Consider the following 144,179-nt stretch of genomic DNA (forward strand, 5'->3'; position numbering starts at 1 on the left):
AGAGAACCTGACCTAAGTCACTGCACTAACTAGCAATGGGACTTTTGTTACCTATATCTAGGACTGGACATTATTATACCCAGGGAACCTAACCTGACTCACTGCACTAACTTCATGTACAAATCAGACTTTTGTTACTTATACTAATACTGGGTATTATTAATCCCTTGGGCTCTGTTCTGGCATTTGTTAATGAGGACTGGGTTTTATTAATCCCAGAGAACCTGACCTAACTCACTGCACTAATGACCAATGAGTCATTTGTTACCTATAATTAGGACTGGGTACTACCGGTATTAATATTAATTCCCTGACCTGACTCACTACACTAACTACTAATGGAAGACTTGTTACCGATAACCCTTAGGCCCTGTACTGGGATAAATTAGCATAACATACAAGCTTTGTATTTTGATAGATATTTTAACAATTTTTTTTTTATTATTGTAGGAAACTTGGAAATACTATACAGAGAAATGAAAGAATATGGTATCAATGGCTTCAGTACCTGTAACAATGATTTATGACTTTTTAGTAATTGTATTTGTATACTACTTTTTCAGTTTTCTGATTATTTTGTGACTCTATGGTGTATTTTGTTATAATGATAATAACAAAAATATTATAAAACTGTATTACAAAGGTACCATACAGTATAACAACAAGAATTAAAGTGTGATTATAAATTTATACTTAATTTAGAAATAACGTTTCTCTTCTGTACCCTTGTCAGTGTTGGTCACTTTGTAGTAAAGCATGTGATCATGTCAGCATTATGCATATTGTCAACAATTATAATATTTGAACTCTCAATATTTTCCAAATGAGTGAGATGATAAGTAAGATGGTGCATTGTTTATTTTCAAACATGCTATATATTAAATTGCTCAGTACTATGGAAAATTCTATAATATTTGAAATTGCAGTGTTAGATTCTTCAATTGGGCAAATAATATAGTTTGTACAACTACAAGACACAAATATATTATTTCTGCTTCTTGCAATACCACATTGTGTTGTGTTTATATTCTACAAAATGTTTGCTTTAAAAATTTAAACTTGATTGAAGCATAAAGCTTTGATCTCTATGATTTATGTCTAATAATTTAAAAACAACTGTTCATGTGTAGCACAAATTAGGGGCTTACAGTTTGACCTAGGTTCATGGTGTACACTAATTGTGGTTGGCATGGTCACACTAATTTCCCAGCAGTGTAATAGCAGATCACAACAAACTTGATATGAGCATCATACATAGTGGGTTGTTATGTCACATTGTTTTGTTCAAAAATGGGAACTGATTGGGATTGATCTTTGTGTGTGTGTACAAGCGTACATCTCCAGCTGCATCGTTAACATGCCAGGACTGCTAACATTCTAACTGTACACATGCATCAAACATCTTGTGATATACCGGTATATATCAATATGTATATACCGATATATACATTGTCCTGAAACCAGATCTTGGTCGTGTGTATGGGATTCTTTCAAATTTGGTTTAAACATGGGATCATCCAATATGACAATAAAATTGATCATGTGTGGGGTCCAGTGCCCTTTAGTTTAGTTCTATATTTTCTGATGAGTCAAGTCTACTCAAAAAATGTAGCCCAAATAGAAAAATTCTTGGGATAGATAAGTATATGAGGTGACTGAGATGGTACAATAACCTCAGTGTAGATCCACTGTTATACCACTGCCACCTGCTGTTGATTCATTCGTCGAGCAGAGGGCAGGGATATTAGGTAGGGTTGCAAATTCCACACCACGCCAAAGCACCATTTGATTACAAGTGGGAACATCAGTACTGTATTTCTGGTGACAAACCAGATTGTAAAGGGGACCCTGTATCATATGATCCAGTACTGTTGGTGGGCCCAGATGTACCATTCTTTTGCAAGGAAGAATGTCTAACCTTGGGCACCATGTTAAATAAATTTTAATTTCCACATAAGTTGCATTTTTCTGATTTACCAAGTGCTTGCTGCAGTCTCTGGCTTTAAGCTGGCACTCAATGGACAATACAAGAATTTGCTGATCGTAACGTGTCCCTTTTTTTACATGGCTAACATCACCCAGAATGTTGTATTTATGGTAAAAGGATATTCACTGAACAGGGGCCTGCAAAACTATTTTGATTCAATGGGACCAAATATAAGGAATTAGTTTAGCCCAGTTCTGCCTAGGTAGTTTGCCATTTTGAGGGCCTCAACAGAGGCAGCAGTCAAACATATTGCCAGAACCAATGATGCTAGGCATAGATGCACCAATATAATATGTGTTCTAAATATGATAAACTGAAGACAGATACACACGAACAATAATCTCATTCATAGGGTCAGAATGCCCAATAATGACAGTCTGGTCGAGGGGAATACAGGAACAAACATATCAACCAAGGAAATGATTGTTGAGGTGGATGTGGTTGGGGTCAGGTGTTTTCAGTGGTATGAATTAAAGGATTCATTTTGTTTCCCAACCCTTATTTCCTGTGACGTTAAATTGTTCCGTTACCGTAGCAAACTACCACAATGACCCTGTAGGACCTTTCAGAAGTCAAGCACAGCTACAAGATCAAGTTGGCCAAAAAGCTTCAGTTGACTCCATCACCAGTGTCAATGGCTCTGCCACGAGTAATGGTAGGCATGATTTTCCAGGAAGTGAGAGAATTATTGGCAAATGGCAGCAGTGCAGTGCCTGTTATTCCCCCATATTTTTGGTGAACAATAAAGAACAATATAGACCCAAGCCAACTGAATCAGTATATTCTCTCAGAGCATTTTATGTGATGGTGACCCCAGCAGAGGTACACTGCTGTGTACATCAGGGGATTTCCTGATATCACTCAAACATTTGATTCAAGATATTAGTTCAATGTTTGCCCATTGTAGCCTCACAGTTTTTTTCCCCAAAATTAATGGCAGTGCCAGTTTTGTGGCTGCACAGCAGGCCAACAATGTGAATCCATTTTATCAATATCTGGTTGATACAAGAGCAGTAATTTTAGCACACATCCTTCAAACAATCATATCCCACATTTAGTATTTCCGGGAATGTATTCTTGGGAGTGTTTCAGGTTGAGAGACCCGGCAGCCACACTTTTTGCACGCACAGCTCAGACAATTATTGAGCTTTTTGGAAATGGCTTCATCCATGAGAGGCCTTGTGCCTCAAACAGCTCTCAAAGGTATGCTCGTCCAGGTCCACACACTCCAGTTGTGTGGATCGCCACATGAGAAATATCATGGACCCCACAAAGCTTGACTGCCATCAAGTGGATGGACTTAACCAACATAAGACGGAGATAACAGATTGCTCCATCAACTGCGGCTATAACACTGGTCATGGACGCCTTGAAAATAGAATGGGGAGTGGCTCCCTTGCAAAGCACAGCTCCACATAAACATACCTAATATGTTGGGGGGGGGCATTAGATTGCTTTCTAGATGAAGTATAGAATAAAACAGTTCACATCCATTGCGACAACACAACTGTATTAGCATATATTACAAAACATGGGTGGACAAATCCCACAAACTAGCCAGCTAGTGGAGGAGATAAAGAGTGGGAAATTGAGCTGAAGCCCACCTGGCAGGGATTAGAAACAGTGTGGCCAACACAACGCGCAATGCCGTGTTGCACATTCCAATCTCGTTTTTCAGTTTATATGTTCATATATGTGCCTGTAATTTTGAATAGATAATTATTTAGCTGCGCCCCTTTCCCCATTTTGGGATTTACTTGAGGGTCACTAATGGGCTTGAACTCCCGCAGTTCAGCCACCACCAGGGTATACTTTGTACCCATTGAACATACATACAATACATTGGTTTTGGCAAGGTAGGTATGGCTTCACTATGCAAAATTTCGAATAATTCCCCGGGAATCTGATAATGCAATGATCAGTACATTAACAAAGGGAATTCAAAATTGTTAGGGGTCATGTGACAACAAAAGAATGCACACTCCTATGTTGGAACCTTTCGTATATTGAAAGAGAATAATACATGCCACTATTTTCGTACCAATCGTATATTAAATAATAGCAGATCCCGACAACAGAATAATACATGCCACTATTTTTGTACCAATCATATATCGAATAATAACAGATACCGACAACAGAATAATACATGCCACTATTTTTGTACCAATCATATATCGAATAATAACAGATACCGACAACAGAATAATACATGCCACTATTTTTGTACCATTCCTATATCGAATAATAACAGATCCCGACAACAGAATAATACATGCCACTATTTTTGTACCATTCCTATATCGAATAATAACAGATCCCGACAACAAAATATTACATGCCACTATTTTTGTACCAATCCTATATCGAATAATAACAGATCCCGACAACAGAATAATACATGCCACTATTTTTGTACCATTCCTATATCGAATAATAACAGATCCCGACAACAGAATATTACATGCCACTATTTTTGTACCATTCCTATATCGAATAATAACAGATCCCGACAACAGAATAATACATGCCACTATTTTTGTACCATTCCTATATCGAATAATAACAGTTCACGACAACAGAATAATACATGCCACTATTTTTGTACCATTCCTATATCGAATAATAACAGATCCCGACAACAGAATAATACATGCCACTATTTTTGTACCATTCCTATATCGAATAATAACAGTTCAAGACAACAGAATAATACATGCCACTATTTTTGTACCATTCCTATATCGAATAATAACAGATCCCGACAACAGAATAATACATGCCACTATTTTTGTACCATTCCTATATCGAATAATAACAGATCCCGACAACAGAATATTGCATGCCACTATTTTTGTACCAATCCTATATCGAATAATAACAGATCCCGACAACAGAATAATACATGCCACTATTTTTGTACCATTCCTATATCGAATGTTAACAGATCCCGACAACAGAATAATACATGCCACTATTTTTGTACCATTCCTATATCGAATAATAACAGATCCCGACAACAGAATAATACATGCCACTATTTTTGTACCATTCCTATATCGAATAATAACAGATCCCGACAACAGAATATTGCATGCCACTATTTTTGTACCAATCCTATATCGAATAATAACAGATCCCGACAACAGAATAATACATGCCACTATTTTTGTACCATTCCTATATCGAATAATAACAGATCCCGACAACAGAATATTGCATGCCACTATTTTTGTACCAATCCTATATCGAATAATAACAGATCCCGACAACAGAATAATACATGCCACTATTTTTGTACCATTCCTATATCGAATGTTAACAGATCCCGACAACAGAATAATACATGCCACTATTTTTGTACCATTCCTATATCGAATAATAACAGATCCCGACAACAGAATAATACATGCCACTATTTTTGTACCATTCCTATATCGAATAATAACAGATCCCGACAACAGAATATTGCATGCCACTATTTTTGTACCAATCCTATATCGAATAATAACAGATCCCGACAACAGAATAATACATGCCACTATTTTTGTACCATTCCTATATCGAATGTTAACAGATCCCGACAACAGAATAATACATGCCACTATTTTTGTACCATTCCTATATCGAATAATAACAGATCCCGACAACAGAATAATACATGCCACTATTTTTGTACCATTCCTATATCGAATAATAACAGATCCCGACAACAGAATATTGCATGCCACTATTTTTGTACCAATCCTATATCGAATAATAACAGATCCCGACAACAGAATAATACATGCCACTATTTTTGTACCATTCCTATATCGAATAATAACAGATCCCGACAACAGAATATTGCATGCCACTATTTTTGTACCAATCCTATATCGAATAATAACAGATCCCGACAACAGAATAATACATGCCACTATTTTTGTACCATTCCTATATCGAATGTTAACAGATCCCGACAACAGAATAATACATGCCACTATTTTTGTACCATTCCTATATCGAATGTTAACAGATCCCGACAACAGAATAATACATGCCACTATTTTTGTACCATTCCTATATCGAATAATAACAGATCCCGACAACAGAATAATACATGCCACTATTTTTGTACCATTCCTATATCGAATAATAACAGATCCCGACAACAGAATATTGCATGCCACTATTTTTGTACCAATCCTATATCGAATAATAACAGATCCCGACAACAGAATAATACATGCCACTATTTTTGTACCATTCCTATATCGAATGTTAACAGATCCCGACAACAGAATAATACATGCCACTATTTTTGTACCAATCCTATATCGAATAATAACAGATACAGACAACAGAATAATACATGCCACTATTTTGTACCATTCCTATATCGAATAATAACAGATACCGACAACAGAATAATACATGCCACTATTTTGGTTCCAATCCTATATCGAATAATAACAGACCCCGTCCACAGAATAATACTATTTTGGTACTATCCCTATAGTAAAGTATAACAGTCCCCGACAACTAAATTATATGTGCTACTATTTTGGTACCATCCCTATAGTGAAGTATAGCAGTTCCCGCCAACTATATTATATGTGATACTATTTTGGTACCATTCCTATAGTGAAGTATAGCAGTTCCCGACAACTAAATTATATGTGCCACTATTTTGGTACCATCCCTATAGTGAAGTATAGCAGTTCCCGACAACTAAATTATATGTGCTACTATTTTGGTACCATCCCTATAGTAAAGTATAGCATTTCCCGCCAACTAAATTATACGTGCCACTATTTTGGTACCATCCCTATAGTGAGATACAGCAGTTCCCGACAACTAAATTATATGTGCTACTATTTTGGTACCATCTCGATAGTAAAGTATAGCAGTTCCCGACAACTAAATTATATGTGCTACTATTTTGGTACCATCCCCATAGTGAAGTATAGCAGTCCCCGACAACATAATTATATGTGCTACTATTTTGGTACCATCCCTATAGTGAAGTATAACAGTCCCGACAACAAAATTATATGTGCTACTATTTTGGTACCATCCCTATAGTGAAGTATAGCAGTTCCTGCCAACTAAATTATATGTGCTACTATTTTGGTACCATCCCTATAGTGAAGTGTAGCAGTTCCTGCCAACTAAATTATATGTGCTACTATTTTGGTACCATCCCTATAGTGAAGTATAACAGTTCCTGCCAACTAAATTATATGTGCTACTATTTTGGTACCATCCCTATAGTAAAGTATAGCAGTTCTCGACAACTAAATTATATGTGCTAGTATTTTGGTACCATCCCTATAGTAAAGTATAGCAGTTCTCGACAACTAAATTATATGTGCTAGTATTTTGGTACCATCCCTATAGTAAAGTATAGCAGTTCCTGCCAACTAAATTATATGTGCTACTATTTTGGTACCATCCCCATAGTGAAGTATAGCAGTCCCCGACAACAAAATTATATGTCCTACTATTTTGGTACCATCCCTATAGTGAAGTATAACAGTCCCGACAACTAAATTATATGTGCTACTATTTTGGTACCATCCCTATAGTAAAGTATAGCAGTTCCCGACAACTAAATTATATGTGCTACTATTTTGGTACCATCCCCATAGTGAAGTATAGCAGTCCCCGACAACAAAATTATATGTCCTACTATTTTGGTACCATCCCTATAGTGAAGTATAACAGTCCCGACAACTAAATTATATGTGCTACTATTTTGGTACCATCCCTATAGTAAAGTATAGCAGTTCCCGACAACTAAATTATATGTGCTACTATTTTGGTACCATCCCCATAGTAAAGTATAGCAGTTCCTGCCAACTAAATTATATGTGCTACTATTTTGGTACCATCCCCATAGTGAAGTATAGCAGTCCCCGACAACAAAATTATATGTCCTACTATTTTGGTACCATCCCTATAGTGAAGTATAACAGTCCCGACAACTAAATTATATGTGCTACTATTTTGGTACCATCCCTATAGTAAAGTATAGCAGTTCTCGACAACTAAATTATATGTGCTAGTATTTTGGTACCATCCCTATAGTAAAGTAGAGCAGGTCCTGCCAACTAAATTATATGTGCTACTATTTTGGTACCATCCCTATAGTGAAGTATAACAGTTCCTGCCAACTAAATTATATGTGCTACTATTTTGGTACCATCCCCATAGTAAAGTATAGCAGTTCCTGCCAACTAAATTATATGTGCTACTATTTTGGTACCATCCCCATAGTAAAGTATAGCAGTTCCTGCCAACTAAATTATATGTGCTACTATTTTGGTACCATCCCCATAGTGAAGTATAGCAGTCCCCGACAACAAAATTATATGTCCTACTATTTTGGTACCATCCCTATAGTGAAGTATAACAGTCCCGACAACTAAATTATATGTGCTACTATTTTGGTACCATCCCTATAGTAAAGTATAGCAGTTCCCGACAACTAAATTATATGTGCTACTATTTTGGTACCATCCCTATAGTAAAGTATAGCAGTTCCCGACAACTAAATTATATGTGCTACTATTTTGGTACCATCCCTATAGTAAAGTATAGCAGTTCCCGACAACTAAATTATATGTGCTACTATTTTGGTACCATCCCCATAGTAAAGTATAGCAGTTACTGCCAACTAAATTATATGTGCTACTATTTTGGTACCATCCCTATAGTGAAGTATAGCAGTTCCTGCCAACTAAATTATATGTGCTACTATTTTGGTACCATCCCTATAGTGAAGTGTAGCAGTTCCTGTCAACTAAATTATATGTGCTACTATTTTGGTACCATCCCTATAGTGAAGTATAACAGTCCCGACAACAAAATTATATGTGCTACTATTTTGGTACCAATCCCTATAGTGAAGTATAGCAGTTCCTGCCAACTAAATTATATGTGCTACTATTTTGGTACCATCCCTATAGTGAAGTGTAGCAGTTCCTGCCAACTAAATTATATGTGCTACTATTTTGGTACCATCCCTATAGTGAAGTATAACAGTTCCTGCCAACTAAATTATATGTGCTACTATTTTGGTACCATCCCTATAGTAAAGTATAGCAGTTCTCGACAACTAAATTATATGTGCTAGTATTTTGGTACCATCCCTATAGTAAAGTATAGCAGTTCCTGCCAACTAAATTATATGTGCTACTATTTTGGTACCATCCCTATAGTGAAGTATAACAGTTCCTGCCAACTAAATTATATGTGCTACTATTTTGGTACCATCCCTATAGTAAAGTATAGCAGTTCCTGCCAACTAAATTATATGTGCTACTATTTTGGTACCATCCCTATAGTAAAGTATAGCAGTTCCTGCCAACTAAATTATATGTGCTACTATTTTGGTACCATCCCCATAGTGAAGTATAGCAGTCCCCGACAACAAAATTATATGTCCTACTATTTTGGTACCATCCCTATAGTGAAGTATAACAGTCCCGACAACTAAATTATATGTGCTACTATTTTGGTACCATCCCTATAGTAAAGTATAGCAGTTCCCGACAACTAAATTATATGTGCTACTATTTTGGTACCATCCCTATAGTAAAGTATAGCAGTTCCTGCCAACTAAATTATATGTGCTACTATTTTGGTACCATCCCTATAGTAAAGTATAGCAGTTCCCGCCAACTAAATTATATGTGCTACTATTTTGGTACCATCCCTATAGTAAAGTATAGCAGTTCCCGACAACTAAATTATATGTGCTACTATTTTGGTACCATCCCTATAGTAAAGTATAGCAGTTCCTGCCAACTAAATTATATGTGCTACTATTTTGGTACCATCCCTATAGTAAAGTATAGCAGTTCCTGCCAACTAAATTATATGTGCTACCATTTTGGTACCATCCCTATAGTAAAGTATAGCAGTACCCGACAACTAAATTATATGTGCTACTATTTTGGTACCATCCCCATAGTAAAGTATAGCAGTTCCTGCCAACTAAATTATATGTGCTACTATTTTGGTACCATCCCCATAGTGAAGTATAGCAGTCCCCGACAACAAAATTATATGTCCTACTATTTTGGTACCATCCCTATAGTGAAGTATAACAGTCCCGACAACTAAATTATATGTGCTACTATTTTGGTACCATCCCTATAGTAAAGTATAGCAGTTCCCGACAACTAAATTATATGTGCTACTATTTTGGTACCATCCCTATAGTAAAGTATAGCAGTTCCTGCCAACTAAATTATATGTGCTACTATTTTGGTACCATCCCTATAGTAAAGTATAGCAGTTCCCGACAACTAAATTATATGTGCTACTATTTTGGTACCATCCCCATAGTAAAGTATAGCAGTTCCTGCCAACTAAATTATATGTGCTACTATTTTGGTACCATCCCTATAGTGAAGTATAACAGTTCCTGCCAACTAAATTATATGTGCTACTATTTTGGTACCATCCCTATAGTGAAGTGTAGCAGTTCCTGTCAACTAAATTATATGTGCTACTATTTTGGTACCATCCCTATAGTAAAGTATAGCAGTTCCTGCCAACTAAATTATATGTGCTACTATTTTGGTACCATCCCTATAGTAAAGTATAGCAGTTCCTGCCAACTAAATTATATGTGCTACTATTTTGGTACCATCCCTATAGTAAAGTATAGCAGTTCCTGCCAACTAAATTATATGTGCTACTATTTTGGTACCATCCCTATAGTAAAGTATAGCAGTTCCTGCCAACTAAATTATATGTGCTACTATTTTGGTACCATCCCTATAGTAAAGTATAGCAGTTCCTGCCAACTAAATTATATGTGCTACTATTTTGGTACCATCCCTATAGTAAAGTATAGCAGTTCCTGCCAACTAAATTATATGTGCTACTATTTTGGTACCATCCCCATAGTGAAGTATAGCAGTCCCCGACAACAAAATTATATGTCCTACTATTTTGGTACCATCCCTATAGTGAAGTATAACAGTTCCTGCCAACTAAATTATATGTGCTACTATTTTGGTACCATCCCTATAGTAAAGTATAGCAGTTCTCGACAACTAAATTATATGTGCTAGTATTTTGGTACCATCCCTATAGTAAAGTATAGCAGTTCCTGCCAACTAAATTATATGTGCTACTATTTTGGTACCATCCCTATAGTGAAGTATAACAGTTCCTGCCAACTAAATTATATGTGCTACTATTTTGGTACCATCCCTATAGTAAAGTATAGCAGTTCCTGTCAACTAAATTATATGTGCTACTATTTTGGTACCATCCCTATAGTAAAGTATAGCAGTTCCTGCCAACTAAATTATATGTGCTACTATTTTGGTACCATCCCCATAGTGAAGTATAGCAGTCCCCGACAACAAAATTATATGTCCTACTATTTTGGTACCATCCCTATAGTGAAGTATAACAGTCCCGACAACTAAATTATATGTGCTACTATTTTGGTACCATCCCTATAGTAAAGTATAGCAGTTCCCGACAACTAAATTATATGTGCTACTATTTTGGTACCATCCCTATAGTAAAGTATAGCAGTTCCTGCCAACTAAATTATATGTGCTACTATTTTGGTACCATCCCTATAGTAAAGTATAGCAGTTCCCGCCAACTAAATTATATGTGCTACTATTTTGGTACCATCCCTATAGTAAAGTATAGCAGTTCCCGACAACTAAATTATATGTGCTACTATTTTGGTACCATCCCTATAGTAAAGTATAGCAGTTCCTGCCAACTAAATTATATGTGCTACTATTTTGGTACCATCCCTATAGTAAAGTATAGCAGTTCCTGCCAACTAAATTATATGTGCTACTATTTTGGTACCATCCCTATAGTAAAGTATAGCAGTACCCGACAACTAAATTATATGTGCTACTATTTTGGTACCATCCCCATAGTAAAGTATAGCAGTTCCTGCCAACTAAATTATATGTGCTACTATTTTGGTACCATCCCCATAGTGAAGTATAGCAGTCCCCGACAACAAAATTATATGTCCTACTATTTTGGTACCATCCCTATAGTGAAGTATAACAGTCCCGACAACTAAATTATATGTGCTACTATTTTGGTACCATCCCTATAGTAAAGTATAGCAGTTCCCGACAACTAAATTATATGTGCTACTATTTTGGTACCATCCCTATAGTAAAGTATAGCAGTTCCTGCCAACTAAATTATATGTGCTAGTATTTTGGTACCATCCCTATAGTAAAGTATAGCAGTTCCCGACAACTAAATTATATGTGCTTCTATTTTGGTACCATCCCCATAGTAAAGTATAGCAGTTCCTGCCAACTAAATTATATGTGCTACTATTTTGGTACCATCCCTATAGTGAAGTATAACAGTTCCTGCCAACTAAATTATATGTGCTACTATTTTGGTACCATCCCTATAGTGAAGTGTAGCAGTTCCTGTCAACTAAATTATATGTGCAACTATTTTGGTACCATCCCTATAGTAAAGTATAGCAGTTCCTGCCAACTAAATTATATGTGCTACTATTTTGGTACCATCCCTATAGTAAAGTATAGCAGTTCCTGCCAACTAAATTATATGTGCTACTATTTTGGTACCATCCCTATAGTAAAGTATAGCAGTTCCTGCCAACTAAATTATATGTGCTACTATTTTGGTACCATCCCTATAGTAAAGTATAGCAGTTCCTGCCAACTAAATTATATGTGCTACTATTTTGGTACCATCCCTATAGTAAAGTATAGCAGTTCCTGCCAACTAAATTATATGTGCTACTATTTTGGTACCATCCCTATAGTAAAGTATAGCAGTTCCTGCCAACTAAATTATATGTGCTACTATCTTGGTACCATCCCCATAGTGAAGTATAGCAGTCCCCGACAACAAAATTATATGTCCTACTATTTTGGTACCATCCCTATAGTGAAGTGTAGCAGTTCCTGTCAACTAAATTATATGTGCAACTATTTTGGTACCATCCCTATAGTAAAGTATAGCAGTTCCTGCCAACTAAATTATATGTGCTACTATTTTGGTACCATCCCTATAGTAAAGTATAGCAGTTCCTGCCAACTAAATTATATGTGCTACTATTTTGGTACCATCCCTATAGTAAAGTATAGCAGTTCTCGACAACTAAATTATATGTGCTAGTATTTTGGTACCATCCCTATAGTAAAGTATAGCAGTTCCTGCCAACTAAATTATATGTGCTACTATTTTGGTACCATCCCTATAGTGAAGTATAACAGTTCCTGCCAACTAAATTATATGTGCTACTATTTTGGTACCATCCCTATAGTAAAGTATAGCAGTTCCTGTCAACTAAATTATATGTGCTACTATTTTGGTACCATCCCTATAGTAAAGTATAGCAGTTCCTGCCAACTAAATTATATGTGCTACTATTTTGGTACCATCCCCATAGTGAAGTATAGCAGTCCCCGACAACAAAATTATATGTCCTACTATTTTGGTACCATCCCTATAGTGAAGTGTAGCAGTTCCTGCCAACTAAATTATATGTGCTACTATTTTGGTACCATCCCTAAAGTGAAGTATAGCAGTTCCTGCCAACTAAAATATATGTGCTACTATTTTGGTGCCATCCCTATAGTGAAGTATAACAGTTCCCGAAGTTCCCGACAACTAATTTATATTTGCCACTATTTTGGTACCATCCCTGTAGTAAAGTATAATAGCAGTTCCCGCCAACTAAATTATATGTGCTACTATTTTGGTACCATCCCTATAGTGAAGTATAACAGTTCCCGACAACTAAATTATATGTGCGACTATGTTGGTGCCATCCCTATAGTGAAGTATAGCAGTTCCCGACAACTAAATTATATGTGCTACTATTTTGGTACCATCCCTATAGTGAAGTATAGCAGTTCCCGACAACTAAATTATATGTGCTACTATTTTGGTACCATCCCTATTGTGAAGTATAGCAGTTCCCGCCAATTAAATCATATGTGCTACTATTTTGGTACTATTCCTATGGTGAAGTATAATTTGTGTGCAATTTTACTGTTAAAGAATTTTTGTCATCAAATCCATTTTCAAGAAACATTTAATTTGGAACACACCTTTAGTTTATTTTATTTTCATGTTAAACGTTGATACTTTTACAATCCACCAATGTCCAAATAAGCTGCAAGTATTTTGGTTACTAGTGGCGGTCTTTATTGTCGAAGTAGTTATTGTCCGCTTGCTCATTAGTAGTATTCAATAGGCTTTACTGCCACCTCCTAGGCCGCTCATTATTGACACGGTACCAAAATAGTGGCAAATACCAAAATAGTGGCTTAACAGACGTGTTGCCTTTGCATAGGAAAAATAACACGTAGTTTTGATTATAATGTCATATTATCATCGCCCACAAATGTATTCAAATTGTAATGGCAGGCCAATGTGTAACCTGATTTAAATATTTGACTTGTTCCGCTGGTCACCCACTATTCAAAAGCAAGTGGTGTCACGGGTTCGGGAAAATTTGGGCAAAATTGTTCGCGCCTCTTACTGGTCATCGTCGTTCGCACGGTTTTGTGTTCGATCATGAATTCGGAGCCACTTTGCTAGAACATTATAGTTTGACATTTCAATATGCCGGTAATACCCGTACAGCTTTTCTTAGTCGTGGCAATTTTATGTGATATTTCCTTTTAAGAAGAAATTTGTCGGGTCAGGTTTTTGCTGTAGCTTCTATGGAGCTTGACAACATTGCTGAGAAAAACAAAATCAAGAATGCCGTGGCCACAAGAGGGCGCTATTGACATAGCACACTCAACCGACTCAACCCATGCATGCGCATGCTAGATAAAGTCATGCTATCATGCTCTGTCACATGTGTTGCGGATCAATGCGCTTCATACTACCGTAGACCTTAGAAACAAGTCTTTGTTTCTGAATTTTATGTAGAATAACACTCTCAAAGATAGAAATCTGGTTCATTTTATTTTTATTTATTTAATTGGAGTTTATATCCTACTTTGCAGGGGTTGCGTGAGTCGGCCTCAGCTGACTGTATGTCGTCAAAAGTTGACGTATGACGTCAAAAGTTTAGTTTGGGTAACATGTGTTTGTCTAATAAGGGCGTTCGTAGTAAACGTGACTCATCAACAACAGCCAATTGGGGAAAGACTGTTATGTAGTTGACCTTCATTTGCATAATACACATAACCACACCTATTGTAGGACAGACACGACCTCAGGACAGACAACTTAGTGAGACTGTGGTGGTACTACTAATAATACTACATCGTGACGGAACATTCGCTTCACAGAGCTCACCCAGTAACGACGAACATAATGGCTCGACCACCAGTTGGACAGATTAATGATCTGACAACGTTGGCGAACTTGGATGAAAACATTCTTTTAGAAGAATTGAGGTATCGATATGGCAAGGACCAAATTTACGTGAGTGCTTTAATTTTGTATCTGCTCGCTAGCTCGCTAGTTTGCTGAAAAGCGAAGGCAACAATATTGTCTTTGGTTTCAGTGGCGATCTGCCACATCTGTAGACGACTTGGCCGTAACGCGGTGTGCACAAAGCTACTAAAGAAACGGGCATGTGTCCTCGCTGTAAACAGTGTGTGTACAATGCGATCATGTGATCGCCATATTTACTTTAAAAAGTAATTATTCCACATACGACGCTAAAGGTAGTCTGGAGGTAGAAATAAGATACCATTGATCACTTTACTTTTAACATTTCTATAAATAGAATAACTTGTCAGAAATATATTATACTCTCAAGAAATTGAATTCGATTCACGACTCCAAGTCACTGAGTCATAGATGTTAAAGATACTACAGCCACACACCACGTACTTTTATGAGTAACACAATAATGAGTACCTTTTATGTGTTGTTTCTTTTATTCTGAGTTCTGAGAAATACGACTATGGAACTATAGTATTACGAGTAAATGTTTTATTTAAAATATTGTTTTGTTATTACCAGACCTATGTTGGTGATATATTGGTTGCTATCAATCCCTTCAGGGATATTGGGATATATGATAAAAAGGTAAGATTTTAAACAATTAATATTTTGAAAGTGCAATATTAACACCTGAATGGCTTGGAATATTATTTTTAGAAAAACGTTTTGGTTAGTTTAATACAACTAGATAAAACTCAAACATTTATAGAAGGAACACTCTGTGGAGGTTTCAGTCAATAAGAAAATTATTTCAGAATTCCTGATTTAAAAAAATGTACTAATACAAATGTTGAAGACATTATTTTTACAGTTGCCATGGCAACTTTTGGTCATAGTTGCACTTTAAAGCACGTTAGTCATTGGACAGTGTGTGTTTGCGTTTCATGTAAATATGTTTTACATGCATTGTATACGTTGCTATAAGTCCCATATCGAACAGGACGCAGCACGACGACCACCGACCGCCCTTTAAGATATATCATCAGTGGATCAACAAGAAGTGACCTTTATGCTCTTAGTCAGCGCCTCTAAGTGGACTCGCAAATATTTGCTGTGATGCAACTAGTTACTTAAGTCACTGGTGCTTCAGCGTCACAACAGAAAATCATACATTACTGTGAATGAAAAAGCAACCCAATATACAATATGCAACATACTGTGGAATACTTTATTTTCGTTTGGAATTTATTTTCGCTATTTTCACTGAAGGAATTATTCCGTGAAAATAAAATCCGGCAAATATACTTATTTTTCAATATTTCACAATAATCTCTTCAAAAATCAGTGAAAATAAATTCCAAGCAAAACACCCAAAAAGCCTTTTCAGCGAAAATTAATTCCTGCGAAAATAAAGTATTCCACAGTATCTCACTGTATTGTAAACAAAATAACAATGTTGATAGCTAACAGTTTGTTGTGGTATGCTAATATCAATATTGTTATTTTTTTTAGTTGTAAAACGGTGATTTATATTGCAATACTGCTGGTTGAGTTGCTTTTTCATTTTTCATTCACAGTAATATTGTGATCTTGAAAAACATTTTATTTTAATTGAGTAAAACAAATTCATATTTTATAAACAATATAAGTGTAAAAACAAAGGAAATTTTTACTTGTGCCTCAAGTCAACTGTATAGTCTCCTATACTTTTATTTATTTTTTTAAAGAATTCTCAGTCAATAAGCCAACTCTACCGTTAAAATCCTATTATAAACCGCATACCTAATAGTAACCGCACCCCCGATTTTGACTTCAGTGTTAAAGAGTTCTCAACAAAAATTGAAAACATGAAAAGTACCTATTACTAACCGCACCCCCAATTCAACAAAACCGTGACCGACTTTGTTTCAACGAGCTGGTACATTGTTCCTAATCCTATTCATTTGTTTCGACAACGTGCCTAAAAATATTCACACCTCTTTATTGTTCAGTAGTATTAGGATGTCTAGTGATTGCAATATGTCCTTAATATAAACCGCACCCCGAACTTGAGCTGTTGATCCCAATTTTTTATTTGATACATTGTAATATAAACCGCGGTTTATAATAGGATTTTAACGGTACTTGATTTGGGGGGGGGGGGGGGGTCCATTTTGACTCCCTGGAGTTTTACAATAAATAATTTATCTATGTGAAGTACTAGATGCCTGTATTGATTAGTAAACACAAATTGACACACAGCATTGAGTTTGAATTTAATAAATAAATAAATAAACAAACAAACAAACAAACAATGTATTGTAGAGGAACATGTTGCTTACACCCACATTGAATATGGGTGAGGTACATGATGTAATCATAACTGCGGTGCTTATACACAGTAATTTACCAGCTTTTTACTTAGAATTTGTTTTGCATGTTTGTTTTTTTAGATATTTATCAGAAATTCACAGTTTTGTGACAAAGGTATCATTACAAACATAATGTTGTACCAGACTGTGTTCATTAGAAGCAGTAACTGAGATACATTCAATAATACAATTTAAATTTGGTTGCGAACATTAGGAGCTGATTAGTGGTGCATGTATTTCTCTGATCGTGCTGACAGTGTTATATATGGTAGTCACTAAGGTCGCAAAGCTTTGTCAGGTAGTCTCAGCACTTGTGAATTACGGGTACGGTATATACGTATAAAACAGTGAGGGAAAAACAATATTATTCACCAGGCACAACAGTTTTATAGGTATAAATAAATTAACCAACCACCAATGACAGCTTGATTATTAAAAAAACATTCACTTCCTTTATTACATGTGTCTATTTACATACTAACGTGGAAGATTTTCAACTAAATAGCGGAAATGATTGAAAACTCAAGAAACCCATTAGATTTAGTTTCCGTTGTAATACAATGCAAATAGTCATGTCTTTTGCAACTTGTTTTTCCTGTTTGTGAGAAAGTATTGGATTGCATGCTTCTTGAGTTGCATTCCCAGAGAACTTGTTTTGGTGATAATATTTGGCATGTTGACTATTTCTGAATAGTTTTAAGGACCATAGTAATTAAATCTTAAAATAAAGTCAATTACTGACCACTTTGTCAATTCAAGGAAAATCACAAAATATTGTATCATTCAAGTTCATATCCATGTATTAAAAGGCCATCTTAATTTCTTTTTTATTTCAGTATTCAGACCTCTACAAACATGGCAAAAAAAGTACTTTACCACCCCATCTCTTTGCTATCGCGGATTCGGCTTATCAGTCCATGATGGGACTGCTGCCGAGTAGGGACAGGAACCAGTGCATTGTAATAAGGTTAGTGAGAGGTCGATATTCGTTGAATGTCTGTGTGTCCCTTGTAAAGTTGATTAGAAAAACAGAATACACATCCATAATTCATAAAGTACAGGAATTGACTGCAAAAATATGCAAATAAGACAAAATAGTAAAAATAGTTTTCTTGTCATTTGATGCATACGATAATCACCTTGAATTGTTAAAGTATGGTAGTCCTCGCGCCCCGTCTTGTTCGATATGGGACTCATAGCGACGTACACAGCGCATGTAAAATACATTGTTTATTCACATGAAATTCAAACAGGTGCTGCGTGAGTCAAAAATTATTATTATTGAAAGTTACGATTGTGAATAATAAGATATCTAAGGTTACATTCTGGCACAAATAAATAAAAGTGTATATGCAAATTACTGGCAAATTCTCGCCTTCATAGTCCGGAGCATACAGAATAAATCCAACACCAGAATGATATGCCTCGGTTAAGCTTATATTATCTTTGTTTGTCTTCTGTAATTGGACAGCCAATCAAAGTGCCATTTGTACATAGATAAAAAGCATTGAAACTCACATCAAAAGCAAATAAAAAAGTTTGACAATTGCTGCAGCAATGACACTTTCGGATGTAAAATCTTGATCTTTGTTTTGGTGTCACATTTATTCTCTGATATTGATGTTAAGCCTGGTGATATAATGAATACCTGCAAGATATATTTTTGTTTTTATTTTTAAAAAAAAATTTAAATTTTATTCTGTTGACCAACACGTGATCTGTTTATATTTATATTAGTTCAGCTGAATAGAAGAGAGTCTGTAACTATTCTAACATTAGACAATTCTATATAAAGTGATTTAACATAGCAAATTTGCAATAAAACCCACTAACTTAGCATATGCTGTAATTTTAGTGTCTGTGAATCACCAATACGTTATACAAAAAAAACAGTTATAATATTTGATAACAGACTTATTTATTTGTTGTTATCACATTATTTCATGGTTTGTGCTTACATTCTACGTGATTCTGTTTCAGCGGCGAGAGTGGTGCAGGTAAAACAGAAAGCACAAAACTTATAATAAAACAGATAATAGAATTATGTAAAGGAAACACACAGCTGGAGCAACAGATTCTACAGGTATTTTTCTTCCAAATATTAATTATTGATTCTGTCATTGCATTTCATAAAAGGCACAAAATCATCAATGGAGGTCACTATTGTCTAGCATATCGTAGGAGGGGCTTCCGTAAGTCAAAAATCAACAAAGATGCTACTATTGTTTATTTTAGAGATTATAAACCATGATAAAAGTAGTTGTACTTTTGCACAGCTCCTTAGCATTCTTACAGATGGACCGGAACAGGAAGTCAGTGGAAAACAAAAGATTTGTTCGTTAGCGTGGGGGAAATTTCGTTAGCATGGGGGAAAACAGAGGTGTTAATCCGGAAATTCATTGTCTTTTCCTGTTTGTGATTGGTCCTGGCAACGTTTGGGGGATCGTGACGTAGCTCCGACTGTGAGAATGGGTTAAGAGGTCAGAAACCTTAGCCCGTATTAAGAAAACTTGCGTAAATGCTTAGATGGTGGTAAGAAAGGATAAGAATAAGCTAAATCTGGCCCATTTTTAAGACCTTAATTTAATAAAATTTTGACAGTTTTTTGTATAATTATATTTGACAATTCATGTAGGGGGGAGGTAAGATGCACTGCCATTTCTATTAATTGACTGATTCATTAACTTGTGGATGTTAACAGGTTAATCCTTTATTGGAGGCATTTGGCAATGCACAGACTTTGATGAATGATAATTCAAGTCGATTTGGAAAATATATCCAGCTGAAATTCAAAGATGGAGTAGGTGAGAAGAGTGTATTTTATACTACTGCTGTACATACTTATGCTGTATTAGGTGTAGATTTGATTGTTGATTTTAGATCCTAATGATCATACCAATATCATCATCTTTTTATATTACTGTAGAATCATTTATGTTTTGAGCAATTTTACTTCTTCTAGTCTTCTTCTTCTAGTAACCATGGTTTTACAGGGATCGAAATACCCTAGTGCACACTGCACTATGCACATAGATTATTAGCTAGTGCAAGTAAACTCAAAATATAATGTGCACGCTGTGCATGTAGAAACAACATTTTCTCATTATATTCACTAAGCCTAAATTAAGTTCAACCAACATTGTGAAACAACTAAAAAAAAAAACAATTCTTTCGTGATCGCATCAATCGAGAACCCATAAATTTTATTTAAACTTTAAAGTAGTGCATTTCACAACAAGTTAGTGCAGGTAAATTTCAAATTCAACATGCACACTATGCATGCAGGGAAAAAATTCTATTTCAATCCCTGTTTTAGGTTCACAAACTTAGCAAGAAAACAATGGGTTTATGTAAATGTCAATTTTTATTATACATATTCACACTGACATTTAATTCAGCAAATTTTACTCTTCAGCACAAAACCATAGTTAATAGTTAACTAGAATAGAATACTTAATGCATTTACAGTATTTTCATGTTTATTATGTAACTGTAGATGAAACTCAAATAATAAAACAAAAATTATTTAAAAAAAAAATCATGGTTGCTTTTGAATAACAGTGTGATCTATCGTGTATCTGTCAGGATTACATAGTGTTTACTTTTCAGCTCACAGTAAACATTTAGTGTAAACACTGGTTGTGCACTGCATTTATTGACATCAGTCAAGGCACAGTCACTCTACTAGTAGAGTAACTATGGTCAAGGCCTTCAAAAAATGAATTTCTGATCAGTATGCAGGTCATTTTTGCAAGATCGATGTATGTCACAAATTTTGTTTTCAAATATTGTGTGTATGAAAAAAAGGTGCAATCCGGGACCAGAAACGAGTCTTTATTTTGGCTTAAACCTTTTTTTGAGCGTCATATTTTTTTTGCCAAAATGTTAGTGTAACATTTATTTCAATTTTTATGTAATTTCTACTGTTTGCATGATAATTTTAGACCAAATAATCATAGTATTGGCAGTGGTTCTTGATCAATATTTTGCAAAAAACAAATTGATATAGGTTTTATTTTGTGAAAGGTAAAAACACTTTGACACTTAAATGGTAATTTTACAAGTGAATATACATCAAATTCACTGAAATCAAACCCAGTGAATACCTCAAATTATGAAACTAAAAAATCCCACAGACATTATCGTCTTTCTCTAATCATAATGTTTAAATATTATTGTCAGTTATGGGAGCCAAAATTTCTGAGTACTTATTGGAGAAATCACGAGTTGTTTATCAGAATTGTGGAGAAGAAAACTTTCATATATTTTACTACATGTTGGCTGGACTATCAGAGACGAAGAAACAAAAATATAAACTTACAGATGCATCTAGTTATCAGTGAGTATTGATATATCGAGTACAGTACAAGCCTGCTATCCACACCATGTTATGCAGATTACTCCCTTTCAACAATAGTTTCTGGTAATATTTTGCTCATTAACCACGAAATTAATTAACAACGTCATGCAGTCGCACTTTCGTAAATGTATCAACTGTCGTATATTATTTGCAAATTAGCACCATGTTATATTTATCACACAATCAATGTCATGGTTACCGACCGACCATGGAAACAAATTTATAGATGTCTAGAATCTGACACATTTCTTCGTCATGCACGTTCGTAATTGAGTTGCGATAGAGTATCATACAGTGTTAAAGGGCGGTGGTTGTCATGCCACGTCCTGTTTGATATGGAACTCGTAACGCCGTATACAAAACGTGTAAAATACATTGTTTATTTACATGAAATTCGAACACGAGCTGCGTGTATTTGACATAATATTGAAATGAGAGCTACTTTCATGAAATGTACAGCAAAATATTTGTGGAAAACTAATTTGTTCTTTTCATTTTTCTGTTAGCAATGTGGTTGTTGCTTAGCACTTGAAACTTTTCTCACAGTAGATGCATGTGATTATTTCAAATTTTTTCAGATACATGTGTGAAGGACCGTCATCTTTAAAATCTGAGTTTAATCATCATAAAAATAACTTTGAAGAATTGTTAAATGCAATGGATTTAGTGGGATTTGAAGAGCAGGTAAATCAATCATGTAGTTTTATTCTTGTATTTACATGTGTTTTACATAATTAATGAGGCCTGCTACCATATATGGTCAAAGAGTTTTTCAAAGCTTCTCTTCTACAGTTCAGACAAACAATAAATAGACATGCCTTACTACTATCTCGTGGGAATGTCCTTAGCAACTAGAAACATGGTCATAGCAACCACGAAGATAACAGTACTTTTACAGAATTTCAACATTACATATGATTGGGTGCTATAATTTTTTCAACCAACATTTTCATGCATTTTTCCTATTTTTAACTACCGATATTTTTTGTTCTATTTTTCTTAATTTGATGATTTTTTGACCACATGGACATAATTTGCTATTGGCTTCACAAGGATTCATCAACATTTTTTTTTAAAAAAAGTATAAAAATGATTTCGGCTTTAATTTATGACTCGAGATAAAAGTTCAATTTAGAATTCAATGGTTAACCAGTAGGATGTATGAATTCTGACCATTCATAAAATTCTACAGTTAGCATTGAGAAAATCAGACAAAGGTATGAAACTAATAAATGTTTGTTTCCATTATTAATGTCTACACCTTAATGATTGTTATACATTTGTGTGAATTTGTTTGGTGTTTCAGGAACAAAGTGATATGTTTACAATTCTATCAGCCGTGCTTATGATGGGTAATATTGAGTTTCAAAGCAATGATAACGATTCCTCTTGCATCAAAGATACAAACCATGCATTGAAAAATACATCTGTAAGTATCAAATAAAATAATGCATAACGACACCTCACAACCCTATATGGTATGGCAGTCAAGATTAATTGACTATAGTCTGGCGCCCTGTGATGTGATTTTTGTCCATGTTTGCCGACCACCGGTTCATATCTGATGTAAAATATTGAGTGTGGATCAGCACTAGATTATGATCTACATTTGAATCCATCAATTTTCTTGAATGCAGTGTGCATTATTCTAATAACCACCTGTTGGAGTCCTATATACCTTGAATGCAGTGTGCATTATTCTATTAACCACCTGTTGGTGTCCCATATACCTTGAATGCAGTGTGCATTATTCTATTAACCACCTGTTGGAGTCCTATATACCTTGAATGCAGTGTGCATTATTCTATTAACCACCTGTTGGAGTACTATATACCTTGAATGCAGTGTGCATTATTCTGATAACCACCTGTTGGAGTCCTATATACCTTGAATGCAGTGTGCATTATTCTATTAACCACCTGTTGGAGTCCTATATACTTTGAATGCAGTGTGCATTATTCTATTAACCACCTGTTGGAGTACTATATACCTTGAATGCAGTGTGCATTATTCTGATAACCACCTGTTGAAGTACTATATACCATGAATGCAGTGTGCATTATTCTAACAACCATCTGTTGGAGTCCTATATACCTTGAATGCACTGTGCATTATGCTAACAACCATCTGTTGGAGTCCTATATACCTTGAATGCAGTGTGTATTATTCTGATAACCACCTGTTGGAGTCCTATATACCTTGAATGCAGTGTGCATTATTCTATTAACCACCTGTTGGAGTCCTATATACATGTACAACTGTAGCTATAGGTTCCCTACATTTTAAAATGATTTTTAGCTCCGCTGTCGACTTTGTCGAGTGGAGCTTATCATATGAGTGATTGTCCGTCGTCAGCGTCGTCCGTCGTCGTCGTCCGTGTCAATGTTTTACTTTTTCGACTTCTTCTTGAAAACTACAAGCCTGAATGCTTTGATACTTGGTGTATATGTACTTTGGGTAGACCTCTCTTAGGTTTGTTCATTTCATGTTGATATCTTCAATTCTCTAATGTTGGTGAATATTTTTGTCATTTTTGGTAAAAAGTGATATTTTCGACTTCTTGTTAAAAACCGCAAGTGCAAATGCTTTGATATTACATATATAGGTACTACATGTGGACCTCTCTCAGATTTGTTCATTTTGTAATGATATCTTTAATTCTCTAATTTTGGTGAATATTTTTGTCATTTTTGGTAAAAAGTGATATTTTCGACTTCTTGTTAAAAACCGCAAGTCCAATTGCTTTGATACTACATATATAGGTACTACATGTGGACCTCTCTCAGATTTGTTCATTTCGTGATGATATCTTCAATTCTCTATTTTTGGTGAATATTTTTGTCATTTTTGGTAAAAAGTGATATTTTCAACTTCTTGTTAAAAACCGCAAGTCCGATTGCTTTGATATTACATATATAGGTACTACATGTGGACCTCTCTCAGATTTGTTCATTTTGTGATGATATCTTCAATTCTCTAATTTTGGTGAATATTTTTGTCATTTTTGGTAAAAAGTGATATTTTCGACTTCTTGTTAAACACCGCAAGTCCGATTGCTTTGATATTACATATATAGGTACTACATGTGGACCTCTCTCAGATTTGTTCATTTTGTAATGATATCTTCAATTCTCTAATTTTGGTGAATATTTTTGTAATTTTTGGTAAAAAGTGATATTTTCAACTTCTTGTTAAAAACCGCAAGTCCGATTGCTTTGATATTACATATATAGGTACTACATGTGGACCTCTCTCAGATTTGTTCATTTTGTGATGATATCTTCAATTCTCTAATTTTGGTGAATATTTTTGTCATTTTTGGTAAAAAGTGATATTTTCGACTTCTTGTTAAACACCGCAAGTCCGATTGCTTTGATATTACATATATAGGTACTACATGTGGACCTCTCTCAGATTTGTTCATTTTGTAATGATATCTTCAATTCTCTAATTTTGGTGAATATTTTTGTAATTTTTGGTAAAAAGTGATATTTTCGACTTCTTGTTAAAAACCGCAAGTCCGATTGCTTTGATATTACATATATAGGTACTACATGTGGACCTCTCTCAGATTTGTTCATTTTGTGATGATATCTTCAATTCTCTAATTTTGGTGAATATTTTTGTCATTTTTGGTAAAAAGTGATATTTTCGACTTCTTGTTAAACACCGCAAGTCCGATTGCTTTGATATTACATATATAGGTACTACATGTGGACCTCTCTCAGATTTGTTCATTTTGTAATGATATCTTCAATTCTCTAATTTTGGTGAATATTTTTGTAATTTTTGGTAAAAAGTTATATTTTCAACTTCTTGTTAAAAACCGCAAGTCCGATTGCTTTGATATTACATATATAGGTACTACATGTGGACCTCTCTCAGATTTGTTCATTTTGTGATGATATCTTCAATTCTCTAATTTTGGTGAATATTTTTGTCATTTTTGGTAAAAAGTGATATTTTCGACTTCTTGTTAAACACCGCAAGTCCGATTGCTTTGATATTACATATATAGGTACTACATGTGGACCTCTCTCAGATTTGTTCATTTTGTGATGATATCTTCAATTCTCTAATTTTGGTGAATATTTTTGTCATTTTTGGTAAAAAGTGATATTTTCGACTTCTTGTTAAAAACCGCAAGTGCAAATGCTTTGATATTACATATATAGGTACTACATGTGGACCTCTCTCAGATTTGTTCATTTTGTAATGATATCTTTAATTCTCTAATTTTGGTGAATATTTTTGTCATTTTTGGTAAAAAGTGATATTTTCGACTTCTTGTTAAAAACCGCAAGTCCAATTGCTTTGATACTACATATATAGGTACTACATGTGGACCTCTCTCAGATTTGTTCATTTCGTGATGATATCTTCAATTCTCTATTTTTGGTGAATATTTTTGTCATTTTTGGTAAAAAGTGATATTTTCAACTTCTTGTTAAAAACCGCAAGTCCGATTGCTTTGATATTACATATATAGGTACTACATGTGGACCTCTCTCAGATTTGTTCATTTTGTGATGATATCTTCAATTCTCTAATTTTGGTGAATATTTTTGTCATTTTTGGTAAAAAGTGATATTTTCGACTTCTTGTTAAACACCGCAAGTCCGATTGCTTTGATATTACATATATAGGTACTACATGTGGACCTCTCTCAGATTTGTTCATTTTGTAATGATATCTTCAATTCTCTAATTTTGGTGAATATTTTTGTAATTTTTGGTAAAAAGTGATATTTTCAACTTCTTGTTAAAAACCGCAAGTCCGATTGCTTTGATATTACATATATAGGTACTACATGTGGACCTCTCTCAGATTTGTTCATTTTGTGATGATATCTTCAATTCTCTAATTTTGGTGAATATTTTTGTCATTTTTGGTAAAAAGTGATATTTTCGACTTCTTGTTAAACACCGCAAGTCCGATTGCTTTGATATTACATATATAGGTACTACATGTGGACCTCTCTCAGATTTGTTCATTTTGTAATGATATCTTCAATTCTCTAATTTTGGTGAATATTTTTGTAATTTTTGGTAAAAAGTGATATTTTCGACTTCTTGTTAAAAACCGCAAGTCCGATTGCTTTGATATTACATATATAGGTACTACATGTGGACCTCTCTCAGATTTGTTCATTTTGTGATGATATCTTCAATTCTCTAATTTTGGTGAATATTTTTGTCATTTTTGGTAAAAAGTGATATTTTCGACTTCTTGTTAAACACCGCAAGTCCGATTGCTTTGATATTACATATATAGGTACTACATGTGGACCTCTCTCAGATTTGTTCATTTTGTAATGATATCTTCAATTCTCTAATTTTGGTGAATATTTTTGTAATTTTTGGTAAAAAGTTATATTTTCAACTTCTTGTTAAAAACCGCAAGTCCGATTGCTTTGATATTACATATATAGGTACTACATGTGGACCTCTCTCAGATTTGTTCATTTTGTGATGATATCTTCAATTCTCTAATTTTGGTGAATATTTTTGTCATTTTTGGTAAAAAGTGATATTTTCGACTTCTTGTTAAACACCGCAAGTCCGATTGCTTTGATATTACATATATAGGTACTACATGTGGACCTCTCTCAGATTTGTTCATTTTGTAATGATATCTTCAATTCTCTAATTTTGGTGAATATTTTTGTAATTTTTGGTAAAAAGTGATATTTTCGACTTCTTGTTAAAAACCGCAAGTCCGATTGCTTTGATATTACATATATAGGTACTACATGTGGACCTCTCTCAGATTTGTTCATTTTGTGATGATATCTTCAATTCTCTAATTTTGGTGAATATTTTTGTCATTTTTGGTAAAAAGTGATATTTTCGACTTCTTGTTAAACACCGCAAGTCCGATTGCTTTGATATTACATATATAGGTACTACATGTGGACCTCTCTCAGATTTGTTCATTTTGTAATGATATCTTCAATTCTCTAATTTTGGTGAATATTTTTGTAATTTTTGGTAAAAAGTGATATTTTCAACTTCTTGTTAAAAACCGCAAGTCCGATTGCTTTGATATTACATATATAGGTACTACATGTGGACCTCTCTCAGATTTGTTCATTTTGTGATGATATCTTCAATTCTCTAATTTTGGTGAATATTTTTGTCATTTTTGGTAAAAAGTGATATTTTCGACTTCTTGTTAAACACCGCAAGTCCGATTGCTTTGATATTACATATATAGGTACTACATGTGGACCTCTCTCAGATTTGTTCATTTTGTAATGATATCTTCAATTCTCTAATTTTGGTGAATATTTTTGTAATTTTTGGTAAAAAGTGATATTTTCGACTTCTTGTTAAAAACCGCAAGTCCGATTGCTTTGATATTACATATATAGGTACTACATGTGGACCTCTCTCAGATTTGTTCATTTTGTGATGATATCTTCAATTCTCTAATTTTGGTGAATATTTTTGTCATTTTTGGTAAAAAGTGATATTTTCGACTTCTTGTTAAACACCGCAAGTCCGATTGCTTTGATATTACATATATAGGTACTACATGTGGACCTCTCTCAGATTTGTTCATTTTGTAATGATATCTTCAATTCTCTAATTTTGGTGAATATTTTTGTAATTTTTGGTAAAAAGTTATATTTTCAACTTCTTGTTAAAAACCGCAAGTCCGATTGCTTTGATATTACATATATAGGTACTACATGTGGACCTCTCTCAGATTTGTTCATTTTGTGATGATATCTTCAATTCTCTAATTTTGGTGAATATTTTTGTCATTTTTGGTAAAAAGTGATATTTTCGACTTCTTGTTAAACACCGCAAGTCCGATTGCTTTGATATTACATATATAGGTACTACATGTGGACCTCTCTCAGATTTGTTCATTTTGTAATGATATCTTCAATTCTCTAATTTTGGTGAATATTTTTGTAATTTTTGGTAAAAAGTGATATTTTCGACTTCTTGTTAAAAACCGCAAGTCCGATTGCTTTGATATTACATATATAGGTACTACATGTGGACCTCTCTCAGATTTGTTCATTTTGTGATGATATCTTCAATTCTCTAATTTTGGTGAATATTTTTGTCATTTTTGGTAAAAAGTGATATTTTCGACTTCTTGTTAAACACCGCAAGTCCGATTGCTTTGATATTACATATATAGGTACTACATGTGGACCTCTCTCAGATTTGTTCATTTTGTAATGATATCTTCAATTCTCTAATTTTGGTGAATATTTTTGTAATTTTTGGTAAAAAGTGATATTTTCAACTTCTTGTTAAAAACCGCAAGTCCGATTGCTTTGATATTACATATATAGGTACTACATGTGGACCTCTCTCAGATTTGTTCATTTTGTGATGATATCTTCAATTCTCTAATTTTGGTGAATATTTTTGTCATTTTTGGTAAAAAGTGATATTTTCGACTTCTTGTTAAACACCGCAAGTCCGATTGCTTTGATATTACATATATAGGTACTACATGTGGACCTCTCTCAGATTTGTTCATTTTGTAATGATATCTTCAATTCTCTAATTTTGGTGAATATTTTTGTAATTTTTGGTAAAAAGTGATATTTTCGACTTCTTGTTAAAAACTGTAAGTCCGATTGCTTTGATACTATTCATATTGTTCATTTTCTAATGATGTCTTCAGTTCTTTAATTGAAATGTGCATTGCTAACAGCGGAGCTATCTCAGCCGATAGGCTGCTTGTTTGAATTTGTTCCAGCATTGACAATGTTCCCAAGTTTTAACACTATCTAGCTGAGACTGTCTTGGTAATTTAAAAGCAAAAAAAAAATGTCACTTCTAAGAAGTGTCTACGAACCTGCATCTATACCTTAATAATCAATTGTTTGTTTGTTTTTTTGAGACTGTTCTAATTTACAATAGTGACTTACATTGGAGATCCCAGTCTGAGAAAAAAAAAGAGGCATTTCAGAACTGAAGAGAAATAGAATTAAAGTCAAAGATGGAAGTGAGAACTAAAAATCTCTTTTTAATGTCTGAGACTGTTCTACTTTCCTTAAAATTGTAAAAGTTTATTTCATTCATGGGAGCATTGTGTTACACTGTCTGTGCATATCATAAGGTCATAGTTGAAAAGGTCATAGTTCAATACTATTGTGTACTAGGTGACGGTTCACTGGGAAGTTAATGCTAGAAAGAATTTAACATTTTAAAAGCAATTTCAACATTATTTTTTTTTCCAATTGTCTAAATCACAGCATAGGGAATAACTGAGTGACTTTGCAACATCCCCAGACACTTTCCCAGACACTTTCCCAGACACTTGATAAAAAACAATGTACCTGGTTTTCTTGTGTATATATGCTCATTAATTAAATAATTTAAAAGTGACTCAATTTTGAACATTTTACGAAAATAATAAACCCCATTGATACAATTATTTTTTAAGGAAAACCCCTAACATATAATGGAATTACCTAAATTATTCTTGGGAGAACAGTTTTGAATACAGTTTATCGTTGACTAAATCTATAAAATTATTGCTATTATGCTGAAGTGTATGGACGAGAACACTCAGAAGGACATTACTCGCCTCTTCTTGAGTGGAAACAGTCTGCAAGTGACCGTCAGGGAACGACGTCAGCAAGCCTTGCTTTCTTACTTTTGATAAAACGTTCTAATTTATTACAGCAATGTTTTTTGTACCTACAAAAGTAATGGAATAATCCAACTACACAATCCCCTGCAACCACACATCAAAAGTATACTGCAACCAGTGTTTTGATAATCGGTTAGTTAATTTTTTTCTATTTTTTTTCTGTAGAATTTGTTGGGACTCGACCAGCAATCTCTGGAAGGTGTCTTGACGCACAGTGAACATGTGACTAAGGGAGAACTTGTAGTCAGAAATTATACCAAGGATGTCGCTCAAGGTATGACCTTAAATTCAGTTCAAAGGTCAGAGATGGAAAGTACACCCACAATATATTTTTAGAGATAACTGTTATGTTGATGTAAAACCATGTGCTTGATTGTACATTCGCAGCAATTTGCTGCTGTCTTCTTTCATAAACATATTGTGAGTATAATATAAGGTTATTACGAGAATACCTCAAAGTATGCACAAAGACAGTACAAAGACGATGCGCTGCGTACTGTCTGAGGTATCCTCGTAATAACCATATTATTATACATCTCTTCCTTCCAAGGATACATCATGGGAATGCCGAAATCCAATACGTTTAGAACAGAATAAGCGAACTTCTTTGTGTGGAGTCCCGCCAAACTCTGGTGGCAGCCATGTTTGTTTCTGTTATTAGAGGACGCTTACGCACGTAATCATTCCATATTTGGAATTTGCATTTCCTTATATGGTAGGATGAAACTACCGCAATATTACAACACGCTGTAACTTATAACGTTACGGTGACAGATGTATAATTATTGTTGTTAAGTTTATTGCCTCTTATTTGAAACACTAATGTTTGGAAATTCTTTTGTTTTTATAGATTGTTGTGATGCTATATCTAAAGCATTGTATGGTCGTTTATTTGGTTGGATTGTAAATAAAATAAATCAGTTACTGGCACCAGCAGAAGAAATATCAATAAATGAAACTAAGGAAATTGGTGAGTATGTTTGTAGTCATGGAAATAATCACTTCTGATTTGAAACAACATTTTTTTTTTATTTTAACATTTATTTATCAATGACTTTACCAGAATTTGTTCTTTTTTTTTAGGAATACTGGATATTTTTGGATTTGAACATTTTCAGAAAAACAGTTTTGAGCAGGCTTGCATTAATCTTGCCAACGAGCAACTTCAGTTCTTTTTTAACCAGGTAATGCATTTCCCTTTTATTTGACAGAATTTCAAAGGCATGATTATAGTCAGTTTTGTGTGCTTATTTCAGACTATGCAAGTCTTTCTGATATACCACAGTTACATGTATATATATCACAGTGTATGTATATATACCACAGTTACATCTATATACACCAGTTACATCCATATATACCACAGTTAGTCTGTCAATGATTACAGAAGTAAATAAAACACCACAATGATAAAAATTACTTAAAAATAAATTCATAATTGGAAATATGTTACACATTACTCCCAGAACAAAATTCTCTTTTTTTGGTGAATATTTTTGTTGTTTTTGGTAAAAAGATGATATTTTTAACTTATTCTTAAAAACTACCTGGTCAATTGCCGTGATACATGGTATATAGGTACCTTGAGTAGACCTCTGACAGATTTGTTCATTTCATGCAATAACTTCAATTCTCTATTTTTGGTGAATATTTTGTTGTTTTTGGTAAAAAGATGATATTTTCAACTTCTTCTTGAAAATTACCATATCAATTACTTTGATACATGGTATATAGGTACCTTGAGTAGACTTCTGACAGATTTATTCATTTAATGCAATAACTTCAATTCTCTATTTTTGGCAAATATTTTTGTCATTTTTGATAAAAAGTGTTATTTTCAACTTCTTGAACACTACTAACCCGATTGCTTTGATATTTGAGGTGTACATTATACAATTTGTATTTTGATGATGTTTTCAACAGCCAGAACCAAGATACTTTTTTGTTTGTGGGTCAACCACTATTTATCTTATGGGTGTGTGTTGCTCGATTTGGCAAACTCAATGTTCTTATAAGGACAGTGGAGCTATTTCAACTGTCAAGTCACTTGTCTAAAAATATGAAATATTGTAAGTAGGTATCCTACCATGACATTTCCACACATTTTAATTGGAGGGTATGTATGACCGTAAACAGAACCTTCTAAAATGAAATGCAAGACCATTTGATTTGACCATTTGCGTGCAGATACAATGATGAGTAAATTTGTAGTATGTTCTTGATATACCTTAATAATAATTGCAATTTATACCAAACTAAAATATCAAAATTGAGTTATTTTCATATAAATGATTCAGTACAAACAGGTAGATGTAAGTTTGGTGAGAAATCCTGAATATATTGGTAAGGCAAATTGTTAATGCAAATGTACTTGCTTTAACTAAATGTTATTTTTTTCTTTTCATAGCATATTTTTATGATGGAGCAAGAAGAATACCAAAGTGAAGGAATTGACTGGACCAATATCCCTTTTGTCAATAATCAGCCGCTTCTTGTTAGTATAAGTTTTTTTTTTTATTTTGATGTATTTGTTTATAATTTAATGTATTTCATTTTTTGTAATATTTATGTGTTAATAAGTGCATAGAATGTTTTCAAACAAATATTATTAATTTGAAATTACTCATTTTAGGATTTATTCTTGGGTAAGCCGATTGGAATTTTAACTCTATTGGATGAAGAATGCCAGTTTCCTCAGGTAAGAATTTACAATCATCTTGTAGTAAATTTGCTGTTAAATATTTTGACTGTACATTGGGTTCCTGCTTTGTATATGTAGATGGGTAACCCCTATGGTGATTGGTGACACTTGTTAGACATGTACAAGGTACTCAATTGTTTGAAAAAGATATGGTACCCCTTAGGTATATGATAATAAGTATGTACCCCTCAGGTATGTGACGATAAAAGTGTATTCCTCAATTGCATATTTCAGGCATCAGATCATACTTTTGTTGAAAAGATGAATCATAACTTTGCTGGTAATCATTTCTATATCAAATCAAGAGTTGCATCTAATAATATATTTAGCATAGACCACTATGCTGCCAGGGTAAGTCAATTATATATTGTTACTATGTGTCCACATGTACCGTAAATTAATACTAACATTATAATGCACTCGTTCACGATGTTGTGTGTTTGCACTGACTGGTTAATATGACTTGTCATTCACACCCAAAAATAAAATAATTGTATTGTTCACTACTGCCAATATTTGAACAATTGATAAAAATGTGCACAAAGCAATAATAATTTTTATTAAATAATGTAAATGGGCAAGTAAACAGAATACAAAATGATGGACATAACCCAAGTTTATCTTAAATAATCGTTAAACTGCTTTGCATAATTTCACTAGAATACGTCCTAAAGACACAGCCAAATTGTGTCTCTACAAATGCAATTAAATCATATAATCACAATTCTCCGTTCTCAGAAATTAAACACTTTAGAGTATTTTAGAAAGTAATTGTATGTTTAGTTGTGTTATTATTCCTAAATTAATAGCAGGATTATACACCTAATAGGTTGAATATGATGCGCAAGGATTTCTTGAAAAGAATCGAGATACTCTACCAAATGGAGTGATACAGTTATTAAAGGAGAGCAAAAATGCGTTACTAAATCAGATATTCAGAGGTAAGAGTGTCTAAAGAACATATCTTTCCATATAACATTTCAGAGATTCTGTATATGCATACATGTTTTTTTTTTTATATATTCTTCGGGCGGTGCTACATCACATAACACTCTACGTTCCTAAGACGCACACCACTGTACCACATATTTCTATGGAATCTGCACATGCTGCTGTAGAACGCCAGTCGAACGGCCAATGAAAACAGCCAAAGTCGAGGAAACAGCCTAAATTCATCTTTGACAACCAAATTATGAAGTCTGCAATTCCTCAAAGGTTTTATAAAATCGTAACTGATGAGAACATTTTGTGAGAATTACTTTCCTTTAATCAGTTCTTTTTTGTGTCATGTTGTATCAAAGTAGTCACCTTGATTTAGTTTGATTCATGGAAATTTGTTTTGACTAGCTTTGACTATTCTCCATATCATAGCATTACCGGTATAATTAAAGTGAAACGTGGTCATTTAAAAAAAGAATTAAAATACATTTGTTATAAATCGACAAGTTTTCTCAACTCTGTAAACAAAAATCAGAACTCTATAACGACATGTATCTAAAAATAATCACATCAATGTTGTTATATCTCTGTCAGGAAATGTTAATGATATACTTATACTAGTAAGTGAACTTTATTTGGCAACAAGCGGCTTAGGAGGGAACACACTGCTGGGATCAATCTGCCCGAAATACATAACCTAAGCTATCCAAAATAATGAGTCCTACAAAAGACATATCAAGTCGGACGTTTTAGCAATCTGTCACTATCATACAACAGCTGATATGCTTGCTATATGTTGTCTTATTTTCATTGTAACAGGCACTATAACAAGAACTGGTACTCTGGCACTGCAGATGAGAACAAGTAGAGGATTCAGTAGAAAAAAGGTACATTTTTATTGTCATACTTAAGCTGCATTATCTACCTTGTTCATATCCTTGTAGATGACAGGCAAGGTATATGTATATGAGAGGGAAAATGTCTGTCATTATTGTTGTTGTCATTGTTTTCTTGTAGTTACAATACTTAAAACAGGTTTTTATCGAATTTCTATGCAACTTGAATATTAACCAGTTTAGAATATTGGCTGTAATGTTCTCAAAGAATCATCATGAGAGGGAGAAAACTGTTTTGTTTATTTTACCAAAATGATGACTGAACTCTTGGTTGCTAGGCACTACTGAGCATGCCCGCTTAATTACAAGACAAGACTAGGTCAAACAATACAGCAGTAGAACACTACATCCAAGTTTGATTATGGTACATGTTCTATGTATATTTTTCAAGAAAATCATAAAATTTCACCTAAATTTGTCTTCTTCTTGTGGTTGCACTAACTAAAAAAAATGTAATTTGCCATTCCAGAACTAGATCTTGGTTGTGGACATGTTTCATTCAAACTTGATATGTCCATTAAACATAATGGGTTCTTAATTCACATCATTTTCCCTCCAGATTTGATTAGTCCCTGTTCAGGCAAATGGGTAGTACTAATTTTATTTTCTTTCTCATTTTCTTTTCTTCTCAATTTTACTTTCATTTTCAAGTTGCTGCAAGTTATCTCTCACATTTTCTCAGAGACTCTGCAGCAGATGTCAATGAAACTTGGCAGGTTGATGAACAAGTCTGTACGTGTTACATATGCACGTAATTTTCTTTTCCAGATCTGAAAATTCTAAGTGGGTCTTTTTCAAGATTTTCATCCAAAATTACCTCTCTCCACTATTGACAGAGCAACTGAGCATGCTCAGAATAAATGATTCTCTGTTAAATTCAGATTCAGATTCATGAATTCCTGTTTCTGATTCACAAGTTTTACCAAATGTATTTGATCGGTAATGTATACTTTTCAGAACTCAGAACCAACTTTGCAGAACCTCAGAACCCAATTTCAAAATAGCTTTCTTATCATCAGAAGTCATCTTTTAGGTCATTATTCATATGACCACACCTACCCAAAAAATATTCAATTTAGCCAAATCCAGTTATTTCCTTTGATCTCAGCAACCATTGAGTTGATTTCATTCATATTTGGTAGGATTACACCTTGACACAAGTAGATGTGCTTCTGACAGTAATGGCCACGCCCTCCCCAAAATATGCAAATTAGATCAATGCAGTTATTTGCTGCTATCTCTACCACCACCGTGTCAATTTTATTCATATTTGGTATGATTACACTTTGGCACGAGTAGATGTGCATTTGGCAATAATTACCACACCCTCCCAAAAATATGCAAATTAAAACAATGCAGTTATTTGATCTTTGATTTGACCCAGGTCCTGGTAATATACTAAGACCTTAATAAACAAAGAAGTCATGTACATTAAGGTTCACTCAGATTTATGAATGCAGTTTCTTGAGCAAGTATACATGTATGACAAATAGTTTTGTTGCACTTAGTAGATTCTGAATATGGGTCAGTGGAAGTTTTTAGTTGTCAGTACAAAACTAGATTATGGGAAATCACTTTATAATGAGTTCTACCCACATAGAGTACATATTCATTCACCTGTTTGCAGATGTTTCTTGTACTACTATATAATCAAATAACCGGGACTGTGACATTCATGTCTTGTTCAAAATGGCTGACTCATGGCTGGATTTATCATATTCAAACATTACATGTGCATCTGTTTCAGAATCTAATTCAAAATGGTTGATCGTTATTTTCATGCTAGAAATGCATTATGAATGTCATGGTCAGAATATAGGAAAAAACTGCACAAATAAACTGGTTCCACTTTGTATCATGTCTGTCACGAGTGTAAATAATTATTTGGAACTATTGTTTACAATCACTAAAAACTGAGTGGGGACTTTTTTTATTTAATCTAGGTTTTCTATGGTCAAGGTTGTAATAGTTAATAATTAATATGAACTTTGATTTGAAAAAAAACATAAATGCTCATCAAATGAGTAAATAGAGGAATATTATTATGGTATGCTGTAACTTATGGCGTTACTGTGACAGATGTATAATATTATGAATTATTACATGTTTTTACGTTCATGCTTTTTCGCTGAATAGCTCACTGTAAGAATGTTTGGGGTATTACGGTTCAGTGAAGCGTGTGTTGAACGCTACTGTTGTACGGACCACGGCAACAAAACTATAGTGTTCAAAAGGTTAATATAAATATGCAAATGAGTTTTGACATGTATTAATTTTGTATTTACAATAGAGGTTTATGCAGCCACCACCTAAAGCTAGCAGAAAGAATCTAACACTTGGTGGACAATTCAAGGTATAGTGTATATTTCTTTATTGGTTTTAGATGGAGTATTCCTTCTTTTTTTATTTTAAATTGGTGTTTTTCAGCAAAATTGTACATGCTCACCCAAATCTTTCTGTGTTAATTAGGTTTGTTAATTTGGGGTGTTGATTCTATCTACTGTAGCATGCTATCTGCCATTTTGAAAAATATTATCTGAACTGTTTATATCAGAATTTGCTGATAACAGATATTACCATGCAGTACAAAGTTGTACTTTGGTTATTTTTTAGTACACTCTCTAATTGTTTTTTTTTCCAATTTTTGATTATTTTAGAATTCTCTGAATGTGCTAATGGAGAGAATGGCGGTGTGTAATCCCCATTTTGTGCGATGTATAAAACCAAATACTGCCAAAGCAGCTAACAAATTTGAAGATCAATTCGTCCTTGTGCAAGTAAGTACATATTCTCGGGGCGAAGGAACATCATAGAATATTATATGTTGCCAAGATGTGCATCACTTTACCATCATTCTATCGGCTCTGCGCGAGCTGTTGTGGAACGCTGATCGAAACGCCGGCTTAAGCTTAAGTCAAGAAAACGGCACAAACTCAACTATGAGACAGTTCTAAAACAACCAAATTGATATATGTTGCACACCTAGGGGTAGGGTTGTCTTGTTACTTTGTTCAAGAGAGTCTCAGCAACTAGCTTAAAGTCCTTTTTTGGGGGAGTTTTCATTGGTTGTGGTTGCCCAGGCGATGAAAATGCCTGGATGTTCGCTCCCAGGAATAGTTTGGGAGCTATTGAATGCTGAGTCTGTGTAGGCGTGTATATACAACACAGAATCCATCACAGATTGATCTGCAGGGAAATACTTTATAATTCCTATCAAGTCAAGCTGCTGTAAACATTTTCCATAATGTTTTAGTTGAGTCATTTTACATCAACTTTTAGGTCTCTATACCTGATAGCCCCAAATTGAATACATGTGACAGGGTATGATTATTACAGCAGTGATTTTATGTCATAATTATGAATATAAATTGTATAAATGTGGAAATTTCGAAACAAACTTGAAGTACCACCATCAATTAAAGATTAACGACCTAGTCACCTGATTTTAAATTTAACATCAACCATATAACTTACTAATGAAAAGAGTTTTTATAGTTAAACCTCAAGCACAAATTATTCAAATACCTCTAAACATTTATACCATGTTAAATGTATTCTATACTAATACAAGAGTTTTATTCATTTTAGTTACGATATTGTGGTATGCTAGAGACAACAAGGATACGAAAACAGGGCTACGCTATTAGACCGTCATTTACTGAATTTGTTAGCATGTGAGTGTTTATTATTAATAGACCATTTTCCGTACACTGCGAGAATCACGCGTTATGCGTGAAATCGAACGTAAAAACAGGACAAACAAAGGTCATAGCGTTGTAGTCGCGTCAAACATTGCGTGGGATTCGACAAACGCGAAAGTATTTCGGGAACATTTCCATGCTTAATAATGTGCTGTCCACATTTGATGATAGGCAATTTCGATTAAGTGAGGGTATTCGAAAGCAATATTCCTCCGTCGAAGATCGGCCGGTCAATGTAAGCTGCGAAAAAAAGAAATTCTAGTTCAAAATCAAATCGTTCGATTTTTGCAGCAGACGTTCGACGCGCGTCTTTCATGCATCTCGCGAGATCTCGCAATTGTTCGGAAAATCACCTATTTGATAGCAAACAGTAAAACATTTTACCATTATACAGTTTGGTGATTTAGTAATCGGTTTATACAAAAAGTCACATGACTCTCCACAACCAGTGGTATTTTCACTGCTACACAGTTTCAGGTTTCCCTTGACTAACTAAATTTGTTAAAAAATTGTGTATGAAACTAAATTATTTATTTTGTATACATCCTAGTAAAGCCACACATTTGTCAATCATGTAATACTTGACATCATTTTCAGTGTAAAATAGAACAGGCGCTTAAATTTTGTTTCACTAGATACAAGATCCTGGCTCTTCATCCTAAAATTCCTGAAGATAAAAATGGATGTCTAAGAATCTTAAAAGCTGCTGGTATTACAAACTGGCAGATAGGGTAAGTGTACCATGTCTATAGTCTCTTTGAGAAATGCATAATTTGACAGTGTCTTGTTAACATGGCAACGGCAAGTCTCAAAAGTGTTGAAGAAAATGATGTTGACAAATACAGGTTGTTTTGAAATTCATGATTGAGTTTACCAACTTTGTTTGTAATATTTGGTTAGGTGGGATTATGATGTAAACAATATTAAAAAACAATTGTGTACAATTTCTGAGAAAAAACAATGAATATATTCTCTCTCCAGAAATAGATGTTTTTGTGAGAAATTAGAGTTCCTGACTGATTTATGAAATAAACTTATGTCATTTCACAAAACCAAAAATTACAAATTTGTTTTTGTTTTTTCTCTAGTAAAAACAAAGTTTTCTTGAAATATTACCATGGTGATGAGTTATTGGCTAAATTAGAGCAATTTGATAAGGCAGCTGTGCACGTACAAAGAGGTAAATCACTTTTATACCTAAGCTAATATACTAAACCTTCTAGATGTGTTCAGCTGATTAGAAATGGATTATTCTTCATAAATAATTAATTAATTAATCTGCAGCGTTATTGTGGAATCAACTATCCACAATGACATTGTGAATTCAAATTCTATATTGTGGTAATAAAATTAAGCTATACACTGAAAGCCATTTAGTTTGAAAAATGGCCAACATGCCTGTAATTAAAGTTGCATTCCAAGTTTGCAATTATGTAAAATATCCTTTCAAGAACAATCATAAAATGTGTTGGAATGATGCTGTTTTAGCTATAAAAATCATATATTAAAAATAGGTTTCCTACACTTACTATTTTATTTTGAGAGTACTATAGGGCCTTATCCTTTAGACAAACGCATGTACAATGTAACCATTATGTAACTGTCCCCTTAAGTGAGTGTCTATTTGCTTTCAAATCTGGCTTATCGTATTATACAGTCAATTTCTCATTATGTATCTACAATCTTCTTTTTAGCAAAATTGCATCAGAAATTCACATTCTTCCTTCCAGTCTTATGCACTTGAAATTCTAATATAAAATTTTTTTTTTTTCAAAAAGTTAATTCACATACTCAGTATTTACCATCTCGTTTTGTGTAGTTCAACTGATGGTAGACTTTTTTTTTCTCAGTTGTTCGAGGTTTTCTCGCAAGAAGGAAATATCTCCGGATGAAGGAGGAAGCTCGAAAGAGGGCAATTGAAGTGAACAATTTCCTGAAGCAATTGGAGAACTTGAATATTGATAGTTATGATAAACAACAGATGCTAATAAAAAAGGATAGGAAAATTCCAAAAGGTAAACTTGTGTGAATGTAATGATGATGATGAATAAGGTGGGCTGCGACAGCTACTACGATGACAGCGACGACAATTACGATATCAATTTGATACCTTTTTTTTCTCATTTTCCAGACTACTTTAAAAAGTTGAAAAAAGCTGAATCAATGCCAGCAGACCTACCTGCCCCCCCACTGCCAGCACATGCTAAGTCAAACTCAAAGTCTGCTTATAAGGATCTAGAATTACCAGTTCCACCTAATGAGGTAATTATACAGTCCAAATTTTGTGTAAAAAAAAAAATAAATATTTTATATGTTGCATGGGACCTTCAAAAATACCGAGAGCCAGTTGACAATGTGAAAAAACTCCAGACCCATAATCTAATTATATGGTAGTCATGGAAACCAATGCATGAACATAGTTGATTTTTTTGATAAATGTTTATCTTATTTTAATTTCCTCCCAAGTATACTGATCCCACAGATGAGGGAGATGACGAAAATGATACAGATGATGACATCCTAGAAGATGAGTTTGTAAGAACAAAAAAGAATATGGGATTTGGACCTGAAGGATCAAAAGAGGCTTCTATATTGTGGTTTAAATCAACACAGTCAGAGAAACTGAAAGAAACTCACGGTTTTTCTAATTGGTTCCATGGGATAATAACTAGGAGGTATGTGTTGAAAAGATTATACCCATCATTAGCGCCCTCTAGTGATGTGTTCCTGTCACATCAAAATGACATAAATGATTGGAAGCATTAAGTCATCTATATAAACAACTCTGTTTGATAGTATTTACAATATAACAAATCTCTATAGTATCAGAGGTACATTACTTGGGGTTTGCAACTACGGTGACATGATACCAAGATCCCGTTTCAATCTCGCTCTCACATAAGTGTTCCAAATTCGAATGCACATGCCCGAGGTAACTAGGATACTGGGATGTCCAGGTGGATCAAAATAGCTGCTCAGGATATGACAAATTCTGATAACTATGTTTTCTGTACATTTTCGATGTATTACATTTTTTCACTATGAATGTGGTAATACATGTTCTATTGTTTTATTACAAACTACTTATGTCACGTCAGAAGGTCGTAGCACCAGTTTCGCTATCTACGAAATGAGACTTGAATGGGATCTTGACATGATGTCACCATACAGTACTATGCGCGATGCAAACCCCAAGTAATGTACCTCTAATAGTATTTATTTATTGATCAACAACCACAGGTCAAAACAATTTATGTCAAAAAAGTGTATAGCAGATTTTTCAGTGATGTACATCTATGCAGTTTGATAACTGGAAATCAGTGCTGGATATTTTTTAATTTGATAATCTTTCTCTGGAAATAAATCAACTCTAGTCAAATGTTTTCATCACACATTGTACAGAAAATTACATTAATGAGGTTGTTTGTTTCTCTTCCATCTGCAATGAAGTGGTTCAAGTGAATTGACACAAACTCAGGGTACTCCCAAAAGCATTATAGAGTAGCCCCCCCCTCTACACTCTGTAGTGGTAAATTAAAAAAAATAGAGTATACCACTAATTATCATAACAGTGAATACAATACAATATTTTCCTGAAAAGATATCAACACTGCAGTATGTTCCTACTTTTATGAGCATCCCGAAGAGTGTTTGTTCATTTCAATCTCTATTATGTCAGCTCTCTGTAAAACTAAGATGTTTCCTGGATCTATTGCTGTATTGTGATGGTAATTAATTTTTTATTGTATATCTTGTTTACAGACAAGCTGAGAAACTGCTATGGGACAAACAGATTGGGTGTTACTTAATACGAGTCAGTGAAAGTAGATTTGGTTATTCTCTGTCATTTAGGTCAGTTATTCTTCATTTTTGGTTTGTAGATTTAAGTAATTATATATATCATTATTGATGGAAATAACTTTGTTTTACACTGTACATGTGTTTTAATGTTATAATGTAATACATTGCAGAGTGAAAGAAAGATGCAAACATTTTATGATAGATCAAACTCGGAGCGGTAAATATGTCGTTGTAGGCGAACCAAGAGTTCATGCAAGTCTTTCTGCTTTGGTTAAATACCATGAAAAGGTAACTACTGTAGAATACTTTATTTTCGCTTGGAATTATATTATTGTTTTTAATACAAAAATCATAAATGCCTTGTTTGTTTTTTAAACATAACTGTATACATTTGCAGACTCCAATATCTCCATTCGGCGATCTACTTACTGTACCTTGTGGCCAGGTGAGTTTAGTATTGATTTAACAATTTGCTTATTTGCTCATTAGCATATAACATAATATTACGCATAAAGAATTGTTGATTGCAGTGGATTTGAGCGTAATTTAAAATTTAATTTTAATCTAGCATTTGAATTGATACGAGTAATATAGAGAAGTTTAATTTGTAAAAGTATATACAGGAATATCCAGTATATTATTATTAATGTCCATATTGATGTTCATATTGATGTTCATATTGATGTTAACATTATTATGTTGGATTAAAAGAATATTGATGAAGAATGTCATTTTACAAATTGCATTTTTATACACATTATATATTTATAATATTGTCTTCAGGTTGAAGGCGAGTCAGACTATGCTGAATTAATTAGTGATGCATCAATCAAAATACGTCAGATGCCACCGTTGAGGCCGCCACCACCTTCTGTTTCCAGGCAACCACAAACTTCAAATGCAGCAAGAATCTATCCTGATCTGACTGTTAGTGAAATTTATTAATACTAGCTAAATAATCATTAAATTAATTTTGCAATTCTTATGTGAGTTAAATGGCATGCACAAATACTGTTCTCCAGTATTCAAACTATTGAATCAGGTCAAAAAACCTATCACGTATTTTTCGTTTTAAAAGTTTTACTTTACTTCATTATTGATTTAGACACAAGTCATTGACTTTTGGTATTTTGGTATGAAAACATGCAAGAATTGGCCCTTTTGAAATTGTTTCCATTTAGCACAATTGCCTGCTGAAAACCACATGGATAACCAAAATTTGATTTGAACAACAACAGCATCAACAATAGCAGCGTTCAAAATAATTCAATACCCATCTCATGACTACACCTGATTTTTTCTCTATATGTACTTAAATGAAACTTTTGTTAGAACAAAACATCTTTACTATAGGAAGCATCGATCCATGGCACAAAATTTGCCATTTACGTCAGTGTTTGATACATGTGCAAAAAGTAGTTCGATGACCATACTTTTCTACTAGGATTTTGTGAGCAACAGTCTAAAATAAAGCCATATGTTAAAAGTCAAAGAAAACTTGCGATAAGTTTTAATAGCAGCCAGCTATATAATATAATGTCAAGTGACAAATCTATGAGTCGGGGAATCTCATCAAGTGTTGGAGCAGTGACTCTTATTCTAATTCCTGTGCTTTCAATGTGCATTTCACATGACTTTTTGTGTATATCGTCAGGACACCGTTGAATTTTCTCAGGACTTTGATCATTAAAGTTTTATTTCAATTTGAAAATGTGAAAAAATGAAATAAAATATTTAAAAAGTTGATTTTCCACTTGAATGCAATTCAATTCTAAAACTTTGAATTCTCAGGCTATAAGTAACCAGTCCTCGACTCCGCCTCTACCTGAAAGGAATTACAGCCCACAGTCTAACCGGAAACATCGTAAAGGCCCTGCCCCGCAACCACCTTCAGCAGCATCTCGCCAGAGCCAGGCAAGTCAGGCATCCTACCTCAGTCTGATAAAAGATCAGGTACAGAAGTGTTCATATTAAAGCTGATCCCTGGTGTTATTTCTCACCTGTGTATAGCAACTTGCACTCGGCTGAAAAAATCAATAAAATAACTGCTAAAAATCTTGTGCTTTGTGTGTTCTTATACACTAATAAATCTTTTTTGATTATTAATTTCTATTACTTTTCTAACTAACATATGTAACACTTCTAATCCTGATTCTGCTGCTTTTATCACTGCATATTGATTATCTTTTTATTTATTGTGAATATTTGTTTGTGATTTGATAATTTTGAAGATACAGTGAAAGGCATAAAGCTGGGGATGTTATAAACATTTTATAAATATAAATTTTTAAAAATAAAAATGACTGGTGGAATTCTAATTGATCAATACAGAAACCGTGGACGAGTTCTAATTAATATTAATGAGCTGGTTCGACATCATCCAATCAGCAATGCCTTCATTTTGAATATGTTGGTAGTCATAGTTGCTATGTCACTTGAAGGCATATTATGGGCATAGACAATGAATGAGCTCTTGATGATTGATATTTACAAATATTATATTTTTATAAACTAAGGTACGTCTTCCAGCCATTCACTGTACTCTAAAATGCTGAAATGTTTTTTATTACGGTGGTCAATTACATTTGTAGTTTTACAGTAAAGTAGCAGTACTGTAAAATGACTAATTTTCACTGGGTTTAAATTTCGCTGATTTGCAATTTCAGGCATATTCAGTGGGTTTTAAATTCACACTTTTGTCATTTAGATAATGTGTTCTATATGCTAAATTTTACATATTCACTGGGTTTTAATTTAGCACATTTTCCAATCAGCGAAATAAGCAAAATCAAAACCCAGTGAATAATTAATCTTTTTACAGTATTTGTGATGACATCATATCGACATGCTAATTTAAAACTGTTTCTGTTAAATGATTAACATGATACTGTAGAATACTTTATTTTCGCTTGGAATTTATTTTCGCTAAAAGGATGATTCCATGAAAATAAAATCCAGCAAATATACTTTTTTCTCTATATTTCACATTCAACTCGTCAAAAATCAGTGAAAATAAATTCCATACAAAACATCTAAAATGCTTTTTCAGCGAAAATTAATTCCAGCTAAAATAAAGTATTTCACAGTAGGTGGATGTCTATATGTTAAAGTGGTATTATCTTTAACATATTTAGTAAAATGGGTGGTTTATTGCCACGATTATACCAACATTTTAAATGTAATTCTGATGACTGACATGGAAATAACGTTAAACTATAAGACATCAAAATAACTTCAAAGCATCCCAAAACCATGTAGAAATGTAATGCAGCAACCCCAAATGTTCTGCTTGCAACCATGGGCCCTGGAACTAGCATACAGCAATTATAGATGCATCAAGTGACCAATCAAATTCGTTCCCATATTTTGCATTGCATGGTTTATTCGTGTAGTATCTTGTTATTGGCAACATTGATATGTGTAAAATCGTTTCATTTGACAGAAATTCAAGAAATACAAATGCTCATTAGTGCTGATTGCTTTTTGAGGGTCAACAAAACTTCTGGGTTCACAAGTGAGCCACTGCAGATGGCAGTCATTTGCATAATTTTGAAAATGCATCTTATTAATACATCTCTTTTGAGCTCCAAATATCTTTATTACGTTCTATGCCCGTAGTGCACACGAATGATTTTTGCCAATTTCAGTTGACATTGGGATATACTCTCACTGTGTGCTATGCAATTTGTGTGCCACGGTATTTCACCACGGCTTGCATAATTAAAAACATGGCCTCAACCAATCAGATTATTATGGATAATATAATTAGCGGTGATTTAGAATCTGAAATCATATGTGTGATGGGATTCTGTTTTAAATAGCCGGTTTAACATCATCCAATCAGCCAATCCTTTATTATGAATAAGTAGATATATGTCGCAGTTGATGTCACTAGAAGGCTTGTGCGCACATTATGGGCATAGACAATCTGGAGTTTTTTGAGCCAATTATTTTTGAATATTTTTATAACGATTGATATTTAAAATTTGTTATAAATATGTTTATAAACTAAGCGGTTTAATGTTTATTAACATTTTTGTTTATCCTCAATCTACAGCAAGACATGAAGGATTTTCCTAAGACAGGAGAAGTCAAGGGAAAAAAGAAGCGATGAGAACTTCAATGAAATCAACTTCTCTATCACGCGTATTCAGTATACTTTTATATTTGTAATACATTTATACATGCTTTATTTAGAGCATCTACACTTTCTGATTTTATTCAGTACTGGTACTTAAAATATTTTCCACTTTCTGTGCACCATGGCAAATTAGTAATTATAAATTAGTGTAAAAGATAGAAGTCTGCATTTTTTGACACTTTTTAAAACCCGGATTTTTTAAATAATTCAGAATAACAAAAAGTACCCTATCATTAACAATATATGATTTTTTTCAGCCCATGTCACCAGCCTACAATTTGAGATATTGCATAATATCTCTGTCATAGGAACCTATAGTAAAAGCATAATAATAGTGCCAAAATGGCGACTTTCCACTAAAATACAACCATCAAGAATTTTAAATTATGAGTAGGCTTCTAACTTAACATGTATAAATACATTGTATTACATATTGGTGAATGCTTTGTGGAAGTTGGTGCAAGTCTCCCTTGACTTGTGAATGCATCGGTTGATATTCTGTGATATAACATTGTATCATTCATCATTTCAATTTTGAAGTAAATATTTGGTGAAATAAAACCATTTAAAATTCCCGAAATATGTTACTCAATGTTAGTGAAATATTTTTAGATATATTATTACAAAACATAAATGAATTTTAAATATAGTATATCAAATACATGTACTTTATTGCTTTAATCATATACTTGAATTGAGCTTTGGTTTGCCAAACTTTATGAGGTTGAAATTTTATAAATTTATATCATAAAGTAATATTTTAAAATAGATTTAATAAGAAATTCATTATATTTGCAAATATACCAAGTAGATGGGATTTGAAAAGTTTTGTTTGTTCAGTTTCTTTTTTTTTTCGTTCACTTCTGTATTAATATAATAATTGATTGTTTTGGGGTTTTTTTGTCAAACATAGCTTTTCCTTTTGAAAATGTCTATAATATACAAAACACTGAGTTGATTAAAAAAAATTAATAATTTTGTAGAAAAAACAAGAATACTATTATCTCACTTATTAAACATTGTGCCTGTCATTGTCAATAATATTTAGATGAATCTATTGTCCAAATAAAAATTACCATAAATTACCCATGATGTCATCTTTTAAAGTAAGGGTGTTACTATGAAAACAGTCAAGGGTTCATTTTATTTTTATAGATTTGGTAATGTTGAGGGAAGTGGGTAGTTTTTTTATTTGTCAGAAACTGTTATCATTGTTTTTTGTATAGTAAAGTCCTACAAATTTCATTGGAAAGCAGTTGTAACATACGCTGACAGGATTTTTTATAAATCTAAATTTTTAAAAATAGGTAAAAAAACAATTTAATGTTGTTGGAAACATTTTTTCTAATTGAACAAAAAGTGTTTACAAGGTCAAGACTCTGTGATCATTTTTCTCACTCACTTACGGCAAGGTATCTTTCATAATCTTGATATTTCAAAATCAGTGTTACACATGAAATGGTGAAGCAGTTTTTTTAAAACATTGTGCTGTAATTTATTATAATGAGTGTCAGTTGATCATGTTAATTGTGAGACCACTCTTATGAACTGGTGTTAACTAGGACTTGAATTATGAATAGCAATATAATAATGATCTTGAAACTTTTAGCCTTTGAATCTTTGCACTTTCCTTCTAAATCCCAGAACAAATTATGGTCAATGAGTCACTAATTTGACGAGCCAATGAGTTTTAGTTTCTGTGGTTTTGCTAAAGCTGGTCTGTACATGACATTTTAATAAATTTGCATGTCTAATAAGATAAACTTAAATTCAGAAATATTTTATTCAAGTATATCTATGCATGTGTATGTTAAATTCATATAAATGAAATGTATGGTAAATTATATTGAAATAAAATGAATTATTTTAAGACACATTTGTCCCAAGTTGTTTATTCTATTCAGTTACGTGTTCAAATATTAGATACTTATCAGTAATACTGTATTTACGACTGGAAGTGGATAAAAGGGGAAACAAATTTATAAAAAGTTAAAGGAGAACCCAATTTATTACTCGTTAAAAGGGAAGTTCTTGCTAGGGGGCGAGTAGTTATAGCTCATTACTGGTAAAGTGTATAGTCTAACATGATTAAAAGAAAATCCCAGCCTGTAGTTGGAGAGATATAGTAACTATTAACAATTTGAGCGAATTAATTGTAAATAGATTTACACCTGCATTGTTCTACAAAGTATATTGGTTTATTCTATTATGTTTAGCTTGTTTTTGTATGTTTATTTTCATAGAGACTATCTATGTGCCTTTGCTAATCATGATTCTCACCATTCTTGTAGTTATGCCTAAAGCCCAGTAATGATATAAATTATTGTGGTATACCCCCCCCCCCCCCGGTAGTTATTTAATGCCATCAAAGCCTATAAAAAGGTGTAGACACTGTCATTTTGTTTAATTCATAATTTATAGGACCAACTAAACAACATAAAACAGTTGAGGTAGGGTACTGATTAAATGGAATTATACAGAAAGTGCTAATAATATATGTTATTTATTAATTCTACAATACAACAAATGATTTTAATTACAACCAAAAAAATCACACCATAACTAATACAAATGAGTTGTTCAGCTCTTGACGTGAAGATTACAAACATTCTATGTTTATCACCATTTATCTCTAACCAGGATGTCTAAAAACTTCAAGGCATCTTTTCGAGTCGAAAGCGCGGTGGTCGTCGCGCAGCGCGTGTTCGAATTTCATGTAAATAAACAATGTATTTTACACGCGTTGTATACGTCGCTATGAGTCCTACATCGAACAGGGCGCGGCACGACAACTGCCGCCCTTTAAGAATAGTTTTCAGCCAACACTTTGGTGACACCCACACGTACGACTCTACAGTCATTAAAGTAATTTCCCGCTGTATCACATAATTTTTAAGGTAAGTGTTCCAAGCTCCGAAACCGTGCGAGCAGACTATAATAAGTACGCCGTCGATGTAAGTTACACCAGAGGTACATTACTTGGGGTTTGCAACGCGCATAGTACTGTATGGTGACATCATGTCAAGATCCCATTCAAGTCTCATCTCGTAGATAGCGAGACTGGTGCTACAACCTTAAAGCTTCTGACATGACATAGGTGGTTTGTAATAAGACATTTATAGTGAAAAAATGTAAATACATCGAAAATGTACAGAAAATATAGTAATCGTAATCCGTCATATCGTGAGCAGCTATTTTGATCCACCTGGACATCCCAATATCCTAGTTACCTCGGTCATGCGCATTTGAAATTTTTCTGAGTTGGAACACTTATGTGAGAGTGAGATTGAAACGGGATCTTGGTATTCATGTCACCGTAGTTGCAAACCCCAAGTAATGTACCTCTGGTTACACTTATTAGTATGTATGTGATTGATTTGGTAATAAGATGATTAATACTATTCTTTGATTGGTTAAATCGGACCTCCGGAGAGGTCATCAAAAATTGCAGCGACCGACGGTATTTCACGTCGTTTCGTGCGGGGTATTGGTAAAAGTTTTCAACTAGCAATAATCGCGCCTCGGTTGGACCTCATTGGCTACGATATCGCCTCTGCGCAGAGATACTTCAAAAACGATACGTATATTTGACTGATTGAACATGGACACAATTTAGTCCGCGGTGAGTATTCAAAATGGTGGACAAGACGATTTAAAACAACGTTTTACTTCACACTACCGATGAATTATTAAAATCTTTCAACTTTATAATTTAAAATAACGAATTATCCTTATAGTTCTGATGCAATACATACATAGCTTGGAGCATTTGTTGTGAATTTTTGCATCTCACCCCAACTTGATTACGAGTGCCTTTTATTATGCAAATTTAAAGACCCCCCCTAGTATTTCTGGTCAAATTCAGGCGAGGGAAAGAAGATTGAATGGTTCATTCATTGGTTCATTTATCTTGATTTATGCTGTTTAAGTTGTTCTTGTTGAGACGATTGTGAGTAATAATGCCCGTCTACGCACAACAGCCATCGCTATGTACAGTATCATACGAACGTCACCGCTACTACTGAGCGTCCTCTACGATAAACAGTCTTTTTATTTTTTCAATGAAGTCCGAGATTTTGTACTACTACTATCACCACGAATTGTAATAGTAATAATAATATAAGCGTTTTGCATTAATCAAAGTTTATAGAATGGGCTTTTCAGGTAAGATAAGCATCTTGTAAACTGAAAATAGTATAACATGTATAACACTGAAACCAATCTGATTAAAATCTGATGTATTGTACAGCATGCATTTCATTTTATATATTTATTTTACTTTTACTATTCTTTTTTTAATTATTTTGTTACATACCGGTACTTGTGATTCAGTATATTTTTAACTATCACTTTATTGGCATTCATAATTACCAAAACTTAAAAAATAAATACTACGACAGATCAAAATAAAATAAAATAGAATAAAATAAACATACAAAAAAAAAAAAAAAAAAAAAAGAAGCCAAAACTAGGATCTTATTTTAATCAGATAGCAATGAAACATGACAGTTACTTGTGAGATAGCAGTTGTATCGTGGTGTTTTGGGTCCGGCTGTATACTGACGATGTGTATATAATTGACAGACGAAGAAAAATACCTTCCCAGACCCAAAACGCAGCGAAACCACAGCTACTTGTGAGTTGACTATACAAACACAACACACTAATGACGTGGCATAATATTATTTAATTTGTCATAAGACAATGATATACTGGTAAGCAATTACAATTATAGAAAACAAATTATAAGAGATTGCACATGATTGGAATCACCAGCTTACCAATGTTTGCAAACATTTTAAAACTTTAAATTACAATATTTGGTCAAGAAAAAAACACATTTCACTCTGGTCATTGGACGGGTCGTCAATCATTCCACATTTACTCTAATAGAAGCACATAAGCTAAAATTTTCATTTACTTTATGCTGAATACTCGTATAGGTAGCATATGACTTATTTCGATCATATGCAAATGTATGTACTAATAATTAAGCAAATACTTCATTATATGATAATCATACGTAAAAATTGTAAAGCTTAAGTTTTGTTTTCATGAAATACACTGCTGTATGCCATTACTACTGTAAAATCTGTATTAGAAACCGCGGCTTCTATTAAAATGGCACAATGCAATATAAGGGATGTGGCTTCTATTAGAGCATATACACATATGAGAAATGGTGAATTTTTGGTTCTCAATTGTTCAGAAAGAATGGGTGCGACTTCTATTAGGGATGCGGCTTCTAATACAGATTTTACGGTAGTACACAGATATACTAGGGGTAGTGTATGAGCGATAATGTTAGTCCCACATATGTTTCACACTTGTTGTTGTCTTGCCGTCTGATATTAGCTTGGTAAACAGGAAATGAATTTAAAACCCGGTACAGAAACCACACAGCATCGCTACGCAACCAATCATTGAGAAACGCAACAGAGCTCAGTAAATACGCTTGGTCATTAAAAGCCAATAACATCGATTACGACATCAAATGGAGAGTGTTATCGCGTGCTGCACCATACAATACTTCAAGCAAACGTTGCAACTTGTGTATTAGAGAGAAATATATTATAATTTTCCAACCACATTACTGTAGTTTAAATAAAAGAAATGAGCTTTTTTCTTCCTGTAGACACAGAGCCAAATCGTTGCTATGCAACAACTAGTTTTAATATCGTAAACACACTCCATTGTTATGCAAATCTGTAGCGCTTATAACGTAGTCTGTTTCGGTGGTTTATTTAATAAAGTCTTAACTCCTGATGAGTGAGGTACTCCATGTACCTTACAAAACAGTACTGTAGAGTGAACTTTACTCATGTAGTCGTGTCTTAATTTCTCTGTCCACGTATGTAAATCTGCTCTACAAACTCATCGTTTAGTATCGAGCACTCTCCCCTGGAATAATCGACTACCTTCCTATATATATATATATATATATATATATATATATATATATATATATATATACATACAATATTTTAACATACGTCACCAAACAAAAATTATGAGATATGATGGAATGTTGGAATGTTTCTGCCATAGGAACCAATTGTAAACAACTCAAAACGCACATTTTTGATCATTTTCAAGGTTGCTTTGTGGAAAACTTAGTTGAGTGACGATATATTTTTATTTCAGAATTTTGAACATTTTAGTAACTCAGCCCCTCAAGGATGTCTGAGTATATTATTTTTATGATAGAAAACTACCTTTAAACCATATATTTCTTCAACTTTGTTGAATCTATTTCAACTGACTGTAATTCAAACTTTATTTCATAAAGTCAAATTATGCACAGCGAAAAATCTAAACATTTATAAAAACGCATTTTTGAATATTATATAAAGCAAAACAAAATTTAGCTAAAAACTAATTTAAATTAAAAAATAATTTATATAGGGAATCTACCATCTTTGATCCCAGACTTTTTTTAATGCTCAACCCTAATTTTGTGAGATAGTAGCACCATTTGATAAGAAGCATGGAAATTAAAGGGACAGACCAAAAGAGATCTTAGGAAACAAATGGGGGACGAAAAAAGAGCATTCCATAATCAAATTGGATAAACTTATTTTCATCATGATTTGATTGCCATGAGCCCCTCTTCCAAACCATCAAATGATATAGCAAGTTTGGCAGCATATATTTTACACATATCAATAGACATATCCCATTTCTAGCAATTTTTTTTGTAGATCTCTGTTTCTTCCTAAAACAGTTAGGATACCATTTCCTCAAACAGTAAATATCAATAATGACTCAATTTCGATTAAAATAAAATATAGTACATTCAGAAGCAATATGACATTAAAAAAACATGCGCATACATGAACAAGTGACCTCTAAAATGTGTAGAATATATCATTTGTTTAATTAATATAGGACCACCTCCCCCTAATATGAATTTATTAAGTTATTACTCATGTAGATGCCAGTTTAATTACATGCAATTTAATAAAATACATCAAGTATCTTTCAATTATGATCCTCAATTTGGTAATCAATGAATTATCACCACAAATGTTTAGTCACATAATCCACTCTTTTTCACATTACCACCAACAGATATTGAAATGTCAATATGAAAAAGCTGAGCGACAGCTTGTTCTTAAGACTCTGATAAAAAAACTGAGAACCAATTCCTATGTATTCTCAGGGTGGAATTGCACATTTTATGCAAATAGGTAGTGATGGATTTGTTGTTGTTTCAACTTATCCTTGAATGTTGAAAATTGTCAAAGATTTAGAAACCATAAACAAATAATTTTGTTAAATGACAGACCATAATGCCATGATTATGTCATACAGTTAAGCATGCTATAATGGAGTATGGCGACACTGTATTCTGATAGTGAGATAGCAACACTATTGTGATACAATGAAAGTACACATATGTTAATTAGATCTGAGTGCAATGGGAAATACATATAACCGTGTCACCAGATAAAATCCTGTGCTGCTGACAAGTCATACATGCATTATGAATAAAAAGCAATATAATATCGCCACCAACCATCGACTACAGTAATTTAAGGTCTCCTGTTATTGTGTCAACCTTACTGGTCAATCCCATCATAACTAACACTGTGACAGAGCCACTTGGTATCTGTAAATAAAAATTAACATAATTTACATGAGCGCAATACTAAGTTATCAGCAAGGCTAATGAATATATATATTTGATATAAAGTGTCAGATAATAATAATGTAGTATTGCAAGGTCAGTTATAATGAGCACGGACATACCTGAGTTTTACCAGCATCTCGAACCAAATATTGTGGTAAACCAAGTGAAAGTGCCTTTTCCTGCAAAACTGTTAAATGTTGTGCATTTTCACCACTTACTACTATTTTGGTTTCCCTGGAAATGATAAATTAAAAGTAAGGTCGGTAATCAATATTTTAATGAACAAATACTTTCTCTCCAGTTTGAAGCAAATATTTTTAACTTTAAATTTGTACCATAATTTCATTAGAAGCATATCTCAAAACGTATGTCTGTCGTGTAAGCAGTGGTATATGTTACTAATTGTACAAATACAGTATTATAGTGAATTTTAAATAATGTAAACATCAAAATATCATGCGTACATACCCACTGTCTTCCCAGTTAAATAGCATCTCTGCAAATGTTGATTGCTCTCGTAGGAGAATTCGATACAATGCAATAGACGCATGTCCCACCTGTGCAGCTGATTTGCCGATGCCCATGTTTAACTCACTGTTGACAACAAACACCATTTTATATGAATCCCCACAGCGAGCACCAAGGTCAGGATAAACCTGAAAACAACAGGCATTTGTTAAGTGTTGGTACTTTTGGAAAAAGTGGTGCATTTTCCTATAATCTTATTATGAATTTCATAATAAAATATAAACATAAACTAGTCAGTGTTATTGACGTGATGTTCTATTTAGAGGTGAATGTCTCATAAAAGTGCACATAAACGGATGATAGCATTTATTGTATGCCGGATCATTTGAATAAAACATACAGTACAGTTCAGCATAACTTACGATAACTTACAAAATAACTATCAGCTAGTTTTGCCTTTTCATTGAAGACAATCTGTGATGTGTTGACACAGGAACACACAAAACATGACTCAGGAACACACAAAACATCAAAGAAACCAGAGAGCTTTCAAACTTAACTTCTTGTTTATTCCGCCATTTTCAGGTACCCCAACGGCACTACTTTTTACATATCAATACACTCGGGTGATCAGGTGACATATAACACCGTTACAAAAGTAGGTATTCTGACACATGCAATAAAGTAGTCCCACAAACATCACACAATCATTTTTACGAGGAGTATCATTGCCATCAACTGATTCCTTTGTAGTATTTACCTAAGTTACTAATATGAACCAAATTTTTTAGACAGATTACTCCGCTAAATCTAGACATGTGGCAGTTTTAAAAGCAGGCAAGCTTGTGTTATACTAACTTAAAGCATGGAAGGTACTAACGAAAGGAGCCACGACGCTATTGTTTTAGCTTTAATCCATGTCAATGTTTGTTCACAAACATTGTTCTTGTTAGCTTTTAACACCTTCATACAATGGGTTATGCTAATCTCGAGCATTCGGTAATATTCAGAGCATGTTCGGAAGCGATAGTCGTACCTCGCATGTACAATATTGAAAATGGCGAACTTTAATGGAAAATTGTCAGATATAACATTGATTGAAGAAGAACTGATGAAATATCGTGAATTTTGTATTTGTAATGGTAATGAGACTTAATCAATGATTGCTTGTGACGATTGGATTATTCAATGGTACCATTGTCAGTGCGTGGGTTTGGCGCCCGAAACTGTCGACATTTTTTACCACCAGACATCGGCGAACACCAACAGAAAAGATAGTATCGAAAGAAGAGCATGCCTCGACACTTTCTCTGTGATAATATTTCTTAGGAGTCCTTAGGAATTGTTGTTGTATGCACTCGAAATCTTGTTCTAGTTACAGTTGCTAATATTTAAAACATGGGAAATTTGTGAAGTCAAACGTTCATCTGTTGAATTTCCGGTTGTGAAATACGTATTTTGACCTTTTACACCTAAACAAACCCAGTGCGCATGTGTGATGACCGTAGTTTCTTAATGCGCATATATTTCATAGTCACATTAAAAAAATGGCGGGGTTGTATCATACTCCGCTAACTCGTTACTTGTGTAAACAATTGCAAACTATCATGGACATCAAAGATGAGCTAGACAATGGCCTTATCAGGATTAATTTGGGTTGAAACAAAAGGAAATAAGCCAATTAAGAGACTTAAGTGGCCACTTGATAGGCGTCGTAGCTTCTTCCGTTAGTACCTTCCATGCTTAAAGCTAGGTGAATGTTAAGTTACGCTCAGAACCTACTATAAATGTGCTACTAAGAGACTAAATACGGATAAGTGGAAGAATGGACAAACTAATAGTCCCCATGTTTAAATTTCACATACAACAAATCCACCAGTTTTGTGTTATTGCAAAAATAACACCACGCAGTGTGCTCTCCTTCAATTGTCAATCAATTATAGAATAATGGTGTCGCAAATCACTGAATAATGTACAAAATAATAAACTCACGTCAAGCGCAGCCTCCAGATCTGATTCAGGATTCTCAAATATATAAGCAGCAGCTAACTCTGCTGAACTGTTGCCAGTGAAAAATAATGCCTGTGAAAAAGTTTAAAAAGTACAGTAACAGAGTTTATGCTTTCTGTTAAACGTAACTACAGTTGACTGGGCATCGGTAGCAAAGGGTTGAATACTGGAAAAGGTTTGATCCCCTATTCTGGGAGAGCGGGTCACAGACACCATGGGAAGGAACTACCAAGTACTGAAGCTGCTGCATGTTTATATGTATCAATTTATTTAGGTTTTACAATGTTTAACAGTTGATCGATTTAAATCACATTATACTTTGTTTTCACTATATCAATCTCAACCAAGAGCTTTTTCCATATTTTTTCATTCGATTCGATTGGATGTTAATTATTTTGGGTTAATGCATCCTTAAAATGTGCTCAAAAATTTTATGATTTTAAACCAGTATTTTAATAACAGCAGTAAGCAAACTATTCTCATCTATTAGCAACTTTTGTTGCATAAAATAAAATTTTGTCGTAAGAAGTAAAAGTTTTGTTTTGTAAATTAAACTTTTGTTCAATAGAATAAAGTTGTGTTGTGGAAAGTAAAAATTGTTTCAATTTATTTTTCTAAAGCTTTCCAACACATAGTATTCCAACACATGTGGATTCACTTTAATTCCAAATTACCGTCTGTCAAAACAAGGCAAATCCAGACAAATCCTAGTTTTTCCCCACGATGAGTGAAAACATGTCACATAATATTTCCTCCCCTTGAAATTATTGTGTCTTAGGCCAGACTTTTTTATTCCTTGTTTCTCAAGTTTTTATAAGGCAATTTTTTTGAGGAGGGCGGAAAAAAATATAATTAATTCTTTTTTTCCATTAGATTTGTGTGATTCTCAAAAAATTGTAAGTGAGATCATTGATCGGAGAGAAGAAATGAAATAAAATTTTATTCCATGTACCGGTATAACCTTGTTTCTCATCTGCGCGAGACTTCTGTAGTGTGATCATGATACTCCCACGAAAATGCAACTTGGGTTTGTTATGTGGCGGGCAGAAAAAAAATGAAGATAAAAATAAGTTTTTTTTATCAATTTTTTGCACTTACAAGTCGGCGGTGCGAGAAATTACGCTGAAATAAAATTTCATATTTATTTCATTTTCGGCTCCTCTTCATTTGGCGGGTTCGCGAAACAAGGGATAATAAAAGTCTGGCCTTAATTTGAATAACCACAATGTTGTGTTTGGTACAACCCCAGTTATTGACAGACAAATGAAGATAATATTAGTTAACAACCTTCTCAGCAACATTTTTCGATATTCCCATACTGCACAGCATTGTTACAAGATTTTCATCAGCTTTCCAGCCATCAGCTTCTCCTCTCATCCCTTGATCCTGGTCCTCTTCAGCTAACCTTCCTGCTCCTGGAGATTCACTCATAATTCCAGACTTAGGGGTACTAGATAATACAGAAATCATCATTATGTCAATGTCAACCCTGACCCCTCCCTTCTCGGGCGGTATGGGACAAATGTGCTGCATTAGACGGGGTTTACCACCAAACTCTGCCCGTTGAGGTGGGGTATAATAATGTTTTGTGTCCCGTCATCGCTAGCTGCGCATGCGGACATGCAGGGGGTTTGTTTTGGTGGGAATTTGCCTATCCTTCTTGCCCCAGGTGGTGGGTCATTTGGCAAATCTTACAACAATAATTTCCAAATCCCCTACTAAAGCCCGAGGTGGGAAGGGGGTGGGGGCTGACATTGACTGGAGCATTAGTATGGATACAACTTGTGATATCTGATGACTTTTATAAACAATACTGTATTTGTTAAAATAGCGTCTCAGGTACAAGCACCGATAAGCAGTAAACTGCATTTCCTGCATGTTAATTCATTAAAATACGACTTGACATTAGACAAATGTGGTAAACAACATTGGAAAGTCTTTCTCACGAATCTTCGTGAATTTATGCACTCTTCGATCGATTAAAATGTTAAGAAATTTTGTAGCCTTCGTACATGGACGGGGGGTGTTAGCATCATAATACGAACAGTCGATCCCCAACCACATTATGAGAACTGTCCAATAGTTCGCCCCGATCAACACAGCGCTATACATGATATATGGCTAGAAATTGTGTAGAAACGGCGTGCGTATTATGCAACGCCCGGGAGTTAGACGCGACAAAATGCGTTGTCTACACACAGAACTGCAGCTCGGAGCTGATAAACTGTCACACTACTGAACTGTGGCATGATTCTGAATTCTGAAGGTAAAAAAAACAAACGTTTTAAAATCAGGCTACATATTTCTAATGTTCATCTTGTTTACACGATAACTCAGATAATTGTTATCGTGTACGTCAAACGCATTCACGGTTTGGCTAAAAATAAAGCGGTATACAATGCACTGCACGTCATGCAATTCAGCAACGGGCGAATTTTCGCTGAGAGAATACTTACAAAATATAAAATAAACAGAAGTTTTAGCCTATCAGTGGAGCGTCATCAAACTGATCAAATGATTCATGGAGGCCGCCATCTTCAATAGTGCACCACGGGTGAAAGAGTGGGTCAAAGGTTACTAGGCTGACCCATTTTTCGTGCGTTTTTTTCTGAACGAACTTCCGAACAGTTTAGTACATGAACCGCGGTTTATATGTCCACGGTTATAATAGAGTTTGTGTTTGCTAATTCCAAAAAAAAAAACGACAGATAGTTAATCCATGAACCTACAAACTGTTATGGTAGGTCCATGGTTAATCATTGATTGTAAAATACTTTATTTTCGCTTGGAATTTATTTCTCTGGGTGATTCATTGAAAATAAAGTAAAGTGAATATACCTTTTTCCATAGTTTACATTCAACTCATCAACAAATCCGTGCAAATAAACTCAATAAAACACCCAAAAAGTCTTTTCGACGAAAATTAATTTCAGCTAAACGTATTTTACAGTAGTTAAAAGGCGGCAGTCGTCGCGCCGCGCCCTGTTCGATATGGGACTCATAGCGACGTATACAACGCGTGTAAAATACATTGTTTATTCACATGAAATTCGAACACGCGCTGCGCGACGACCACCGCGCTTTAATAATTTGGTTAGTCATTAATTAATTATTTATAGAAGCCAATTTGCGGAACTTTATGTACAAAAGTTGATCTGTGTATCGTGAAAGTTAATCCTGTTTCATGAAATGTTGCAAGCTGATGTTTACAAAAGTTAATCCTGTTTCATGAAATGAAACAAATTGATGTCTACAAAAGTTCATCCTGTTTCATAAAATGTTGAAAATTTTTGTCTACAACGGTTGACCTTGTTCCATGAAATGTTGCAAGTTGTTGTCTACAAAAGTTGATCTGTGTATCATGAAATGTTGCAAGTCGTTGTCTATAAAAGTTGATCCTGTTTCATGAAAAGTTGCAAGTTGTTGTTTGTAAAAGTTGATCCTGTTTCATGAAATGTTGCAAGTTGATGTCTTCAAAAATTAATCCTGTTTCATAAAATGTTGCAAGTTGTTGTCTACAAAAATTTACATTGTTTCATTAAATGTTGCAAGTTGTTGTCTACAAAAGTTGACCCTGTTTCATGAAATGTTGCAAGTTGTTGTCTACAAAAGTTGACCCTGTTTCATGAAATGCTGCAAGTTGTTGTCTACAAAAGTTGACCCTGTTTCATGAAATGTTGCAAGTTGTTGTCTACAAAAGTTGACCCTGTTTCATGAAATGCTGCAAGTCGTTGTCTACAAAAGTTGACATTGTTTCATGAAATGTTGAAAATTGTTGTCTACAACAGTTGATCCTGTTTCATGAAATGCTGCAAGTTGTTGTCTACAAAAGTTGACCCTGTTTCATGAAATGTTGCAAGTTGTTGTCTACAAAAGTTGACCCTGTTTCATGAAATGCTGCAAGTCGTTGTCTACAAAAGTTGACATTGTTTCATGAAATGTTGAAAATTGTTGTCTACAACAGTTGATCCTGTTTCATGAAATATTGCAAGTTGATGTCTACAAAAGTTGACATTGTTTCACTAAATGTTGCAAGTTGTTGTCAACAAAAGTTGACCCTGTTTCATGAAATGTTGCAAGTTGTTGTCTACAAAAGTCGACCCTGTTTCATGAAATGCTAAAATTCGTTGTCTACAAAAGTTGACATTGTTGCATGAAATGTTGAAAATTGTTGTCTACAAAAGTTGACCTTGTTTCATTAAATGTAGCAAGTTGTTGTCTACAAAAGTTGACTCAGTTTCATGAAATGCTGCAAGTCGTTGTCTCCAAAAGTTGACATTGTTTTATTAAATGTTGCAAGTTGATGTCTTCAAAAGTTGCATCATGCAATGTTGCAAGTCGTTGTCTATAAAAGTTGACCCTGTATAATGCAATGTTGCAAGTTGATGTCTACAAAAGTTGCATTATACAATGTTGCAAGTCGTTGGCTACAAAAAGTTGACTCTGTATAATGCAATGCTGCAAGTTGTTTACTGGTGCATCATCAAATCAAGTTTGTTTAAATTTGAAAAAAAAAAGTATAAAACAATATTAAAATAGGCAAATTAACGGCCTTACAAATACAGGATATGTCGTTTGGGTACCCCGAGTTTTGATGCTCTTTGTCTATGTGCATGAGACTGGCATACGCTGAGATAATTATATTATTCATCCACACCAGTGACGTTTTGAAGTATATATAATAAAACAACTCGCGTTTTAGGGATATGGTACTATAGGGTACTGGTTTGACAATATCTGAGTTACTCTTTTTAAGCAGTTCACTTGTGTAAAAAAAATCACAGTTTATTCTATAAACGTAAACTTGAAAAAGTTGGGCGCTTTCGTGGGCAATAGTCATCAGAGTCATCAGAGACAAGGAATTAAAATGCTTACATAACACAGTGAACATACACTCACCGACAAAAAACACAACAACACACTAACAAGAATTACAACAAAATTACAGATCTCAAAAAAACACTCTAATAAGCAAAAAGACAACTTGGAAGAAGGTGTTGCAATAAGAGGTTTATTAGTGGTCCGAGATTATGCACCTTCCAGCTTAGGGCAATGAACAATAACAATAAAAGTTAAAGGCAATATAAATGCATTGATTTCATGTCAAGGTGTACGTGGGATTCATCGAGCGGTCGTCTTGGGTAGACGAAAAGCCCTTCTGAAAAAAAAAACACGCTTTGAGTTTTCAGAGTACGAGTACTTTTGCGATTGGCTAGAATGTGTCACTTCTGATTGGCTACTTCAATGCACGTGATAGGTATGACGTCAGGGACTATCCCAAAATAGAAGCAACGAAAACTGCGATCAGCACCTAGTTGAGTTTATATGTCGCTTGCGTGCAGTTGTTCTCGGAACTATAGACTATTCGAAACCTGCATATTTATTTCTAGAGAAGGATTTACATTTTGACAGCTCACAGGTAAGGTAGTCGGTGTGCCAGACGCATAGAGAGAAAATAATGAAGAAGAATTGATCGTTTACGCGGATAAGTAATGAAGAATATGGCGGACTGTGTTTATGTTTTGATACGACTATTGCGTTACACAACGTGCTGGGTGTAGGCCAAATTATTTTATCTATACCTCGCCATATTATCTTCGTGTATATCAAGTATAGAAACTGAATTATTGCGTAATTTGAGTGCTATATTTTACCACAGTTATTTGTACACGATGGTGTTTGAGTTGTTATAAGTTCTTATACGGTAAATGCGTGCACCGTTTCCTTCCGTCATGGCGGTCTGTTATTATTTTGCTGTTTATTTATTGGTTAAATGGACAGCGTTATTGAAATTCACTCTTTGAATTTAATTGAAAATCTCCATAAAGTGATAATTGCATTTATTTTCGTGTTTCTTATTGCCGTGCTTGCTGTTTCTCTTCATATTATTATTATTCAATGTTTCTACTCACGAGACCCGTTGACCCTCAAATCATGTGACCTGAATTAATATAATTTGCATTACCATACGTCAGAACGGTATCGTATTGCATAGTGACTGTTATTATCACAAATATTATCTATTTATGCCAGCTATATCTTCTAATCTTGGTTAATATTTCTGAGCAAGATATTAAATATTAAGCCAACACGAGCTTCAAATATCATTTTGAGGCTAAAATTAGATAGTATTTTGACAGCAGCTTTTTTTTTCCTCAAATGAGATTATCCTTGGTTTGTTCTCAGGACACTTTGTTTTCTCATGGAATAAATCATTGACTATGTCAGCCAACTCCAGCGACAGTGAGGTCTCCTTAGGTGACTGGACAGTGGTAGACAATGCAGGAACAATCCAGGTGTGTGATTGTCATCTTTTTCAAATAGGAAAGATGTTTATCACTACAATTACCTTGGTAACTTTTAGTAATAGAGCATTGATGGAGAGTTTCTGTGAAACTTAGAAAAACAGGGTCTATGATTACAAAGAACAACACATTCTTGAATACTGAATGGAATAATGACATTTTTTTTAATGTACTGGTACTGTTACACTGCAATTTAAGGAGAACGCTTACTCTTAATTACATCATTTCCTCTTTTTTATTAAAATGTTTAATAATGTCAATACACAGGGAAATGAAAGTGAGACTTCTTCAGACTTTGTCACTTTAGAGGAAAATACAGATACAGTTGAATATCATAAACAAAAAGAAGATGCAGATGCAGATCTAACTGTTGCCCAGCAACCCAATGCTGCTGAGCCAGAAACACTTTATGATCAGAATGAATCGATTAAAGAGCCACAAACTGTCAAAGATGAAATTCAAGAGCTTAAAATAAAATATTTTGAAATGCCAGCTGAGCAGGTTGCCACAATCGAAACAACTCCTGAAGAAAAGACTGTTGAAAATGTTGTCACAGCAACCGGTGATTCTGATGATGAAGAAGTTGAGGACTTGACTAAGATGGAATTCAGTCAATCCTTACAGGATGTATTACACGCATTGATAAATAATGAAGGAACACAAGATGGTGAGTTACTTGTTTACTTTGTGATACATGAGTTTCCACATGTGATACCATCTTATGATATTCAATTCTTCAATATGACCTAGTTTGGTGCAATACAGATACTTGCCATCTCTATACCATCTTGGGGCTTGCACTTAGGAATGGGCACCAAGTTTTAATGCAATATCTATAAGAATATTGTAGAGAATATCTGTAAAGATTGGCATTCATGGCAATTGCATTTGAAGCCTCTGTGAACTTACAAAAATGTTTTGCATTACCGGTGCATCTCCAATAATGAGTCATGTTAACCATTAGTGCATTAATTGTATTCTTCTCATTCAAATATTACTTATTTTGACCAAAGAAATATTTCTATGTGATCTCTCATTTATAAATTATGTCATAAAAGAACACATAATTAATATGCATATCATAGTTAACAATTCGTCTCACTCTGTAACCTTGACAATTTTGGACACTCATTTTTGGTGCATTATGTATTGTCCTCAAAGCCTGGGCAATAGTTACAATTTATTTTTTGATGTGTTTATCTGTAAAGATCATTTTTTGTCTGTATATGAACTTTGACCATACCTGTTTCATTGTTGTGTGTAAAGCTTTCACAACTGGTGTTCTGAATTCAAGCGAACCTAAATACATTCACAACACATTTTCCCTGATTCTAATTTCAGCAGATTATTAGCTTTTTCAGAAGGAGAAATTATTAAGTCTGTACATGTGTATACTAAAAATGTATTATAATTGCTAAATTCAGGGAGTAGGTATATATTGTATTTGGATTGCAAGATATAATAAAATGTTATTTATGTTCCCTGGCATGCATGCATATGCAATTAGTTTTAAGGTTCCAACCCTACAACAACCTATTCCCACTTTTGTGTCAGTTAAATTTAGAAAATGACGTTATCGGGGTATTTGCCATTCTTTTAAAAACAAATTAAAGTAGCTTACAAATTAGCTGTAATTTGTAGGGTAATAATATTCTGTTAATTTAACATGATAAAAATACACATTCTGTTATTTATAGGGGAGTAACAATGCTATTTTAATCAGTTTCTGCAATCACTATTGGCTATTTTTATACAGTTAATAGTTTCTGTAATGACCTGAGGGATTTGTGAATTGTTGAGACAGTGCACATATATGAAGATATAGTTTGTAGTCAATAAATATACTTGAATCTAAATATAGCTGATGACACACATCATAATTGCATATCCTGTAAGTCAAGTATACTTTGCACTATCATCGCTAATGGATTCTCAAGGTAAAATGAGAAAGTTGTAATCCAGATTTGTGTTTATCCAGTTGTATTTAATTTGTAATCACAGGGTTTAAGTATAGGATGTAAACCAGCTATAGATGTATTTACATGTAAATAGTATGAGCTGTAATCTGAGCATTTTCCCACAGCATTCATTTTAGTCTAGGAATATAACAAAGTATTTTCCGGAAATTTTTAAACAACATTTTAGTAATCGATTGTAGAATATTCACTGCTGGATATTTTTTTTGTTATTCAACATGGCTAATCATATTTGTTCTCACTATGATACATGTATTTAATCAAAGTCACTCTGAGTTTTCATGTACTTAAGCAACAAGGCATGAGGAGCTTTTTAATTATTTAAACATAGTGCCTAAAAGTCAATGAGAGGACCTGGATGAAAATCCTAAAACTCTTGTTTAATTAATTGATATGCTAGTGTAAATTTCAGTGTGAATAAGACAGACATTAGCAGTTCTTGTGTAAAGTTCACCTTAAAATCAACCCTAAAACTTATTTCATTCAATGTTTTTGAGATTAAATTATATCCATTAAGGTAGCGAGAAGGGTTTTGTGACGTTTTCGAATAAAACATTCTCTGTCTGTTGTCTCGTTCAGAACAGTAATTTAGCTTATATATTTCAAAAGACTAAGTATAGAGGTACAAGTTCGTACAAACTGGACAGTCATTGTTTACATAATTATCACGTGACATCAAAAATTGCGAACCTTGTAAAAATGACTAAGTCCGCGTTTGCGAGAGCACACTGCAGAATTTTCTGGTGAAATTTACGTCATGCATTGTCCGTAATCAAGTCCATTGAAATGTGTCCCTGGTAATCAAAAGACCTATTATTCCGATTTCTATGCAGGTTTGTTTTTTTGTCCCCAAATTATTTCATACTTGGCACCTTTAACAGACTATTATTCTGTGACAAAGCATTTTCTTTAAAAACCCAGACATATTTCACACCATCATTATCTTTTGAACGATAGCTGCGAGTTCAAATGTCCTAGTCCGAACGCACTTGGTTTGGCGGCGGTCCCAATGAGTCGTACTCAGTCGAAACCTCAACTCGAGAAAAACGCGAAAAACAATTTTGGTTAATAAAAACACTGTAGATTTGCTGCATTATTATAAATATACACTAAAAATGGCCAAAAATATTAACCTCTGATATCATAAAACTCATAAAGAGTGTCAGATAAGGAATAATTTCAAGCTCGAGCGTGAAAAATGAAGAAAACTGCTGGCATTTGAGTCCGTACTCCAGGAACGTTCGGATTTCTTATCAATCGCTTGCTTTATTTTATTTGAATCCATGAAATTCACGAGTTTTTTGACATTTGTTGGCAACTTTCGCTCTAAAAAAGATAGAAAATGTGGGTGTGGTTCTTTTGCGTGGTCCTGTTGATAATACTGACAAATATGGTTCTGTGACCCAGGTTGTGCTCCGATCATGTGACTTTCAACCAATCAATGATGTTGTAACAAAGCATATTTGACGCTAATTGAAGGGTCGTCGTACCATCCAATTTTCGGCGTCGATTCACATAGTGTTTTTGTGCTGTGACAGGCTTTAAAACTTATTCGCTGAAAAACATCGGTATATTTTGACCTCAGTTCAAAAAGAAAATAATAGGCTGAGATACATTAGAGTCCACGGCAAATCAGTTTTCTCTGCAAGTTGGGAAAAAAAGTAAACCAGAGTAGGGTCGATGATTTTCAGCCCTGAAGGACCTCCGTGTGAATCCTGAGTTACGAATTGTTCATCGACTGGTCACCAAATATTTATGGCTATAACTGAATTTGACACGTTTTTTTAAGCCCAATAAATTATTCATACATGTCAAGCTCTGTTCGATTTTTTCAGGGCATGTGGCCGTTTTTAGTCGAAAATATTTTTTGTGGGAACACTTTTACGGTGCGTATACGGTATAGACTGAACTCATTAAATTTTACCAGACATGGACCGATGTGGATTCGATATCGTTATTTTTGGAATTAATCATTAACATTTCCTTGTTTCTCTGCTCTGTCAAAATGAGTTACCTATGCTTTTTTCACGTAACTATCATTAAAATTAATAAAAAAAATAGTTCATCTAGAAGAAGCACCCAAAACACGTAACAAGAGGTCACAGTTCAGTTGCTTTCACGATACAAGTGTCATACAACTATTAGATTTGAAGTGTCGTTCAGAATTTAATACCGGGAATAGTTAATACTAGTTGTATGTTCACACTTTACTATCAAAACCACCATTTCGTCCACTCATGTGCCAGTGATACGTGTTTGGGCGAGCGGTCGGTGTTTCAATGAGCGAGCTAGCGGAAAAAAAAACGCGATTAAAATGCGGTCGGTTTCCGGTCGGACATGGTCGAAAATTAAGCGATAAGCGGTTGATGTAAAAGCGGAAGGTTGGGCGAAATGAGTACTGTATGCCCGGACTGTTTGACCGTGTTTCTCAGTTTCTCGACTGACAATAATGCTGACAATGGACGTTAGATAAACACGCATTGTTTGCGACGGAAAGCTTAGCATCCGTTATATCAGAATCGTCAACAACAAAGTATACAGATAAGATGTTATCATTTAAACCCTTCCAAAGATAAACATTATGCAATTATCCAGGAAACGGCAGTTGTAGTCTTTTGTTCTAGCATTTTAAAACACTAATTTAAGCAACGTTATTTCTCAATTTCGATCTTTTGTAAACCTGGGATGATGTATCAAGGTCTAAAGTAACCGTTTTATCAATTTTTGAAAGAAAAAAGTGAAAATTTCCCTTCTCGCTACCTTAAAAGGTTAGTAAAGTAGTATTATATAATCCAGGACTGTATATTATTGGTCTTTATTCTAAACTAACTAAAAGTGTTTATTGCCTGCATATCAATTAACCTGATAAGTTGTTAGTATTCTCTCAGACTTTACATGTATAAATTAAACAGATTATATACAGGCTTCGTCATCATAATCAATCAATATATTATTTTTAGACTTGGTGAAATAAAGTGGCAAATTAATATAGAAAACAAAAGGAAATATTAATAAGATAGTAATATATTTAAAACTTCAAGATTACAAATTTATGATATTGCAATTAAAGACAAAATTCTTGTATTAATGCCAAATAACACAAATTCGGTGTTTCAAGTAACAGGCTAAAAACATGGGTAGGCATGATTTTTATATACCGGTATTATAATCCCCCCCCTATTACTGTACTTCCCTGATCATAGACCCCTCTCTGGGTATAAGCCTACCTCTTATTTTTAAACATTAATTAGTTGAGGGCATCCCGGGTTATACGCCTAGGGTGCTTTTTACCAGACGTTGACGATGGGTTGAATTTATTAAAAATATTTGTGTAATAAGTGTGTTTTATTGCATAAAAATCTTGATTGGTACAATAATCTCTTTTTAACAAGAGCCATATGGCATTAATTTCACTGTGCAATGCCGAACAATGCAATATGGTTTTTGACTCCCGTGTGCGAAGCACAAAAAGGGAGTCTTTGCAGTTAGTGTGTCTGTCTGTGTGTGTCTGTTCCACTGATATCTCAAGAACCATACATTGATTTTTGATGAAACTTGGTGCATAGATGCTCTGAGCCAATGCACAGATTTGATTAGGTTTTGGTAAAAATCCATGCATATTAATTACCTAATTTGCATGATAATTAGCTGATTTTTAGCTGTTCCATGACTGTTCCACTAAAGAACCACTCTTTGGATTTTGATGAAACTAGGCACATAGATGCTCCAAACTAATGCGCAGATTTGATTAATTTTGGGTAAAAATCTGTGCAATATTAATTACCTAATTTGCATAATGATTAATCATTTTTCTGCTTTTCCACTGATATCTCAAGTAGTAATCATCACATTTCAATGAAACTTGGTACATAGATATCATAGGACACTGCACAGACCTGATAGTTTTTAAGGTAATATCAGTAGATATTAATTACCTAATTTGCATAATTAATTAAATTTCAGCTTTTGATATTTCAAGTAGTAATCATCACATTTCAATGAAACTTGGTACATAGATGTCATAGGACACTGCACAGACCTGATAGTATTTAGGGTAATATCAGTACATATTAATTACCTAATTTGCATAATTAATTAAGTTTCAGCTTTTGATATTTCAAGTAGTAATTATCACATTTCAATGAAACTTGGTGCATAGACGTCATAGGACACTGCACAGACCTGATAGTTTTTAGGGTAATATGAGTACATATTAATTAACTAATTTGCATAATTAATTAATTTTCAACTTTTGATATTTCAAGTAGTAATCATCACATATCAATGACACTTGGTACTTAAGATTTTAACGAAACTTTTAAAGAGAACTATGGAGAGACCCAATTAGTTTTTGGTAAATATTTATGCTTATTAATCACCTAATTAACATAATTAATTAACACTGATATCTCAATTACTGATCATCACATTTGAATAAAATTTGGTACATAAATACTCTAGGCCTGATTAATTTTGGGTTAAAATTTGTTCATATTAATTCTCTAGTTAGCATAATAATTCATAATTTTTTTGTTCTGTTCTGTTCATATTAGTTACCTGATTTACATAATTAGTTTTCAGCTTTTCCATCTATATCTCATGTACAAGTAATTTTTAATTAATTTTTAATGTGTCTTCAATACTCTCGGCACACGGGAGTTCTTTCTAAGCTTTCTTTGACTATTTTTTCTGTTGTTGATGATGTTGCAATTCTGAAGTAATCCATATCTCTTTGAGTGGTAGATTTCAAAACGCCAAAAATGTGACTGTCAAAGTCATGAAACCTGGTCATTGGACATCGTTTTACTTTTGTTAATACTATCGCGAATAGGGTGTGAAACGAGTAAACAGTGCTTCAACATGACCTTTTGGGACAGTGGAAGCTGTTAAATACTTCCTCCACACTCAGTTTCACCTTTTGAACATTGCGAATCATCAGTTTTCAGGGGGGAAAAATAAACAGTTTTTCGTCAAAATCAATGCTGAGAAATCATATTTGAACATTCCTGTAATTCACTTAATCAGAATAATCAGACATTTTCGGAAAATTTCATCAATACAACACAGCATTTTGACTGAAAGACTAGACCAGTTAGGTCAGAGGACGTTATTTCAGGTCAAATCCGGCCGAAAAACATAGTGACGTAAATTGCTTTGCATCCAGCTCTTGAGTCTAATTGAAAACATTCCATGATGAAGATAATGATATAGATTTTGCGTTTGACTGTTTTCCCACAGACCCTAACTCATTTTCACACCGTAAAATTCAGACGATGTGTAAATCGTGTTGTAATAAAACGTTTTTTCCTTCATTGTAAAAATTCTAATCACACATTTAATTTTAATGACATGTTGTGTTTGTTTTTTCTTGTATAGGCTATGTAACTGCTGAGCTACCAGCTGTTGTCAAGCCAATACCAATACGTCAACCCAGCTCTAGTAGTGATTCTGATTCTGATTACGTTCGGATAGATCCTTCAAACATACCAGATGAAAATGAAGACACTTCGAGTACACAGGCTGCTGGTTCGCTTACATCTTCAGCAGGATCGTCATTGGACACCTTTTGTTTCTTTCCACGTAAGAGATTACAAGGTAGTGGTGTGGTGTAGTATTTTACCCTATCAGTACTGTCGTGTACCATGCATTGTACAATAACTAATCTAACTTGTATTTGTAAGACTCTTTAATATTTGGGTGATGTCTAACTTTTTGATAATGGTAATTCAATTGTATGCATGGGTTTTTTTAAGGGTTTTGTTTCTACTCTCTTCAGTTCTGAAAGGGTTAACTGCACAAGTATGTGATACCTGCATGCTCTAGCACACCACCATATTACTCTATTGAATGCAAAATATTTCAGTTATTGTCGTGTTTCACCATGTCTGCTTTCTAAATTGCCTTATTTTAAACTTACTGCAATTATATTTCTCATCTGTCTGTATTGACAAATTGCATGTAATATGTGAATTTGTTGAGCTTCATATTTTGGAATACTTTGTTTCTACACCATTCTTTTTTCTTGCCTCATTTGCACCAAACTTGCTGAATGATCTCACTTAGTTGCTCAGTGAAATTTCATCAACCCATAATTTTTCCAGAAGAAATTTTGGTGCAACATTTGGCTTTTTTTTAGTGTTTTGATAATTTTTGGGGTCAAAAAGATTAAATTTCCTGATGGCTACACTCTTTATCAAAACTTTTAAAAGAATTATGTGGGTTTTATTTTGTGAAAGTTAACGAAAATTTACTTTGGTTATGAAGTGTCACACAAGTAGCACTAACAAAATTAATATTTACCTGTAATGACTTTTGAATAAATTTCTCAATGTCTAATTTACTCAGTGCTAACACTGATATTAGCATGGTGTCAGTCTATCAAGATTCAATACATCTTTGACAAGTAAAAACATTTTCAGAAAGTTTGTAGATTTGCAAATCAGAAAACATTCAGTTAAATCTCAGTATGAAATCACCTCTGCTACCCCAAATGCATGAACTACATGTGTTCTAGAAGGAATTCTACATGTATGTTAATTGTTAGACTGGCGCAGTCGGGGCGATTAATTTGTTTTTGTAGTTTAAATAAAATAAAAAAATTCGCGAAATGGAGGTGTTAGCGCGAAATGACTGGTTCATTCTGCAGGAAATTCATTGCTATTAAATATTCATGAATGCACATATTATAATGAGGGGGGGCGTGGAATTAAATGCATAATGAGGTCAACATGGTAAAGGTCACACTGCAGACCCAACATGGCGGCACGTTGAAATTCGAGTTTGTCACAATGTGTAAGTAACTCGTACTAGTCGTAAAATAAAAAAAAAAATCGGCTGCTACAATCAGCCAACGTCCTTTCGGTCAGAGGTTAATTGAAGAGACGTTGTGATTGGCTTAGATGATTGTCAATTAGAACACTCATTAACATAATTACCCGTTGAAAAATTGACTGGTTCCTGCACTGTCGATAGAGGGCCATGCAGAATAAACCAGTCGGGGTGATTTCGCAGTTACAGGGGATTTCGCACTAACACCTCCATTTCGCAATTTTTTTTATTTTATTTAAACTACAAAAACAAATTAATCGCCCTGACTGCACCAGTCTAGTTAATTGTGTGTGAATTTACTGTTACAATAAAACCATCATTGCTTAGAGTGTAGGTTGTGTATCATAGCTTCCTATTACTTGCTATCATCTATGTTGAAGCTGTAATCATAATTCATTTTAATAGATGAGTGTTAGAATGCTTTAATATTTGACGTTGCACATAAAGCTTCATTGGGGGTCTTGTGATTGTTATAAAATATTTGATGATCTGAATTGCATACATTGAGAGAGAAAAACGATTTAAAAGGATTTTTGTCTTGTTTCGAAATTACTGGGGCATGCAGTAATTCAGAACAGAAGGGAATCTTTGTGTGGTCCTTTGCTTTGGAACACTATTATACAAAAGTGTTAGCAAGGAAAATTTGAAATACATTGAATTGTCAGCCAAGACAAATGCTCTCATTTGGACATACTGAAAAGAAATATATTTAAAATATGCCAAATTTTAATCCCAAGGGCTTCTACTGTATATTGTCATGCACACATAAACAGCCACATCATTATCACATGATATTTTTGTACATTATCTAAATTTAGAGACATCCACCATATCATCTTGTCTTTTTGTAGCTACCTGGTAGTTGTAATATAATCACTCAAACAAGCCTCTAATTATCATTTCAAACAACACTATACATGTAATGAAATATAGTATCACACATACCTAAATCCTGTATAAGTGTTACAATTCTTTTCATATCATTTCATATCTACATGTGTGGTTGCTTGATTTTTTCACAATTTTTGAAAATGTTGTAACAATCATGCCACTTTTGGCCAAAATAAACAAATATTTGTCTATTTAAAATGTACCTGTGTTTTAGTACATGGGTCAAAGTGAAAACTAGCAAATGGCATTTGTTTGTTTTCTACATGTACCGGTACATGCAAGTACCTATGACAAAGTACATGTACATGCAATCATAAAGTATACAGTAAAATAATTTTCACTGGCATTTGGTTTAACTAGTTTAATGTTTTGAGCAATTCACCGTGTTTGAAGTTCATGAACCAGGCAGGAAAACAATAAGTTCTAATGTTATTTTAGAAATATGTACATTTAATTTATCAGATTTTACTTAGCAGCAAAAAATAGGGAAATTTAAAACCAGTGAATATTTAACTCATTTACAGTACTGGGCATAAATGCATGCTGCAAGCCAATAGAATAGTTTGATACTCATAATGTATGGACAAAGCATCAGTTTTGTAATTATAACCCTGGTGAATGCATTGCATGAATGTGCTGTAATGCTTTGAAACTCAATATCATACGTTGATGTTTTTCCTCTTGCAGTGCCAGTGGAAGGTGGAGATGATCCGTGTGACAGACCAGACAGTCCGGATACATTGGATCTAAACGAAGAGGATGAAAGCTCATCTTATGTTGACGAGTACTCACTTTATTCCACACTTGGTGATATCTCGCCTGTTGCTCTCAAGCCTGCTGTACGTCGATATCGTCATTATAGAGATGATGGTCTCAACACAAAACTCAACTTGATGCTCATACTTGTGGTGACAGCTGGCCTGGCTCTTGGACTAGGACATTTTATTGGTAAGTTAGTAAGAGCAATCTTTATATGTTTCATAACTTATAAACACTGAGCTTTGCAATAATCATCTTCATCTTGGCAAAATCTTGCTTTCTTGTTGTAATCTTAACCTGATTTTTAAAGTCCAACACCAAAAATGATCCTTCTCTTATTTGTACTTAAATGTAGGTTTTTCTACAGTTTTGAGGGTATTCTACAATTCTTTTCTTATGTAATTATTTTTATAATTAATCCGAGGACCTATTATTTATTTATCTGTGTAAAGTTAATGTTAGTGCCAAAGCGACACTGTTGTCAGAACTAGGCATGCACATATTCTACTGTTCTATTACAATTGTTTAACTGTTTTGTGGTTGGTCTTTACCGTAATCATATGCATTTCATGCTATAGTTTGTTCAAATGCATTATTGCTGTACAATGCTAAACCTAGCTCAGTCATAGCTAGAATAGTATCATTACAAAAAAACTATGGCATAATCTGGACTTGTCAATTGTGTTGTATTGTTCTTTATGGGCTGGATACAGCTTTTGCAGCCTGAAGCCCAAAGTCATGCAGCAGAAGCACCCACGCTTGTAAGGGCGTGTAAGCCGTACGACAGAGAAGAGCAAAAGCCGTATCTAGTCCATACAATTTTTATCATATATCTTATCGGTGTAATTACATTTTACCATGCCTTGACCTCAAACATAATTAAGAATGACACATGTCACGGCGCACTTACCCTAGTGTTACGAGGCCGGGCAATACAAGGTATATGATAAAACTTGTCTGTAAATATGTACATGACTTTTTAGCTACTCTCTATAACTAGTCATGATGTAAAACTTCATGTTTTTGTTTGCCTTTCCCATCACACACTTGTTAGTCCCCGTTCGGACGCAGTCCGAAAACGGGGACTTATGTTTTGCCCTGTGTGCGTCCGTGCGTCCGTGCGTCCGTGATCACCTGTATCTCGAACATGCATGGACCGATTAAGTTCAAACTTCACTCATACATCACACATTATATGGGACATATGCACATGCATTTTTTTCATGATCCGATTAACGATAGCCGAATAGCGGCCATTTTAAGGCCGAAAATGCATCAAAATCGCACATTTTCACCATTCCGGACCCGGATCTCAGTTATGCATGGACGGATTTTGTTCAAATTTGGTACATACATTAAACATAATAGGACCTTGATGCACGTCATTTTTTTTTTTGGATCGGGTTCGAAATGGCCGACTGGCGGCCATTTTGTTTTAAAGAATTCAGTTCTGGATCCGTATCTGAGACATGCTTGGATTGATCGAGTTCAAACTTCACACACACAAGGTACATCATGTCACAAATATGTATGCGCATTTGTTTCATGATCTCATTAACGATAGCCAAATAGCGGCCGCTTTAAGGCCGAAAATGCATTGAAATCGCACATTTTCACCATTCCGGACCCGGATCTCAGTTATGCATGGACAGATTTCATTCAAATTTGGTACATACATTAAACATAATAGGACCTTGATGCACGTCATTTTTTTTTTCGGATCAAGTTCGAAATAGCCGACTGGCGGCCATTTTGTTTTAAAGAATTCAGTTCTGGATCCGTATCCGAGACATGTCTGGATTGATCAAGTTCAAACTTCACACACACAAGGTACATCATGTCACAAATATGTATGTGCATTTGTTTCATGATCTCATTAACGATAGCCGAATAGCGGCCATTTTAAGGCCGAAAATGCATCAAAATCGCACATTTTCACCATTCCGGACCCGGATCTCAGTTATGCATGGACGGATTTTGTTCAAATTTGGTACATACATTAAACATAATAGGACCTTGATGCACGTCATTTTTTTTTTGGATCGGGCTCGAAATGGCCGACTGGCGGCCATTTTGTTTTAAAGAATTCAGTTCTGGATCCGTATCTGAGACATGCTTGGATTGATCGAGTTCAAACTTCACACACACAAGGTACATTATGTCACAAATATGTATGTGCATTTGTTTCATGATCTCATTAACGATAGCCAAATGGCGGCCGCTTTAAGGGCGAAAATGCATTGAAATCGCACATTTTCACCATTCCGGACCCGGATCTCAGTTATGCATGGACAGATTTCATTCAAATTTGGTACATACATTAAACATAATAGGACCTTGATGCACGTCATTTTTTTTTCGGATCAAGTTCGAAATAGCCGACTGGCGGCCATTTTGTTTTAAAGAATTCAGTTCTGGATCCGTATCCGAGACATGTCTGGATTGATCAAGTTCAAACTTCACACACACAAGGTACATCATGTCACAAATATGTATGTGCATTTGTTTCATGATCTCATTAACGATAGCCGAATAGCGGCCATTTTAAGGCCGAAAATGCATCAAAATCGCACATTTTCACCATTCCGGACCCGGATCTCAGTTATGCATGGACGGATTTTGTTCAAATTTGGTACATACATTAAACATAATAGGACCTTGATGCACGTCTTTTTTTTTTCGGATCAAGTTCGAAATGGCCGACTGGCGGCCATTTTGTTAAAGAATTCAGTTCTGTATCCGTATCCAAGACATATCTGGATTGATCAAGTTCAAACTTCACACACACATGGTACATCATGTCACAAATAGATATGTGCATTTGTTTCATGATCTGCTTAACAATAGCGGAATGATGGCCATTTTAAGGCCGAAAATGCATCAAAATCACATATTTTCACAATTCCAGAACCGGATCTCAGTCATGCATGGATGGATTTTGTTCAGATTTAGCACAATGTGTTGTACATATGCAGGTGCATTTCGGTCATGATCTGCTTTGAATGTATATGTCACTCAAATATGAACGGAACGGGGACGTGTCATTGACAATGACTTGTTACTTTAAGGTAGAGATGCAGTTTATTTGTGAATTTCAATCAAAAATATTTTTTTTCGTTTTTTATATAGATTTTTATCTAAAGAACATTCTGTGAAAATTTGACCAATGAATTCTTATTAGAACACCGTTAAAATTGCTGGTTATTTTCTGATTAAAAATAAAAAACACTCACACGTGGCAATGTTTATGTCCAATTGCCTAATTTGCATGAGTAATCAAATAACAGGACCTTTGATTGACAATATGCAAATCGAGATTGTACGGGTCATAGTTCATTCAATTCACGCGCATGTGCAATTATTCTCAAATCAGTTATCGCTCGCTAGCAAACCAAACATTATATTTCCTCAGCGTTTTTTCCTAATTTTTATCATTACATTATGCGTGGTGTGAAAAGAAAGAGAGGTAGAAAGAAGATTCAGATGATTTCTATGTCGGAAGAGGCAAAAGCTACACTGAAGGCATCAGCCCGCCGAACGAAAAACAAAATCGATGTGAGCGTCCAAACGTGACTTTCCCTGAAGGCGTGAATCCGAGTTTCTGATTGACTGAGAGATTTTATTTTTAAATAATTGTTCTCAAAAAATAAACTGAGCATGTGAAGAATAATTTAACAATGTTTACAGTGATAACAGCTCATTGTCGAAACGAAGCTTACCCATTCACACTAGTCACAATAAACATCATACTCTTGAATAGGCGTCAATCATGACTACGGTAAAACTTAGACTCTATTTTAGGCATCAGGAATGATTGAAATGTCCGAAAATGACGCCAAAATACACCTTAAAAGTCCTATTTTATTTTTTTCTAAATCCCATCCCGAATTTACGGCAGAATCTGGTCCCTAAAATAAGGGACACGTGAGCTTTGATTCTAACCGGATATATTGCACTGGGTCGGGAAGATACAAACTTTCCGATCATTCGCAAGTGTTGCTAGGTGGTGCGAGACAGCTTTGTTTGCAACCGGACGAACTCCGTTTAATTCAATGAAGCAAACAACTGACAATGCTAAATTAAATTGCAGAGGTACGCTAAAATTAATTGAAAACAAGCAAATAATTTCAATGAAAAATAAATCACAGAGAGAGGTAACTTGATACATTAACAACTCTTTAGACGCGCTGACCGCTTCTCCGCGTCTGATGTTTTGTTTTCCTTGTCATAATACTTACTGATTGATGATTTTGTTTTGTTTTTTGAGTTTTTTAGCCTGCAACTCGGCCACGACCTTTGCTTTTTCCGTGAAAAATGGGGAAGTTTACGTCAATTTGACGGACATTCCATTTTTTTTTAAACTAACGAACACACTGTTTAGCACTCTTATTTTTTTCATTTGCTGATTTCTATTCAGAAAAATTCGACCGCTCGAAAATGCACCTTAATTTTGCACTCTTAAAACATGTCAAATTTCCAACACAAATTATTTAAAACTGGTCGAAATTTTAAAACTTTTACGTTAGGAGCTGGAGCTCTCTTCTTGCAGGCGACCGTCGCCGGTAGTACAAAAGCATGTTTTGTACGTACATCCGTGCGCTGATTGTATGCGACTGTCTTAGAAAATCCCTGAATAAGGCGTTACCAAAATGGAAAAAATAAAAAAATTGCCTTCTTAAAAAACGAACAGAATTCAAATATTTCTTTTAACAAATATGTTGCAGTGGGAAAAATGGGATTGGAAACGCTGAACAAAACTTCTGTGCCTCGCGTTTCGATTCTAGGATTACGCGATTATTCATTATTGTGCGTTCGCTTCCTGGAGTTGGTTCTCAATACTACATAAAAATCATCGAGGATAAATAATTTAATATCCCACTTTGTACTCTTCATGGTAAACCACAGGCTCTGAAATACTCGTAGATTTTTTATTGAAAATACATCGAAGAGAAGCCATGATGTTTTGATCGTGATAAAAGGTCACCTTCCTAGGACCGCCCCCTGTTTAATAATTCATGAGATGACGTAATGTTTACTGGGCATTGACACGTGTTTTTACCGACCCCACCAAAACACTGGTATGAATGACGTGTTTCTGATTTATATATTCAAGAGCAGTTGTTCTGGTCCAACGATTTTACATAAAATGTCTATGTCTATACATTAACTTTCAATTTCAATAGTCTAGAAAGTATGACAAAGTATGACAAAGCAGTAATTCCCGGTTTAACGCGCAAATATGCAAATTAGCCTTTTTCTCGTCTTCTATTTTTGGTGAATTCTCGGGTTTTAATTTAAAATAGCTGATAGACGCTTTGGCCAATTGCCTTGAAAATTTCACACATTATTGACAAGGTGTTCCGTTCCCCCTTCAAAATGCGTCCGGACAGTTTATTACGGCGAGTGGAACAAAAATAACAAGTCCGCAATTAACATGGATATATAAATTATGCAAAAATAGAAAAGAGTGAACTTTGAGGTCATGCTGTGCGACTTTGAAAGCCGTTAGAGAGATGAGTGGACGCATTTGAATTAGTAGTATACCAAGGTATCCAGTGATGTAATTTTACCCACAAACGGACTTGAAGTTTTTAAGCTAATTTTTTTTAAACCACTTTTGTCCAAAAAAGCATATTTTTGACCCAAAATCAAAAACGCATTCTGGATATTTAAAATAAAGACAAGTTTTACAAAGTTTGTATAATAAGCTTTCAGAAAATATATAACATGTTGGATATATAATACCATCTTCATTGTCTAATTACTCAATTAAAAAGCAAGCCAAATAAACTGCATCTCTACCTTAATTACTCTAAATTACTACTTTGTTGTGTTGACATCAAGTTTATCTGTTGTATTTCAGGGTCAAGCAATGAAAACCTTCAAAAACAGAAAGTACAGGAAGGACAGATACTGAGACTGAAGTCTCTTCAGAATGAGCTGCTAACGTGTCTAGAAAATGATGAAATGATGGAATTGGAATTAGACAACATGATGGCTGAGCTGGATCAACAAAGAAATAAATATGAAACTATTATGATGCAAGAAAAACGGCCTGACACTGCTCATATTTCACCCATACCAGAGTCAGATGACATCAGTGATGAACAAACTGTTATTGAGTTACCACTATCCAAAGATGAGAAAACAAATGATAATGTTATCATTTTACCAATAAATGATATGACTGAGCCAGCGAGTGAAGATGATGCATATGCACAGATAGAAGATGACAGTCAGATAGATCATCAAGACAGTCATGACGGATGGGTAGAAGAACATGACATGGTATATGAACAGTCAGAAGAGGATGTCGTTTCTGATATTCAGTTAAATGTACAAGAAAGTCTGGACGTCCAGTTAGAGCACTATAGTTCAGATGTTTTCATAGAGGATGAAGTCAGTGCACATGACCAAGACAGCGCTATCATCCACTTAAAATACCAGGATGTACATGGTGAAGAAGAAGTTGATGATCAGCTCGCAGGCAATTCACCTGTTAAGTTAGAAGAATTCCACACCAATGAAAGAAAACATCAAGAAGGTACTACTGGCTTGCTTTTTGCACGCCAGCCTAATTTTGTTTCTCCTGCACCAGAAGATGAACTGATGGAAGAAGAAGACAACGACTTAGACAGTTTGAATCTTGTTTTGGCGCCACCTAAGAAGCCTCTTTCTGAGCAATTGCAGAGTGTACATGATGCCAAAGGGGATACTGGATCAGAGGATTATGAGTCTGAAATTTCTAGTTGGGAAGAACAAATTAGTAGCGAAAATGTTGAAGTTGAAATTGATGAACCTGTTGATGAAGTCATCGGCAGTGATGAAGTCAGTGCCCATGACCAAGACAGCGCTATCATCCACTTAAAATACCAGGATGTACATGGAGAACAAGAAGTTGATGATCAGGTTGTAGGCAATTCACCTGTTAAATTAGAAGAATTCCATACCATTGAAAGAAAACATCGAGGAGGTACTACTGGCCTGCTTTTTGCACACCGGCCTCAATTTGTTTCTCCTGCACCAGAAGATGAACGAATGGGAGAAAAAGACAACGACTTAGACAGTTTCAATCTTGTTTTGGCGCCACCTAAGAAGCCTCTTTCTGAGCAATTGAAGAGTGTACATGATGCCAAAGGGGATACTGGATCAGAGGATTATGAGTCTGAAATTTCTAGTTGGGAAGAACAAATTAGTAACGAAAATATTGAAGTTGAAATTGATGAACCTGTGGATGAACTCATCGGCAGTTATAACCAGGAGACTGTTTATCCCACTATTGTCATGGTAGATGAGGACACACCAGTTGAACTATATGATGAGCAAACGCTGCCTGATGAAATTGAAAGTAATGAAACTGAACTCAGTCCAGAAATAATATCCTGTCAACGCAAAGTTATGCAACTTCAGAATGGTCTCGAATATGAACACGGAAGAGCCGAAATGTGGAGAAGCCTGTTTGTTGAAGAACACGAAAAGAAGCAAGAATCTTGTTCAAATGATCCTGGTCTTAGTTTCTTTACATGCATCAACATGTTTGTTCCTCGGGTTGACATTTCTGATATCATGAAACAGATGAATGCTACTCCGCTTACAAACTTTACTGAAACGATGTCTGATTACTACAGTAGCAGTGGTGATACACTGGTCAACTTGACGGAAACACTCAAAGAGCAGTGGGTGAAAGTTTTACATTTCACCCAGTCTGAGGAGTTCAGTTCATACGTTGAAACCAGTAAAGAAGCCATTCTAAGTCTAAATGATTTGTTGAAAGACAAAATAGATGAAATTAAAGCTTTTGCTAAATCAGAAGAGTTTGCTGCATATTCTGAGAAAACCAAATCTGCTTGGTCTTCAGTATCAGATACACTCCATGAAAAGTGGCAACAGTTGAAAAACTATACAGTGTCCAAGGAGTTCAAGTCAAAAGTGACAAAGCTTGGTGAGAGTATTCAAAAAACCTGGCAGTCTGTCCAGAATTATTCTGTAAAAATACTTAAAGGTGAAGATACCAGTGGGACTCTAAGCTCTGTGACTGATACTATCAAGAAAACTGTTGACTCAACATGGAAAGGTGTGAAGGAGACAGTCCAGCATGTACTAAAGAAGAAAGAGAATAGTGCTAATGGGAAACCAACTAAAGGTAAAAAACGCTGGATGCGAAGTATTAGATTACCTGGAGAAGAGAAAACAATGACAGAGAGGATCCATGACCGAAGAGCTGGAGAGTACAGTTATAGGGAAGCTAAAAAAGCCTGGATGAGAAAAATGCAACAAGCACGGGAAAACAGAAGGGCTGGTAATGCTCCGGGTCAAAAGAGAACAAAAAAATGGTTAAAAGCAATTAAGTTTCCAGGAGAAGAGATTAAAGATAAACTGTGGCAATGGAACTTTTGGAATGATGAGGTAGAAACAAAACCAGAAATTGATGAAGAACAAGAACAGATCATGTATGAAAGAATGATGGATGCTGAGAAACAATCTGAAAACACGGGAAAGCAACATCAGCCCAGACAAACCAGTAAAGGAATCAGACAAGAAGACACAGCACATTGCTGGGATGACTTTGAAGATGACCGTGATATCCACTGCCATGGCAACCAAGAATGTATCGGTAAACAAGTAGAGGGTGCAAGAAAATTGTATGTGGAACTTTTGCACTATCGTCAGTGGCTGAAAGACCATCACTACAAAAAAGACATTAAAGAGATCGAAGAGTTCCTGGATGATTTGGAAGAGTTTATGGATGACCCACACCCTGATGATAATGATCTGGATGAGCTGCAAGAAGATTTTGAGGATGTTCTTGAAGACATGGAGAAGAGAGCAAAGAAGCACAACAGGAAGCAGGAGAAAGAGAGGCAGCTGCAAGAAAAACAACTGGAAAAGATTCGTCAGAAGTCAGACAAGGAATTGAAGAAGGAAACCATTGAAGATGAAGAAGAAGTGAAGGATGAAAAAAAGCAAGGAAATGGTCACAGGAAAAAGAAGCATGCAATGGGTAATGCTAACACAGTAAGACGAGAGTTTAATCAAGAGACTGCTTTTAAACATTCTATTAAAGGTGCAGGCCATCCAGGAAGTCAAGAAAGCAAAGGTGATGCTGACTGGTTCTTCAAACGTGCAGTGGACCGCCAGGAGCAGCGTCACTTGTTAACATACAATGTGGAAGACCAAACATTGAATAATTGGTTTTTCAGTCGTGCTCGGAGTCGCGATGAACAGCGTGTGGGGTTCACCATGTGGGATATGTATACCTGGTTTGCTGACCGGTATGAACAACGCCAAGAGTGGAGAAAATACCAGATGGACGATCAGTCAAACTGGTTCCTTCGCAGACCTTAATCAGTGAAAATTTTGTTTATAAATCATAGAATTGCAGGTTGTAGTTTCCTCTTTTAGGGATCTTTACTGAAATATTCTATTCTAGGTGAAACTTATTTACTCGTGCTATAAATATAAAATATCTTAATTGATTGGTTATTTAAATAATTCATATGTAAGAACGTGTTGAAGAAATACCCCAAAAGGACAAGGATGCTTTAATGTAGATCAAACAATCGGGCCAAATGGTTTAGTTCAAATTTTGAACTATCATGATTGGAAAATTTAAATTTATAGACCATTTAATATTTAAATTATTAGGAAATTCAATTATGTAATTGAAATAAAACATGTTACATCTCAAGAAGTATTGAGAAAGTTCATTAACTGACAAATGAAACCCACTTTTATGAAGCACTAGGGTTGTGAGGAGTGTTCGCAGGTGCCTAGCCAAGGTGCCTGTGTAGATTTGAGATACTGTAGAATACTTTATTTTCACTTGGAATTTATTTTCGCTATTTTCGCTGAAGGGATGTTTCCGTGAAAATAAAATCCAGCGAATATACTTTTTTTCCTATATTTTACATTAAACTCATCAAAAATCAGTGAAAATAAATTCCACACAAAACACCCAAAAAGCCTTTTCAGCGAAAATTAATTCCAGCGAAAATAAAGTATTTCACAGTAGTCAATTGCTGTGATGTCATGAATAGTGAGACAAAAAAAAAAAAAACATTCAGCATTGGTAATGAACTAAATGTTCGCAAATTGCTTTTCCTTCTAACAGAAATTTATCAATGGTATTCAATTTCATAAAAATTTTCATCAGAATGTTTGTTTTTTTAGGTTTAAAACAAATTATACACTAGTTCCTTTTTTTCAATATTAATATAAATGCAATGAAATGATTTAATCGTAAGACTAAAAAGTCAAGTTTTACAAAATGCTCATAATCATGTGGGAGTAAATAAGGCATCAAAATTGAGTTGTCTTCCTAATTACCAACAATTCAAATTTAAAATCAATCAAAATTTCTTTGGAAATTATTTCCATTACCTTAAAATTACTTAGGTTTCTTTCTTTTGCTTTGTAGACATTATTGAAGTCTAAATTTATGCCCTTAAGGTAGAAGCCTACTAATAAATTAAAAAAAACAGAATTTATTCATTTTGCATATAAAGATATTGACCTAAAATAGTTGGGGGGTCACCAGCCTTTTTTTCGAGAAACATTGTGTTCTATGGAATTGTTCTAAAAATAGCAATTTTCAAAAAATATTAGAAATGTTTCTCAAAAAGCGTAACTGTATCACACAAGATAATGCTATTTCATTGTACCATAGGGCATAAGCTTCATGATTGTACATAATAAACTAATGAACATTGTCATGCGATTGTTGACCAATTTTGTCATAAATTATGACTAGGCTTCTACCTTCAGGAGGTTCATGCCATTAGTTTTTAACTAATGAATTTTGAGTTAGCAGCATTTTGTTTAAATACATTGTATTCTCACAGAGGACATCTGGGCCTTTTCACTGCCAGGCAAGCATCACAGTGAAAACAAAGGCCAAAATCTCTCAGATTGCTTCAAAGTTGAGTTTGTGCGGTTTCCTCAACTTAAGGTGTTTTCAGCAGCTCTTGACCGGCGTTCCACAGCAGCTTGGGCAGAGCCCTTAGAAATGCATAGAGCAATGTAGAACATTCTGTGATGTAGTTTAGCTCCCGAGAATACATTGCATGGGACCTAGCTGCCAGATTTACGATAATCTAATCATGTCATTGGTATTGTTTACTGTAAATGATGTGAAGAATTTGGTTTCCCTGGATAGAAATGCTGTCTTAGATCTGTAATAGAGTGCATATAAAGTGCTGTTCACGCCTGGATTCACCTATGTGCATATATTACTAATTGAGCAATTGCAGTGCATGGATTTTCTTCAAATTATTAGAAAAGTAAAGGAAGAACAACCCATTTAAATGAAAAAAATCTGTATGCCATATATGCTCTATTAGTAGTGCACTTACATCAATAACACAGATACATCTACCGTGTGTAAAATATGTTGTATTTTAATGATCGAGTACCGGTATATCATAAATTGGTTTCTTGGTTTAGAGATGCACTTCTAACAGTAATAATATATACATTTGGTACAAACCACCTTAACTTGACTCCAATTGTGAAATGTTATTAGCATTCATGTGTAGAAGGGTGTCTTTGTAATTTTCAAAAAAGTCATTGTAAGCTATTGTAGATTAATGTCATTTACAGGTCAAGTTTATTCATTGTAACCCTTTACTTTTTTGCTGTGGTTAAGAATTCGACCTGACCCATATTTGAAGTACTGTAGAATACTTTATTTTCGCTTGGAATTAATTTTCGCTGAAGGAATGACTCAGTGAAAATAAAATACAGCGAATATACATGTACCTTTTTTCCTATATTTTACATTCAAGTTGTCAAAAATCCATACAAAGTGAAAGTAAATTCCATACAAAACACTCAAAATGTTTTTTCAGCGAAAATTAATTCCAGCTAAAAGTATTTTACAGTATTTCATTCTTGTGCAGAATCATAAGAGTTGATTATATTGATTTGTGAACACCATAAAAAATGTTTAACAGATAAGCTTGGTATACTTACATGCATGCTCATATTAAAGGGATGATGCTTCATATAGAGTAAATATGGTATTTTATCTCTAGACCAGTACTGAGACGCACAATATGCCACTAGATTATTAAAATAGATCAGTACATGTGAACTAACTTTACATTGTTATGTGCTTTAGATTTTGAGGTGTGCATTTAAGAGGAAATGTTTTATAGGTAAAGGTATTGAATATTGTACCCAGTGATATATTACCATACTATTTGTCCGAGTATTTTATGTTATTGTTATATTGGAGCCATGCAATAATGAATATTGTTTAATTTGTGTATGCAATAAACCAGTCCAAAAACCTAACACAATTTTTTTCTTTAGACAAGTGCAAGTCGATTTTGTTTGTTACATTTTTCAATATGAAATGTATATCAACCATTTCTTCAGCCAATATATATCTCAAGTTTCTATCCAATTTAACAATTCTCTGCAATGGTATGCTGCCACCTGTTTGATATTGATATTTAGAAAATAAAGTTTGAATGACATTGGTCCAGGCATGTCTGGGATACAGAGGTCGAAATTATGAGTTTCTGTTTGCTGACTACGTCTGAATGGGGACAAAGAAAAACTCAAGATGAGGATATGGAAACTTAGTTTATTACGAGAACAAGCCAGAATTTAAAATACATAATTATTGAATTAAAAAAAATTAAATGCGCTGAAATTACAAACTTGATAAATTGACAATTGAAAACTTTATTATTTGGAAAAAACGTATGCAGAAAATGAAATTTTACAGGGAAAATAAAATAACGCTCAAAGTGAAGTATCTTTATGGTTTTTATGAACCATTGATCTGCAAGGTGTGTTTGATTTGAATGGAACAAAATCAGATTTTGCTGTTTAAAAAAAAATGGTAATACCCTGGTGGTATGAAAGACTTGTAATACCTTTATGGTGAAGTGGCAGTAGTATGGTGTACATGGAAACTGAAAGCGAGTTTCAATAAAGTTTGTCTACCAACTCAAAAGAATTTCACAGAGTGAACTGACCTGCATTGATATAATGCAAGTGAAAACGACACCCATCATAGACCATAACGATCACTTCAAAGGTTACAGTTAATGTGTAACTATTAATATTGCACAATTATTGCAGCTTGCCATATACACTTCAGTTCATAATGCAAATTCAACAAAATTGTAATCTATTAAATTAAAATTCTGACTTGTATTAGAGTACTTGAGTATATAGAATGAGATAAATAATGCTTAAAATGTCAAATAATTCTAATAAATAAGTTGTGTAAAAATAATACTGTGTAAACCCAGATTAAGGTACCATGAATGAACCTGATGATGCTTCCTGATGCGGCAAAGGTAATGTGTTTGCAACTTTCATGATGTATGATGGATTTTGAAATTATGTGATGCGATATATTTTGAACAAATTCTCATTCTGAATGCTAACATCAGACAATGACATAAAAGTAATTATGAAAGAAGAAATCTGACATTCTATTCTATTCATGAAAGCATGCAGTAGGAATTCATTGACACTAGGAAACGATAAAGATAAACGCCGGCCATTTCTGTCACAGACTCACTTGTGATCAGGGACCCTCAGTGAATGCCACAGTTGCATGTCCTATTTCTTTATCCATCTTTGATTGTGCTCATATTCAGATACAGTATAAAATGGAAGATCATACACTAGACAATTATGTATCACTGGAGTTTACACTAGCTCAGAAAATAATCTATTTCTACTTTCCTGCAAAAAGGTTAGTAGTACTAAACTAAAATTAATATTAGTTTTATTCTAAATCACACTGTCACAAAATTCATAAAAAGTGGAGACGCACACTGTAGATGAAACGATATCTCATCACTGAAATCATCTTTTCGTTTAACAATCGCCAAATATTATATCCATCTTAACGTCTAACATGACCTCAATATATAACTAGTTATTTTTCATGTCTTCAAATTCTGGTGGCACCTTTGAAGTTTTACGATACACAACCACTTTCTTTCCAACTCTGCCCTCAGGGAAATGGGTGTGGAAGAACTTTGCACCCTGGAAAGCAAATGAAACAAATTATTGCATCAAAGTAGACTGCTAGTATTCTACCTAACAAATAGGAGCACAAAATCTATCAAAATTTTTAAGATTTTGATAATTTTTCCTTAACTTTTCAGGGTTTTTTGACCAATTAAAAATTAAGTAGTAGCCGTTCTATAACATTGCAAGGGAAACCAATGACATTGCTACACTTTTTTTTCAGCAATCGCTGTAAAAAAAATTTAATTGACTAGTTTATCATTACAAGTTTGCGATCAATCTTTATACACACCTCTTTGTAATTATGCTCTATCAAATATTCTTTGATTCTCTGAAAATAGAAACAAAACAATATCAGATAGTGATTGGATACAAGTGAAAAGTGATTTATGTTTTTAGAGTGCAGTGTCCCCCTCCCTAGAGAAATGCAAAAAACATGGTGGATAATTTGCATAATGATACAATCTAATTTGCATATACTATTTGTAACAAGAGCGATACTGTAAACACATTAAATATTCACTGTTTTTTTAATTTTGCTATTTTCGCAGATAAGTGAAATTAAACATATGTGAACATGTGAAATAACAATAGATCTTTGTACTTACCTGGCAAGTTTGTGAACTTATAACTCAGTGAAATTGATCAAAATTAAATGCCAGTGAAAATAAATGGTTTCACAGTAATTAACATTCCAATGTTCTTAGTGCTTCTTGAAAGTTGAAGCATAGCATTTCTGTGCCCAAGTACATATGGTAAATTATCATGCATAAATGACCTGAGAATATCACAAGCAATGGCAACAGGTGGGGCTCATGCACATGGAACTGCTGTTTTGCAAGATGGCTATCAAATTTGCTACCTGATAGATAACTGATTTGCGATAAGTTTGGCAGGTATGCTTGGAACGAATGGTTTGGATGAGCGCAAGGTTTTGACCGCAATCTCTGATACTTACTGGTTTCAGGACAGTATAGAAAACCAACAGACTTGGCTGAGTTCCTGGTTTACTGTATCTTGTCTTCAGCCACTTGTTGGGATTCTTATAGAATCTATCAGCCTCCTCAACGTAGTTGGTTTTATTCTTTAAATTAGGTGAACAATCCAGGAATCTCAGTGCCGCATTGAAATGTAAGTGGCTACAAGATAAAAACATGGTCACCAGATCCTTAATAAACAGTCTGTTACATTTAACATCACAAGTACCGGTATTATTTTTTGGAAAATCAAAAGATTTTTTTGAAATAAAATTATACACCAAATAACGCCACTAAGCATTATATCATGTGATTAATTATTCATGAATTAGTAAACGGAGCATGAAATAGCAACAAACATATTTATAAACGTCACAACAAATCACCAAAAAAGCCACAGTAGTATATTAAAGGCACTTAGGAGTAGAAATTGTCATTGTTGTCTGTGCATGTTCCCCTCATTTGACCGATTTCTTGTGTTGTACAAATTTTTATGATTACGTTTTGACTTCTAGTGCTAAATGCTATTCACTCATCTTTAAATATTTTTCATGAAGAAAGAATTGCTTGAAAAGTCACAATCCATGACCATATGTTATCAAGCACACAATTTGTCTTGTGAATTTAATGCAGTACTACTGTAAAATAATTTATTTTAGCAGGATTTAATTTTCGCTGAAAAGATTGTTTGGGTGTTTTGTATGAAATTTATTTTCACTGATTGAAGTTGAATGTAAATGGGCCATTCCAGTTTATATCTGCACCCCCCCCCCCCCCCCCTGTTGATGAGGTCGGATTTCCAGCACTGTATGATGGGGAAAATACCCCGGAATTCCAACTGTATATGGAGAAACAGAATTTGGAAATTCAGACGAGTATGGAAAAAAAAATTCTGGAAATCCAGGCAGTTATGGCTACTAAATTAAATATGGCCTAGTTTATCTCACCACATACCGGTTGATGAGGTTGGATTTTCAACAGTATGAAATAGTTACCGGTATTACTGAAATTAGATAATGATGGTGGGATGAATGAGCTCATCAACACCATGAATCAGGACTAGTTTGGATTTCCATTATCAGATATAAAATTTTGAACTTGGTAAATTAGCATATGATGAGAGTTATATTTGGAAATCCTACTCTGTATGGTGGCACAATGAAACTCATCAACACCATAAGTAGGAACTATAGTTTTGGATTTCCATTACTGTATGGTGAATGGTGATTTGGAAATAAAACTTTGTATGACTTACAATGTATACACCCATGGAAATTGTAACCTGTATGAAGTAAACACACAAACTCATCAACAGGGGGGGGGGTGCAGATATAAACTGGAATGGCCCAATTATAGGAAAAAGGTATATTTGGTGGATTTTATTTTCACTGAATCATTCCTTTAGTGAAAATAGCGAAAATTAATTCCAAGCAAAAATAAGTATTTCACAGTATATTGTAAAGGCCAGCTTTCAGATCATTTAATATAATTGAATGAATTTTGGTGCATAATTATTTCTCAAATACCTAAAAAAACTTTTGGATTTTATCTTCAGCTCTCCTTTCTGTATTCTATGTAAAGTATATGTATGTAGTGCAACATGTTTATGAATTTTTCTAGAATTTTGTTGTTAATTTTGAACCAAATAGACCCAATTTTATGTTTCCTATATGTTTCTATCAAAATGTTTTGAAAAATGGAAAAAATTGTGAGTTTAATTTTGTGTATTGTGACAAAAGGTGACTTTGGCAGTAGAAAGGTTAAAGTAACACATTCGCCACACACAGCACATGTTCAAATTTTTGTGTAAACGAATATGCAATTTAAATTTCGCATGGTATGACATTCAAACACTATGCAGCAATTTAAATAAATTAATTACAAGAATGTGTCTGTATTTATTACCTGTAATACGGTGTGTGGTGACACGGCATTAAAAACACTATTGATGGCAATTCATTCTTATTCTTGGCATTGGAACACATGTTTTGTAAGTATGGCATGACATCCATAGTCCCTCGTTGATGTAACATACCGAAATACAAAGCCACAGGCAGGTTGGTTATCAACAGACCAAGTATCAGGAAGGAAGCAAAGGAAATCTTCTTGCTGTACATGTGCAGTGATATACCTAAGAAGAAATGGAGAAATGCAGTACTGTAAAAGGGTTACCGGTAATTATTCACTGGGGTTTAATTTTGCTTATTTCGCTGACTTGAAAATGTGCTAAATTAAAACCCAGTGAGTGTAAAATTTAGCATAGAACACATTATCTAAATGATAAAACCATGAATTTAAAGCCCACTGAATATGCCTTAAATGGTAAATCAGCGAAATTTTAACCCAGTGAAAATAAGTCATTTTACAGTATACAATGTGATGACAGGTAATATCTTCCTATGTACAACAAATAACTACTGTATTACACTGTGAGAAGTGTTATAACTAGATAAAAATTCAATCAGAAAATAATGGGTTGTCCTATTGTCTGTGATCAGATCATCAGTGATATAATAGTCGATGACACCAAGAGTGATTAATTAAAGTCGTATCATATAATAAGTCTTGTCATATCATATCATATTGAATCGTATTGTATTGTATCATATCATACATATCGGCATATCATATCATATCTCATATCATATATCATATCATATCGTATATCATATCATCTATCAAGTTATGTCATTTTATAGTACGGTATCACAATATCATTGTGCATATTCTGCATATTAGCAGTGTCAACCAGGGTGTTACGGAATTTAAAAATATGGGAAATTGCTAACTGTAATTTTAAGATACACTCATAGCATAGAATATCTGATACAGCTTTAAAGCTTAAATAGCAATCAAGGAATGTTGACACTTACCACAGAACAGCATTGCTATAGGTATCACAGATGACATAAAACGGAACTCCTTATGGCTGAACACACTAGAAGAGACAACGGTATATAGTTGTAAATATTGTAACATACACATTTCACAAAAATAAAATAAACACATTTAAGGTTTGGGTAAAAGGTAGTACCGTAAAATCTGTATTAGAAGCCACACCCCTAATAGAAGCCGCGGCTTCTAATACAGATTTTACAGTACTCATATATGGTGAATAACTAGCCATGCAAATTCCTCTGTTTGAATTTTGATTTTGATTGTGAAGGGTTATCCAAGAGTCTGTTTTCAGTACATATGCTATGACCAGATCAAATAAATAAAATTGTTTGCAAAAGGGGAAAAACTGCCAACCTTTTCAGAAAAAAAAATCCCCTATAGTTTGCTAAAAAAAATTTTTAAGACAAAAATTGGGTGAAATGAACATGAATTACTAAAACATATTCTTAAAATAATTCTTCCATAACAGTGCAGTACTGACTCAAGATAATTCTCCATCATCGTCCAGTACTGGTTTCTATTGCAAGATGTTTGAGCTTCACAACGAACCAGTAAAGTAGTACAATCATACTATGGACACATACTGATCCCAAGTACTGGTCCATAATGGAGAGGTTCTGTTATGGATCCATCACGGAAGAATTTGTGCCATGAATAACGAAACTTTGTAGCTATATTTTGCACGCTTCATGTATTTTTCTTACAACCATTAGCCTTTTCACCACCATTCCTCTCTTTTCATCACAAATTCACAAAATAGTCCTGGATATAGTCTGCACTTTCCCTCACAAGATTGGGACATACAAAACAAAACAAAAGTATAAAAGCTTAAAATTTACTAAAATTTTGTCTGTTGGCTCCAAAATTAGGGTTCATTTTCAAAAATATTGAAGAATTTAAAAAAAAGTGCAGAAAAAATTGGGTAAGAAAATCTGGTGGTGAAAATTTCAGACCAGATGGAGACCAATGTTCAATATCAATGTTGTCATGGTTACTGAAAAAGACAGTTACACATATAAAGAACCACTCTAGGAAGAATTATTTACCTATAAACCACGACTGTCCATAATAGAATATATAACAATGGACGGTACTTTTGCTCCTGCCATGCTTTCCTGATGCCAAACGACAATGGAATGAGATGCGTTCCCAAAACAATGGGTATTCCAGTAACCATGTACCAATAGAAAGGGTGAGAGCCATAATTTGAGCCAATGTCGCTGAAGAAATTGTAGTAGAAGAAATTGTATTGTACAAATATCCACTGCAAAAAAGAAATTATTAATTAGAAGTTAAATGAAACAGCAAAAAAACAACTTAAGTGAATGGAATTTACTAGGAAATTTTAATATAGAATTACGAATTCTATACAATATGGATGACCAAAATTTTGAATACAATATGACATGACCTTTGACCCTTCTGTCATTTTTTGATCAAGATATCTTTTTCCTTTTTTTTAATATTTTGTGCCAGGTGACATTAAAGTCACTTCTGTCTCTCCTGGCATTTTTATTTGTTTTTTAATTAAGTGTATGCATGCAAATCAGTCTCTCAAACTGAATACTTTGTGTTTGTAAAGTAAGACAGACTATACTCTGATTTATACTACTGAGTGGACAGTTGGCTCCGTGAATTTAACCCCAAACCTTTCTAGTACAAAGTGAACATTTTAAACCAAACAAGAGATGTTGTACATGAAAATTAGAACATTATTTCAAACAATAGCCACATTAACTGCACAAAATGACATAGGAAGGGTACTACATTGTACTACCCCCGGTAGATTTTACAATTTGTGATCGTGTAACATCTCTCATTTGATGTTATCACTTGTTTCAAGATCACCAACCTTGCCATAAAATAATCTGTCAATCCCAGCTGACCATACAGCAGCACATATTCTATAAACAGAAATACATTCATTAAAATTTATAGGTGACAATTTTAACTTTAGGAGACATACTGAATATATGTGTGAATATATGAGTGCTGATCATTTAGACTGTATCATGTATATTTGCTGTTAGGGTCTTGTGACAATACTGTGTGACCATCTTCAGATCGTGAAGGCATTTTAGCAATTTAATGCATAGTTGACCACAAGTACCTGTGGCCCTTGAAGGCTTCCCCCTGACGTCACACCATATTAATAGTGAATGCTTTTACCCAAGGTACGTGTTTTTGTGTGTGCTCTATTCTAGATCACTTTTTAAATTGGAAACTTTCCATATGAGTATTACCGGTACATGAATATGTTTTGAAAGTGGTTCACATACACACAGTGTAACCATACATCAGGGTGGATTGATAATGTACAAAAAAGAACACGTATTTGATAAATCTTTATTATGCAGTATGTTCAAATCCAAATTATCCAGAAATAAAACATGTTGAAATAGCTACATGCTATTTTAGCAAATTTGACCCAATCCATGAATAAACAGAATCTTAATTTAGCTAAAGTGCTAACAATCTTAATGTGATAATGTACCGTAGAATATTTTATTTTCGCTTGAAACTAATTTTCGCTATTTTCGCTGAAGGAATGATTCAGTGAAAATAAATTCCATACGAAACACCAAAAAAGTCTTTTCAGCTAAAATTAATTCCAGCTAAAATAAAGTATTTTACAGTACATTATTTTAAATAAGCGACATCTTGAATTGGGGAAATTACAAATAAATAAGCTAAGATAACGTGCTATATGTACATGTCGCTAATAAAAACAGTAATTCACATTTTTATTTTCTAATTTGTTCAGTTTGAAATTATTTCACACAGTCTAAAAATAGAAAGTCACCTCATCAACCACAGTGCATTGTAATCTTGTTTTCTTATTTCCCCAGAAATAGACATTACTATAAGTTTTATGATGACACACCTGTTTATTTATCCTCACTGATATATTCTTGTAGATCATTAATAGTGAACAAGTATCAAATTTGTTTTTTATGTAAATTTAAAGCTGTTATTTTGCTACAATCAAATAATCGAAACACTGCGACTATGTCATCCTTGCAAAATTCAACATTTAATGCATTAACAGAACACTGCTCAGATGGCCCAGGAAGTTATATCACGTTTCTACCATATTTTGCAATATTTTCTGTTTTTAAAAAAAATGTGATACACTATACACATTTATTTTTAAAGGGTTTTGTGAAAAATATGTGAAATGAACAAGTTTTTACATACATTTCAATTAATTCACATATATCAGCATAGCAACCATATTGATTTTTAATAATTTTATTCTACAGGAACTCAGAAGAGTACGCACAAATGACGTACTGTAAAAGGATTAATTATGGGTTTTAATTTTGCTTATTTCGCTGACTGGAAAATGCACTAAATTAAAACCCAGTGAATATGTAATATTCAGCATAGAACACATTATCTAAATGATAAAACCGTGAATTTAAAACCCACTGAATATGCCTGAATTGCGAAATCAGAGAAATTTAAACCCAGTGAAAATTAGTCATTTTACAGTATTAGGAAGAGAAAAAGGTCAACGAACTCAATACTTACCCTACGGGTATATAGCCCGTGAAGATAAGCCATACTTTATTTTCAGACCTTATAAAATGCCACATTATGAAAGGCAGCCATACAACCGCTGCAGTTGGTCGAATGATAAATGATATTGCTGCTATGGATAGGTATATAAAATTTGGATATCTACAAAAAAAAAAAATATATATATATATATACAGTTAAGATGGATTGTCGTAACACACTAAGGCCAGACTTTTTTTATTCCTTGTTTCTTGAGTTTTTATAAGGCAATTTTTTTGAGGAGGGCGGGGAAAAAATAAAATTAATTCTTTTTTTCTATTAGATTTGTGTGATTCTCAAAGAATTGTAAGTGAGATCATTGATCGAAGAGAAGAAATGAAATAAAATGTTATTCCATGTATAACCTTGTTTCTCATCTGCGCGAGACTTCGGTACTTTGATCATGATACTCCCACGAAAATGCAACTTGGATTTGGTATGCGGCGGGCGGTAAAAAAATGAAGATAAAAATAAGATTTTTTTAGCAATTTTTTGCGCTTACAAGTCGGCGGGCGCGAGAAATTACGCTGAAATAAAATTTTATTTTTATTTCATTTTCGGCTCCTGTTCATTCGGCGGGTTCGCGAAACAAAGGATAATAAAAGTCTGGCCTAACTTTTAAGCATATGTTTCCAATACAGAAAGTATGGAAGGCATGTACACTTACACTTGGGCACAACATTGATAACTCTAATAACTCAAATCTTGACTACTTAACAGCTGATAAGTGATATTTTCTTTAATAGATAACTTTATATTCCATTTTTGTATCATAACATGTTATGCAAGGTGCACCTTATTACAATCACTCGTTTCCATGACAACATTAATATTCTTTACATGCAGCTTGAATGCAGCTTTATGGTTAGCGAGTTTGCTCAAGTTCAGGGAGATAGGGAGTCTGACTGCCCCCTCAGCAGTGAAATGTACATACTACTGTAAAGGGGGTAATTATTCACTGGGTTTTAATTTAGCTTATTTCGCTGACTGGGAAAATGCGCTAAATTAAAACACAGTGAATATGTAAAATTTAGCATAGAACACATTATCTAAATGATGAAACCGTGAATTTAAAACCTACTGAATATGCCTGAAATGGTAAATCAGTGAAATTTAAACCCAGTGAAAATTAGTCATTTTACAGTATCCAGACTTACGGTACTCGAGGTTGGGATATGGTGTTCAGTCAAAAGGACGTAAAACTGTTGGTCCTGTTCCTTTCCTCAGCGCACATACAAAATATCAGTATAGTACAAGTAGCAGAGATCCGTGGAAGACATACCGGTATAATGTAACAGACTACTTTGTATACTATCGTAAATAATAGTAATAATACTCACTGTTTTTCTTTATATTCTTTATGTATCCAGTCAGTAGGCCATGCATAGTAGTAAAGTCCGAAGATCAATAGTATCATCTCCATGGTGTTAGACAAAGTCCTTGTACATATGTAGCACACAAACCAAGAAGTTAAATAACTTAGAAGCTGATAATTCAGATGTTAAGTAAAAACTTTACAATGTCAACAATCAGTTAGGATAGGCGATATTAAGGGCCAAAAAATGCCATTTTCGACGACTAACGCGTTTATTGAACGTTTCATTTAAATCTAATTGAGACAACGGGATTGGCTATAATAATTCCACAAAGTGTCGCAAAGCCAATCAGATTCTGGTGGATACACCTATGTTGATTATACAGTGACTCATGCTGTAACATGCGCAGACATAGATCGTCCCTTTTCAGGGGCAAATAATTATCCATGGTAACATCACAGCAATCGTTCTGATTGGTCAATGTATTTTTTTTTCAAATTTATACTTGTTTTATAAAATGTAAATTGTTTGAATGGCTATTACGGTACTATTTAAAACAAAAAAGTTTTAAAAACATCTACATTTTGATTAACATGAAGTTAAAGAACTAGCAGCAAAATGTTCTCAATTTCTTGAAAATAAAAGTTACAGTATAAATTACATGCACTATAAATGCACAACAAAACATAACAATATTAAGGATACAACCCAGTAGGCAATTTCTGAACCAAACAATCTCTGAGCCAGCTTATAGAGGTAGACATCAGCTGCAGCCGCTAACATCCCTTGCACTAACCTCGGCAGCAAAATCTGAAAGTTCAAGAGAAATTAGAATAACGAAAGAATACATCAAACACAGCTGATAGTTCATTTCTGGTGATATGTAACACAAAATATGAAGTGAGATAATTTATAAACAATGTGGTAGATGCATGAAAAAATGATTAAACAATTATTATTGACAGAAAACTAGACACATATGATTTTGTTTGCCATGTTGTTTATTTATCCATTTTTTTTTAACTTGATTTATTTTTGCAAAACTTATTTTCTTAGACTTAGAAGTTCTGTATGGCATCAGGTTGGTTTTGGCAGTACCACTTTCACGGATGCCATGCGGTGTTTGGTGCTGGTGTTGGCAAAGTGTGATGCCATACAGACATATTTGTTCATTTATTGATTAATAAGCTATATGTTTATTCATCACTGATTTGTATTAACTTTCACATTCATTTGTTTATTTATTTATTAATTTGGTTAGTTAATCTTCATATTAATATACTTATTTTTGGCCCTCTACTATATACATTATAATTTACTTCCAGTGTATATAGGAAATCAGACTAGACTAGCAGTAAGCTATTTTCTGATTTCTTTTTTACCAATATATATATATATATATTTGTTTTTCTGTATGGCTTACCGGTACTTTTGTTATTTTTTTCAGTGTTTCTTCTTCTTCTTATTATTATTATTGGGTAAATAAATATTATGATTATTTAAAGCTTTATTCAGCATACAGCTCATAGGAACTTCACATTATTACCCCCAACATGACTGTGCTTTATAATTCAATCTGTAAACCATTCTCAACTCTCCGGGGATCATACAGATAACATAAAAATATGGAAGTAACTCACCAGTAACATTGGATGGTCAATTTGATAGTATTCTAATATTTTATATATTGCAGCAAATATCAACGGATGGGTATATCCTCTGATACCATTTTTCCATTCCCAGGTCAGATGTCCATATGTATTTTTAAGTTAAAGATACTATTAACAACATGTCTTTTTATGTACATACAATGTATGATGCAAAATATTTTATTTTCGTTTGGAATTTAAGTTTGTTTTTTTTGCCGAAAGGGATGATTTAGTAAAAATAAAATCCAGTGAATTAAAACTTTTTTTTCTATATTTTACATTCAACTCATCAAAAATCAGTGAAAACAAGCCATGCATGGCACAGTCCCCATTAGTTATCAAATTTAAGATATATAGTTTTGTTTATAGTAATATAGCTGGAATATAACCATGTCAGGAATATAATTATTTAACATTAAAATTGACATTTGTATCTGATCGTCAAACAAGTACTTGTCCATATTGAGAGATATTGCTCTGGAACAGCATTCAAAATCAGCCATTTTGAATACAAATATATATATAACGTGATGTATAACGAATATATAAAATTTGAATATAATCAGTCAAAGCATTTCAGAGATATGGCTCTAGAAGCCCAATCATTAAAACAAAATGGCCGCCAGTCAGCCATTTTATATCCAATTTGAAAAATAAAATGACGAGCATCAGGAACCCGTAATGTCTAATGTATGTACCAAGTTTGAACGAAATCCACCCATAAATGCTTGATATTTGATGATTTTTTAGCACAAACATGACCACCATTTTGAATAGGATAGTCAAACCAATATATCTATTTATCTATGACATGATGTATAATGAATATTTAAAATTTGAAAATATTATCAGTCAAAACAAGTCGGAGATATGGGTCTAGAAGCCCATTCATTAAAACAAAATGGCCGCCAGATATCCAATCTGAAAAATAAAATGACGAGCATCAGGAACCTTTAATGTCTAATATATGTACCAAGTTTGAACGAAATCCATCCATAAATGCTTGATATTTAATAATTGTTTAGCACAAAAAAGGCCATCATTTGGCCATTTTGAATAGGATCGTCAAACCAATATATCTGTCTATCTATGACATGATGTATAATGAATATTTAAAATCTGAACATAATCAGTGAAAGCAAGTCAGAGATATGGCACGAGAACCACATTCATTAATACAAAATGGCCGCTAGTCGGCCATTTTGAATTTTATATGAAAAATAAAATTATTAGCATCAAGGTCCCATAATGTCTAATGTATATACCAAGTTTGAACAAAATCCATCTGTAAACACCCGAGAAATGGTTGATTTTTTGGATTTTTTAGCACAAAAATGACAGCCATTCGGCCATCTTGAATCAGATCGTAAAACAAAATGATGTGCATCAAGGTTTTATAATGTCTAATGTATATACCAAGTTTGAACAAAATCCATCTGTAAACAGCCGAGAAATGCTTGATTTTGATGATTTTTAGCACAAAAATGGCCGCCATTCAGCCATCTTGAATCAGATCGTGAACGAACGGGGACTAATAAACTCCTAACAAAACATCCAAAGAGTATTTTCAGCGTAAATTAATTCCAGCTAAAATACAGTATTTTACAGTAGTGAAAAACTATATTTTCACTATGGGCATGTCTTATAAAAAATGTTTTATCTCAACATTGATTTAATCATGTACAAAATCACTTCCATCAGTGTTTTTCTTTACTGGTTTCACAATTTGACAAACAGACTTGTTGAACATCCCCTTACAGATGACACATTTGTTACTTTTTGAAGTGTGGATATATCACGCAATATTGCACAATTCATGACATATATGCATATATATTGTTAACTTGGTAATTTCAAGACGAAGTGGAAACAAAATTAAACTGCAGTTACACATTCTGAACATGCTTAGAATAATGTAAAATTGGCCCTGGAATACAACAAACAGCAGCGTAAATTCTAACATGCTGTAGTCAAAGTTATGGTCAATTTCAAATTGTATTTCTTCGTGGAGATGTCTAAAGATTTGATGTATTCATAATAATTTTATTGCAAAAAAGTATCATTTATCCATTAGATGCTGAGCATGAAAACCAACGACAGGCATGACGAGTATGTTGACAACAGTGAAGCTCACATGAGCAAACCAGTGCAACAGTCAATTATAATGGTTTTAATTACTATTTTTTTTCTTTTTCAGTAAAGATACTCTTCTCTTTATCAAACCGTCCTCATATTATAATGACTATCATTTCTGTTTGTCTTTCCAGCATAAAACAGATTTAAAGACAATTTTCGAAAGATACAAAGATACAAGGTAACAAGGTATCGTCCAATCACAATAATGTATTCATGGCACTGTTATATCAGTGTAATATAATTGTGTTTTTGCAAAGGTCTATTGTAATGTACATGAGAATTAATCTAATTTAATTTTAAAAACATTGATTCACATCTGACATGTACAGTGTGAAGAATATGGTACAGTAAACTGCTTTCATAATGTGGCTGATATAAATTTCTATGACTTTGGGATTTTGAAGATGTTAGCAACAATCAATTTTCACGGAAGTCAATGCCAGTGACATATTTAAAAAGGCAGATGATTCATGTTATACAATCATGAACTGAACAAACACAAGACTAATATAATATTTAAAGAACAGATGAGTCAAGCATTTTTAGATTACTGGTAATTTTTTTATGAAAATTAATCTTTACCCAATGAAATTTACATAATTTACTGTAAAAGGGTTAATTATTCACTGGGTTTTAATTTTGCTTATTTCGCTGACTGGAAAATGCGCTAAATTAAAACCCAGTGAATATGTCAAATTTAGCATAGAACACATTATCTGAATGATAAAACCATGAATTTAAAACCCACTGAATATGCCTGAAATGCTTAATCAGCGAAATTTAAACCCAGTGAAAATTAATCATTTTACAGTATGTTGTGATAAAATTTTCACTGGCATGTGTAATTAGCGAAAATTAGTCTCAAATTAATTTGGTTTATTGTACTATATCAAGATTGATAATTTAACTGCTGTTGTCATAGAAACCACAATGAAAATCCATCTTGTCATTAATTTTGTTACTGTAAAACGTGTCTTTTTCGCGAGCATGTCTTTTTAGCGAATTTAGCAAGAAAACTGATTCGCTAATTCAAGATATCGCTAACGACTTAATTATAAATTCAAAATGGCCAAGGCTTGGGGATTTGTATACAGTAATTACGAACATAAAAATCTGGGGCGCTTCCTAATTACGCTTGACAGTTTTTCTTTGTTTTTATGGAGATGATAACTGGATTTGTTTTGGCATGCAACAGACAAGTATTGTGAGAACATGAAATCAACAATGACAAGAGAGATTCGCGAAATCAACATTTCGCTATTATGTCATTTTACCACAATTCGCTAAAATTGCATGTCACTTGTTCAGCATGTTTTACAGTATATCATGTGTCGATGATTGCAGCTGTATAGCAATCTAATTTATTTCTATTCAGATGTACATCCTTGCCATAATAAACAAATGATAAAATCACTTACAAACACTTTTGTTACGGTACTCAATCATGAATGTTGTTCTTTATTTAGTCTTCTGTGATAGACAAATTGTGGCTGTTTTTTCATGAAAACGAAATTTCATGAAAACCAATTCATTTATGAAAGTAAAGTCAAATTATTCCTCCCTTTCCCTTGTATTTTTCAAAATAAAATTCAATAAAAGGATTCTATTATATTTAAATTCTATTTCCAATCTACTCTATTCTATTCAATTATTATAATCACATTCTGACCTAATCTAATAATTTTTTTATATTATTTATGTTTAAATATACTATATTCGATAAAAAGGATATTTGAAGACCATTTGATGAGCTACCTCTAGCGACTGCCAGTACTCGTCAGCTACAAAGAAAGTCTGTATCAAGAACACGTTGAGAGATCGTATCAATAAAAGCACTCCCATCAAACGAGGTGGTGAAAATTTGACGTTGTCCACAAACCGTGTTCTCATGCCCCTCTCTTTTTCAGCAGCGATTAATTTTTCTAGGTATTCTTTTTGAAGTCTAATGTTTTCATATTCACTGATTGCCCCTTCAGGTATCGTGCCGGCTTCTTTCGTTTCCACGGCTTCGTCCTCGTCAGAAGTTCGATCTGCGATGTCATGATCGTCTGTTTCGTGGTCTGGTGCCCGGTGTCTTAGTTCGGTATCCATCGACATGATGCCGAGCTTTATTGATGAACAGTGCCTCCGTGGATTAAATTCGAACAAAGGCTTCAACCAACTCAATCTCTACACGGACTGCAGACGGGGCCAACTGGGCGACGAAAGCGCGTTCAGCGTTGGTTTGACCAGTACGACAGAGTCTACTCAACGAACAAATCAATAATAGAGTAACTGCAATCAAAATGTCTCGGCATAGAATCACAATGTCAAGATGACATTTTCCAGAACATCAGAGAATCGCGAACACAGCCATTTTCACGCATTGTAACCTCTAACCCCAAAAGCGCCATCAACGTCTATGCTACCTCACCAGCTGACTGTGCATGCCGGATATCAGCAAGTTGATGACTGTATTTACGTTCAACATCTCATATATCTGATATATAAATATAAGAACATGAGCAGACGACTTTCTTATACTCAGATTCTTTTCGTCACAGGAGTAGGCGTGGCAGCGGGCACTTACATTTATAAACCGATTTTCCAGCGATACTCCAGAGAGCAGATTGAACAACAGCAACAGCAAAAGATGGACATTTTGACGGAGCAAGGCTCATCTGAGAACACCAAAATAAGCTTAGAAGTTGATGAAACTCAGTTACAAGAGAAGATGCCTGATCAGACTAGTTAAGCACCTCATACTGCATGATACCTCCACCTTTATTTATTTAATCACTTAATCCATGCTGGATGATAATGAATTACACACACAAAAAGCAGAAGAAGAAAAGTGACATGACTACACCTAGATGTGTAATTCATGGCATTGCATAGTATTGGAAGAAGTTGGTTTCCATGGAAACATAAATGCAACTTGAACATACTGTGTCCCCATCGCTAGTACAAGAATGGAAGGAAGAATTTGATTGCAGTCTTCACATTTATTACTCTTCATCTATTAAATGCCGTTTTGTACTTGAAGTTTACTTGGTCAACAGTTAGGATATATCAACAATGTACAATGACTGTTACAGAATTGTGAAAACTGATTTTTGCATATACATTGTACTGCATTTCCTCCATTTGAAGTGCATATAAACCAAAAATTGCATTGATTTTATACTGGATCATTAAAATATTACTAATTAACCATATATTTACAACTGTCATTCACTTAAGTACATGTGCTACTACAGATACACCATCAAACAAGTAATCTACAATATTCACATGTACAGAGGGGGCAGAAGGACCAACATACATCATCTGCAACCACCTCTATTAATACGATGGTACCAGAGCATAAATATACTTTTTAGTAGCTATTTGGTAGCACAGAAACTATAGTTTCAACAAGGCAGTCAATACATTGTTGTTTTGTTTTGATGCTATACTGAGAATTAGATTTGGTAAGTTAAATTTAATGTGACCAAACAACTTGCTTCCAAGTGGTAACCAAGGGTTACCAAACTCCCTGGAAAGGGACAAGATCTTTGTTCAGGATTCACCAATGAGCACGGAATGTCATGCTCAGGTACAAACAATGTAATGATCACTCAAATGGTCTTTCTTAGCTCTTGCAGACCAGAGTCATTACCCTTGTACAAGTTATAAATTACCAATTGTGCTGGTACATGTATTCTAATAGTTGATTGGCCAACCAAACATACAATGTACATATCAACCAATAGAAATGTAGCTTTCATACATAGTACCAGAGTTGTCTTGAATTGACTCAAGAGGTAATTCTAAATAGATGTATTCTGGATATCAATGCTTCATTTTGAATTATTGGCAGTACAACTACACAGTTTGCTCTAAATATTGTACATACACCAACTTTAATCACACAGTCATTGTTAGTTTTTTGTTGTACCTCCACCCAAACCCTGGAAAAATGACACTGGGTGCACTCAATTGCATTGCAATCTATGTGAATGATTAATCCTCAATTGAACCCGGGTTATGATTAACTTGACAAATATAACTTGCCACACTCGTCTCCAACAAGAGTTCCTGCTTGTGAGTGGTAGACGTTGATGGCACATTTTAGGGGCACATACAATTGAGTGTACCCACTATTAAAAATTTCCTGTTCTGACTTTCCAGTCAGCCAACTTTGAACTTCAGGTGTAGACTCGCTCAATGTTTTACTACCGGTATATGAAATGCATATGATTTTGCTGGCATTGGCTTGCAAAAGTAATCAGCCATATTATAAAGCAGGATTCCAACTTGAAAACTTTAATTGTGTTTATTCTTTATTTGATACAAATGTGTGTCAGCATTTTCCCATGATGCAATGCACAAAAGTACAAATCTTACTTATTTGCATTAGAGATACAGAGAACCAAAAGAATACAGTTACAAAGATTTTTTATTTCAACAAAATGTATTAAACATTTTTAAAAACATTTCAAAACAAACGAACAGACTATATTAATAATATTTGTAGAATCGGGATGTCCTGGGGTGATGGAGATTCTTAACAGAATAAGCAGTATGCAATGGAGCAGACATCAAGATACTGGAAACATACAATATTCATTATCTGTGGATGAAGAAGAGAAAATTACAAAAGTAATTACATGAGGCTTCTGAAAATAACAATACACCTCATTTGTCTGAGAATTTCTACCAGGGTATAAAAGCCGTATTTTCGGTTCTACAGGGTCCCAAACTGGATTATGGTCTCTGTGGCAAAATGCACTCTATGTCAACACTGGCACTTGCAAATGCAGATAAAAAAAAAAAAAAATCAGGAGAAACAACAGTGACATTTAATGTCAGGAACTGTTGTCTGGAATAACAAAAATTTAAACATATACGCAAGATACATGTAGATACATAGAGACTTTGACTGTTGTGCAAAAATTTGATTTCAAATTTGAGACGTTTTAACTATGTAAATTCTTGGTGATTGTGAGGTATCAACACAAAATGACACATGTGCAGCCTGACGACCACCAGTATTTTACTAATAGCAAATATGGGTATTTAAACACATGACATGCAACAGGCATATAACACTTTTCTATATCTACAAATGTTGCATGTCTCGTGTACATCTATAATCTCACCTACCCTACAGACAATTTTAGAAGAATATTCACGATTACGATTCTTCTCCTTCCTCTTTGATGTATTTATCTTTTACGTATGGTACATATCCCATTACCGCTTGCCAATCACAGAGCCATACCAGACTGATAGCACCTGCTCCGAACCATGTCAAACCAACAGCTTTCCTAATAAAACAAAATTATTTACAAGTACATTGTAGTGCCAGGGATTATATTTACCCAATGTTCTGCTTCCCTGACCCACGATATTAAAGAGGAACTCTTATCTGAACATTAAGATTTATATATATAAAATAAGATAACATTTTTCACTTTCTTATGGTAACTCACTATACAAAAATGCTAATATAATTCCGGTTTATTGGATTTACATTTAAAAATTCCCAAAGCTGATAAAAAATATATATATGGCAATAACAATACTTCAGCATTGAAATGCAAAACAAAATGAAAAATCTTTGTAAATGACAATTTTTTAGTTTTTTATATTCTGAAGTCATTGAGACTATAATAACACTGACCATAATGGTTTCACTATACTTTCATTAAACTGTGTTCTTGGAAATACCGTAGTACACAACTATGCAGTACTCAATGATACATTCACAAGAAAGCAGGTAAATTATGTAGTCAACTATTTCTTATTATAGGAACCATGCCAGCCGTGGTTTTGCATCATTCTGCGCTTCATCTGTCAGATTACATTACAGCGTTAGTGTACAGGCCGAGTCGATGCTGCTGTATATATTGACAGGCAAAGCCCAGGACCTTACCGAACCCATGTATATATATTTGTGTGTATCACTATTCACAACAACGTACATTTTAACAGTATGGTTTTTGGGGCCAGGGACTATATTAGTTCTGCTAGAACTACCTCTCTCCCTCCAGAGAAAATATATATATTTAATATTAGTTCAGATAAAGTTCCTCTACAATTGTTTTTTTTCTGGTGAAATAAATCTATTCTATTCTTAAAGAAATCACAGCTAGACCCAGTGTCCGCCGAACTCTGTCAGATTTTTACTCGTTCTGTGGTAGAACTCGGCCAGCGATTGAAGTCTGCCAGTTTATGTGGGTGTTAATGGTTTGCCAGTGTTGTTGATTTTGGCCATATCATGGTAAAAAGTAAAATAATGAACGATATTGTTGATTTCAGTGATGCAGTAGTGCTGTGTCATCATATCACAGTAAAAAATAAAGTACAGTTCGATACATGGGCGTCTTTGGGGGACCAGCATTATTAGTGTTGTTTTTACATAGCAGAGCCAGATGGTCGCCAATGCAATGTCTGTGTTCTTTTGTAAACTTGTGTCACTGAAATCAACAGTCACAGGAATTATTGAAATCAACATGTCAGAGAACTGTAGTGTTGCTGGGCATGTTGTGTGGCATATTGTTTCTTTTTTTTTGTAAACTTGTGTCACTGACCACTTCACCCTTTGGCAATTACAACTGGCCGAGTTTGACTATTTTTAGCTGACCGAGTTAGAATCTGGCCGAGTTTGATAAGACAAAAATGAAGGCAATTATTTTAGGACATATAAACAATTTAAAATAAACTATGAATTTGAAAATTATCTAAATGAAATAAAAAACTTTAGCTTACGTAGAATGTTATCAAAATTCAGGCTTAGTGATCACATTTTGGAAATTGAACTGGGGAGATGGAGAAAACCAAAACTACCAGCAGCAGAAAGAGTCTGTAAAAAATGTGATCAAGGCGATATTGAAGATGAGAAACTTTTTTTTTGAGCTGCTCATATTTTGAAAATGAAAGAAAAATCTTACTGAAAAACTGCAAAATTACCTCCAGTGAAGAGAACAAAGACGTAATATGTTCTTAAAAATTATGAAAAATAACATTGCTCTTTCACTATATCCAAAAAAATACCATATACAAAGCACCGCCTGTGTAAACCCCTGGGTAGGGAGAACCATTACTTTGATTTACTTTGATTTATTTACTGTATTTTTATTACTTTCCGATTTATTTGTAGTTATTAGACCTTTTACATTTGTAGTTATTTTTAGTTGTATTACTTATATTTTATTTTACACTTACTGTATCCACAGCAGATTACAGTTGCGTAATAAACTACTATTATTATTGTAAGTATTCCTAGACCGCACAAGCGTTTATTACGTTTCTTTGATAATAAAAAGGACCTACGGTAAGGAGCGGTGTATTTAGTCTGGCGACTGACTAAAAGCCTATTTTAGGGCCTTTATTTAATCAAAGAAACGTACCGAGCGCCTGTGCTAGAACAGTGCGTTGTAGCATGGAGCTGGATCCCTTTCTCGTTCTATCATCCATGGTGTACTAGCAAGCCGAGTGCAGTTTAAATTCAGTCTGTATTTTTTTTCTCCGAATCTTTTTTTAAAGACACAGTAGTAAGAATAGTACGTCACTCAAATCATCACTCTGTTACTCACCAGCTGTTTGCAAGTTCAAGATATCTCGGCTTGATCAATCTTCCCAACATTTTGTTAGATCGTGCAACTCAGCAGCCGGCAAAATGGCGAATGTTTCCACAAGGTCAAAAATTAGGTCAACTAACTCCTGTCGTAGAGGGCGAAAAACATAATTACCTACAATGCAATGTTTTGTAGGGAAGATCGACCCAAAACCACATTACCACGACCATTGATACAAGAATTCCCTGTCACTAAAAAACATTTGGTGTAATTGAATACATACATATACGAATGTCTAAATATTGGTTTAAACCATAGATCTTAACAATATTTTCAAGGTCTATGTTTGAACCAAATAATTACGTACTAGTGGAGGGAAATCATGACGTGATATTTACGCTATATATTGGAAAGTTTCGGGCAATATAATTGTTGTTGCGAATAAGCGTGGCTTGAGTTGTAGTCCATTTTACGGTATATAATCACGAAAATCCCCAAACGCCCACTGGCAAATTCAAGAAAGCCATTGTGCAAATATAAATGTGTTAGAGTGTGCACAAACCATAACACATTGTGACCATATTTAGTCTTAGGTAGCTAAACAATACTCTCGACACAACATACCCATTCCCATCATTTTTATAAATATTCATAAATGTTGTCGAATGCAAGCATACAATCAACGAGCACGGGGCAATGAGATCATTTAAAATGTCACAAATTCATTCCATCGACCAATAAATTTTTTATTTTAATTGTAAAATTTATGAACGATCCATGAAAATGACGGGAAATGCTTTGCCGTGTCGACAGTATATACATTTTTCATACTAATCCATGTAACCCAACAAACAAACACAAAACACATATTTATCGCTAATATCCTAAAACACGCCTTAATATTATAGTATTGATGAATATATTTCCATTCTATTCTAATATAATAATTACCCATCTGTAAAAACATTTGTCAACAGAGGGCGCTGTAACAACGTTCCATGTTGGTGGGTGAACAATCCAACGCTTGGCGAATTCTGCTTCACAGGTACCAACTTATTGATTTGGTCACTGGTTGATTGATTCATGCATTTCTATTTGTCATGCGAGCACGTGTCAAACATATATATGCACCAATGAACTGGTGACCTATGAACAAAAGTAATATTTTGCAGAAGGCATCAACTATCATATAATTATATGTGACAGCTAATTCCTAAAAATAACACACCAAGTAACTAGAATCCCATCAGCATTTTATAATGTCAAAGGGTCAAGGTTTGGTTGAATCTCTTCTGTGATAGCACGGGACTGGCTTTAGATCCCACCATGACGTGCTGGTAAAACTTGAAGTCACATGTGAACCAATATCAATTGAGAAAAAAACAAGTAAACACACAGGATAAAAGGACACAAATACAGACCTGTGAGCAAAATTTTCGTTTTGCCTTGAGGGCGCTACATGCGCCTGTTGACATATCCCATGGTCTGTATAATAGTCGTGAGGTCACTATGGAAACATGATGAAGTGAACAAACTTCTCGCGGCTAAACTTGCCTTTGAAAAAGAACAATGAAACCTTCTCTCACCGTTATACTCTCTGGTAAACACGTTTCCTATAAAACGTACATTAAAACCAGTGCAGAAAACGAAAAAAAATTATCGTCACAAACTCTAACGCAGTATACTAACTGTACCGTTGTATTCATTACGCGTATTTAACCGAGCTGCTATACTCTCAGTAGAAAGTTTCTGCGCATGCTCTATCCATCTCTCGCAGCAACTGATTATCACTATATACCACAGTTGAGTGATATTGGTTATCCGTCCGAGTCCACGAAAAAGTCAGTCTCGAAATCAGTCACGTGCTCACGGTTGAATGGCCTCGACAAATTGGTAGGATTGTTTAGCGCGAAATGAACAAGATATTATGTATGTTAATCAATGTAGAAGCCCGGGATTTACATACTGATGCTTCGACCATCAGTATCGCCTTGGGACATTGGCTATACTGTCTCCTGGGCTTTAACCAACCCTGATCGTCAAACAGTGATCGTTCTCATTGAATAACGACAGGACGACTGCGACAATGCGACAAGGCATGATGTATCGTCGGGTGTATCAGGAGTTAGCGGTCTTCATATGGTGTTTACATGCTTGGAAACTCTGCGGTAAAGTATGAAGTAGTAGTTATATCGTCCCACAAACAATTGTTCAGTTTCTAAGTAACTTTCGCGAACTGCCTAATAAGCTATCAACTTTCTCTATTGGAATGCGATATAATTATGTTTCTAAACAAATATGATTTGATTCGCATGTGAATCTCTGTGGGTTAATGCATGTTGTTCACCGCCAAGAAGTTAACGTTATCATAAAATAACTTCCCCAAATCTGAAATTGCCATCGACTATGGCTATATAGCTATGTTCATAATATGTACCCAAGTGAATAGAACACGCATGCAGTATACTTCCATATTAAGATAATAATAGTCCATTTTATTGTAATGTTTATTCAGTTCATCGGCAGGATTCGGACAATAAATTGAAATATTTGCTACACAAAATAACAGAAAAAAAAAAAAAAAACATGTTTTAAACAACGTTGACATTTCTGCCTTAATTTTCGATGTACATTCACAATAATGCATTTATACCAAGATAGGAGATGACAAAATGATTACAGAATCAATCTGTACTAATTATTTGAAAGTCGTCTCCCATCACCAATGTAGTAACTTCTTTCTATGACCGTCGAGCTGGTTTATTTTTAGTGAGAAAAGGTAGAATTAACTCGATCTGTCAATATTATTGTTGGCACCATTGGCACCATGTACTAACACTTATTAAATTGAGCAGTATGTCCTTAAACTGCACCATTATCAACATTTTTTGATTGCGCTGTGTATATATTTAATTTGTTCATAAACCCTAGGGTCAATGAATTGTTGTGGCAAATAATAAAAAAAAGTAAATATTGCATCCTGACGAATTTAATCAAACTCCAGTTAATTCCCTCCAGTGTGACCCACTCCTACGCTCTGTCTGCACCGGGCCTGAATAATCCAAAACATCGGGACTATTCACGTGATACCTAAACGGTCGTTCATTTCCCCTGTAATTCAACGCGGTAGCTAGGTGGTCGCTCATTTCCCTGTAAGTCAATTTTATGACACGTGTTTTTAACGTTAAACACAACTGTAATGATTTATTCAGCGTAAACGGATGCAATTTCAATAATAAACTCGCCACCGCATAGACTGAAGTTGTTCGCATATGATCGAGCACGCCGGTAGAGAGAGATCACATAACTGATATCTAAACCACCAATTGAGACTTATCTAAACACTTTAATCGAATTGTAGTGATGACAATAAGCTTCTTGATCCGTCGCGTACTTCTCATTGTCAGATTCGTGTAATGCGTTATTCGCACTTCAATTACGGCGCAGACGTGATTCAGCGTAAGCAAATCGACAAAGCCTGTGCTGTCAAGTGTTACGCATACTACCGAGTCACCAGCAAAATTAGTCAGGTTATATTGACATCCCGTGTCGACATACTAGAAGCATACACCCCCATTCGAAATATTTCAATTTAATTTTCTCTACCGTAAGCTTCTGTTAGTCGTGTCGATTTCTCACCAGATCTTTGTTAGTTTTACCAGAGTCAATATTTGGCGTTCGACTCTGTACAATTGGGAACGGACAATCATGCTTTAACCACATAGATTGGACGTGTTCTGTAAAATAATTTGGACACGCAGTATTTGATTTAAAAGAGTCAAACAACCACCCGGGTCGTGTTTGCTCACATATACAAAAAAATAAAACGTAATGTCTATGAATAAAAACACTGAACGTCGATGGGATGTGCAGTTATTAAAATGTTTTAGGTAAAACTTGCTGTTAATAGTAATAGTTAGATTTATTATACCTGCCACCATTCTGTAATTTCTACTAGGTATGGCCTTTATAGTTCGAAATTACACTTACTTGACTGTTATTTATCGAATACAATTACAAATTTAGCAAATACATAGTATAGTATTCACAAATGAAATAGCTACGAGGATGCGCATGCGCTTTCAATTGATAGTACGTAAAAGTTTATTATATAGGGCAGTTGGGGGGCTTTAAAAACTACGAAGTGCGCAAATGACGTAGCAGGACTGGCATCGCGTTAATAAGTATGTCTGTTCTTCTTTTATCTGGTATCCATTACCTTCATGCATGGACCATGCTTAGTGCATATACCTCTAAAAACACTATTTTTTAGGGTATATGGTTAATCACAGCCCCCCCCCCTCAGTGTTGAGGGACTGTGGGTTAATGTGTGGAATTAACACGTAGATATTCGATAACACTTCGGTAAGCAACCTTGAAAACAACTGCGTAATTTGGGGGTAAATATTGCAAATGAATAAACACGTTAATGGATGTGAATCACTTAGCTGAAATATTTAAGAGTTTACACTTAAAATTCTTGCAGAAAGGAAATTGGAAAAATCACAATTCCAACGAAAGGAAACATTTTCTTTCGTGTTCCCAAATAAAACAGTATTTGTCTTTTGAAAATAATAGAGGGTTTTTTCCGAGCAAATAATGCGGCGGCTGCACCTGTAGACTCCTGCAATGATACCGATGTATATTTGAAACGAACATAGTCATCGTTGATTTCATGATGTTGGTCACCATGGCAATCCCAGGTACATTGAACATTTATTCACGTGATCACTTGCACTCGTAGCTGTTGCAGAAACGTCCGATTTCGTACACACTAATAAGAAAAAAAAATAAAAACACTAATATTGCAGGTTCCCGTTAAGTCTGAGTTCCCGTCTAAATCGACTTCGATATCCATGATTGATTCAACCGGAAGAATAAGTACGGGGAAATTAATAATTTTTGAAGCCGTTTTATTACTCAGGTATACGGCCAACCCCTGAGAACAGTAAGATATATTTTCCATGGAAAATGTATTGTTGACGCACTCACATGTGGTAGTTCTATAACTGGCGCCGGCAACTCGAGCACTAAAATACGTACTTGCACGCTTGGTCCTGGTACTTAATCCTATACAGTGATGAACATATCACGACTGCGGCGGGAAATGATACTAGAATTTATCCGTCTATTTATTTTAACAAAGTCACGATTCTTCGTTTTGAAACAGCACATCTAACGCACATTAATATATATATTCATAAACTCCGTCACGGTCTACGAACAATTTATAAATTTATAAAGTGTTATCGGTGGTGGCGCTACACACGATGCTTGACAAAACACCATATTACTGGGGCTTACGCTATTTATTGCTCCACCCGGAAAATGGCTTATACATCTGAAAGTGTACTTAGAGTGAAAACGTAATTATATATCAAAATTTCCAATCCCACCAACACTTTAGACCAATTACATGTAAAACCGGCGATATCTAATGAATACTCTTCCCGTCTAGAGTTGTCGCCGCGGAAATACTTACCTTTCGACTGTAAAGTTAACACAATAATGATGAGATTATAATAACACACTGAACAGGTGCTGCGCTGGTCTATTACAGGAGCCTCATTGGTCCCAGCCAATGTTCAAGCAGAAGCACTTTCTTCAACTTCAATCCGGGTAACGTGGGACTCAATAACAGACCCGGATGTGGTCGGGTACCAAGTTTTCTATGGCCAAGCAGGCACGAGTAATATGAATACAAAGTACGTATCGGGCGCTGATGCTGATGAGAAAACCATTAACGGTGTCCAAGAGTACACAGACTACGTGATTTCGGTCAGATCAAAGGACACCAGTGGTAGTCTGTCTTCCAGTAGTGACTTTGCTCTGGTTACAACACTTGAAGACGGTTGGTATAAATTAGATTTATTGTAATTACAGTGTTCCCGTATGCGTTAAAGCGCGGTGGTCGTCGCGCAGCGCGTGTTCGAATTTCATGTAAATAATGTATTTTACACGCGTTGTATACGTCGCTATGAGTCCCATATTGAACAGGACGCGGCACGACGACTGCCGCCTTTTAATCATGGTATCTATACTCGTTTGATGAGACGTTGACATCAGTTGGCGTCATGCGGACCACAATTCCGTCTATCTGCATTAAAAGTATTGACCGCGGACGACATAATATACACCCCCGAACGCGTTTTAGTATCAGCCAACTGCAACCCTCTATCGAGTGAGTGTGATTTTGATAATAAAAGTAAACATGTGTTTTCTCTCTCAAAAAGTGCCCAGTGCCGCGCCGCAAAATGTACAAGTTAGCGGTGTGACTGAGTCAGTTATTATATTGACGTGGGAAGTCGTGCCAGAAGAAGACAGAAATGGAGAGATTCTCGGTTATAAGGTCAAATACAAAGTAGACGGCGCTGCTGACGCCGAAGAAGATATAACACAGCGAGTGGATGGCGAAGACACTCTTGAATACCCAGTGATGGATCTCCTCGCCGGCACGTCGTATCAGTTCCATGTTTTAGCCTTCACAACCGCCGGGGACGGTCCAGGAAGTGACATGATAACGGAAACAACCTTAGAAGTTACAACAGTACATGAGTATTCCACGACTGTACTTGTCACCATAGCGACCAAAATGACCTCATCGCTTAAGGATACGAGTTCACATACAAATAAGCACTTTTCTACTACGAATGAACACTCTCCTACGATTAAACATACTGCTACGAGTTCGACATATTTCGGTAAGGAGTTTATGAATTCAACATTTAGTCGCACAAAATATCGAAAATTACATCGATGGTTTTCTGCAGACTGAACTAAAATAGCAATATTTGGCGATGAAAATGTACAGATTAAAGCAATTGGACGAAAGGATTGGAAGTTCTTTCTCCGTCTCGGGCCTAGCCACAGCGGTAATAGAGATGTACACATGAAAACAACAATAGCATAACAAGTTCATAACAATTTCTTCATACATTCCCATGTGTTCCTGAAACTCTTAGGAAACTTTGCTTTGGGAAATGTTTCGACAATGAAAACAACAATGAATCTATTAACCTATCTTCATCGTTGTACGTGTCTTGATGATGATTAATTAGAAAAAAATATATTTACATAACTACTGTATATATTTGCAGATTCAACGGAAGAGAACGAAGACCTGTTTTACACCAGCAAGGAGATAGCTATAATTGTGACGTCAGTAACTGTCAGTGCTGTGGTTCTGTTTTCAGCTGTAGCGTTTGTAGTGTACAAGTGTCATCTTGTGAACACTGTTAAAGTTGCACCGTCGCCGTTGCCATGACGACACGGAAACTATGAGAAGTGAACATATACGCAGAGGAACGCCTAAACGCCATTTACACACCCACTCGAGAAGTGATTATTTTTCTGAACGAAAAGTTTGAACCCGAATGGAATGAAGACATTTTAATGCACTATATATATTCTCTATATTATATTTGTAAAAACAAAATTCGATGTAATCTTTCTATTAGTAATTTACTGATGAAAAGCATTTCTCAAATATTGCCGAATCAAGTTACTCTGTTCCATAAAACGTCATGCCCGAATTCGATAATCCTTTTGAATTTTAAAAATATTCTTACAGAATTCTTCTATTTTGTTATGATAAAATTAAAAAAATAATCAATAACAGTTTGCTTTGGAAATCCAAACAGTATGTCAGAGGTAATAACTTATAACAATTCCAAAAGTGTATTAGCCCTCTGCTCGTGTAGACTCGGATGTAGGTAAATTTGTACATTTTGTCAAATAACTACAATCGAACGAGCAGCATCCGGGTGATATATGACCGTAGGAGAAGAGTCTTGGCCATTTTTATGTTCTGAATGTCGTAATAGGGGATTTTCCGTACAATTGCGAGATTTCGCGAGATGTATGAAAAACGCGCGTCGAACGCCTGCCGCAAAAATCAAACGATTTGATTTTGAACTAGAATTTCTTTATTTCGTAACTCACATCGACCGGCCGATCTTCGACAGAGGAATATTGCTTCCGAATACCCTTACTTAATCAAAATTGCCTATCATCAAATGTGGACAGCACATTATTAAGCATGGAAATGTCCCCGAAATACTTTCGCGTTTGTCGAATCCCACGCGATGTTTGACGCCACTACGACGCTATGACCTTTGTTTGTCCTGTTTTTACGTTCGATTTCACGTATAACGCGTGATTCTCGCAATGAACGGAAAATGGTCTATTGGTCCTTATTACGATTCATATCCCGCGAGATTTACACTATACAGGAAAGCTCCAAAATATTACATAATACCTCCAAAAATATTGTGCCGGACATAAGGAGATGTTTTTAGATCACACAGACAAGAGGTTTTCAATCTGTGGCAGTAGATGGACACACTTCTGTTTAAATATGAAGTGGATAATCTTATTCCCATAGCAAGAAATCATAGCCTGTGCGTATCTCCAGTTACAATTACCGAGTTGCTGCGTCCATTCATACGACTGGTCCCATCAACGAGGGCGCGGTAGCTATGTCGAAATAGTATTAACAGCGCACAGTGCAAATACAATCCTATACATCGGGAATAAACATTCAAATGTGCGTTGTAACATGAAAGATTCGTGATTAGGTAACCTGAGCACTAGTAGTACTACAGCTTACATTGATTCGGGGGGAAATGCAATATACCTCTTCCACCACGAGAAATTAAATCTTCATTCTTATACATGTGGCATATCAATATACTAACGACCCAGCATACCTACCCCAGACCATTCGTCCCGGTGTTATCGCTATCGCCACACGAGACTCCAGCTTGTCTCCTATACAATTTTCCTTCCGCCCACTTAATTTTAATATTCATATGACCTTTGCACTGACATCGATAGCCAATCGCATTCGACCGCGGACGTCACTCTAAATAAACAACTGAATAAATTAATATACCATATTTGGAAGATAGCGGGTAAATTCAACGTTGTTGGTGTGTTCCTTCGGGTTCCGAAGTCGCACGAAACGAGTTCATGTTCCGTTATCTTTCGCAAGTAAAACAGGTCGATATGTATTAAACATGGCATTTGTTTTCTTGTTTTAACCCCCTTATTACGCAAGCTTCCGTCGAAGTGGTGTTTTTTTCGACGATTTGTGGCATGTTGCAAAACGAACGAAACATTGCGGCATTCTTAGCGGTGGATAAGGGATCGACTATGTCATCACATTTATGTCTCGTTTGAAAGACAATAAACAACCGCTCAGAAAAATATGTTGCTAATATTTAAGTGCGGTGCCTTGAAATCGCCTGCCCGACGTCCAAATTTCAAAAGGATGTTCGATTTGCAATGACGACCGTTCATATGTACTAGGCGACGTTACTAATTACTACTAGGGTCGGTGTTTGCATTAAGAATTATAGAACAAAAGATCAGCAAAGCGGTGCTTTTGTCGGCGATTTTGTCAAAGGGAATATTGATAAAATGTTGCAAAACAGAATCGCGAGTTGGGTGAAAAATTGCGCCGGCGGCATTCTCAGCGATGGCGACACCCGAGAAACACCGTGTCACGGTGCATTCGTGCATCAGTACACCGAAGAAATACATACATATTGTTGCGGACGACTATTGTAGACTGTGTTCGTGTAGTCTTCGAGTTTGTGGACAGTTAAAGTCGTGTGTGAATTTATTCAAGCCAGGAAAAGCAGGAGGGATAACTTATGGAAATCGTCTTTCCAATTTGATCCAGTGCGACGTTGTGAAAGGAGCGACTCTGTCGTCTCATCTATGTCTAGTTTGTAAGAGAAAGATTGATAGCGCAGAAAAATCCGCCAATAATGTAAAACAGTGGCGTGAAATTGTCAGTCATTCTAATATCTCCCAACCTGCTGCCTTGAAATCGCCTGCCAAAACTAAAATGGCGCGTGTCACGTGACTTTGTTTACTAAAGATAGCGTGGGCGTTTGATTGACACTCAACTCATTAGTATTCCACCAATCACAGCTACATCTACTTTCTGGATGTGCGCAGTCAAATTGTATAGGAGACAAGCTGGAGTCTCGTGTGGCGATAGCGATAACACCGGGATGAATGGTCTGGGGTACAGCATACCGGAAATTGTCATATTACTAGAATGATACCACTCTCGATCACGTGATTCATTGTTCTGGCCATTGGTACATGCTGACAAAAATTATGGACCTCCATCTCGTGCTAAGAGCTTCACTCTCCGAATGACGAACCAACTATATATATCACTATTCCACCCACATTAAAATACCTCACACTCGGGAATAATCTCAGACGACCATCTAACACACACCATGGCGCAACCAAGCATATTACGATAGGTCAACAAATCCATCTCGCCCATAGAAAATATAAACGACTCGTGGAGAGATGACATTGTGCAACGAGGACTGAAATGACCACCGGGAACATTCCCATACTCGTGACCGATCAGAAAAATCAGAACCCTCAAACTTCTAACGAAACAGAGACTCAAAATGACATAGCCCCATGACTAGAACAAAACTGATTTGACATTCCACATAACTACACTATCCATTGCCTATAAACACATTTTTGTCTCAAGGACACTGAAGTAATGTACCCATTCCAAGCACAACCCATCTGGCGGTTATCATACATTGTGCATAGTTCATATTTGCCTAAATAAAACAATGTTCCTTTCTGTCCGTCTAATCAATATTCCACCCCTAGAATAAACAACTTCAAATGTCCTTCCACACTCAATAAAAAAATATATATCTACATACAGCGGTTACTGGGAGACTCACTGCACAAAATAAAGTCTAGTCTATACAAGTAACCTGTAGAATGCTGTGTGGGTAATATTTTTATATTGATTTTTGTTGCATTTGCAGCAAATAGTTACCAAACAATGAGAAATCTATAGGATTGGATATACCTCTCAGCTGGCTTCACATGCATAGTTCAAGACTGCCTAACCGGTGCTTATACCAGGATTTAGTTGCAGCACTGTGGTCTGTGGTTACAGCCTCATTTTTCGAGTAATCACAAGAAATTGACATTACAATAGAAAATAAAAGACTGGCACTCCCATACAATTAATACCAAGTGAAATTCTTGGAATTGAAACATAGATTTTGAAGTCACTGGTGTAGGCATTGAATAACTTCAAGTTGGCATAAAGACGAGGTAGTTTATTTAATCAGTGCTGAACTAGAGGTTGAAATTATAATTAAGTTCGTTGTCATATAATTTGTTTATTTAAATTTCTCCTGAATTCAAATAGAATACACTGGTGAAAGGATGTTTTTGAGGTGTGGTTACATTGTGTATGGAGTGGTAGGGTTGGGTGTCATATAATTTTTTCATTTTCAACTCTCATGAAATCACACAGAATTTCACTTAATTTATTTTCGATGAAAAGTTTTCAAGCATACGGTGTGAATCAAATTTACACTGTGCTGTGTCAAGTCTCAATAGAGTATGAGGGAAATGGCATTTTCACTGGAATTTATTTTAGCGGAAAAATGTTCACAGTGAAAGGAAGTATTCCAGATTATTACATATATACTGCAGTTTATTTTGATTCGTCCCTGAAATCAAAATCGGCACTTCCACACCCCATATGCAAATGAGGTCTGAGAGCGAATAAAGTAGTCCGTTCAAGAGTAGCGTTTTTCGAAACATAGCAGAAATAAACAATATTTAGAAGTACGATACTTTACGTTTGGGTACATGAATATATTTGCCGAGTGAAATGAAATTTGAACAACAGTAATGGTACTTCTAAGCAGTAACTTATTTTGACTAAAACTAATTTGCATATCACCCATGTAATGATGTTTTTGGTATTTTCACGGTCAATATGCAAATGAACATGGTATTGGCGATTCGCTCCACTTGGATTGCCCTTAAAATCACTTTAATTTTGTGTATCTGTGTGTGTGTGTGATTTCTAGTGTTTTCACGTATTAATTCTTCTGTGATTTGTTTGGCTTGGCCGATTTCGCTCAAACTTAGCAGGTAGGTCACACCTTCACCCTAGTTATCAGGAAATGTATCTCCTACAAATTTTGGATACAACACCTCAGACATAGCTCATTTTGCTCAGCTTGAGTGTGGGCACAAAGTAACTATTGGTAAAATCTGAAAACAAATTCTGACCACCGTTTCCAAGGAAACAGCTAACAACTGAATTTTTTAATACCTTCACGCCAAATGTATCACACCCTACATTTCTATGATTAAAAAGCATGGACGTAGCTCATTCTAATCCGCTTGAGTGTGGGCAACAATTTACTGAGATTTTTTTTGGCTTGGCTAATTTTGTTTATAATTGACAGGCAGGTCGTACCGTCACTAATTGGCAAAACAATCCTGGTCCACACTTACCATGGCAACAGCCAAAAACTGTTTTTTGAATAATTTCGACCCCAAATTTATTACCTCCCACTAGTCTTGTATTCATGCCTTTTATTTTGGCTACGTTGCACACCGGTAAGAGATCACCGACGCCGACATTGTTACACTGTATGTAATCCCGACGCAACTTTGAACTTTGAATGAATTGTAACTGCTGCCTGCAATCTAGAAAATACTATCGGTTGGAAATAATAAATTTAAGGGATTGTTCAGTTACTCTGGCCTGGGGGGGGGGTCGGCAGATTCCATTTTGTCAGCTGTAAATCTCAGTTGACCCACCCCTATCAACAAAAAAAGTGGGCGACCCCCTAACATTATATTTTAAAACATGCTGACCCCCCCGAAAAACAAAGAAACATTAACAGTTTTGGCTCTGACATGATTACAAAATGTATGATGTGCATTGAAAATATCGTGGTTTGCCGTAATTTTTAGTGTTTGCATTTAATAGACCAGTCACCTTAGGAGGGGAGGGGGAAGCATAAAGCCAAAAAACGACTACAGAAAAGGCTGCAGGAAGTAGGGAAATCTATGCTGCTAAAGAGAGTAAATAAAAACAAAGCTGTGGAGTACTCACTTGATAAACGCCCTAATAAGATAGAAAAAGAGGATTTGAATCTAGGCGGTTTGAAAACTAATTTGGATTTAATATATCTTTCATATCTTATAGACCAGGAAAGCTTTACACCTGAAGCACAGTCTGTGCTTATGAAAACAAAGGACACTTTGATTTTTGTATAAATTTGTGTTGAATTTTGGTATTTTACAGAGCAAAATATGCATATTTAAAAGTTAAAAAAACAAAAAAAACTATTTATTTATATACATGAATCCATTTAACTTTTTTGATTTTCTGAACAAAAATTGTCACTGCTCTTTGTACTAATTGCTAATTTTCCGTCTCCAGCTACAATTGGATAAATCCAGTAAATATCTTATACAATGGTGACTTCTGACTTTAAATAAAATAATCTGATATCACATGGACTTGTGATGTGTTCAAAACTTAACTGTATAATTGCATGGGGCTCTGCCGCATTGCATAATCTGTTAGTTATTTGTCAACTTCAACCCCAAAATATTTAGCCTATAAAATTTTTTGCATCAACAAATTTATAGGCAATATGGGTAATAGTTATTATTAAGAACACATTTGTACGATTAACTTTTTAATCTATTGTTCTGAAATAAAATTTAAAAAAATATATGCATAAGCGCGTGTGTGAATTGTGGAAAACAGGGTGACCCCCCCCCATTCGCAAAATCAAAACAGGGTAACCCCCCTACTGATCCACCCCCAGGCCGAAGTAACTGACCAATCCCTAACAACAGCATACGTCCTAGCAATAAAATAAAATGACTTCTAAGGACTGAATGTTTTTTTGCGAACTTTGTATACGGTGCCCGGTTTTAGTTATAAACCGACGTTAGCTTCACGTTCATGTCCTACCATGGCAACAGCCGAAAACATATTGCTAGTTTTTTTTTAGTGGAGTGGATCGCCAACCGGCTTGTTTTCATTGGCAAAATCGTTCAGCAACATGTTTGGCATATTAGGTGTACATCACATGGACTACTACGATTGAGAGAACTTCATGTATGTTGAATGAGTTTTATAAACCCCGAAGGGCTCTTGGAAGATCCACCGGCAGTAAAATTAGCGATTGCCATGGAGGCGCAACCATCAACATCAAAATCCCAGGAGGTTCCTGCTGGCGACGTTACCCAGTTTCAAATAAAGATCACCAACGCCAAATAAGCAACATTTTAACCGGTAATCAAGATTAATTCAATCCACGGCTAACAAGCAACATCACAAGTGAAGTTGTAGCGTGAAGCTCAGCGACTACTGCTGACAACGTAAGTCATGCTTGCGTGCCTTCACCATTGTATTCAAACGAATCACGTGGTGTGCCGTTCTCTTTCAAACCCGGGATTCGATCAATAGGGGAGTTTCAGTAAAAAAACACATTGCAAATCTTGCAAATTCAACATTTTCAAACCAGTATACTAAAACAGAAATGCTCAGCGATGAAAAACAAGGATAGATGTTACTTTTCATTATACACATCTCTGTTGATACAATCCCTCACATATTCTATTCCCAGTTATACCTGCGTAAATGGATTAGCCTCTTTTGATGTTGACGTTCAGACTAAAATCACGTGACAGGCTGTTAAAATTGGCTGTTGCATACACTTTCGCCAGTCTGGAAAATGTGTTTAGTTAGCTCTCATTCAAGTAACAATGCAGATTTCCCAGTGGGAGTGAAACTACTCGACTCTGCCATTAAAAAATAGGGGTGTTTTGAGCAAAAAACGAATAACCCTGGAGTGCACACAACACACTGAATTTCGGAACAAATCTTGCATTATTTACAGCAGCAGAATGCCACAGAAATATCAGACGAAACATGAAAACACTATATATATGTATTTCGGCCTGAACCCTCTCTATTGCAATTCCAGGAATTACCCCCCATATGTGCAACCATTTTCCACCTTGGTACCACCCAAGCCTGAAAACAAAATCTTAATACCACGCTGAAGCGTTTGGTAATAAACCAGTACATAAAATATACTGCAAAAGAGATGGAGTCTGTTTTCGGCGTCTTCAAAAACTAGCCAACCAACCTTAACCTTTTCCAAAAATATTAATTTGCATATATATTCAAAATGGCCACCATGTGGCTTATAATAGGCAAAATATATTAGAATTATAGTTCTGCATTAAGAAGGATTTTTAAAATTCTGTAAACCCATACAGAAATGGTGATGTATTATTTTAGAAAAGTATTAGACGAAAATTTTCCAAAATGAATATGTATGTGGCACTAATCAAAATAAATTTTAATTACGTGATTACATAATGCATTATAATTATGATGACGAAATTACTAATAACATTCATGTGTAATTTTCATAAAAACAGGGTAAAATTAAAGCCGCAAGCGGCGTCACCGGGGCCCAAGCTGACAAGATTCTGTTTCATAATTAATGTGGTCACATGTTAGACAATCAGGTAGCTTGAATTATCAGTAACATGAGGTCAAAATGAAGTTGGTACCATGTATTTACCTGGTTTGGTTATCGAAATATGGTTTTCAGGATATATAATGAGCCATGTTCTTAATAATGAGATTACATAATCATATATAGCCATTTCTAATGTCAGTTACATCTTTCATTCAATGTCTTCGTAATGACACTTGTTACACGTCCTGCTCTGCGACAGTGTTTTAGATATGACTGCTTTGCATATTAATGAGTTCACATGACCATATATGGTCATCTGTTATTTTTAATCAAATCTCTTGTTCACTGTTGTCATAATAACACAGGATTCATCTTCCTAACTGCAACAGTGCTTAAGATATAATGGTTATGCATATTAATGAGTTGACATGACCATATATGGTCATCTGTTATTTTAATCAAATCTCTTGTTCACTGTTGTCATGATAACACAGGAATCATCTTCCTAACTACAACAGTGTTTGAGATATAATGGTTATGCATATTAATGAGTTCACATGACCATATATGGTAATCTGTTATTTTAATGAAATCAATTGTTTAATGTTGTCATAATAACACAGGTTTCATCTTCCTAACTCCAACAGTGCTTGAGATATATCAGTAATGCATATTAATGAGGTTAGAAGCCCCCACCCCTTAGGCGCCCATCGACAAAACCCAGCCACGTGCCATTCGGTTGAAAAAATGCATCTCAAGAGTAGAATGCACATATACAATTTTAGCCAAATCGGACCAATACAACACATGTAATTGCACAAGATCTGTTTTCATAAAATCCAAGATGGCGGCCAAACCATGTGACTGATCAAAATAATATTATTTTTCTCATATGGAGCTAAGGCCAGGCATGGTAAATATAAAAACATCTGGTAGATTGGTTGAATCACCTCTGAGAAACAAATGCCCAAACTTTTGGGCAATTTTGCTTAAAATCCAAGATGGCGGCCAAACCACGTGACTGATCTGAAATCTTTTTTAGGTTTCTGAAAGAGATAGATATACAGATGCCATGAAGCAAAATTGAAAATAATCCCTCAAGTGTTGCCATAGTAAAAAACTACTTCCTGTTTAGAAGAAATCCAAAATGGTGGCCAAACCACGTGACCAATCGTAAAAATTTTATCAAACCTAAATGGGATTCATATATAGAAGCTAAATACTACATATGAGAGCATTCTACTTGGTGGTTCTGAAGAAGAAGATTTTTAAGTGTTTTTTGCCGTTTTTACGAAAAACAAAATGGCGGGAAAAGTCACATGACCGCTAAAGTTTTTATTGCTGATATTTATTACACATGAGTTGTACTATATACCATAAAAAAATCTAGACGCCTAGACCCTCAGAAAGTGGTCAAACAGCCACTTCCGATTTTATTTCAATCCAATATGGCTGCCAAACTAATTGACCAATCGAAATTCTGAAAGCATGTTGCACCAGTTCACATTAGGGACTATCAGTATAGAGCATTATCAGACCATTCCGTTCAGCGGTTTTCTCAAACGACTTGACGAAAAAAGTTACGGAAGAAAGAAAGAAAGAAAGAAAGATTAAAGCCGCAAGCGGCGTCACCGGGGCCCAAGCTGACAAGATTCTGTTTCATAATTAATGTGGTCACATGTTAGACAATCAGGTAGCTTGAATTATCAGTAACATGAGGTCAAAATGAAGTTGGTACCATGTATTTACCTGGTTTGGTTATCGAAATATGGTTTTCAGGATATATAATGAGCCATGTTCTTATGCACAAGAATGAGATTACATAATCATATATAGCCATTTCTAATGTCAGTTACATCTTTCATTCAATGTCTTCATAATGACACTAGTTACATGTCCTGCTCTGCGACAGTATTTTAGATATGACTGCTATGCATATTAATGAGTTCACATGACCACATATGGTCATCTGTTATTTTAATCAAATCTCTTGTTCACTGTCGTCATAATAACACAGGATTCATCTTCCTAACTGCGACAGTGTTTAAGATATAATGGTTATGCATATTAATGAGTTCACATGACCATATATGGTTATCTGTTATTTTAATTAAATCTCTTGTTCAACGTTGTCATAATGACACAGGATTCATCTTCCTAACTGCAACAGTGTTTGAGATATAACGATTACGCATATTAATGAGCTCACATGACTATATATGGTCATCTGTTATTTTAATCAAATCTTTTTTTCAATGTTGTCATAATAACACAGGATTCCACTTCCTAACTGCAACAGTGTTTGAGATATGACAGTTATGCATATTAATGAGTTCACATGACCATATATGGTCATTTGTTATTTTAATCGAATCTCTTGTTCAACGTTGTCATAATAACACAGGATTCATCATCCTAACTGCAAAAGTGTTTAAGAAATAATGGTTATGCATATTAATGAGTTCACATGACCATATATGGTCATCTGTTATTTTAATCAAATCTCTTGTTCAACGTTGTCATAATAACACAGGATTCATCACCCTAACTGCGACAGTGTTTGAGTTATAACAGTTATGCATATTAATGAGGTTAGAAGCCCCCACCCCATGGGTGCCCAGCCACGTGGTCTAGCAGTGTGCTATTGGGGCAAAATGATACATCTGATGACACAAATGCACATACAAAATTTGAAAGAAATCAGACTAATACAAAACATGTAGTTGCATAATGTCTATTTTCACAAAATCCAAGATGGCGGCCAAACCATGTGACTGATCAAAATAATATTATTTTTCTCATATGGAGCTAAGGGCAGGCATGGTAAATATAAAAACATCTAGTAGATTGGTTGAATCGTCTCTGAATAACAAATACCCAAACTTTTTGTCAATTTTGCTTAAAATCCAAAATGGCGGCCAAACCATGTGACTGATCTGAATTTTTTTTTAGATTTCTGAAAGGGTTTGATACACTGATACCATGAAGCAAAATTGAAAATAATCCCTCAAGCGTTGCCAGAGTAAAAAACTACTTCCTGTTTAGAAGAAATCCAAAATGGTGGCCAAACCACGTGACCAATCGTAGAAAAATGTTCAAACATAAATGGGATTCATATATAGAAGCTAAATACTACATATGAGAGCATTCTACTTGGTGGTTCTGAAGAAGAAGATTTTTAAGTGTTTTTTGCCGTTTTTACGAAAAACAAAATGGCGGGAAAAGTCACATGACCGCTAAAGTTTTTATTGCTGATATTTATTACACATGAGTTGTACTATATACCATAAAAAAATCTAGACGCCTAGACCCTCAAAAAGTGGTCAAACAGCCACTTCCGATTTTATTTCAATCCAATATGGCTGCCAAACTAATTGACCAATCAAAATTCTGAAAGCATGTTGCACCAGTTCACATTAGGGACTATCAGTATAGAACATTATCAGACCATTCCGTTCAGCAGATTTCTCAAACGGCTTGACGAAAAAAGTTACGGAAGAAAGAAAGAAAGAAGAAAGAAGAAAAAACCGGACGATAAGAATAGGGGCCTCGCCCTTCAGGCTTGGGCCCCTAATTAAAGCCGCAAGCGGCGTCACCGGGGCCCAAGCTATCAGACGAATTATGTAATTAAAGTGGTCAATGAATTGCCATTAAAGTACTTTGAATGATTTGTACAATGAGGTTGACGTGCCAATGGTTCCTTCTTTTTACCTGGTTTGGTTATCGAGATATTGTTTTTAGAATATGCAAGGAGCCGTGTGCTTCTGCATATATTAATGAGTTCACCTGACCATATATGTTCATCTGTTATTTTATTCAAATCTCTTGTTTAATGTCATCATAATTCAGCGAATTGCCATTATACTTTGAATGATTTGTACAATGAGGTTGACATGCTGATGCTTCCTTCTATTTACCTGGTTCGGTTATTGAGATACGGTTTTTAGAATATACAAGGAGCCATGTGCTCATGCATATTAATGAGGTTACATAATCATAAATGATATTCTCTTATATGAGTTAATTTTTTTGGTAGATGTCTTCATTATGGCACTGGTTGCATGTCTTGTTCTGCAACAGTGTTTCAGATATGACAATTATGCATATTAATGAGTTCACATGACCATATATGGTCATCTGTTATTTTAGCCAAATCTCTTGTTTAACATCATCATAATAACACAGGATTCATCTTCCTAACTGCAACAGTGTTTAAGATATAATGGTTATGCATATTAATGAGCTCACATGACCATAAATGGGCATTTGTTATTTTAATCAAATCTCTTGTTCAACGTTGTCATAATAACACAGGATTCATCATCCTAACTATAACAGTGCTTGAGTTATAACAGTTATGCATATTAATGAGGTTAGAAGCCCCCACCCCATGGGTGCCCAGCCACGTGGCCTAGCAGTGTGCTATTGGGGCAAAATGATGCACCTGATGATACAAATGCACATACAAAATTTGAAAGAAATCAGACTAATACAAAACATGTAGTTGCATAATTTCTATTTTCACAAAATCCAAGATGGCGGCCAAACCACGTGACTGATCAAAATAATATTATTTTTCTCATATGGAGCTAAGGCCAGGCATGGTAAATATAAAAACATCTAGTAGATTGGTTGAATCACCTCTGAGAAACAAATGCCCAAACTTTTGGTCAATTTTGCTTAAAATCCAAGATGGCGGCCAAACCATGTGACTGATCTGAAATCTTTTTTAGGTTTCTGAAAGGGTTTGATATACAGATGCCATGAAGCAAAATTGAAAATAATCCTTCAAGTATTGCCAGAGTAAAAAACTACTTCCTGTTTAGAAGAAATCCAAAATGGTGGCCAAACCACGTGACCAATCATAATAATTTTTTCAAACATAAATGGGATTCATATATAGAAGCTAAATACTACATATGAGAGCATTCTGCTATGTGGTTCTGAAGAAGAAGATTTTTTAGTGTTTTTTGCTGTTTTTAGGAAAAACAAAATGGCGGGAAAAGTCACATGACCGCTAAAGTTTTTATTGCTGATATCTATTACACATGAGTTGTACTATATACCATAAAAAAATCTAGACGCCTAGACCCTCAGAAAGTGGTCAAACAGCCACTTCCGGTTTTATTTCAATCCAATATGGCTGCCAAACTAATTGACCAATCCAAATTCTGAAAGCATGTTGCACCAGTTCACATTAGGGACTATCAGTATAGAGCATTATCAGATCATTCTGTTCAGCGGTTTTCTCAAACGGCTTGACGAAAAAAGTTACGGAAGAAAGAAAGAAAGAAAGAAAGAAGAAAGAATTAAAGCCGCAAGCGGCGTCACCGGGGCCCAAGCTGACAAGATTCTGTTTCATAATTAATGAGGTCACATGTTAGACAATCAGGTAGCTTGAATTATCAGTAACATGAGGTCAAAATGAAGTTGGTACCATGTATTTACTTGGTTTGGTTATCAAAATATGGTTTTCAGGATATATAATGAGCCATGTTCTTATGCACAGTAATGAGATTACATAATCATATATAGCCATTTCTAATGTCAGTTACATCTTTCATTCAATGTCTTCATAATGACACTAGTTACATGTCCTGCTCTGCGACAGTGTTTCAGATATGACTGCTATGCATATTAATGAGTTCACATGACCATATATGGTCATCTGTTATTTTAATCAAATCTCTTGTTCACTGTTGTCATAATAACACAAGATTCATCTTCCTAACTGCGACAGTGTTTTAGATATGACTGCTATGCATATTAATGAGTTCACATGACCATATATGGTCATCTGTTATTTTAATCAAATCTCTTGTTCACTGTTGTCATAATGACACAGGATTCATCTTCCTAACTGCGACAGTGTTTAAGATATAATGGTTATGCATATTAATGAGTTCACATGACCATATATGGTTATCTGTTATTTTAATCAAATCTCTTGTTCACTGTTGTCATAATGACACAGGATTCATCTTCCTAACTGCAACAGTGCTTGAGATATATCAATTATGCATATTAATGAGGTTAGAAGCCCCCACCCCCTTAGGCGCCCAGCGACAAAACCCAGCCACGTGCCATTCGGTTGAAAAAATGCATCTCAAGAGTAGAATGCACATATACAATTTTAGCCAAATCGGACCAATACAACACATGTAATTGCACAAGATCTGTTTTCATAAAATCCAAGATGGCGACCAAACCATGTGACTGATCAAAATAATATTATTTTTCTCATATGGAGCTAAGGACAGGCATAGTAAATAAAAAAACATCTGGTAGATTGGTTGAATCACCTCTGAGAAACAAATGCCCAAACTTTTGGTCAATTTTGCTTAAAATCCAAGATGGCGGCCAAACCACGTGACTGATCTGAAATCTTTTTTAGGTTTCTGAAAGAGATTGATATACAGATGCCATGAAGCAAAATTGAAAATAATCCCTCAAGTGTTGCCATAGTAAAAAAACTACTTCCTGTTTTGAAGAAATCCAAAATGGTGGCCAAACCACGTGACCAATCGTAATAATTTTATCAAACCTAAATGGGACTCATATATAGAAGCTAAATACAACACATGAGAGGATTCTGCTAGGTGGTTCTGAAGAAGAAGATTTTTAAGTGTTTTTTGCCGTTTTTAGGAAAAACAAAATGGCGGGAAAAGTCACATGACCCCTAAAGTTTTTATTGCTGATATCTATTACACATGAGTTGTCCTATATACCATAAAAAAATCTAGACGCCTAGACCCTCAGAAAGTGGTCAAACAGCCACTTCCGGTTTTATTTCAATTCAATATGGCTGCCAAACTAATTGACCAATCAAAATTTTGAAAGCATGTTGCACCAGTTCACAATAGGGACTATCAGTATAGAGCATTATCAGACCATTCCGTTCAGCAGTTTTCCCAAACGGCTTGACGAAAAAAGTTACGGAAGAAAGAAAGAAAGAAAGAAGAAAAAACCGGACAATAAGAATAGGGGCCTCGCCCTTCGGGCTTGGGCCCCTAAAAAAACTGAACGATAATAATAGGGGCCTCGCCCTTTGGGCTTGGGCCCCTAATAAAACATGCAACATGCTTGTACCTCGATCGTCTCGGCTGGATGTCGTAGACAGCGCTCTGTTGTGAAGCTAGGTCAAGCCCCTAATCAAATGAACTTTGAACTCTTTGTACTAACTTTTTATATGGACCGCTGCTCTCTGGGAGTACTCACTTATAATGGCGAGTTGGGCAGGATTTGTTCTGGTGCTGACAAGCGTCACATTACAGGCAGGTACGTATAAACTATGGTATGCTCGTTGCAGTAAATTTATACTTCCCTGGTCACAATGCCGTAATTTGAAGTTTAGCGTTAACTGGCGGTGTCACCCCGGTGTCGAATACAGAGTGGAGATATCGCTATTCCACACGGCCAACGTACGCCCGACACACCCGCTCAGTACACTTCACGTTTTTTTCTCTGCTACAACACCCGATAAATCACTACCCTGCCTCCTATGGAAACATATTTAAATTGTACATTATGACGGCATCTATACCAAATCGCAGCACAGACTACTAGTATTCTTATCTACAAGGGACTGTTTATGTTCAGGCCATCATGGCTGCCTACAACATCAATCAAACGAGATACCAGTATCTCTTACATCCATCACTTTTATTGTAGTGTTCTATCTTGGTAGATTTATACGCCTCTGAAACATTAAGCAAATACATATATTTACATTAATTATTTACTTTAGATATCTAGATATGTTGTTAGTCATTTTATAAAATTATTATATTTTATGCTCGGAGAAAGCTTTTTTGCTGATTTTCCTACCATAAATAGCGAATCTTTATACTTGAAGGACACTTTTTATTGATTTTCAATGACTGCTCATTGAGGCCCCTTTTATACTTCATACTGAGTATGAATTTGAGACTTCGTGGGTTCAAAAATGAACCCTATTTTTGTGACATGCTTCGGCATTTTTATATTTCCAACAAGTAATATCCATGGTTCCATGGTTCCGATTATACTTTCGGTTATGTTTGTAAATTCGAAAAAACACACAATTATAGCACATATCTCGTATTACCAGGCATCATTTGCCAATCTGTCTGATTTGAGGGGTTGATCAATAGATCAGGAATTCATGGATAAATTAGTTATGGCAAAAGTTGAATAATGTCATTGTAACTGTCACAGCCCCTGTCAAAAATTCTGTATTGAATAAATAAACAAACGTGGATTTTGTCCACCCACATGTGAAGTTCTTTGTCTAGTCTAAGCGCGCCCAACTCGAACGCTATATTTCACTACAAGCAAAGGCGTTAGGTTTTGATACGTCTTTGAAATTACTGACTTAAAGCGGGAGGGTCTTCCCCTGCGCACGCGCGAGAATTGAGTCCCAACCGACGAAAACAAACAAATGCTGAAACGCAAAGGCTCATGGGTATACGCTTGTTGTAAACAAGGACACGCTATGGCCATCTGACGCATGCACTGGTGACGACTCCCTCCGCTTTAAACCTCTCCGAAGCTATATAAACAATCACCTTGTTATGACCTACTCTGTTCATAACATTAAACTAATCGTGAACACTTCCGCTGGCAGGATTTTAAAACACACATTCGTGTTTCAAATAACAATACGCATGATAATAACTTTTGTTTGGTATTAAGACGCCCAATTATACTGAGTTCACCCAGGGTTTGTCACAGACTGAATAGCGCCCTGACACAAATGTCATGAGTATTCATATCATGATAGTGTTAAACTTAACCTTAAAAATTAACCTCCACAATTAAACGAAAAGTTCTGAGGCCACGAGAAATAAGAGCGCCACACAACATAAACTTCATTTTCATTTCTCATATTTCATGTCAAATGTAAGAAACCACCGGATTAAATAATGTTTATTTCAGATGCACAAAGTTCGCACACAATGGACAATATTCTAGATTACTTCCCGGGTGCAGAGGGAGATGGTTTGAACATAGTGTGGGCACACGCTGTGAATAGTCAAGCAGAATTGGATGAAGCATTGACAGGTACATGTCACATATACTAATCCTAGATGTTAGCCATTTACTTGGTGGAATTTAAGTAAAATTAAAAAAATATATATCTGATTGAAATGAAACTTTGAATATGTATTGGAATTGGGTTTACAGATATTAACCCACTGTTGCTCATTAAACTTTCGATAAGAAATAACTTGATTATACATTAACTTTGATGTATTAACCAGATGTTCTAAAGGACTTACCTCTCATGGTTAGTAAGTGGTTTTACAATTGTATGTTGTAAATTGTAAATGACTAGACGGTATCGAATATACAGAAATTATGTGATCTTCAGGCCAGACTTGTATTATCTCTTGTTTCGCGAACCCGCCGAATGAACAGGAGCCGAACATTAAATAAAAATAAAATTTTATTTCAGCGTAATTTCTCGCGCCCGCCGACTTGTAAGTGCAAAAAATTGCTAAAAAAACTTATTTTTATCTTCAATTTTTTTCCGCCCGCCGCATAACGAACCCAAGTTGCATTTTCGTGGGAGTATCATGATCAAAGTACCGAAGTCTCGCGCGGATGAGAAACAAGGTTATACATGGAATAAAATTGTATTTCATTTCTTCTCGCCAATCAATGATCTCACTTACAATTCTTTGAGAATCACACAAATTCAATGGAAACAAAATTAATTTTATTTTTTTCTGCCCTCTTCAAAAAAATTGCCTTATAAAAACTCGAGAAACAAGGAATAAAAAAAGTCTGGCCTTACAATAGCAGTTCACAATAAATGTCAGAATAGTACAATGTCGGTTTACAATTGATATTTACAATCTCTATATAATCACAAACAGAGTAATTTACAATTTGTATTATAAAAGACTAAGAGACAATTGATTATTTACGGTAATAAAGAAAAGGCCAGAAAATTAACCACATGACCAAGATGGTATATGACACGGTTCTATGAAAATAAACACTAAAATATTAAACCAGAATGTCTTGGTTTGATAAATATGACATAATATTTTTAAAAGGGTTCTATCTCACTTATAACATAAATGAAGGAATAAATCATTAAACTAAGAAGTTACTTCTTGTGAATTATTTAGTGAATGATTTATTGCAGAATCATGATTTAGTCGGGGTTCATGATTTACGATAATACGATCATTGAAGATCTCATTCAGATAAATGATAAACGCCATACATTTTCATACACTGATTTCTCAATTTTGGCTTACAGATGATACAATGATGTTAGAAGCAGACGTAAGTGCAGAAAACAACACAGGTATCCCCATCATGGCACATCCCCCAGACGTATACAGTGATCTTACATTAGAAGAGTGGCTTGTCCAATGTACAGAAACAGACAAAGGCATGAAGATGGATTTCAAAGACATTAACGTTGTCACAGACTCCATGGATATCATAAATTTTTATGAAGATAGAATTCATCAGCCACTATGGTTAAATGCAGATATAGTGAAGGGTCCAAATGGCGGCGATCCAGTCCCTCCAGTTGAATTTATCAGCAAAATAAATGATGGCTTCCCTACAGCTGTCCTATCCCTGGGATGGACGACATCATGGATACCTTTCAAAAGTGACATGTATACCTGGACTATGATATTCGACAACATGTTTTACAGTTATCCATCTAAGCAGCCTGTGACTTTCCCCGTACGCGCTGTCTGGTCCATTACATCATGGGACAAGTTTGTATGGATACTTGGGGTTCGGCATGACTTCTCTATTACAGTGTGGACAGGTAGCAATGACAATGTCGACGTCCAAGGGTTGGTCGAGCTCCGTAAACATGGTGACATAAAACGAATTTACTACGATCTGACCGATGAACTAATGCAGGAGTTTGAAGATGCATTGGCGCTACTTACTACGCCTGTACCGACCACTAGTGATGGTACGTCAGATCAGTGGGACAGCACTTTGTGGAACGTCATAGAGTCTCAGGCAATCGGTGACTATGTATACCTCAGTACAGAGAGTGTTGGACTAGTTGGTGTAGATCGTGGGGCATTTATCGAATCGAAATACGAATATCAAGCAGGGACTGAGTCCTTGGAGGCATTGGAAATCACTGGTACAATACAGTTTGTATTCCGTGTTGATGAAGACACATATGCAGCAGGGGACGGTGTAGAAATATATATTCGTTCCTCTGGCATAAGTAATTTGAAAATGATTGAAGACGGTCTGCGGCTGTACATTGGACGTGATGGTGAAGTTCGATTAGAATCAGTTACATCACCCGTTGAAGGAGTATCTGATGCTCTTAGTCCCAGTGACTGTTACTCGTTCAAAGTGGTCGATAAAGGCAGTATTTCAGCAGTCCTAGCTGATGTTCAGCCTGTGGAATGTACAGATGGAACAGGAAATCTACCCACAGAAGTCGACCCAGTTAGTTTGTCATTGGCTGCTCCTTACGATGAGAACGAACGTTTTTTCATCGTTATGTCCAAAGCGGGGGATGACATTGATGTCTTGTTAGAGGATGTAATTCTCCCACACTCAGATGGTACGATGACATCACACCATATCCACCAATCAGCAATGTTCATTTCGATATTTATATCTATACTTCAGTTAGTCTAATAATAATTTATGCAAAGTATGTAAATGATGCAAAATATGTATGCAAGTTCGACACGGTGATGCCCAGTAGTCTGAATAAGAAATACAAAGGCAAATTATGCAGAAAATGATAATTATAAATTTTCAAAATTAATAAATCATTTATCACTTCTCTTTGAAGAGATATCCATTTAGTACGTAATGTATCATATTTTCCATCATTAATATTATACCGGTAATTGTAATTAGGGATTCTGTCAAACTACTATGGGGGTATGGACACATAAATTGTATGACACAGACATTGAATTAAAAGAATTGCGTTATCGTCGTCCTGCTAATACGTGTATTATACATTAATAACAATCAATAATTAGATTAGATTTCCTTGTAGCTAATAGAACGTTGAACATTTAAAAAAAACTCCCGTAACATATTGGCGTTTACTAACCCGACTTAGAGCAAATGAGCGAGCGATTGCCACCGGTCATTAAATTTAACCAATGAATGTGAATTATACACAATAGTCAGAGGATCACAAAATCGAGGGAAAACCGGAATTGTCATTGCATATTACAGCGTGTCATTGCATATGACATGGTAGGAATGTGTACAAATTATCAGCAATCGCTGGCTTGTTAGCTGTTGTAAATATCTGGCAGCGTCGCTTATGCGTGGAATACGTTGTGGAATACGGAAAAAGGGCCCGAAGCATGCGCACTGCGTACACAATATGCTAATAACCTTTAACGAGGTTATGACATAGACATATCTCATGAATATTATTAATATAAAGCATTTAGTACGAAACGCCGGAATCACGTATATTCGGTCTTGAGAGGCTCAGACCAGCGTACACAGGGGAAAAAAATGACTGGAGGACGTAATGAAATAGATAATAGAAAAACCCAGAAGAACAAAACAAAACAACTGAAAAGAATATATCCTAACATAGTATAATCAATAAGGTGTCAGGTGTTTCGAATCGAGTGAGCAGATCCTGCTTAGGGTGTAGCACACGCCATATATCATTCGGAAACTGAGCAGTACACCATGGACAAACAATTCACAAAAATCTATTGATTATTAATGACACTAACACAGAGCAAACGATTTCTCTTGTCTTCATTATAGTCTTTAAAAAAGATGATTTTGATTGATCGTTGATTGATCATTTTTGCATACACCATTGGGTACATTATCCCTGCACGGTCTCGGCGTCATTTCATACTTTGCATATCAAACATTCGAATATTTGCATATGCATAAAGCGGTGTATATTGGCTATTTAAAGCAATGTTGGTAAATGTAGGTGGTCCTTGGATTGCGTTTGATGCAATGCCCATTCACAGCGTTGTCCGGTTTCAAAAATATTGATGTACCACGTGTTTTGAAAAATGTCGATTTAAAAGTTGACAACTTCGACGTTTGAATCCAAGACATGGTGGGCGGAGTAAAAATAAAAATATTTGGGAGCCATCGATCCGACAAATTGTCAACAAAGGAGTTAAAAACTTGTTATTTACCCATTTAAACAACCATAGAAAAAGTGTGTGGCTGTGATTATGTTAACGCGGCAATGATTATGTCAACGTTAATGGGTTGTTTGAACTGCGTAAGCATTGTAACCTGAAACATATTTACTACGATCGTCCCAATGACTAGATACAGGAGTTTGAAGAAGCATTGGGACTAATTAATACACCTGCACTCGCGACCACAAGGGATAGTACATTGGACCAGTGTGACAGCACCTTGTGTCAAGGTTACACTAAACAACATTACACCATATTACGAGTAATTCATTAGCAATGTTCATATCGATTACTACATCTCTACTGCCATTCTTGTTGATTATGACATTAATAAATATTCACCAGCAAAATTCGCTCAACAATCAAAATAATTTCAGAATAAACTTAATGTATGATTAAATTTAAACAGACCAACAACTAAATCGAGCTGCGAGACAGGCTTACAAAATATGTATCTGTGAAAATGATAACGGTCCGCTGAAAACACAAAGTAATTTATTTTATGAATAACCAGACATTTCACACTAGAACATGGTAACATTGTAAGGAATTAAAGGCTCAACCCAAGCACCACCTCAATTGCAAAGGATATATACAAATAACACAGACAGTACTCATTGATGGCAATGCTCTAAATAAATTTAGTCAGTAACATTTTTACCAATAATTCTGATGTTTGTTTGATGTAATATAACAATATACATAACCCATTATATAAATATATACTTAGTATATACTAAATTGTGTGCAAAAGACAGGATACTCTATTTACGATAAACTCTAATTATACAAGTTATCAAACTAGAACTTTTGTTTCACAAGTGTCACAGTGTAAGACCTGCTTATCGCAATTGAGAGGGACATCCACAGAACTCACACTGGACAGGGGGTTCTGTCATTGCTAGTATGGGATAGACAAGACAATATAGTACTGGAAATGAAATACACATACACCAAAATATCGAGTTAAAGCGTGTGGCTTTAATCTTTTCAAAAATAATTAAAAGAAACACAAAATAATACAATGCATAAATTCACTAAAATAGGGGATTTCCTGTAGTAAAGAAGTGGAAATTGTTTTCAGTCAATTGCTTCTGCAACACAGCAGCTAACAAATATAGGAGTCTTGCTTGCAGAAGAACGCTGTTATTCTTGAGGGCACCGCTGAAAGCAGGAGATCGCAGAGAAGTTCATACAAGCCTCATAAATGATTGAAGCCTGTAACACTTGTCTCACAATATTGCAGCAGCAACACACAGGGTACACAGTTGAAATGGTGGGCCCCAGCTGTCCTCAGTCTAGCCTAGTTATATGGCATAAATGGCCCAGATTCAGGGACACTACCTGGGTTTTCACATGAGCCAATCAGAACGCGGTCTTGCTAGCAGCTGTCTCAGTAGATCGTAAAAACATCCTTTGCTATGTTAATCACAAGCACACGATTCCAATTGTCCTTCCAGAGTTGTAAACAAGTATGACCTGTCAATCACCTTTATGACAGTTATCACACGGCAATGCACACCCTTTCTTCTCATGATTTCATGCACACTTTCATTTGCAAGGTTTGAGGTAAAAAAAATACATACTAGACTAAAGGATGCTGACAATAAGAAAACTGGTTTCAATCGATTAACCTGGCGTACATGTCCTTATTTGCTTAAAATGTTTGAATGAAATGAAGATAACCAATTGAATTGAACTGAATAGTCAACCAATGGTGACACGTGTAGTTCTGGGTTTATCAGGACTTCCGTTAATATATATTACCATTGAAATTCTATTATGTTACCCAATGTAGATCAAGATGCATCTGGGCTGGGCTGGGAGAAATATTATATTTAATTTATAAATATATAGTAAGCACTATTACAGTGCGAAAGACGTATATGATGATCATGATAGATAATAAGACAAGTTTTCCATTTTTGCCCAATGTAGTCAATCTACATATAACATATTATGTACGTGGTGAGCAAATTTAGAGAACCAAATTGGCCAATCGTTAGGTGGCCATGGCCTATATGTTACTGACAACAAAGTGGTAAAACCCAAAACAAGGGAACAGACCAATTACCACAATAGTAGTGTCTGTGATGTTGTGACAGGGAGTGATTTCTTGTCAAATGGCTTTAAGATATTGACGTTGCTGCTACCTTTTTATAAAATGTGGACACATCTCTACAGGCTATATGGGGTTTGTAATTCTCTAAAAGATTGCAAACTGAGTTATGGAATATATTATTTTGTATCAATTTGACTACTATATTACTCAATGTAACACATCAATTTGGTACAAAACTTGTTAATTAGTAACACATATATACGAAAGTAATAACTTAATTTCCTCTGCAACAACACTGTTAGGCATGTGCACTTCGTGCGTATGCAAATACGCCCGATTTAAATCCCACGTGTCCAGAAAGTGTACCCATTCTACATTAAACACTTTTTTGATTATTCGATTAAGGTCCAATAGAAGCACGTCGCTATTCGCCATATTCTTTCGCCATTGACCATCGCTCAAGACATGCGAACCACGGACAATTATCCTAGACTCCGGGCATCTTTGATAAAAATGCCACAGAGAAGCTTTTACATACTGGAGTCTTTCTTCAAATGAGTCTTCTGTCCACATTAGATAATGCGCCCACAAACCAAAAACTATAACACTTCTGCATGTCGCTATGCGGATGACGTCATCTTCAACCATATAGCTTTGCGGCACAAAGCACAATTGCCCCAAAGGAAATGGATGAAAGAAGAACTGCAAAGTTAAATGACCATGCTTGCTCAGACCACGGGTTTGTATTTTATCGTTACATGAATTGGGTTTAAAATGCGGGTCCCATGTTATATCATCGTACTTAATACCTAGAAACTGATTCAAACTCAGGAACCATTGTCTGGTTGTGGAATCGCCTAGTAGATACACATTTGTGAAATTAGACAGACACTTCAAAGAAGAAAATCGATCAAAATTTCTATTTTCCTGCCAGTAACTATACCAAGATCCATTGAACCAAACACCATCGGACAGCAAATGTTTCCGATGCTGCAATTTGTCGTCAATGTAGAAAGCTGTCTCCACATTACCATTTCGCTGTGTTGAATCTGTACAAGTTTAAAATTCAAAAAATATATAGATTCGACATTATGGATTTTGAGTGATATCTTATAAAATAGATGAAAATCAACTATGACAATTATTGTGAAAACCTGAATAGAAAATTCGTTGAACCGTGAATGTGGTTATGAAAACAGCAATGTTTGTATAAAAAATGACGACAAATAAAAAAAAACAACAGTTTTTGGCTTATTGATAACATAAGCCTTTTGGGTGTAAATTTGGTCAGTCATTGAAATGTTTTAATCTATGCCACTTAGACAATCTTACCTTTGATATTCAACGTTATATTTTGAATACTGGCTTCTGACCTGAAATTATAAGAATTAATTATAAACACAATTATGTCTTTTATTTCTACTATGAAGACATTTTTCATCAATGAAGCTATTCTAGATACGAGACATTACTCAGGTACATCAATTGTTTTGACACTTTTGATAGTATATGCATGCTTCACATCACCACAGGTGATCCACAACTTACTTTGCAAATAACTCTTTTTGATAATCATTAAAGATATACTCATCATAGACATTTGGTCCCGAGTGGAAATACTGCATATCACTACACGTCAACTGTTTTGGTACATCACACAACAAAATAGTTCTTCCGAATTCTTTTCTCCTGATCTCACACATTTTGTCCCAACTTCCCTCACGCTTTAGAATACACGTAACTGTCTCGTTCAGACTGTCATTTGCGTAAACTGCCTTCCAATGCACGACCCCTATTCCTTGATATTCCTTTCGCAAAAATCGTACAGCTTCCCGTGTGTGTATGAGAGATATTTCTATGTCTGCACGACCAGACCAAGCTGCATAAAATCGAATGCTGTAAGAACCATTATCGTGGTCCACGATTTTACCCAATGTAGCTGCTTCCATCTTACGATTTACCATCATTGCCCTCCAGTAATCACCACCGAGTACGCGCTGTCTACCATGACTATCTTTAGCATATATATCCAAGTGAATTATATCTCCAATGTAAACATTTGATGCATTGGACAACATATCAACCACAGAATACGACACATTTGTTACGCCCATACTGCCAACTTCTCCCCATGTCCAGTTCCATGCAAATCGCTGTACAAATGATGTATTCTCTATCACTCGATTTCCATTTGTTGAAATATTAGGAATTCTCTCCTTATATGTGAAATGGTACATCTTAAAACCAAACAAAAATCAACTTCAGCAGGTAAATGTTATTTTGAATATTTATCATTAATAATATTTATAATTTGTCAATCCCAACCACAATTCCTTCTCAGTCAAGTTCAGAAGACGCAACTTACTAGGATATGGACTTTATTTGTTTGTTACTTGTATGGTTCGTGCCCCAAACTAGTTAATACAGAATTAAGTATTCATGAAATTAAGAATAGTATAATGCAAAAAAATCATTTAAGCAAATTCGCACCAATTGAGGTCACCAATTGCATGAATCAGTGGTGGCTTGTGGCAAGCACACAAGCGCAAAATGGTAGTCAATTTCAATGTCATTCCACTTTTGGTCAAGTTCAATATACAATGGGTAGCAGGAGCAACGTAATCGTGACAAAAATATTTGATTTAAAGGAATATTAATACCCGTTAAATAACCTAAGGTAGTTTAAAAACTATTATACGTAAAATTGCAATATGATACCATTTTGAGTACAAAGAAATCCTTAAATCTGGAACAAAACGGTACTAATGGAAGTATCTAAGTTGTGTATCACACGCTACATGTAAACCACACAAACTCTGTATCATGTGTGTTTAGGATGTACAGACAGCATGATGGGTAATTTAGATCTTTAATTTAAGGTAGTAGCCTACACATGACTTCAAAAACACAAAAATTATCCATTTTCCAAACATTTTTATTTCCGGACAATATAAAAATATTGAGTTAAAAAAGTTGTAGGTCACCAATTTAATTTGTATTGTATTTTAGTGGATAATGGCCATTTCGGCAGTAATGAAAAATAATACATTGTTAATAATGGGGTAATCTTTGTTTTTCTGAGCTATTTCAAAAATCTGGGTCGAAAAATGAAATGAACATTATGATCTATGAAATTGTTCTAAAAATAGCGATTTTTGAAAAATACTAGGATACGTTTCTCAAAATACGTCACTGTAACACATACACACACACACACATACAAATACTTGTTCATGGTTCCATGTGGCAATAACTTCGTTATTTCACATAATAAACAATTAAATGTTGCCATGCGATTTATGATCAACTTTCGCCAAAATGATGAGTAAGATTTTATCTTAACACGTGGTATTATTTATACACATTAATTCTTATGAAATGAACGGTAAGTACACACACAAAAAAGAAAAATAGGAATAACAGAACCAGGATGTGGTGCAACATAAATATAATGTTGAATACTTACTGAGAAATATGAACTAGCAGCAAAGAATAGTATCGCCATTAACCAAAATATATAACTTTGTTTTCGTAGCGGGACACCTCTAATCGCCATTGTGATGTTTAAAGTTTACCAATGCCGTTTGTTAAACAGACGTGTGTGATAAACTTATCCACTCCTTGTACTTGAATGGGACAACACGAGTGGGTCTAACCTGTAAATAAAATATAATAACATATTTGTTATATTCAAATGTTGAACTAATTAAATTCACTATTATGTAACACTGATTGGTGGGGGTTATTCACAAGATATTGTTTGTTTGTTCTCGGCCTTTAAATGTTAAAAGTTTTTAAATAATTGTTATAAATTTGGTATACAATCAGTCATGGAGGGACTGTGAACCAGTACTATAATATTAATAGTTCGCATTTTTGACCCTCTAACATTGAAATGTGAATATTTTGTCTGAGGTTTTGATTGACTGTATGCTGATTGAAGTGATATTATGTTCCCCCATTCCTAGATGTATATAGTTTAAAAAATGGTGTAATTTAGTGGAATTTATGATATATTTATTATTATGATAAGAATAAATATATATTTCTCTGAAATGACATTTAAGTGCACTCATATTGCTGACTTATTATGTGCTGCACCAGTGGCGAATTCAGCAAAATGTATTGGGGGGGGGGGGCAAGCTACGCTTAAAATTACGGAGCGTAAAGCGCAGAGAAACTATGCGTAATCCAGATGATATGAATCGTCATTCGATTTAATACGACTATCGCATACATATGTTATCGTACTCTTATTTAGCATATCCTCAATAAATGATGTCACAATTTGAACACTGTGGCAGCCTGAATGCAGAGAATTGCCTCTCTTGGTGATTCCAATGATAAAGTCAGTTTCAGTATCAATAAAAAGTTGACGAAAGGTTCGTGAGGACCGTTTCGGGGGAAAAACGTTCTTCTTAACATTCAGGTGTATAATTACCATCATTGCAAATATAGTCATATATCATCGTGGGATTCGAGTAGCGTCGACGGCTAAATCTACGAATTCAAACATCGTCAACACTGACCGTGTATCTTAAGTCACTAGCAATGTCGTGCACATTTTGAATTGATACAGGATAACAACCTTAATAATGTATTATGCAAATAAAGTAAATAACATATATACGACAAAGTTGCGCAATCACCAGTGTAACATAAAATCAAACTAACAAAACATATCGTAGGATGTATCACATTCGAATAGGAGGAAGTTGTGCTGTCTTGGTCTGTAATATATCCTCGACATGCATAAACCGAAATGTGACGTTTAGAAATAGAATATAAGCATAGTGACTATATATCTATAATCATTGAATATACCAATGTAATTTAAAACATAAATTGTGAATGTACAAAGTTACATACTTACTATCGGCACATATGTGACTGTCCTGATTACAGTATAAGTTTATACACTAGCGCATGGATACGAAGCTTGTATAATCACTTATTTTATTGTTTGATTGAAAAATGACGTCAACATCATACATAGCGACCACGTGATAGTCGGGGAATTCTCCACAATACAGCCAATTAACAGAGAGTATATCATTTCCCAAGACTCAACTGAGATCGCTTTTTACAAGCACATATTGCGTGACGTTTACGTGAATTTTAATGGGGTAGCGTGCAGCGAGTAGAAACCCACGCAGTATTTAGTCTAAATTATGGTTATTTTTTATCAGAATAAATGAATAATACTAGCCCATCGGAAGGCAGCATAGATTCGTGACACAAAGTGTTGTTATTTAATAATTAGGAAAACAAGACAACGCATTATAATTTTATTACAATACATAGAAAATGGTATTAGGTAATAGTAGTCCTTCGTAATGTATTCAAATATAATCAGTTGTTTCGGACAATTCCTCAATGGTAGATATGAAAAGAGTGGAGATCTTGGAAAATTTATCAAAACAGACGTAACAACGATGGTAATCATCGAAAACGACTAGAAATAAAATGTAATGACACTAAATTAAGACGAGTCTGTTGCTAACTTTCTGCAAAGCGCCCCCCCCCCGCCGAACCACTGTCGAACCAATGTAAAGTGTTTCGCATTTACTGCAATTAAAACAAAATTATAGCACATCAATGAAGCAGCTTATCCTACCTAGTCTTGACTGCCTCTGAAATACAATTAACAAGCAAACTAAGGTGGTATAGAATAGAACCATTGTCATCCGGGTAACCATTGTCATCCGAGTAACCTCTGTTTCTCATATGAACAAATAATCTTTGCAATTAGTATCGCATCGCCGACTCTGCTAGTCATTTTTAATATATTATTTTGATAATCCTTGCAGCT

General features: G+C 34.8%; 9 protein-coding genes, 1 long non-coding RNA gene and 1 other non-coding gene across 12 annotated transcripts in view; 6 read left to right on the forward strand and 5 right to left on the reverse strand.

Moving 5' to 3' along the window:
- Positions 1-1,009, forward strand: part of LOC146735094 (uncharacterized) — a 7,271-nt gene extending 6,262 nt beyond the window's left edge. Inside the window, exon 2 of the long non-coding RNA XR_014931329.1 lies at positions 451-1,009. This is a non-coding gene — a long non-coding RNA (uncharacterized LOC146735094). The remainder of the gene's footprint in view (positions 1-450) is intronic.
- A 13,978-nt stretch (positions 1,010-14,987) lies between these two features.
- On the forward strand, positions 14,988-48,765 carry LOC102805349 (myosin-IIIb-like). The gene is made up of 30 exons (XM_085507108.1): positions 14,988-15,406; positions 15,953-16,018; positions 18,561-18,691; positions 19,705-19,807; positions 20,426-20,528; positions 21,907-22,063; positions 22,663-22,768; positions 23,391-23,513; positions 30,878-30,986; positions 31,563-31,682; positions 31,796-31,896; positions 33,120-33,206; positions 33,345-33,410; positions 33,648-33,764; positions 34,243-34,354; positions 35,172-35,239; positions 37,539-37,601; positions 37,906-38,025; positions 38,837-38,922; positions 39,585-39,680; positions 40,038-40,129; positions 40,800-40,964; positions 41,081-41,211; positions 41,416-41,624; positions 42,712-42,801; positions 42,921-43,038; positions 43,148-43,195; positions 43,534-43,677; positions 44,542-44,703; positions 46,808-48,765. The coding sequence occupies exons 1-30, from the start codon at positions 15,296-15,298 to the stop codon at positions 46,862-46,864; spliced, it is 3,261 nt and encodes a 1,086-aa protein (XP_085363234.1). The 5' UTR covers positions 14,988-15,295; the 3' UTR covers positions 46,865-48,765.
- A 1,549-nt stretch (positions 48,766-50,314) lies between these two features.
- On the reverse strand, positions 50,315-50,456 carry LOC144356066 (U4 spliceosomal RNA). Its single transcript, XR_013421366.1, has one exon. It is a non-coding gene; the product is annotated as a U4 spliceosomal RNA (small nuclear RNA).
- A 2,664-nt stretch (positions 50,457-53,120) lies between these two features.
- Positions 53,121-59,547, reverse strand: LOC102805236 (putative peptidyl-tRNA hydrolase 2). The gene is made up of 6 exons (XM_085506765.1): positions 59,459-59,547; positions 58,290-58,452; positions 56,985-57,074; positions 54,993-55,180; positions 54,644-54,758; positions 53,121-54,503 (listed from the first exon to the last, which is right to left on the reverse strand). The coding sequence occupies exons 2-6, from the start codon at positions 58,431-58,433 to the stop codon at positions 54,417-54,419; spliced, it is 624 nt and encodes a 207-aa protein (XP_085362891.1). The 5' UTR covers positions 58,434-58,452; positions 59,459-59,547; the 3' UTR covers positions 53,121-54,416.
- Positions 59,548-62,247: 2,700 nt separating this feature from the next.
- Positions 62,248-86,275, forward strand: LOC100374236 (uncharacterized). Of its 2 annotated transcripts, none has more exons than XM_002736800.4 (6): positions 62,248-62,421; positions 63,189-63,298; positions 63,575-63,974; positions 70,660-70,878; positions 73,690-73,950; positions 79,625-86,275. In XM_002736800.4, exons 2-6 carry the CDS (start codon positions 63,224-63,226, stop codon positions 83,104-83,106), a joined length of 4,437 nt encoding a protein of 1,478 aa, XP_002736846.3. In that variant the 5' UTR covers positions 62,248-62,421; positions 63,189-63,223; the 3' UTR covers positions 83,107-86,275. The 2 variants fall into 2 exon arrangements, with proteins under 2 accessions (XP_002736846.3, XP_077867109.2); XM_078010983.2 differs by having other exon boundaries at positions 70,660-70,863.
- Positions 86,276-86,330: 55 nt separating this feature from the next.
- On the reverse strand, positions 86,331-102,687 carry LOC100374083 (GPI alpha-1,2-mannosyltransferase 3-like). Its single transcript, XM_002736799.4, has 12 exons — positions 102,029-102,687; positions 98,152-98,269; positions 97,217-97,321; positions 96,536-96,681; positions 95,169-95,318; positions 93,487-93,538; positions 92,681-92,898; positions 91,610-91,674; positions 90,642-90,867; positions 88,718-88,898; positions 88,052-88,090; positions 86,331-87,774 (listed from the first exon to the last, which is right to left on the reverse strand). The coding sequence occupies exons 1-12, from the start codon at positions 102,391-102,393 to the stop codon at positions 87,661-87,663; spliced, it is 1,779 nt and encodes a 592-aa protein (XP_002736845.3). The 5' UTR covers positions 102,394-102,687; the 3' UTR covers positions 86,331-87,660.
- On the forward strand, positions 102,674-103,493 carry LOC146735095 (uncharacterized). The gene has a single exon (XM_085507109.1). It carries the CDS (start codon positions 102,698-102,700, stop codon positions 103,028-103,030), a length of 333 nt encoding a protein of 110 aa, XP_085363235.1. The 5' UTR covers positions 102,674-102,697; the 3' UTR covers positions 103,031-103,493.
- A 1,094-nt stretch (positions 103,494-104,587) lies between these two features.
- Positions 104,588-107,948, reverse strand: UQCR11 (ubiquinol-cytochrome c reductase, complex III subunit XI). Its single transcript, NM_001190808.1, is given in 3 exon segments — positions 104,588-104,890; positions 105,424-105,587; positions 107,859-107,948. Coding segments are annotated over 2 exon segments (183 nt in total). The 5' UTR covers positions 107,909-107,948; the 3' UTR covers positions 104,588-104,890; positions 105,424-105,454.
- A 4,582-nt stretch (positions 107,949-112,530) lies between these two features.
- On the forward strand, positions 112,531-115,287 carry LOC146735096 (neogenin-like). Its single transcript, XM_085507366.1, has 4 exons — positions 112,531-112,543; positions 113,401-113,691; positions 114,074-114,541; positions 114,938-115,287. The coding sequence occupies exons 1-4, from the start codon at positions 112,531-112,533 to the stop codon at positions 115,102-115,104; spliced, it is 939 nt and encodes a 312-aa protein (XP_085363492.1). The 3' UTR covers positions 115,105-115,287.
- A 16,716-nt stretch (positions 115,288-132,003) lies between these two features.
- LOC100373928 (protein FAM151A-like) lies at positions 132,004-134,967 on the forward strand. The gene is made up of 2 exons (XM_002736798.3): positions 132,004-132,208; positions 133,419-134,967. The coding sequence occupies exons 1-2, from the start codon at positions 132,070-132,072 to the stop codon at positions 134,789-134,791; spliced, it is 1,512 nt and encodes a 503-aa protein (XP_002736844.3). The 5' UTR covers positions 132,004-132,069; the 3' UTR covers positions 134,792-134,967.
- Positions 134,968-138,607: 3,640 nt separating this feature from the next.
- Positions 138,608-140,481, reverse strand: LOC102804783 (NXPE family member 1-like). Its single transcript, XM_006819020.3, has 3 exons — positions 139,916-140,481; positions 139,700-139,740; positions 138,608-139,416 (listed from the first exon to the last, which is right to left on the reverse strand). The coding sequence occupies exons 1-3, from the start codon at positions 140,479-140,481 to the stop codon at positions 138,608-138,610; spliced, it is 1,416 nt and encodes a 471-aa protein (XP_006819083.2).
- Between the last annotated feature and the right edge of the window lie 3,698 nt (positions 140,482-144,179).

Source organism: Saccoglossus kowalevskii, chromosome 13 (assembly GCF_978046115.1).
Source record: "Saccoglossus kowalevskii chromosome 13, keSacKowa6.1, whole genome shotgun sequence".
Classification (NCBI taxonomy): Eukaryota; Metazoa; Hemichordata; class Enteropneusta; family Harrimaniidae; genus Saccoglossus; species Saccoglossus kowalevskii.

What these genes read in the sequence shown, in the direction of transcription:
- LOC102805349 (XM_085507108.1), top strand. Translation starts at nt 15,296, where the DNA reads ATGGCTCGACCACCAGTTGGACAGATTAATGATCTGACAACGTTGGCG. An exon ending in AACCAGTGCATTGTAATAAG is followed by an intron (nt 18,692 to 19,704) that starts GTTAGTGAGAGG and finishes ATTCTGTTTCAG; the next exon opens with CGGCGAGAGTGGTGCAGGTA. An exon ending in AGCTGTGCACGTACAAAGAG is followed by an intron (nt 40,130 to 40,799) that starts GTAAATCACTTT and finishes TTTTTTTCTCAG; the next exon opens with TTGTTCGAGGTTTTCTCGCA.
- LOC102805236 (XM_085506765.1), bottom strand. Translation starts at nt 58,433, where the DNA reads ATGAGTGAATCTCCAGGAGCAGGAAGGTTAGCTGAAGAGGACCAGGAT. An exon ending in CGAAAAATGTTGCTGAGAAG is followed by an intron (nt 57,075 to 58,289) that starts GTTGTTAACTAA and finishes ACTTTTTCACAG; the next exon opens with GCATTATTTTTCACTGGCAA. An exon ending in ATCTGGAGGCTGCGCTTGAC is followed by an intron (nt 55,181 to 56,984) that starts GTGAGTTTATTA and finishes TGTTGTTTTCAG; the next exon opens with GTTTATCCTGACCTTGGTGC.
- LOC100374236 (XM_002736800.4), top strand. Translation starts at nt 63,224, where the DNA reads ATGTCAGCCAACTCCAGCGACAGTGAGGTCTCCTTAGGTGACTGGACA. An exon ending in TAATGAAGGAACACAAGATG is followed by an intron (nt 63,975 to 70,659) that starts GTGAGTTACTTG and finishes TTTCTTGTATAG; the next exon opens with GCTATGTAACTGCTGAGCTA. An exon ending in TCCACGTAAGAGATTACAAG is followed by an intron (nt 70,879 to 73,689) that starts GTAGTGGTGTGG and finishes TTCCTCTTGCAG; the next exon opens with TGCCAGTGGAAGGTGGAGAT.
- LOC100374083 (XM_002736799.4), bottom strand. Translation starts at nt 102,393, where the DNA reads ATGTCGATGGATACCGAACTAAGACACCGGGCACCAGACCACGAAACA. An exon ending in ACGGGCTATATACCCGTAGG is followed by an intron (nt 93,539 to 95,168) that starts GTAAGTATTGAG and finishes TTCTGTTTATAG; the next exon opens with AATATGTGCTGCTGTATGGT. An exon ending in TCTATACTGTCCTGAAACCA is followed by an intron (nt 88,091 to 88,717) that starts GTAAGTATCAGA and finishes TTCTATTTTCAG; the next exon opens with AGAATCAAAGAATATTTGAT.
- LOC146735095 (XM_085507109.1), top strand. Translation starts at nt 102,698, where the DNA reads ATGCTACCTCACCAGCTGACTGTGCATGCCGGATATCAGCAAGTTGAT.
- LOC146735096 (XM_085507366.1), top strand. An exon ending in GGTTACAACACTTGAAGACG is followed by an intron (nt 113,692 to 114,073) that starts GTTGGTATAAAT and finishes TCTCTCAAAAAG; the next exon opens with TGCCCAGTGCCGCGCCGCAA. An exon ending in TACGAGTTCGACATATTTCG is followed by an intron (nt 114,542 to 114,937) that starts GTAAGGAGTTTA and finishes ATATATTTGCAG; the next exon opens with ATTCAACGGAAGAGAACGAA.
- LOC100373928 (XM_002736798.3), top strand. Translation starts at nt 132,070, where the DNA reads ATGTTTATTTCAGATGCACAAAGTTCGCACACAATGGACAATATTCTA. An exon ending in ATTGGATGAAGCATTGACAG is followed by an intron (nt 132,209 to 133,418) that starts GTACATGTCACA and finishes TTTGGCTTACAG; the next exon opens with ATGATACAATGATGTTAGAA.
- LOC102804783 (XM_006819020.3), bottom strand. Translation starts at nt 140,481, where the DNA reads ATGGGCGTAACAAATGTGTCGTATTCTGTGGTTGATATGTTGTCCAAT. An exon ending in CAAAAAGAGTTATTTGCAAA is followed by an intron (nt 139,741 to 139,915) that starts GTAAGTTGTGGA and finishes TTATAATTTCAG; the next exon opens with GTCAGAAGCCAGTATTCAAA. An exon ending in TATAACGTTGAATATCAAAG is followed by an intron (nt 139,417 to 139,699) that starts GTAAGATTGTCT and finishes AAACTTGTACAG; the next exon opens with ATTCAACACAGCGAAATGGT.